Here is a 122,305-nt window from a genome sequence, read left to right as displayed (position 1 = left end):
AGTTGATGAGCCTTTTATTTAGTTGAAAAGTATATTTATTTATATGTGGTGCCATGAATCGAACCCATTGCCTCACATCTGCTAAGCAAGTGCTCTACCACTGAGCTACAACCCCAGCCCACTATATCCCTTTATTGAGACAGTGTCATGCTAAACTGCTAAAATGTTGAGGCTGGCCTCGAACTTGAAATTCCCCTGCCTCAGCCTCTGGAGTCACTGGGATTACAGGTTTGTGTCACCATGCTCAGTTCTGAGGGCACTTTTTTTGTTATTATTATTATTTTTTAGTTTTAAGACAGGGTCTCACTAAGTTGCTTAGGACCTTCCTAAATTGCTGAGGTTGGCCTCAAACTTGGGATCTTCGGGCCTCAGCCTCCAGAACCACTGAGTGCAGTGTTCCACTGCACCCAGCTCTGAGGGAGGAAAATCACAAGTTCAAAGCCAGCCTCAGCTACTTATCGAGGTCCTAAGTAACTCAGTGAAACACTGTCTCTAATACTTTATAAAAAAGGGCTGGGGATGTGGCTCAGTGGTTAAGTGCCCCTTGATTCACTCTTCCTGGCACCAGGAAAAAAAAAAATCACAAGATCTAGCAAACAAAAACACAAACTCCAAAGGGTCAGAAAATTGGAATGGAGGTTGCATACACATTGTGCTCTGGAAGGAATCAAAATGAGAAAGATAGAAGAAAAGTAGAAAAGCTAGACTGGCTCCAGCATGGGTTTTAGGCCTTGAACCAAAAAAATATGGGGACAGGAAAAGTTGGTCGAGGTCTCATGAAGCCATACCTTCTTTGATCAGCAATCCACTGGATAGATTTCTGGAGCAGCCAGTCTCTCACTACTTGAAGCTCTCCACAGAGATGCTATGATAGGGTCCAATGTTTTTTAGGCCATGGGTTAAATATGTACATCTAGGTCAAAGTGTCTTACTATGGTTAAAAACCCCCAAGTTTGGAGAGCTGGGAGTTCAAGGGCTCTCTCAATCCCTAATTGCACCAAATGCCTCATATTAATCATGATAGAATTAAAATGAAAAAAAGAAACACATCTCAATCTACCAACAATACCATGCAAAAATTCACACAATTTAAGTATATAGCTGGGTGTGGTGGTGCAATTCAGGAGACTGAGGCAGGAGGATCACAAGTTCAAGGCCAGCCTGGGCAATTTAGACCCTGTCTTAAAATTTTATAGGCATGAAAGCTTCTCAATCCAGTACATTCTGGCCCTATACATTATTAGAATTTACTTGAAAAATCCACATGGTGGACTTCCATTTGTTTTCTTAGCTAAAAGTCTACCCAACTTTAGCTTCAGAACCTGATTCAAAATATAATATTTTCTTTTTTTGCAGTACTGGGGACAGAACAAGGGATATTCTACCACTGAGCTACATCCCCAGCTACGCTCTCCTTTTTTTTTTTTTTTAATATTTATTTTTTTAGTTTTAGGTGGACACAATCAATATCTTTATTTTATTTTTTAAAGATGTACACAATATCTTTACTTTTTTATATTATTTTTATGTGGTGCTGAGGATTGAACCCAATGCCTTACACGTGCTAGGCGAGTGCTCTACCACTTGAGCCACAACCCCAGCCCCCCCACATTTTTTTTCTTTATTGCAATCTAGTGCTTTAACTCAGGAGTACTCCACCACTGATCTACATTCTAGTCCCGTCCCTGCTTTTTATCCAGGGCTGAGGACCAAACTCAGGCCTTGCGAGTGCTAGGCAAACGCTCTGCCACTGAACTAAATCCCAAGCCCCATTCTAGTCCTTTTTATTTCTTATTTTGATGTAGGGTCTTGCTGGACTCCCAAATTGCAATCCTCCTGCCCCTGAGCCTCCCCAGGTGCTGGATTTATAGGCATGCACCACCACACCTAACTCAAAGTATGATACCTTCTTTAAACATCTGGTCGTAATTTTACGCTTAACTAGGCAAATTATTTAATACTTTATTGAAGATCATACAAAAACTCCACAATAAATAATGAAAAGAGTACATAAAGTCATTAGCCTCCATTTGCAATACAGAAAATACATGTCAGTTCTGGACCAAAATAATTCCATTGAAATACAAAAAGTGATAGGGAAGAATTAAAATATTTGCAATGACTGCTTTTGGTGGTCAGCTATAACAAACCAACAACCATCAGCTATTTTGGAACGTGAGAGTAGGTCTTAATTTGCAGATAAAGAATGTCTTCAATAGTTTATAAAAAAATATATAAACTCTAAAAAAGCTGTGAATCATATACAAAAGTAGCTGTTTGAGAGACCAAGGTTGAAAAGCAGAAATTGTGTTAGCACCACCAGCAAGCACAGGTCCTCTGACTCTTCTGCTCTCCTGTTCTGTGCAGGATGCAGACTTGAGTGTTGTACACATCATTTACAAAAATCAGCCTTGAGTACAGGGTTCCTGGTAGAGTAGTCTTAAGCCCTAAGAGGCACCAAGTGGTTTCAAAGGCTAGTAACAATCCTCATCACAAGTTCCGGCGGTATAATAAATCACGTGTTGCCTTATCAACTTTTTGCTGGTAGTCCTCTAATTTGTCAAGTATTTTCTGGGATAGCTGTAAAGGAAAAGAAGGAAATCGTTACAGAGTAATTCCAGGATTAAAAAAGACTGATGTTAGATATGTGGTGTTGAGGATCAAACCCAGTGCCTCACATGTGCTAGGTGAGTGCTCTATCACTGGGCCACAACCCCAACCCTGTAAACTTCTTTAAAAATGGACTGAATGCAGTCTGTCTCTGTGTAATTAATGCATGGTTTCTCATTAGTTTATTTATTTATTTTTTTTTGGGAAAAGTTGCTTAAATCATTGACTTTATTTATAAAGGGATTGGAACAGCATGTTAACAGGGATAAATATTTGGCTTTTGCTCTCCCTCTAGTCCTTAGGAATTGAAGATCAACTTGTTAAGTATAGCTTACTACTGCAGGAGTTCACAGAAGACAACTCATTAAAGAGTTTACATACTGCGATGTTGTGACTGTTGGCACTGTTCTCTCCCAGAGCCTGGAGAAGCTGATCAATAGAGGAGTATGGGAGCCACACCATTGGGGCTGTTGCAGACAGTGGAAACTGAAAGGAAAATGATATTTGAAAAAAATCTGAAAGTGCACTGCTTCTTCTGAATAATAGGTCCACAAGACTCTAATTACCAGTTAAGATCCTCCTATATTTCTTTTCAACTGGGGAAACTGTCCTTCTCAGTTAAATCAAATATATTTAAAAATTTATTTCAACTCAATCTTTTTTTTTTTATTGTTGGTAGTTCAAAACATTACATCTAATTTGATATATTTCACAGTTTGATTCAAAAGGGTCAACTCAATCTTAAAGGAGCCCTAAAGTCTATTAAGGATAAATACACTTTAACAACTCTTTTTGAGATGGACAAATTGAAACTATTCTCTATTTCAGTCTGAAATTTAATTTAAAATTTTAAATTCAAATTATCTGAAAACAAAATACTAAAAGCAAAAACAAAACTGGAAAAGGACAGGAAAGCTCAACTTTCAAAGTTCTGAATACTTCCTTGATAATTTAAGAACTCAGCTCTATAATAAGCCAGACCTGTTTAGACCTGGCTCATCTATTCATAATCTGTTTCAGATTTGGAATGTGTAACCTCTGGGCCTGTTTTCTGATTTATTGATGCTAGAGATGGAACCTGGGGTGTTCTTCCACTGAGTTATATCCCCATCCCCTATTTTTTGGTACCAGAGATTGAACCCAGCAGCGCTTAACCATTTAGACATATCCCCAAGCCCCACCCACCCTTTGGTGGGCAGAGGTTTCTGGGGATTGAACTCAAGGGCACCCGACCACTTACCACATCTCCAGTCCTATTTTGTACTTTATTTAGAGATAGGGACTCACTGAGTTGCTTTGCGCCTCATTTTTGCTGAGGCTGGCTTTGAACTCTTGATCCTCTTGCCTCAGCCTCCTGAGGCACTGGGATTACAGGCATGTTCCACCACGCCTGGCCCCAGCCCCCTTTTTAAAATATTTTATTTATAGACAGGGTCTCACTGAGTTGCTTAGGGCTTTGCTAAATTGCTGAGGCTGGCTTTGAACTTGTGATCCTCTGGCCTCAGCCTCTTGAGCCACTGAGAGTACAGTTGTGTGTCACCATACCCGGATTCCCCACACCATTTAATTTTTTAAAAATTTGATAGGGTCTTGCTAAATTGCCTAGGCTGGCCTTGAACTTGGGATCTCCTGCCTCAGTTTCCAGAGTTGCTGGGATTACAAGTATGCACTACTGTGCCTGGCTCATCAGACGTTCTAAGAAATAAGGAATAAAACAGTCTCTTATTGATAAGGCTGTTGTAAGGATTAAATAAGAAAACCTTGTAGAGCTGGATATGTTGAGGCATGTCTGTAAATCCAGGCAGGATCAGCCTTAGCAACTTAGCAAGGACCTAAGCAACTTAGTCAAACTCTGTCTCAAAATAAAAAATAAAATGGGCTGGGGATGTGGCTCAGTGGTTAAGCATCCTGGGTTTAATCCCAAGTACCAGGTAAAAGAAAACCCTGTAGAGATGGCATAATCCCTCTACACAAAACACCAAATACTAACTAAAGCCACATTTTTCCTTGCCCCCTTACTTCTATGGTGCTGGAGAATAAACCAGGGCTTTATGCATGGTAGGCAAGTGCTCTATCACTGAACTATACTCTTAGTGCAAAAACCACATTCTTTTAATGGAGAAAAAAGAAATGTATCCCCATTTTATAAACAGGAAATTAGATATACCTACAGGGCCAATATTTATTTAACTGCAAACAATAAAGGTCAGACTAATATACATTTAATTTACTTTCAGATCCTTATCTTACTTGATATGTTAATACAGAATTAAAAAGAAATATTTATATGTACCTACCTCAATTCCAAAGTACTGATGTCCTTTTCCCAGTACAGCATCCACATACTCAGAGACCAAATCCACAGCTTCTTCCAAAAGGTCATAGTTCAAGTATAGACGAAGCAACTCAGCAGCATCAACTTTCTGTAAAAAGCCAGTGATATTTCCCTGCTGGCTCGTACTGAGGACTGAATTCAAGGGTACTCTACCACTGAGCTACCCCAACCCTTTTTATTTTTCATTTTGCTAAATTGCTCATACTAGCCTCAGATTTGTGATCCTCTTACCTCAGCCTTTCGAGTTGCTGGGATTACAGGTATGTACCACCAGCCCAGCTAAAAATTCAGTGATTTAGAATGTATACCTCCTTCCATTTTACCCAAGCACAGAGCAAAGGATGCTGAGTGTCTGATTCCCTGGCACTTACTTTTTTTTTTTTTTTTTTTTGGTACTAGGGATTGAAGTCAGGGTGCTTTTACCACTGAGACACACCAGACAGGAATACTGCAAATTTGAGGCTAACTTCAGCAACTCAGTAGGACACCATCTCAAAATGAAAAAAAAAAAAAAAAGGGATGTAGCTCTGTGGTAAAGCACTCCTCTGAGTTCAATCTTAAGTACTACAAGAAAAAAAAAATATATATATATATAAATGACAAATGCAAAAGTCGTTCAAAGAATCACCAGTTTAAATTTATACCTAATTGGTACTGTCTCCTCTGAGAGAAGAATGAATATAGTCTCAGTTTGGAAGAATGCTATTAATTATGTTAAATGTTTTCTAAGTTCTGATTTGATTACATTCTTTCTTTTATCATCTTATTTTCTCTATTTTTTAACTTAAAATCAGCTTTCCTTATTTTAGACTATAGATTATCTTTTTCAAAATATTTTTTTGTTGATGGACCTTTATTTTATTTATTTATTTATATGTGGTGCTGAGAATTGAACCCAGTGCCTCACTCATGTGAGGCAAGCACTCCACCACTGAGCCACAACCCGAGCTCCTAAATTCTTCTTCTTCTTTTTTTTTTTTTTTTTTAATTTTTAACCTTAGGTTCTCTTTCCTTATTCTATTTGAGGTAGCTGAATCTATATTTTAAAGAAGTCCACCATTCTAATAATTCTGATGCAGATAATCTGCTATGGTTGTCCCTCAAGAGCTCATATGTTGGAGGCTTGGTCCCTAATGTGGTGACTTTGGGAAATGTTGGAATCTTTAAGTGATAGGGCCTCGGGGGTGGTCCTTAGATCAATAAGGGTACTACCTAGAGGGATTACAGTAGTTCTTGAGAGTGAATTATTAAAAGTGAGCCCAGCCCTTTCACACCATGGCATATCTGCACGATATGACACTGCCAAGAGGGCACTCATGGTAGCCAAATGGATGGCACTACATATTCTTGGATTTTCAGCATCCCAAACTATTAGCCAGACACATTTCTTTCTTTCTTTCTTTTTAATATTTATTTTTTAGTTTTAGGTGGACACAATCTTTATTTTATTTTTATGTGGTGCTGAGGATTGAACCCAGTGCCTAACGCATGCCAGGCGAGCGCGCTACCACTTGAGCCTCATCTCCAGCCCCCTAAACTTCTTTCTTTATAAAGTTAGCCTGCCTCAGGTTTTTCTTTTGTTTCTCTTTTGAAGTACTGGGGATGGTGCTGCTAGGTGACAACTCTACCACCAAGGTACATCCCCAGCTCTAAGGTGATTTCTGTTTTTTGGTACTAGGGAATTAACCCAGGGAGCACTTCATCACTGAGCTACATCCCTAGTCCTTTTTACTTTGAGACAGGGTCTCACTAAATTGCTTAGGGCCTTGCTAATTGCTGAGGCTGGCTTTGAAAGTGCAATCCTCCTGCCTCAGCTTCCTGAGCTGCTGGGACCAGAGGTGTGTGCCACTGTGTCTGGCAAGGTGATTTCTTTCTTTCCTTTTTTTGTGGTGCTGGGGATTGAACCCAGGGCCTTGTGATTGTGGGGCAAACACTCTACCAACTGAGCTCTATCCCCAGCCCAAAGTTATTTCTTTCTCATTTATTAATTTGTTTATTTTTAAAGTATTTTTTAGTTGTTGATAGACCTTTATTTTATTATTTGTATGTGGTGCTGAGAATCAAAACCAGTGCCTTACCCATGCTAGGTAAGCTCTCCACCACTGAGCCACGATCCCAGCCTCTCTTTTATTTTTCAAAAATTAAATTAAATTTATTTATTTTTGGGTACAAGGGATTGAACTCAGGGGTACTTGACCACTGAGCCATATCCCCAGCCCTATTTTGTTTTTTATTTAGAGAAAGGGTCTCACTGAGTTGCTTAGCACCTCACTGTTGCTTTGAACTTGCGATCTTCCTATCTCAGCTTCCCAAGCCACTAGGATTACAGGCATGTGCCTCTGCATCCGGCCAAAGGTTATTTCTTTATGGTAATGATAACCAGACTCATAGATCATCCACAAACTCAATTTTGACAATACCAATTTAAACAAACTGTTGCATTTGAAACTACTCCACATACTGACATGAATGTTTTAAGTTAACAGTAGAAACTATGTCCTGCATATACTCATTATTCTGAACATATGCTCACTATTCATTTAGCATATAGGCAGGCATTTATCTAATTAGTAACCAGTGGAACTTTAAATACCATGGTATGGCATTGTTGTTAGTGATTTTAGCTATGACTGAGAAACTGCCCACGGTATTTAATTCAGTATGTTTCCATAAATTATCAAACCTTTTTTTAAAAAAATTATCTCATTAAGTTATTTAGAATGGTAAAGAGCGGGTTCTTAATCTCAACAAGTTAAGATGTTACATACCTTGTAACTGTTTATAAGCCAATTGGGCAGAGGCACTCCATGGGACAAGAGCTTATTGATTACACAGTGGTGATATAAGTTATTCTGCACTTTGTACCTGTCTAGATAAGTAGACAATAGTCGCCATGCTTCATCTGTAGCACTTGAAAACATCAAAAAGGACAAATGAATTTCAGATTTTTTTTTAAAAAATATTTTTCAGTTGTAGATAAACACACAGTATATTTATTTATTTTATGTGGTGCTGAGGATTGAACCCAGTGCCTTACATAAGCAAGGGAGGCACTCTACCACGAGCTACAGCCCCAGCCCAACTTTTAGATTTAAAAAAAAATTTGAAGTCTGTCCCTGGTTGGTGAAGAGTTTCAGATTATTATTATTAATATTATTTTTAAAACCAAAGAGTAAACCCAGAGGCACTCTACCCCTGCTATAACCCCAGCCCTTTTATTTTTTTATTTATTTACATCCCCAGCCCTTTTTAATTTTTTTTAACTTTTTAAGACAGGGTTGGGCTAAATTGCTAAAATTGGCCTGGTACTTCTAATCCTCTTGCCTCTGCCTCCCAAGCTGCTAAGATCACAAGCATGCTAGGCTTTATTTTTTATTTTAAGACAGTCTATATTTCCCAGGCTGGCCTTGAACTTGTGATCATCCTGCCTCAGCCTCCCCAGTCACATGGGATTACATGTGTGTACCACTGAGCCTGGCAAGAGTTTCATATTCTTAACAGTGATTTATAGTACTATTTATAGTATGTATTTACAAAGAAAGACCTTTAGAAGGGTAACTAATACACTTAGGTTCGCTATGACTTGGAATAGTACTGGAACCTAGATGACTTAGATTTTGGTTCTTATGTTTTTCTCCTACTAATCACTTCTGCAGGGGGGGGGGGCGGGGGAGAGAGGGGGGGGTGCGGTACTAGGGTTTGAACTCAGGGGCACTCAACCATTGAACCACATCCCCAACCCAATTTTTGTATTATTTAGAGAAAGGGTCTCACTGAGTTGCTTAGTGCCCTGATGTTGCTGAGGCTGGCTTTGAACTCATGATCCTACTGTCTCAGTGTCCTGAGCTGCAGGATTACAGGTGTGCGCCACCGTGCCTGGCTCCACTAACCACATATTAATATTACTCTACAATTAATTTAATTTGTTTAAGGATTTCAGCAGAGGGAAGCAAACTGGCTCAGATTTTTTTTTTTTAGTGGTTCCCAAACTTGAACAAACATTAGAATCATGTAGAAGTTCTGACTTAGAATAGGGTGCTATCTCATAATCTGTTTTAATAAGCAATTCTGATGTGCTAATTTAGGGGTTGAAAAGTAATATCAGAGAACTGCTGCTATGGATTGAACAGTCTCTCAAAGTTCATGTGTTGGGAACTCAATCCCCAATGGGATAGTATGGGGAGGTGGGGCCTAATAAGAGGCTCTGTCCTCACATATGGAAAGGATTAATGTCCTTATTGTGGGAGTGGGTTAGTTATTGGGAGTGTAGAATTTGCTAGAAAGGCACACTTAGCCCTTTCTTGTCCTTCTACCTTCTGCCATGGAATGATGAAGAAAGAAGGCCCTGAGCACCTTGACGTTGAACTTCCTAGGCTCCAGAACTGTGAGCCAAATAAAATTCTGCTGTTACATATACCCAAACTCAGGTATTCTGTTAAAGCATCAGAAATTAAAACAATGTCCATATTCTCTACCATTCTAAAATGCCAAGATGCATAATACAAGTGTAAATGAATTTCAGAAAAGAGTTTACTGATGTTAGATTATTTGAGGATTGTGAAGAAGAAACTGATGTACATTCAGGTACATCACTGGGTGCACTGGAAAAGTATATGGAGAGAAGATCTAAGGAAGGTATAATAGACAATGGGGGTTGGCGGGGTTGCTACAGATTAGCTAGAAACAAGTTATAAGGGGACACTGTGATGACAGCAATGCAGTGTTAGCCCAATGGAAGGAATGGGGAAAAAAATGAACATGATGTTCTAAAGCCAAGTAAATATATAATTTTGCCTTAAAGAATACTTTCCTTTTTTAAGAGGGGGCCTTGCTATTTTGCCCAGACTAGTCCCTAACTTGTGAGCTCAAATGACCTTCCTAGTGCTTGGGACTATAGGTATGTGCCAACTTGCTGACTAAGAGTAAACCCAGCCAGAACCAGAACACTAGGGATGTACCTTGATTCTTTAGTAGTGATGACGGAGGACAGCTGATTGGCTGCCAGCCAGGCCCAGGCTTCTGCTTGTGCTGCCTCTCCTCCAAACTGTAACTTGATGCATCTGCAACGAAAACGGTTCCTCACCAGTAAACTAACTGCTGAAGTGCAACCACTTCACCTTGCTACTAAAACTAGAGATACGAAGACAACTTTAGCTCTAGTATATTGCTAAATTTATTACTGGAGTATTAGTTCTTCCTTCTCAAAGCCACATAACTGGATGACCCATAAGGGGCCACCAATTAGGTGTCAGAGATACTTTACTTCCAGGAGAAAATTAATGATGACAAATTCTGAATGTTTAAAAATATTTCTAATTCACAAACCACTTTACTAATAGGTATAAGGTCAATTAAATAAGAACTTTTTAAAATTTTTATTTTTGGGGTACTATGGATAGAACTCAGGTCCTTCTATGAGCTAGGCAAGCAATCCTACCACTGAGCTACACCTCAGCCCAGAAATACTGTATTTTACTGCACAATCATCATGCAAAGCTATTTCTTTTTTTTTTAAGTTGCACTAATATGCTTACAATTCATTTATTACTAAACTGTCTTTGATACAAAATTAGGATGCATAGTACACTCATAAATGTGCCTTAATGGTATGGCAACAATTATGGTGAGATATGGTGCTTTATAATACACCGAAGAGGGGGTCAACAGATGTCTTAAAGGACTGAAAAGAATAAAAATATGCCTTATCTACAGTGGACACCATTACCTAACTCAGGCTGGTCTACTCTTCTGACTTCTCATGAGAAGCTATAAATCAATATTACTTTTTTTTAACTTATATATGACAATGGAATACATTACAATTCATATTACACATACAGAACACAAACTTTTCATATCTCTGGTTTATACAAAGTATATTCACACCAATTCGTGTCTTTATACATGTACTCTGGATAATGATGTCCGTCAATTCCACCATCATTTCTAACCCCATGCCCCAAGATTACATAAAAAAAAAAAATAATAATATATATATATATATATATATATATTATATTTTAGTTGTAGTCAAACACAATACCTTTATTTTATTTATTTATTTTTATGTGGTGCTAAGGATTAAACCCAGCGCCTCGCACTTGCTAGGCAAGTGCTCTACTGCTGAGCAGCCCCTCCAAGATTAATAAAAAAAAAGGTATTGTGCCCAACTGTAACCAAAAAAAAATTTTTAAAAAGTCACTGCAAAAACTTATTGCATAATTAAAAACAAAACAAAACAAAACAAAAAACTCACTTCTTTTAAACATAAAAGGCTTACAGTACCAATCTAACTAACTGGCTTACAGGCAGGTTACTGGTTTGTGATCACTGCCTCACATTAAGTAATAGGATAATATCTTTGCATTAGAAAATCAAGTCTATTAAAATATAAGTTTTTACATACTTGAAAGCAAGCCCCTCAAAGACTGGTGTTAAGGGAAGCTTAAAAGTCTGACAGAGTGATATGGCGGTGTCAAAGAGGCCAGCCTGAACCAAGAGAGCAACCATCTCCTCTGCTGAGGAACTTCCTGTGGAAATGGAAAATGGCTAGTTAGTTCACCCAAGGGTATCTGCTTTGCTTTGTCGATGAATATCTCAGAGTTAACAACCCTTCACTCTGTACCCACCCAGCACACTGCTTAGCCCTACAGTTGCTACTGTACTGACACATTAGAGGTTTTAAATTCTTACCTGCAACTGCAACTGCTGACGGATCATGCTGAGCCAGAGTGAGACGAATGCGAGCCAAGGAGCACTCTTTCTCCAGATCTTCCAGTTCTAAGATTTCAATTTGCCGATTGGCTAGAAATCAAAAGAAAATTACTTTCAATTCCCAAAGTACAAAAGATTTGTCTGTTAGATTAAGGTACTGTTGTCATTTTCCACTAAACATTAAGTGAACATTCAGTTGGGCCTCAGTAAAAGCTAATTTTAAAAATTAGCAACATCCTTGCTTCACTTGTACTGATGAGTCAAGTCAAAGCACTCTAATCACCAGCTGTGGTCGAGGAGGTGCTTACCAGTTATTTACATGTAACTTTATTTAAGTCTTACAACTGTGAAACACTACCATCTCTATCAACAAGAAAGGAACATGGCCAAGGTGAGAGAGGCAGAATTAAAACCAGGTGTGTTCAAATCTACAGCACAGGCTCTTAATGAAAGACTTCATGTCCCCCTGGTAATATTAAAGGAACCAGAGGAAAAAAATGGTATTAAGCTGATTTAAATACAACAGGCAACAAAAACACTGTCTTTTAAGCATTTTCATTTCTCATAGTACCATAGAGTATTTTCAAAGGGCTACCATACCAGAAAACCTTCAGCAGATTAAAATGCTGAAAACAAAAAAAAGGAATTTTGCCATATTTTAATGTCACTATTGTATATTATTTATAGTATATAACATATAGTTATAACTGTCTATGTTATATATAACCATCTATAGATCTACTGAAAATATAACTACTGTTCAGCAAAGATCAGCATGAGACCTTGACTCACTTGGGGCAGCTGTGCACTCTCCATCATGATTCCTTTTAGGGGATGCTCCAGGGCGATCATACTGATAAGACAAAACAAAGATTAAACTGTGAAAATTGGTATTTTTATTTTGATATCATTAACAGCGATTTAGAGATTACATGCTTAAATCTTTTCAATAGAAATTATTTTTACTTCACCCAGCACAATTCTTCTTACACAGGTGCTGTGGCTATCAAATGGAGTCATCTGCCAAGCTGGCTCACTTTACTATAAGCATTACTAAGTCCAAAGACATGGACTTGATCTCCATATAAGTCACATGGTTTTCCTTAGTTCCAAAGTTATAATTTCTATTGAAAATCCCAGGCAATAGCCAATAAATGTAGGAACTATACAACACAAGGAACTGGGCATATGTGACCCATGAGCATGGTGGGAAAAATTCAAAGGTTTGTATTCTTTAAAACAATTGCAAACTGAATTAATAAACATGTTTGAAATAAAAGCAATTGTTTATTAAACACTTTTTGTGGGCCAGACACTATCACTGTTTTAGGCAATGTACTCAAATTATCTTTTTTTTTTTTTTTGGTATTGGAGATTGAATTCAGGGGAACTTGACCACTGAGCCACATCCTCAGGGCTATTTTGTGTTTTATTTAGAGACTGGGCCTTGCTTTTGCTGAGGCTGGTTTTGAACTTGCAATTCTCCTGTCTCAGCCTCCTACGCACTGGGATAACAGGCATGTGCCACTGCCTGGATCAAATTATCTTTTAATACCCAAATAATCCTTTACAAGGTAGACACTATAAACCCTATTTTATGCAAGAGGTTAACCAAATAACAAAAGATTAAAGAACTTGCCTGAAGTCAGACAAGGTTAACTCCAAAGCCACTCTACAATAAGTCTTCCTACAAAAATTCTGAACTTGGGAATTAAAGGGACAGTATTCTATTATAGTTGAATTGCTGCAAAGAGTTTAAGTTTATAAGTACCTCTGCAGAAATTTTAAATGAAATGATGCAAAATAAGATAATAGTTTTGCAAGGACAAAACTAAAGATTAATTGATCCCCAAATTCTAAAATGGAAAGTTTTCATACCACTGCACCAGATGCTGGCTGCACAATCCATGCATATTCTGGACGAATAAGTCGTAAACAATTGATAGCAGCCAGATAACAGTTGCCTTGCTTCTCAAGTCCCCGGAGAGTTCGAACCTCTCTGCCAAGACGCATTCCATATTCAAACATCACTGTGCCAGCTATGAGGCAATAATAAATTAGACATAAGAATTTAAAAAATGTTTCCTTAGAGATACACACAGAGGGCCAGGCATGGTGGTGCATACACATGAGAACACTTAACAAAAGGTTAAGATGGCAATTTTATGCTATGTGCATTTCAACACAGTTTGAGAAATATGGGAAATGTTATTGTTGATCTTTACTTATTTTTAAAATTTTCACATTTTAAAAAGTTTTGTTTATTTAAAATTTTGTAGTTGTAGATGGACAGCATACATTTATTTTATGTTTATTTTTATGCAGTGCTAAGGATCAAACCCAGAGCCTCACACATGGTAGGCAAGGGCCAGCCCAAGTTTTATTTTTAATTGACAATATTTATGGGGTATATTCCACATACATTGTGGAATGAGCAAATCAGGCAAATTAACATTATCTGTCACCTCAAGTATTTATCATTTCTTTGTGATGAATTTTTGGCTTTTAGACACACCCCCATACCAAATGTAGTCTAGCTTTTTTTTCGGGGCAGGGGACAGTAACGGGAATTGAACTTAGGGTTCGAATATACTAGGTACGCACTGAACTATATACCATGTCTTTTTTTTTTGGTGGAATTTCTTAATAATTTTATTTATTTATATATTTATTTTTATGTGGTGCTTAGGATTGAACCCAGTGCTTACATGCTAGGCAAGTGCGCTACCACTCAGCCACAACCTTAGCTCACATCCCATGTCTTTACTGAGCTACAAAACACCATTCATTACATTGAATGAGATACTAAAAAATACATTATTCTAGGATAGCGTGGGACTCCAGGGCATTTAAAAATCATACTTTTTGGTTTTCATTAAAAATACCCTATAAAAACCAAAACAAAAAGTTTTTTTTTCTTTCTTTTTTTTGTGGTGCTGGGAATTGAACTCAGGGCCTTGTGCATGCAAAGGCAATAGCAATAAATGCAGGAACTATACAACACAAGGAACTGGGCATATACGACCCATTAAATAAATGCATCTACCAACTGAGCTATATCCCCAGCCCTAAAAACTGCACTATTTAAAAAAAAAATTTACAGCAAATATTTTTTGAGCTCCTGTAATACACAGGACATTGTTAGAAGTACAATCTCTCTCTCATCAGGTGCGGTGATGCACGCCTGAGATCCTAGCAGCTGGGGAGGCCGAGACAGAAGGATCATGAGTTCAAAGCCAGCTTCAGCAATTTAGCGAGGCACTAAGCAACCCAGTGAGCCCCTGTCTCTAAATAAAATACAAAATGGGGCTGGGGATGTGGCTCAGTGGTTGAGTGCCCCTGAGTTCAATCCCTGGTACCACAAAAAAAAAAAAAAAAAAAAAAAAAAAAAAAGAAAAAGAAAGAAAGAAGTACAGTCTCTCTTCAGAAGAACTGAACATTAGTTAATCTTGCTAAATTGGTCCTAATCAGGTTGATACAATGGATATTACAATGCAAGCAGATAATGAGAGATCTTTAATTATTTCTTTTCCTGCATGATAAAAAATCTAAAGAATAGCAGTAATACATGTTTATAAAAATTCCACTACTCAGGAGGCTGAGGCAGGAGGTTTCCAAGTTTGAGGCTGGTCAGGGCAATTACCAAGATTTTGTCTCAAAAATAAAGAATAAAAAGAGCTGGAGAGGAGATGTAGCTTAGGAATAAAGTACTTGTTTGAGTCCCAGTACCACCAGAAAAACAAATAAATAAAACCAAACTAAATTAGTCACATTTTCTTAATTTGAAGATCGCATCAACATTATGTAAAAGAATGTCTTTAGGAGAAACAGCTGGACTAATTATGTGTTAATAGACATGATATCCATAACTTACTCTCAAAGTGATAAGCAAAAAATAAACAAATAATTAAGTAAATAAGTAGAGAAAATGAGAGAAAGGAAATAAGGAAGGTAGGAAGATAGGAAAAAAGATGTGGCAAAATAGTAATAATTGTTGAATTTGGGTGAAGGATACATGGGTTGGTGATACTGTACTAATATTTAGTTTTTCTGTAGACTTGAAAGATCTTAAAAACTAAAAAGTTGAGGGGTTGCAGGTATAGCTCAGCTTGTATAAGTTTAGCATGTATGAGTCTGTGGATTCAATTACCAGCAAAAAAAGAAAGTGAAAAATAAGAATTCACTAGGCTATCATTTAATTAAAAAGAGAGAGCCAGGCACGGTGGTGCCTGGCTGTAATCCCAGCGACTTGGGAAGCTGAGGTAGGAGGATTGCGAGTTCAAAGCCAGCCTCAGCAACTTAATGAGGCACTTGCAACTAAGTGGGACCCTATCTCTAGATAAAATATTAAAAAGGGCTGGAAATGTGTCTTAGTGGTTAAAAACTTGTGGGTACAATTCCTAGTACCAAAAAAATTAAAATAAAATAGAGAAAGGAGAGAGAGAAGAATGCAGTAGGATCATTAATAAAAAAAGTTCACTAGGAGATCACTCAGAAGGCAGTAGGATATCATTAATAAAAAAATTTACTAAGAAATCATTCAATAACCTCTGTGAAATTTACAACTCTCTAAGGGTTTTGCATAAAATTGAAGAGATGTGAGATTTCAACCATCTATAATTAAGAATGCTATGTACTATATTTATTTATTTATTTTGAATTTATTTTTTAGTTGTAGTTGGACACAATATCTTTATTTTATTTATTTATTTTTATGTGGTGCTGAGGATCGAATCCAGGGCCTCACACGTGCTAGGCGAGTGCTATACCACTGAGCCACAACCGCAGCCCTATCTATTATATTTAGATGACCTAAGTAGCAGAATTTTACTCCAACAACTAAAATAAAGAGAGGAAGCCTCGGGTAAAATAGCCTACACACACAAAACTAGTTAAAAAAACCCAAAAAACAAAAAAAACTATCTCTAGTGGAAAAGCTCAAGCTTCCTATATTTTATTTTTTTTAAATATTTTTTTTGTAGCTGTACACGATAACTTTATTTATTTATTTAATTTTTATGTGGTGCCGAGGATCGAACTCAGAGCCTTGAACATGCAAGGTGAGAGCTCTACTGCTGAGCCATAACCCAAGCCCCTCAAGCTTCCTTTATAACTGGAGAGAAAATCCACATAGAATGCCATCTCACTGGAAATAATCTGAGAATGTTCTAGAATGGGGTAAGTATAGAAATACATCTTCAAAGCTAACAGGTAATCTTCAAAAGGATGAAGTGAAGCTTGTACTTAAACACAACTAAAGCTTAGATAAGCCCAACACACATTTTTGATAAAATATTATTAAACTTATAAGGCAGCCTCCAATACCAAGTGTCTTTGTTCAGTTGCTCACCTTTGCGGTAATTGTGGCGATAGATGTGAAAGGCATAGAGAAGTTCATAGTAATTGTGAGTCATAAGGTCCACAGCTCTAGCACGAGATTCAATTATTGCCACAACCTAATGTAGGAAAAACAATGAGGCATCGATGTTAGTAGCAATCGTGACAACCAACAGAGTTGTTTCTAGACATCAGTGGATACATAAAATTACCTCATTATGCAGATTCACATAAGGAAACTCTACAAGATCCTGTAGCTGTGAGCGTTCACAGAGAACTACCACTAGTTGCCGTAAACAATCTAACTGCCTGGAAGAAAAGAAAGGGTTATAAGGGTAAAATGCCATAGTGGGTTAAACAGGGCTGGTAAATTTTTTTTTTTTTTTTTAATCTTTATTTTTTAGTTTTTGGCAGACACAACATCTTTGTTTATATGTGGTGCTGAGGATCGAACCCAGGATGCACGCATGCCAGGCGAGCGCTCTACAGCTTGAGCCACATCCCCAGCCCCCAGGGCTGGTAAATTGCCTTGTGTTAAAAAGACTGTAAGATTACCTGCTGGAGTCAGGAATTTGGGTTAAGGCTTCATATGCTTGGCTGTTGTGACCCAAATCCAAATGATGTTTGAAAATGCATGTCCGTAAAGTAGCCTAAATATCAAATTTAGATCAAATATCAAAAAAGGGCAAAGAAAATTAAAATACAATGTCCAGAAAAACAAAGCAAATAATAGTTTTTACCTGACTTTTCCAGTCATCACCTGCTTCAGTTATTGCTGATGTAGCCAACTGAATAACCAGCTCAGGCAATCCAACAACATCTAGAAGACGTAAAACCTAAAGAGAAATTCAAGAAATTTTCATTAAAATAAATATGGCAGTGGTACTCCAAATTGAATTATTGTTCAAAATTAGTCAGAAACATCATTAGGTAAGTAAGATTAAATTAAAGGCACTGATAAGGGGACTAGGGAGGTAGCTCAGTGGGAGAGCCTTGCCTAATAGGCTTGAGGCCCTGGGTCCCATCTTTAGAACCATTCAGAAATAAGGTGCTGATAAAATGGACAGGATTATTTGGTTAATATTAAGATTTTTCTTTAGATTCTACTGTTATATAAAGGCTTGTTATAAAATCTATTTGTTTTTCCAGATAATAACACTGGAATAATGGCTCACAAGTTACAGATAATTTTGATTGTGTTAGGTTGGAACAGAGAAAGATAAAGTTAAGAGAGAGAGAGAGTCTTAACATGTTCTTTATAGAACAAACCAACCACTATTAATAAATAATAGAGGGATTAAATATTGGGCCTTTTTTTTTTTTTTTTTTTTGCATCAGTGATTGAACCCAAGGCTGTTTTTACCACTAAGCCACATTCCCAGCCTTCTTTTATTTTTATTTTGAGACAGGGTCTTGCTAAGTTGCTTAGGGCCTCACTAAGTTGCTCAGACTGGCCTCAAGCTTGTGATTCTCCTGCCTCAGTCTCCCAAGTCCCTGAGATTATGGTCATACACAACCACACCTGACTTGGGCTTTTTTTTAAGAGATGGGGTCTCATTATGGCACCCAGGCTGGCCCCAAACTCCAAAGCTCAAGTAATGTTCCTGCCTCAGGCTCTTGAGTACTGGGCCTATAGAACTGATTCCCCACCACATCCAGCTTTTTGCCAGTGTGAGAAAGTAATGAAATATTCCCCAAAGATATGAATGTGTCTATATCCTTATATTCACATGCCTTCAATAAGAAGCTGGGGGTAGCTGGGCACAGTGGTACCTGCCTGTAATCCCAGCAACTCAAGAGGCTGAGGAAGGAGAATCGCAAATTTGAGGCCAGCCTCAGCAACTTAGCAAGACACTATCTCAAAATTAAAAGGCGGCTCATGTCTATAATCCCAGCCGATAAGGAGGCTGAGGCAGGAGGATCTTGAGTTCAAGGCCAGCCTCAGCAACTCAGTGTGGCCCTAAGCAACTTAGCAAGACCCTATCGCTAAATAAAAAAAAATATATAAAAAATGGAGGGGGATATGGCTTAGTAGTCAAGTGCCCCTGGGTTTAATCCCTGGTATCAAAAAAATAAAAAAAGACTGGGAATGTAGCCTAGTGGTAAAGTACCACTGGATTCACTCCCTAGTACCAACCAACTAACCAACCAACCAACCAACCATCCAACCAACCAACCAACCCAAAAACCTGGGGATACAAAAAGTACTTACTTGCCAGGAATAGCTTTACCCTTGGTAGGTATTAATCATATTCACCCTCACAGTAATTGAATGATTTTACAGATGAAGAACTTGCGTAAGGTCGTAGTCCAGAGATCTGGGACTTAAATCTTAGCATGTGGACCCGAGAGCCTACCACTATGGAGTTTCAAAGATATTCTCATAACAAACTGAACACTTCCTGGCCTACTTCGTTGATCTGCTTTACTTTTATTCAGAGCACATATCACTGCCTGACATTAAATTATTTGTCTAGTCTCTTTCCAACCTGTATTTTAAGTACCACAAGAACAGGGAATAGTGAACAGGGAGTAGCGGTGGTACTTAGAACCTTATCCTCCGATCCTAAACCAGTGCCTTATACACAGTAGGCTCTCAGTGAATATTTGTTAAATGAAAGAACAAACACAATTTTACAATAGAACTAGCATCCCTAGTCCAAAACTCTGAAAATGCTCCAAAATCTGAAACTGAGGGCTGATAGGCCACCACAGGTGGAAAATTCATCTGACCTCATGAGAGGGGCCACAGACAAAACACTAAAAATTTATGTAAAATTACCTCAGGCTATATGTGTAAGGTATAATATGAAACATAAATAAATTTTGTGTTTGGACCTAGACTCCTCCCCAGGATATCTCATATGTATATGTAAACATTAAAAAAAAAAAATCTGAGCTGGGCATGGTGGTGCTCGATGTAATCCCAGTGGCTTGGGAGGCTGAGGCAGGAGGATCAAACAAAGCCAGCCTCAGCAACAGTGAGGTGCTGAGCAAGTCAGTGAGACCCTATCTCTAAATAAAACACAAAATAGGGTGGTGATGTGGCTCAGTGGTAAAGCACCCCTGAGTTAAATAAATCCCAGGTTACCCCCCTGCAAAAATGAAACACTTTTGTTTCCAAGCATTTTGGTTAAGGGATATTCAATCTGCATAAACTTTTCCTATAAACTGTTTATGTTGCTGATGAATTTAAAGCATAGTAAATGAACATCATAGTGTAACAAAGCCCTAAAGAGTTTTTTTTTTTTCCCCTTCTCTGTGGCACCGGGGATTAAACCCAAGGCCTACGCATGCTAGGCAAGCATTCTACCACTGAGCTACATCCCCAGCCCTTTTTATTTTAAGACAGAGTCTCCTGAAATTGCTTAGAACCTCCCTAAGTTGCTTTGGCTGGCCTCAAACCTTCCTTCCTTAGATTCCTGAGTCACTGGGATTACAGGTGTACACCACCACGCCCAGCTTCCATGAATATTTTAAATCTACATTGTAAAGGAGAGTTTCATCAAATCTATCCAACCAGGTAAATAACCTACTGAAATCAGATGGACAAGAGAAGGTGTTACACCCTCACCCCTGTTGTGATGCTTTCTCTTCCCTCTGATGCCTGCTTTAAGATGGACAAATGATCACCTGTAAGAGCCAAGAGCTGGGCTTGGCAGCATACACTAGTAATCCCAGAGACTCAGGAGACTGAGGCAGAAGTCCTCCTGTCTTAGCCTCCTGAGTTGCTGGGATTCCTTCCAGTCATGTGCTACTGTGCCCAGCAGGTTTTCTCAATTTGTCTAGGCAAGTCCATCTTCTTCTCACTTAGCAGTTCTGGGAACAATTAAGTTTTTTAGTATTTTTCTTAAAAAATATCAAAGCAGCCAGGCAGGTGTGGTGGCACATGCCTGTAATCCCAGCTGCTCTGGAGGCTGAGTCAGGAGGGTTGCCAGTTCAAAGCCAGCCTCAGCAAAAGTGAGGTGCACACTAAGCAGGGAGCTGGTAGAGCTCTTGCCTCACACGTTGAGGTACTGGGTTCGATCCTCAGCACCACATTAAAAAATAAATAAATAAAATAAAGATATTGTGTCCATCTACAACTAAAAAAAAAAAAAGCACACTAAGCAACTCAGTGAAACCATGTCTCTACGTAAAATATTAAAAATGGCTCAGTGGGGGCTGCGGTTGTGGCTCAGCAGTAGAGTGCTTGCCTAGCATGTGTGAGGCACTGGGTTCAAGTCTCAACACCACATATAAACAAATAAATATATAAGTGTCCATCAATAACTAATAAAAATTAAAAAAAAAAAAAAAGGCTCCATGGTCAAGTGTCGAGTTCAATCCCTGGTACAAAAAAAAAAAAAAAAAGCAATATATCTTAGATACATTTCTATATAAGTATATAAGAAGAGCCAAACAACAGCACTGTACCTTATCATAATACTGCAGCCTGGGGGAGGATACAATGTCCCCATCCTCTGAGCGGATCAAGCGATCTAAGAATTCTTCTTTGCCCACTTCTGATGCTGCCTGACAGAAACATTCCAAAGCCTGGAAAAAATTTAAAAAGTACAAAGTGACCTATAAAGTTTTAGTGATATAAATCAGGTTCATATGCTAAGGAAAGCCAAAAGAGAAAGTATTTAAGATAGTATACCACTACTCACAGTTTCTGCCACATATAAATTCTGATACATCATTTAATATTTCTTTAATTTTTCTCACTTTTTATTTAAATGCTATTAATTTAAAAAGTAAACTTTAATAAGACGACTGATGGATAGATAAGTAATAAAGCAAACTGTAGCAGCATGTGAACAACTATAGAATTTGAGTGGTGGCTGTATAACTATTCACCGTGAAAGTCTTCAAACTTTTCTGCATATTTAAAATCTACAAAATAGGATATCAGGGGAAAAAAATTAAAAATATAAACATTATCTTAACAAAAAAAAAGATGAAAAAGCAAACAACAAACAAACAGATACATGAAAATGTGATTAATGAATAAATTTTATTTTGCTTTGGGGCAGAAAGGTCTTAATGTTTCGTCTTATTTTCCTAAACCCTAATAAAACCTGAGTGTAAGAAGCCAACCTGATATTATGCCCTTCACTGGTACCAGTACAGTACTCATATGCTAAGGAACCCTTTTGCGGAGGACTCTGTGCTTCCCACCCCATAATCCAGATGAAAACTAAAACATCCTCCTTGCACTAGAGGTTATTCACCACTTAAATGGACTTCACCTTTTGTCCTTCGCCTGTAACTAGGTAACAACGTCCCAGCATAAATCGACAGGAACCAACATTGACTTGACACCAGGGATGTAGCAGTTGAATATAATCCTTAAGGACATAAAAGGTAGTTTTTGATTAGAAAATAAACACTACTTAAGGAGATAGTCATTTCTTCATAGAAGGAGAGAAGACACTTTGATCAGTACAAAAGTTTTATTTCTAGAAATAATCTGGAGACTGAAGCCTAATTCTGTTAATGCATTCTTATATTAGGCTAGACACCTTAAGAAAGCATAGACAGCTGGGCATGGTGACTTGGAGCATCATAAGTTTGAAGCCAGCCTGGGCAACTTAGTGAAATTCTGTCTCAAAATAAAAAAATTAAAAGGAATGGAGATGTAGCTTAGTGATAAAGTGACCCTAGGCTCAATACTCAGCACCACACATACATATAAACGAGCTGGGTGTGGTGGCGCATACCTGTAGTCCTAGCTTCTTGGGAGACTGAGATAGGAGGATTACCTGAGCCCGAGTTTGAGACCAACCTGGGCAACAGAACAAGTTTCTGTCTTAAACAAAACAAAATAATAACAAAAATAAACAAATAAAAAACAAGCAAAGAGGAGTCCAGTAACACACACATGTAAATATATACATGCTTCACATCTTAGAAATTTTCCAATTTTTAATATTTACTGGTTCAATGACTAAAGTACAATAAAGGATTTCTACTAAGACAGTGATATGCTTGTTTTATATAAAGAGAAACTAATAAAGAGGATTTTAAAAAACCAAAAAGATATGAGAAAAAATTATATTACCAATAATACTACCAAGAGAGAAGTAGAGAATATAATTTTGGAGTGAATATTAATGCAATCAAATTTAATTTTTGCTGGGTGCCAAGCCTTTGGGAGGCTGAGGCAGGAGGATCTCAAGTTAGAGGCCAAACCCTGCCTCAACAAATAAAAAGGGCTGGTATATAGCTCAGTGGTAGCCATGAATTCGACTCCCAGTACCAAAAAAAAATTTTTTTTTCAAGTTTTTCAGGGCATTGTGGTGGACACCTGTAATCCCACATTTCAGGGAGCTGAGGCAGGTGGATCCCAAGTTTGAGGCTACCTTTAGCAACTTAGCCAGACTCTGTCTCAAAATAAAAAATAAAAAGGGCTGGGAATATAGTTCAGTGGTAAAGCACCCCTGAGTTCAATTCCCTGTACTGCAAAAAAAAAAAAAAAAAAAAATCAATTTTTGTGGTTCTTCCTAACAGTCCAATTAAAATGCAAACGACATTCACAAAGGAAAAAAATCCATCAATCCCATTCTTCAAAAGAGTGATTAAACCTGAAATGTTAAAATGAACTTACCTGCAATTGTACATACTGACAATTTCCCATCAAACATTCTAGAAAGAGACAACCAGGATTGCTAGGCCATCTAGTCACTGGATAAGGAGGTTTTTTACTTTTTTGGTGAAATTTAACCATATATCTTGGGCATCAAAAGTCATGAAAGTCCACAAAATAGTATAATTTTTTAAAAAGTGAGAGCTGGGGGATATAACTCAGTGGTATAATACTTGCTTAGGATTTATAAGGTCCTGAATTTTATCCCTAGCACCATAATACAAAAAACAAAACAACAAAAAAAAATCCTACAACCCAAACATGCAAAAAAGGAATGAGAACATACGCTTTTCCTATATTACCATGTAACATTAATATTCAACAAACACAAAGAAAAGATTATAAATAGCCATGCAGTATGAGAAGATATCTTTTTTTTTTTTTGAGAGAGAGAGAGAGAGAGAGAGAGAGAGAATTTTTTAATATTTATTCTTTAGTTATCGGCAGACACAACATCTTTGTTGGTATGTGGTGCTGAGGATCGAACCCGGGCTGCACGCATGCCAGGCGAGCGCGCTACCGCTTGAGCCACATCCCCAGCCCGAGAAGATATCTTGATCAGGTCAATGACAGACCACATATATGATGGTGGACCCATAAGATTTTACCATCTAGGGTGATATGTAGCTTTCTGAATTTTTCTAAGAACAAACGATGCTATTTATACAATGATGAAATTACCTAACAATGCTTTTATCAGCACACAGACCCACTGTGAAGCAATACATGACTGTACAATATGAATCTTATCATTAGCTTAGAACATAGTTTATTATAGGATAAGGGATGCAGTTTACTTTATCCCTGAATGGTGAACCGCAATTCAGCTGGTATATAGCAGACCAGTGGACATTTAGCACCTAAAATTCTGACTGGTATATGGAGTCACTCAACAAATATTTACCTGAGTGAATGTCTTAAAAGGGATCTAGAGGGGCTGGGGCTGTGGCTCAGTGGTAGTGCACTTGCCTGGCACATGTGAGGCACTGGGTTCAATTCTCAGCACCACGTATGAATAAATAAAGGTCTATCAACAACTAAAAAAAAAAAAAAAAAAGGATCTAATGGGGCTGGAGTTGTGGCTCAGTGGTGAAGCACTTGTCTAGCGTGAGGCACCAGGTTCAATTCTCAGCACCCCATATAAAATAAAGGTCCAACTAAAAAGTATTAAAAAAAAATGTGTGTGCACCAATAAAATCTCACTCAACTCCTGATCAAAAATATAAAACAAAAATCGGGATATCTCAAAATAAATATTATAATCTTGTGCTAGTAGGGTAAGTACTCAACCTCATTAAAATCATTCCAGGGAAGAGGATGTAGCTTAGTAGTAGTGGCTGCCTAGCACGCAAAAGGCCTTAGGTTCAATCACCAGTACTGCGAATCCCTTCCCTACTCTCCCACCCCAAAATAAAGTAAGACAAAAAAACTTGATGCTGGGCTGGGGATGTAGTTTAGTGACAGAGCTCTTCCCTAGTATAAGGCCCAGAGTTTAATTCCTACCACTGAAAAAAAAACAAACCAAAAAAACTAAAAGACTCTATTACACAGGCAGAAAAAGAGGCTTAAACCAGATAGAAGACAACTTTCAACTTTTAAAGAAAAGGATACAAAAGCTGCAATAAATAATTGGTAACTGAAATAATTATTTCAGGCCAATTCAATCCCGTTTGGTTCAGAGGTGCCTTTGGTTGAGAGAAGAGATGAGATATAATCTGTTTTCTTGCAACTTCTTGGAAGAATAACTCCACAATTGTCTGAGGGCTAGATACTTGAAAAGAAAATGCTACAATCATAAACTTGTAATGGTAATATAAACTTTCAATTAAGATAGTCTATGAATTCACTATATATTTGTAACAAAGATTTTTTTTTTTTTAAATAAAGAGAGAGGGAGAGAGAGAGAGAATTTTAATATTTATTTTTTAGTTTTTGGTGGACACAACATCTTTGTTTGCATGTGGTGCTGAGGATCGAACCCGGGCCGCATGCATGCCAGGCAAGCGCGCTACCGCTTGAGCCACATCCCCAGCCCGTAACAAAGATTATTTATCATTTCAAAACAGAAAATGCACCATGGGTGTAATTGGTAGCAATATAAACAAAAACAATTTGTAAACTGAAGTATTAAATAAAAGCAATGATAATGACTATTAAATCAACATTGCAAATTTTCATAGATCTAACCACCTGAAAGTGCCTTTCCTAGGACCTACATATAATAAACACAATCAGTCCTAAGATTTCAAGTTTTATTCCAAAACAGTACAAAATAAATTCTCTAGAGTAATGGTTTTCAAGGATGAGAGAGGACTCCTTTTAATTTGTTAACTAAGACTAGATTATAAAAGCTACCATTAACTTAGTAAATTTATAAACGATTAAATTAAGGGCTAATGCAAGTGAGAGACTCTCAGGAGTCTTAAATTACCTTACTAAAATTTGTTCTTATTTTCACCATGTATATCTATGGGATCAGAGCTTCATAGACTCTGCTACAACCAGGTCTTAGGCCACAGCTTCTCATGCCTTCTAGTGAAAGCAAAGAGCATGACCAACATTTCCATAGCAAAGATGGCAAAAGAACACATTAATAAATATGCAATAAACCTCCAAACCCAAATCAAATGCATACACAGTCCTTACCAAACTTGTTTGTCATTAAAGTACCAGAGTCAGTTAGTTCCAGTACTGACAAGTGTTGGAGATTAGACTCCCTGTGAGAAAAGAAAAAAAAGGACAGCTTAGTAATTCTCCCATGCTAAACATTATGTCCACAAGTTTTCCTAAAAGGGACACCGTAAATTGTATATAAAAGCTTCTTTGAAAGCACAAAGAAAAAGCGAAAAACCAAAGGATTTAGATTATTGTCCATTATATTATTCAACGATGAGCCACAGCAAGCAGGATGGTTCATCTTACCAAAAAAACTGAATCTTGGGCCGGAGATGTAGCTCTGTGGTAGAATGCTTGTTTGGCACACCCTGGGTTCAATGCCTGTACCACAGAGTTTTGAGTGGTGGGAGGACCAAAAGAAAAGTGAATCTTGTAATTATTAGATTTTTTTTTCTTCCTTTGGTTATAAAAAAGTTCAGCATAATGTTTCCGTGTATGATCTAACTTTCCTTTTATCTTCATCTCATTCCTTTGCCTTCAACATGATTTATCTGTATGTTACACATGCATTATTATAAAACACATTTGTAATAAAGATGTGCATTTTTTATTTTCATCTTTTAAATTGCTTTCAACCTTTAGAAAATGGAGCATCTAAAAATTTTCTGAGTTGGGCAAGGTAGTGCATCCCTATAATCCCAGCTAATATTCTTTATATTTGGGGGGCTGGGGCTGGGGCTGAGTGGTAGAGTGCTCGCCTAGCATGTGTGAGGCACTCGGTTTGATCCTCAGCACCACATAAAAATAAAAGTACTATGTCCACCTACAACTAAAAATATCTATATATTTAAAAAAAAGAAAAAAAAGAATATTTGGGAGACAAGGCAGGATAATTGCCAGTATGAGGCCAACCTAAACAACTTAGTGACAGCCTGTCTCAAAATAAAAAGCAAAAGGCTGGAGATGTAGTTCAGGGGTTCAATCTCCAGTAAAGCAAAATTAAAAGTGAAAATTATCTTCAAGGCAAATTATTTGACAACATGTTTTAAAAAAAAAAAAAAACTTAGCAAGTGTTTATTTGGCTTGGGAATGTGGCTTGGTTGTAGAGTATTTGCCTAGCATACACTAGGCTTTGGGTTTGATCCCCAGCACTACCAAGGAAAACAAGAAAATAAACAAAATTAAAGAAAAACAGAAAAAATAATTAAACTCACAATTTATTTTAAAATAATTAGGAAAAGGAAACTCACAGTGTGTCCACTGGAACATCAGTTGCCAAGCACTGACTTCCCCACTTAATGAGGTAATAGGATAAGAGCAGGGGAGCCGTCCGATGAAGCAGGTCTTGCTGAGCTTGAAAGAGCTGGCCAGCTCCCAAAATCACCTATGCATAATGGAAGAGATGGTCACCACACAATTAGTAATGGTAACTCTCAAGTTTCAGGTGAAGTAAAATAAAATAGCATACATAGCTATAAAGGGCACAATATTTTACCTATTACATTCTGGGATAGCAATGGAAAAACGCCTTCCCAGATATAAACAGACCCAAAATAATAATAATAATAATAATAATAATAATAATAATAATAATAATAAACTTTTCCAAATTATGGGAGCTGATGATGAAAAGAAACTTTGATTAAATCTGTGGGCTTAGAATTACAGGGAACAGGGAAATCTAAATATCCTTGTTTGCTGCTGGTGTTAGGTAAAAATGGGTCTGATTAGTACAGGCAGATTTGGCAAAACTTCTAAAACCTAAAAGTGTGCATAGACTCTGACCAAACAATTCTAGTTCTTAGAATTCACTCTAGAGATAAAACCAAAGATGTACAGAAAGTTATACATAATCAGGGAAAACCTGGCAGTAGTCATAAAGAGAAGTGGTTGAGTACATTAAAATTGCACTAAGTATAAATACAAAATAATGTGGGAAGACCAATGAGATTTACAAAAATGGAAAAATGAAAACTAGGTTACAAAAATATTAAGTGGCATATCCTAATTGCACAAATAAAACCAAAAAACTATTTGAATAGAAAAAAAGAGTATAAAAAAATCAAAATGTCAATAGTGGTTGTTACTGGGTAGAAGATACAGATGAATTTTTATTATTTTTGCTTATATATATTTTATAAGAAAAGGCTATTATTTCTTTCTTGTTTCAAATTGTCTAATTATTGGTTTTTAGCTACACATTAGGATTCATTTTGACATAATCATATAAACATGGGACATAATTTGTTCTATTTAAGTCTCCAGTACTTTCCCTCCCAATGGTTCCCTTCCCTCCACTCCATTGATCTGCTATTAATATTTTCTTTAACTAGTGTCTTGTTGATGTACATGATGGTTAGATTCACTGTGGTATATTCATATATGTACATAAGAAAGTAGGTTTAGATTCATTCTGTCTTTCCCTTATCCTGTTTTTCCTCCCACTACTCCACTGATCATTCTTTTATTTTTTTATTCTTCCCACCTCCTACTTATTTTGAATTAGCTTCTGTATACCAGAGATAACATTCCAACTTTAACTTTTTGGGATTGGCTTATTTCACTTGGCATGATAGTTTCCAGTTCCACCCATTTACTGGCAAATGCCATAATGTCATACTTCTTTATGGCTGAGTAATATTCCATTGTGTAAATATACACTACATTTTATTTATCCATTAAGGGCTCCACAGCCTGGCCAATGTGAATTGTGTTGCTATAAACATTGATGAGGCTGTGTCACTGTAGTATGCTGATTTTAAATCTTTTGGATATATACCGAGGAGAGGAACAGCTGAAGGTAATTATTATTACTTGTAGTAAACTGCAAGAGATTAGAAACCCAGAAACACACACACATACACACACACAAAACAAACAAACAAACAAACAAAAAACCTGTGAAGAAATGCAAGTATTTACACAGATCACAAAGAACTTAATAAGGGTTAACCCAAGTGACATACTCTCAGGACAGGATCCTTTTTTTCCTTGGTGTTCTTAAAAATTTCTAACTTTTTTTTTGAGTGGGGGTACTGGGATTGAACTCAGGGGCACTCAACCACTGAGCCACATTCCCAGCCCTTATTTGTATTTTATTTAAAGACAGGGTCTCACTGAATTGCTTAGTGCCTTGCTTTTTGCTGAGGCTGGCTTTGAACTTGAGATCTTCCTGCCTCAATCTCCTGAGCCACTGTGCTGGCTAAAAGTTTGTTCTTATTTTTGCCTGAAATTTTAATAATAGCAATGTATTTGAGTTAATAAATTCTTTTTTTTTTTTTTTTTTTAAGAGAGAGTGAGAGGAGAGAGAGAGAGAGAGAGAGAGAGAGAGAGAGAGAGAGAATTTTTAATATTTATTTTTTAGTTCTCGGCGGACACAACATCTTTGTTGGTATGTGGTGCTGGGGATCGAACCCGGGCCGCACGCATGCCAGGCGAGTGCGCTACCGCTGAGCCACATCTCCAGCCCCTGAGTTAATAAATTCTGATTTTAAAGTATATTACTTCGGGGAGACCTATTGGCTTTTTGGCTCTTTATTCATTAACATGGATAATTTTAATCAGATTGCTTCCTTGCCAGGGTCAAATGAGATTATTGACTCAGAAACAAATGGGGTGTGAGATTCTGGGTTGGCTCCTCAGCACTGGGGTGGGCAGTGGGGACACATATACTTTACTATGGGCAGAAAAGTAATTTTTAGCATAGAACATCCAGTAGGTGGAGCAATCAGGATTTGTGATGGCACTGAAGTCTGGTAGTCTGAGAAGAATTAAGATGGAAAAGAAAGCACAGAATGGAGTTGGGAAGACCACAGAGGCAAACTTTACAACCTCAAAATTGTGCTTAGGGTAAGCCCTGGCCCACAGAAAGAGAAAAATTGTTCTTCTTTTCTTCTTTCCTCTACACTAAAGGGTATTCTGCTATCACATCCAGGGTAATACTTATAATACCAGTTTTTGGGACCACCAATCTGAGAAAATTTTGTATTACTATACATTCAAAGGTTAATAACAAAGCAATCTGCTTCACATATATTCCTATTCTGTAACCTTAGATTATGACATTCATTTATACTTAACTCCACAAATATTTACAGAGCACCTAGTAAATATGGGAGATAAAGCAGTGAAGAAAGACAAGTGTCTACTTTTTAAGCTCAACAGCCTACTGTATGCTTCCAGATCTCTGTCAGGTTTTAGATTTTGTAAGTGTTCCCTCAAACAATACTTACTGCATCTCCTAGCCTCATCAGTAGTTGCTGTAAGATCAAGAGGTCTCGGCAGATCAGGAATCGAGTACTAGCAATTCTATACACGCCTCTGCACACAATACACCCCGCTGAGCTACTACCATAGAGCTGGGAAAGGTTCATTCGAACATTCAAAGGCTGAGCTATAATAAGAAGAAAAATGGAGTTAAATGTTATCACTCTTTTCTCGAAATCAAAAGACACATTTGTTGTTTTGTCATTTACCTGAATTGAATCCTTTTTCCATTTCCACTTCTGTTTCATAATCCATTTCCCGTATAAGAAGTCCAATGGCATGGACAGGGTTCCTAATCTCTTGCAGTTTACTACAGATATCTTCCATCACATTTTCTCTACAAGGACAATTAGAAAATTCCGATTATTACTGAGAAGACATAAGACCTACACTCTGTATGTGTTGTAAGCTAAATGCTCTTTGAAACAGGAAAACCAGCCCCATAATAAAGGAGTGGAGATCATCATTTTGGCATACAAGATACTTCTACTTCACATATTAATTTTTCTTCACCTTTCTGCAAAATACAGACAAAATGAACATAAGGAAAATACTTTCTTTTTCATGAATATGTAGCTCACTTAACAGGTGCATCACATTTAATGAGTCTGTTTCTAGGATGAGTGCAGTGGCTCATGCCTGTAATCCCAGTGGCTTGGGAGGCTAGGGCAGGAAGATCATGAGTTCAAAACCAGGCTTAGCAACAGTGAGGTGCTAAGGAACTCAGTGAGACCTTGCCTCTATAAAACACAAAATAGAGCTCAGGATGTGGCTCAGCAATTAAGTGCCCCTGAGTTCAATTCCCAGTACCAAAAAAACAAAAGGAAAAAACAAACAAACAAAAAACCCCTGAAAACAGGGGCTGCTGATGTAATGTAAGTCAGTGGTAGAGCACTTGCTTAGAGCAGCATGTTCAAGGTCTTCAGTCAAACCCCAGCACTGCAAAGGGGATAATACCTGTTTGGAATCAAGTATAGTCACTAACTTTAAGCCATTACTTTGTAGACACTTGAACATCCAAAACCTCATGTTGGCACTAAAAATTGCTGAATTTCCATTAGGAAATACACTTTAGCCTAAATTCTCCTTACACGTCATTAGTGATCAAATCTTCCAAAATCTGTTCTGCGGCCTTTTCTGGAGACTGTAGGTTGTAACAACTCATTTCCATCATAACTGACATATCCATAGTTACAGACTCTCCAATCAACCGGAGGCATTTTATAAGACATATGACATCCCGAGCGACATCCACATCTATGAAGAAGAGAAAGTTAATAATAATAACATTCCTGCCTCAAGCCAAAGAATTATCAAAGGCTGGGATTGTGGCTCAGTGGTAGAGTGCTTGCCTAGCATGTGTGAGGCACTGGGTTTGATTCCCAGCACTGCATATAAATAAATGAATAAAATAAAGGTCCATCAACACCTTAAAAAATGTAAGAACTATCAATAATATATTAAAATCAGTATTAGTGGGCTCGAGCTATATGCCTAGTATGTGTGAGGCACTGGGTTCAATCCTTAACACCACATAAAAATAAACAAAATAAAGGCATTCTGTCCATCTACAACTATAAAAAAATTTAAAAATCAGTATTAGCATTAGATGCCAAGGTATCTGAGGTCTAAATGCCAAGGTATCTGAGGTCAAGATGCCTTGACCCCTTCTACTTTTTAAAAAATTCTTAATTTTTTTTTTTTTTGTAATTGTAGACGGACAGAATGCCTTTGTTTATTTTTATGTGGTGCTAAGAATCAAACCCAGTATCTCAAGTGCTCTGCCACTGAGCTCCAGCCTGTCCAACCTCTTCAGTTTAAAACCTACTATGAGGTAAACTGACCAAGACAAGTCACAATGGCAATCGAATTTTGCATGAAGTGAAATAAAGGATAGGGTTCAAGTATGAAGGAATCAAATATAGACATAATAATTATTATTACCATCAGAAATGGTTGTCTCATCCTCTGTCACAAGGTTCTCATCAGACAGGAGATACAGATGATCCACTAAGGAGGAGGGCACAAGAAAAGACAGGTACCCCTGGAAACACAAATCTTTCAGTTATATTTGTTTCAGTGAATTTTGAATGAATAAAATAAGTGATAGTCTATAATGTATCATGTGGAGCAACAAATCATGTTGTACATGGTACATATGTATAATTTAAAACATTTAAAAACATTGAAAGGGGCTTGGGTATAATTCAGTGGTAAAGTGCTTGCCTAGCATGCATGAGGTACTGAATTTGATTCCCAACACTGCAACAGGAACAAAAATTGAGATATGAAGTGTGACTCTTATCATGAGAAAACACCAGACAAATTCAAGTTGAAGGACACTATAAAACAACAATAGGTATTGCCTTCAAAAAAATGTCAGTGGAGGAGTTGGGATTGTGGCTCCGTGGTGGAGTACTTGCCTAACATGTATGAGGTACTGGGTTTGATTCCCAGCACCATATATAAAAATAAATAAATAAAACAAAACAAAGGTATTGTGTCCATCTATAACTAAAAAAAAAAAAAGTCAGAGGGCTGGGGCTGTAGTTCAATGGGAGGGTACTTTGGTCAGCATGTATGAGGCACCTGGTTTGATTCTCAGTACAATATGTAAATAAATAAAATAAAGGTCCATCAACAACTAAAAAAAATATTTAAAAATAAGTCAATGGAATGAAAGACAAAGACTGATAAGAGGTCTAAGATTAAGCTAAAGAAATACAACTAAATAATGTAAGATCTTGGATTGGACTTTGACTCAAAAACAATTATGGGCACAATTGGCAAAAGTTGAATATAAACTATATAATATTATATTAATATCAAACAGCCTAAGTTTTAAATTTTGTCATAGTTAATTTAAAAGAATATCCTTGTTCTTAGATACACACCAAAATATTAAGGATAAGGAGACATGATGTCTACAGTTCTCAAGTGGCTCAGAAAGAAAAAAATATAAAATATAAAATGAAGAGCAAATGGCAACAGATGTAGCCCAGTATAGAACACATGCTTAGCCAGATGAATCTAGGTGAAAGGTTATGAAGAAATTCTTTGTTATTCTTATAACTCTTAAGATTGCAATTACTTCAATGTAAACAAATAAGGGGAGAGGAAAGTTAAAGTACCGAAGATTGAAATAAAGCAAACTGTATTACCTACAAGCATGAATGTCAAAATGAACCTCAATATATAACTACAAAACATAAGAAAAACATTTAAAAAGTAAATAAATAAAATAGAAAAAACAAACAAAACACAAAAAGTATAGTTAATAATGAACAAGACTATTAAATACAAATGAAGTATAATTTAAGGAAAAAAATTACAAACACAAAATCCTAAAAGATAAATACACTTAACAAATATTCTGAAGACCCACTGAACTGTCTAAAAAAGAGTTCTTCTGTATGCTTCAGCTCTCTTACTTTTTTCAGTAGGCACACCATATTTGTGTGAGGATTCAAATGTAGGGCAAGAGGCTGGGAGAGAGCTTCTTGGTACTGAAGACAGCAGGCGTAGAATTTGCACCAGAATTCCTGTTGTAAATTTCTAAATGCCTCCCGGGAGAATTCATACTCTGTTACACTTCCTTGGAGCTGGCAAAGTGGAAACAAAATTAAACTCTTGGTACCATTTGGGATCAAACAACATAATTGTCCAATGTGATTTTACTAGCTATAGCCAAAGGAATATTCTTTATACATTAAATGGCAAAGACTATACAACTGTACATCTAATTCTCTAATTATAAGGTTTAGACATGTATACTTTCTACTAAACAAGGTCAAGTGAACAATTCTGACAACTCCTCAGTGCCCTTCTTATATAAAGATGAAAAAAATTTTTTTTATTTACCGGAAATCTCACCTCACTTTCGACAGCTAATGTAACTTCTTTTTTTAGTTCACTCCACGAAAGATCCAAATTCCTCTCAGTTCCTCTGCAGAAAATCTAAAATTAATAGACATTTTAGAGTATTACACTCAAAAACAGATGAAAAATACTCCAGCACAAAGATACTGAAGCAATGTACAACTATATAATAAAGAAAAGGCATGCCTAGAATATTCTTTACATTTAACACTAGGCAAATAATTTCTGAAAGACATTATAGCAATTGTGAACTTGTTTCTAGAATAAACTAGAAAAATACATGAATCTGCCGGGCAAGATTTAATCCCAGTAACACAGGAGATTGAGTCAGGAGGATCACCAAGTTTGAGGTCAGCCTCAGCAACTTAGCAAGAACCCTGTCTCAAAATAAAAAGGGATAGGGATGTGGCTCAGTGGTTAAGCATCCCTGGGTTCAATCCCCAGTGCCAAAAAAAAAAAAAAAAAAAAAAAGACTGACACAAGGTGAGCTAGAATAGTGGGTGTAACTCTATAGGATTGATTTGATAAATGACTTAAAGATGGTTTAATGTCTCATTGTCTAAGAGATAACAAGAGAAGTGGTTGAGTTTTTAATATATGCAAAGCAAAAAAGAATAATTATTTATTATACAATATAGTAGTAATAAAATCATAAAGTTTATTAATGAAGAAGGAGTGCTAATGAGATGAAAGGAAAAACACCTGAGGAGAAAGTAACTGTGTCATCCTCAAGTTTTATCAGAGATAGAAGAAAACTCTTAGAAAAGTCAAGGGCCTGGAAATAGTATCACCTGAGCTAAAGTTAATATGTTGTGTTTAGTCTGAAGAAAGATGACATATCAAGGTTCTTTTTCTTTTTTCTTGGTACGGGTGATGGAACCCAGAGGTACTTTACCCCTGGGCTACATCCTCAGTCCTTTTTATTTTTTATTTTGAGGCAGGATCTCATTAAGTTGCTGAGGATCTCTCTAGGTGGCTGAGACTGGCCTTGAACTGGAATCCTCCTGCTTTAGTCTTCTGAGTCACTGGAATTACAGGTGTGTATGCACGCATTCTATTGTTTCTTTTAAAAAAAATTTTTTTTTAGTTGTCGATGAACTTTTATTTTATTTATTTATATGTGGTGCTGAGAATTAAACCCAGTGCCTCACTCATGCTAGGCAAACGCTCTACCACTGAGCCACAACCCCTGACCCTCATTCTAAGTTTCAAAATAAAGAACCCACTAAAAGGATGGAAAACAAATTCAATCCAATTCTTGGAAGATCTTTTAGAAGACAGTTTGGGAATAATGACTCACATAAGAAACTTGTCAAGGGAGGAAGACAATCAGAGGCTTCTCAGAGAAGTCTCAGGCATTTATGCTTCAAGTAGAAAGTCAGAGTAGGACACTCTAAGGTTATCTTTCAATCCTATGAATGATTATTGTTTTTTTTAATCCATAAAGTTAAACCTCAATTGAAGGAAGCTATGTAACTTTAAAGAATGCTTTTTAAAGCATTAAGTAGCTTTTTAATCTTGTGAGGCTGAAGTTAAAATTTTTTGAGTCTTTTTGAAATGAACCAAGTCACACCTTTTCTATAGTAACAAAAGGGTAACAACAGAGTATAATTGAAACTAACTAAAAACCACTTTGAATTTCTTTCAAGTATAGAGATTACATGCAGTGTAGGAGGTACCTTTTTACAATAGTGTGGGTCCAAGTATCTCTTTAGACCTCTGGTATGATTCACTAGTTTTTGGGAAAGTGCTTCCTACTCCCACCTCTCTGCTAGAAGTCTTATTTAATGGAAAGAACATTTTAAAAAAATTACAGTAGTATTTACAAAAAAATTTGAGTTTTTAATATATGCAAAGCAAAAAGAATAATTATTAATTATACAATATAGTAGTAATAAAATCATGAAGTTTTAAGTGAACATTAAATACTTTCTTGCCAACCTGTAAAGCTTTACATAAAGCTGCATTTATGAATCGTCCTGGTGTAAAAAGACTCCGCAAATACATTTCCTGTTAGAACATTAAAAAAAAAAAAAAAATTAACATCATTTTGAAAAAGATAAAATGTAAAATGTTGTAGAATCCAAAACATTTACAGCAAAGTCTGAATTTCCAGTATACGAAATGGACATTTGGCCCTTCTCCCTGAAGGGCACTAAAGTGAAAATGACAACATTTTTGGGTCAAACATGGCATATTATACTGAAAACGGTGTGCCCTTGTATAGTTCTTCATTGGGTTTCATTGGAAAACAAGGCATGTCAAATGCCAATCTTAAATGAAAGAGGCAAATCCAATTTATTGGCGATATGCATTGGTAAGAGAACAATTAAACTAGGTTGATTTCTGCACCACCTATAAAAGTACTCTTTTTTATGGCTCACATATTAAAAAAAACTATAATAATAGGCATTATATATAAATAAAACAAACTGTAAAAAGCTCACAGAAATGGGACAATGAAGTAGAGAGAATAAATGGAAAAATTTCATGTTGCTTGATATTGTGACTCAGTCTCATGAACCACATTTACTCAGAAGAGGTGAATCTGATTGACCTTCATTCGTTTCTTTCCTTCTACTGAGCTTCAGGTAGATAAAATGACCAAAATGAAGGAGAAAAATAAAGATAATAAAAATCAGCATGTGACTTTGACTTTCCGACAAAGTCAAATACTAGTAGTTAACTGGAATAATTAATAACTTTTTGGAATTAAAAATTTAGTGATGTTCAATTTCAGATAGTTAAAGTGGGTGTCTTCACTCCTACACAATAGTCATTGTTTCAGACTTAGGTCCATAGGCTTTAATGACATTTTAACACTAAGGCAGCAACAAAAAGCTTTTTCCTTCATTTATCCTGGGGGTATCTTTGAAAAATGGGGAGACTCTTGTGTTCTTTATTGTTTTATCTTCTAAAATTATTATTTTCCTAGTGAACAGTTCTATCAGAATTTATCTTATTTCTAAATAAATGGTAAATATTTAAGGAGGCAGAAATGCTAATTACCCTAATGCTAATTATACATTATATAAACGTATCATTATCACAATGTCTTCTACAAATATGTAGAATTGATGTCAATTAAAAATACTCCAAATTAAAAGAAAAAATTATCTTGTTACATGCACATAAAATGACAGATGTAATAAACCTACCATTTGTGCCCATGCAGAATCCTTTCCCCTCAATTTATTAACAAATCTCTTTATCTTTTTTTTTTGGGGGGGGGGGGAACCATTCCTCCCCTGCCCATACTCAACTGACCTCACCAGTCCTGCAATGGCAAAGCCCAGGCTGGACTTGTGTCCCATTGTAGGCCAGAACATCTAACTGCTTCTGATCATAGTGACTACATCAGGAAGTAGCACACAACTTAAGCTAGACCAGAGTTTCACCCCAAGAATATAGTCTGTAGAACTGAGACGTTGCTCTTTCCCCTGGGGCTGCTAGGTTCACAGAATGCAAGCCCACTCAGGAGGGAGCATACTTGAGAATATACCCAACCAGGAGGGAAGCAGAATAAAGAAGGGAGACCAAGGCTTGAAGGCACTGAAACCTGGTTGTTCTCAACTTTTGGCTGCACAAGTCAATCCTTTCTTTAGCTTTAGTCAGTTCAAGTCACCTGCAGCTGAAAGAGCTCTAATACAATTGGTTCTTAAAATAATAAGGATAAATCATTCCCTAACATTACACGTTAGTGTTACTTACCCTGGGGTCTTGATCATCTCTGATGACAATTTCTTCCTCTGGCAAAGGCTGCATAAAAACTGGATTCCACTGACCTGCAACATTACTACAGACAAAAATCCAAGTTTACACAAAAATAAATTTATGCTGTTGGCAACATCTGGGCAAGGAAGGCCTCATCAATGGAATCCCTGCAATCAACCATTCTGCCTGATCAATTCTATTAACAATAAGTATGTTTTGTCATAAAGAGGAGGAGGAGGAGGAGGAGGAGCAGCAGCAGCAGCAGCAGCAGCAGGAGGAGGAATTCTTAGCAGAATCTGGGTTTTAATTTTTTTTCCTAAAAATACTTTTTAGTTGTTGGTGGACCTTTATTTAATTTATTTATTTATATGTGGTGCTGAGAATCAAACCCAGTACCTCACACACACTAGGCGAGTGCTACTGAGCCACAACCCCAACCCCTGAAAATGTGTTCTTAATTACTTTTAATAGGCACCTTCCTGAAATTAAAATTCTAAACACAAATCTACAAATAATAGCCAGCATTTGTTCTTTGCTAGATATTATGCTAGATGCAGTTCTAGATATTACTCACGTATGCTTTACGATCTCGTTCTCTTTTTGGTACTAAGGATTGAAGCCAAGGGCATTTTTATCACTGAGCTATTTGCCCACCCCTTTTTTATTTTGAGACAAGGTGTCACTAAGTTGCTGAGGCTGGCCTCCAACTGGGAGTCAAGATGTGCAATGCCTTATCACTGCTACTAAGTTGTACAATCAAGGTTCTAACTCTGTTCTGGCTCTATAGCCTGTGGTTTTTTACTACTCTGAATGCCATCTACAAGGACTACTCTCATGTTTTTGAGTGGTCAATCTGGGGGCAACTATTCCAAAATCAGTCTTGAGGGACCTAGAGCGTTCAATTAGTTCAGTGGTCTTCAAACTGTGTTCCAGGGAATCCTCTAAAGTGTATCAGGGGTTACATAAGTGTTTGCTTAAAAATTATTTTCTAAAATGTATTTATAATCACAATTTATAAAATTTTAAACTTATGTCACATACATTAAAAATATTAACTGTCAAATATAAAAACATTAAACATTAAAATATTAGATGCCAAATATATTTAATGTTAGAGATTATTAATACTAAGTTATATTAATATTAACTTTATATTCATAAAATACCAGTTTTGCATTATATATTAGAATTCTTTTTTTCTGAGGAAAAAGTTTTTTTTTTTTTTTTTTAAAGTTTGGGAAATACTCTACTTGTCCAATCTATTTCTCATCTCATGATGAGGAAATAGAGTGCACAAAGAACAACAAAGAAGTACTGGCAAGGTTAGCTGGTGAGCCCTTGCTTTGAAGTACACTTCCTGATGAATTGGGCGTGGTGGTGCATACCTGTTAATCCCAGCTGCTCAGGAGGCTGAGGCAAGAAGCCTGCAAGTTCAAAGCCAGCCTCAGCAACTTAGTGAGGCTGTAGGTAACTTAGAAAGACTTTGTCTCAAAATAAAAAGTAGAAAGGGATGGGGATGTGGCTCAAAGATTAAGCACTCCTGGGTTAAATTCCCATACCCTCCAAAACAGAAAATTTCCAGATGAGAAGTATTTTGGGAATGTGTTCTCTCTTCTAAGAAATATGATATTTTATCTTAGTCCAACCCAAAGTATCCCTATTTTGTCCTAAAGCCAAAAGTAACAAAATGAAACAAAATGCAAAAGAAAGTATTTCAGAAAATAAGAACAACAGGCAAACCAAGGTCAGAATCCTTCAAATGTAGACTTAGTTCTACATAAACAGCTCTCTTGACCTAGCATGAAAGTACTTGTGGTGAGGAAGGATGACAGAGTTAAGGGACTCATACTGTTCAAAGTTGATGTATTTCACAATTGTTTGGTTCTCTACATCATGCCACAGGGCCCAGATATCCGTGGAGGTTAAGGCAAAGTCAATCAGTGTCTCCTAGAAAGAAATAGGAAGAAAATGGAAACAGGAAATAAGAAAGAAAAGGCAGTAGTTCATAACAACTTAAATTGGTACTGTTAAAGAGAGATAAATGCATTAAAAACAAAACATGGTACCCACTACATGAATTTGATAAATCCAAATCAAAATTTGTTTCTATACATCATAAAAATTTCCATTTTAAGATTACAATCCCATTGACACACAGTAGGGTCAATCAATATCTCTTCGTTTTGTTTTTTTAGTACCAGGGTCTTGCTAAGTTGCTTGGGGCCTTGCTAAATTGTGGAGGCTGGTCTTGAACTTGTAATCCTCTTGCCTCAGCCTCCTAAGTCACTGGGATTATAGATGTATGCCAGTGTGCCACTAAGCCTGGCATTTCTTTCTTTTTTTGGGGGGGAAGATGAGGTCTTGTTATGCTGACCAAGCTGGTCTTGAACTCCTTGATTCAAGTGATCCTACAGCCTCAGCTCCTCAAGCAGCTGGGACTCAGGTATATACCACCTTGCCTGGCTATGCTTAAGTTAATACTTCTTTGTTGTACTTGGAAAATACGAAAAAGATGAATCAACCTACCTGAGAAGTGAATAATGAGGAAATGTGATCTAGACTATAGCGGTTATTCTCAGTGCTCACCAACTGGAAAATGCAGAACTGAAAAATACAAGTTGATAAAAAAATAATTAATATGCTACTTTTCTAAAGCAAAGGTTATCAGTGTTCAAACAATTTATAAAAAAAAGTGGTTAAAATATATGTAACATAAAATTTACCATCTTAATATTTTTTTAATTTACTTTTTATTGTTTCTTTTTAATTATACATGACAACAGATTTTGACATAATTATAAAAGCATGCAATATAATCTGTTCTAATTCAGTCCCCAGTACTTCCCCTTTCCTTCCCTCTACTGATCTTTCTGCTACTTACTGATAAGTTTCTTTTCTTTCTTTTTTTTTTAAATTAGTGTTTTATGGGGCTGGGGATGTGGCTTAAGTGGTAGCGTGCTCGCCTGGCATGTGTGAGGCACTGGGTTCGATTTTCAGCACCACATAAAAATAAAATAAAGATATTGTGTCCACCTAAAAAAAAACCCTAAAAATAAATATAAAATAAATAAATAAATAAAAATAAATTAGTGTTTTGTGGATGTACATGATGGCGAGAGATTCACTGTGGAATATTCATATATGTCTTTCTCTATCCTATCCCTCCTCCCTTTTCTTCATTCCCCTTTGTCTATTCCATGGTTAACCTATTTTTTTTGTGGGTGTTTTTTGTGGTGCTGGGGATTGAACCTGGAATTTCACATATGCTAGGCAAGTGTTCAATGACTGAGCCATGTCCTTAGCCCACATCTTAACCATTTTTAAATATATAGTTTAGTAGTGTCACATACATTCACACAGTTGTGCAACCAATCTCTGGAACTCTTCTCACCTTGAAGAAATGTAACTCTATACCCATTAAACAATAACCTCCCCATCCCTTCCATCCCTCAGCCCTCAGAAACCACCACTTTTTGATTGTATGAATACAACAACTTTTGCTACATCACAGTCATGTAGTATTTGTCTTAATGTCCTCAACATTGTAGCAAGTGGTGGATTTTCCTTCCTTTCAAAAGCTGTAACACTCCATAGTAGGTATACACCACATTTTGTTTATCCATTCATCCACTGACAGACATTTGGGTTGACTTTGCCTTTTGGTTATTGTGAATAATTTGTGCTGTGTCTATGGTTGAAAAATCTCTCTTTTAAGACCCTGCTTTCAATTCTTCTGTTTATGGGTTTGTTTTTTTTTTTTTTGAGTAACTACCACAGTTTTTCACAATGGCTGCAGTACTTCAATTAACACCAGCCTCTTACAGTGTTTCAGTTTCTCTGCATCCTTGCCAATACTTGTTATTCTGTTTCCTATAATAGCCATCCTAAATAAGTATGGTATCTTATTATGACCAGAAGCTTATTAAGTTTATATTATCAAAGTACCAGAAAGAATTTTAAATATGCAAATAACACAAAGCAAAACTAGTGAGTTAATCTTTATTAAAAATTAATCCTACTGAGCATGATCATGCATGTCTGTAATTCCAGTAGCTCAGGAGGCTGAGGAAGGAGGATAGCAAATTGAAAACCAGCCTCAGAACTCAGCGAGGCTCTAAGCAACTCAGCAAGACCTGTGTCCCTAAATAAAATATAAAAAATAACTGGGGATTTGTCTCAGTGGTTAAGCACCACTGGATTCAAACTCTGGTATGTATCAATCAATCAATCAATCAATCAATAAAACAAAATCCTACGGCTTGAGGTGTGGCCATTCATGAAATCCTAGTTTTAATCCCTAGCCCCCTCAAAGAAAAAAATACTATGAAATAATTCATGTTTATTAGTTAACTTTGCTGCCAAAAAAAATTTCAAACTCAAAAATAATATTCAATGAGTAATTTTAGATACATATTTTTTACCGTGCACTAACAGTGATGATGACCCTTTCCTTTTAACATAGGCAACTGGTCATAAGAAAGTATTAAAAATAAACAAGAAAACTGCTTTTTGAGAAAAAAACATGAGTGTATGAAATATGGAAAATATACAGGTACAGCTCAGTGGTAGAAAGCATGCTTAGCATGCAAGAGATCCTGGATTCTATCCCTAGCACCAAACAACAAAAACAAAAACACAAATAAGCCAAACAATCAAAAAGCCCTAAATTATTAGAGTTCATTAGTTCATCAATTGTAGTGTCATAGTAATGGTAAATATGTTTCATGAAAATCTTTTCCTGCTATGTCTTGTTATGAATACATATATCAGGTAGCAGTGAAACCCCTTTTCCTTTCTTCTTCTTCTTCTTTTTTTTTTTTTTGGTGGTACTTGGAGCTTGGACCCAGATGCACTCTAAAACTGAGCTACATTCTCAGCTCCTTTTTTCTTAATGAGACAGGGTCTCACTAAGTTGCCTAGGCTAGCCTTGAAGTTGTGGTCTTCCTGCTTCAGCCTCCAAAATATTTCTTATAGATTTTAGCCACACACACACACAAACACACAAAATGATGGAAGATGCTGACTCAGTGCAGTGCTTCTCAAACTTGAAAGAACTGTGGGAAAGAATGAGTCTGTTTTTTAATTTCTGAAGTTATAACTAACTTCAAGTATGAATGCCTGAAAAATTTCTAACCACATAAATTTCTAAATGCTGGGTGAGGTGGTGCACCTCTGTATTCCCTGCTACTCAAGAACCTGAGGTAGGAGGGCCCAAAAGTTCAAGGTCAGCCTCAGCAACATAGCAAGACCCTGTCTCAAAAAATAAAAAGGTCTGGGGGTATAACTGAGTGAGACAAAGTGCCCCTGGGTTCAATCCCCAGTACTGAAAAACACCCATTTTCTAAATACTTCCTCTCACTTCCTATACTTATTTCACTGCAAAAAGACAACAAAGAATTTGTGGCCCAGAACTGTTTCATGAACCACACCATAGTGCTGTTTATTACTGTCTTAGAAGACACAATGCTGGGAGGGACTAAATTAATTCTTATTATCAGAATCAGGATTCAAAGAAAAACAACCAGAAACAAATGAAATGAACGGGAATGGATGTAAAATAACAGATAAAAAAAATAAATACAAACTATGCAAATAAGAGAGGAAACAAACCACTGACTACCAGCTTTTGTGAAAAGGAAGAAGAAAGAAAAAAATTATAGCCATGCCTGAAATCCTAGTGACTGGGAGGCTGAAGCAGGAGGATCGAAAATTTGAAGCCAGCCTCAGCAACTAAGGGAGAAGCCTCACTAATTCTGAGGCTGTCTCAAAATAAAAAAATAGAACAGACTGGACATGTGACTCAGTGAAGTGCTTCAGGGTTCACCTCCAGTATCCACTCCCAAAATTGCAAATTTACTATAATCTGAATAGATTAGTTCTGTTATGTGGCTGCCAAAAAAGCTACTCTAATTTTAGGTTTCATTAATTTAAGAACTATACTGCTCAAAGTAAAAGAGGCAATGGCTCAGCTCTATTTGATATACTCCTGGAATACTACATTCAAATCTGAGTTTAACTCCATTAGAGCAGTGGTTCTCAAAATACGGTCCACAGGTTCCTAAGGGTGCCTGAGACCCTTCAGGGGGTTGGTGAAGTTAAACCCCTCTTCAAAATAATACTTCATTACTTGCCTTTTCACTGTGTCAGTATTTGCACTGATGATGCAAAAGCAATGGTGGGTACATTTACTGATTTCTTTTTCTCTTTCACAGTACTGGGGATTGAATTAAGGGCTTTGGGTACACCAGGCAAGTGCTCTACCACTGAACTACGCTCCCAGCCCAAATTACTGGTTTCTTAACATGAATCAAAGTTGTGGCACCAGACTGAACCTCCTGGCATGATAAAAACACTATCAACAGGAATGGTAAAGGGCATTTATGAAAAGTTCATAGTTAACGTAACAAATTTTACACCTTAGCAATAAAAATCAGGACTAAGACAAACATACCAGCTCTTACCACTTTTTTCAACATTGTACTGGAGCCAGAGTATTTAGACAAAACCAAAACAAAATAGAAAGACAAGAAAAAAAGGAAAAAAAAAAAAAAGGAAATAAAAGGCATCCATATTGTAAAGGAAATAAAGTAGTGAAACTTTCTTTATTTGCAAGTGACATTACCTAATATATAGAAAATTCCACCATAAATCTTTCAGAACTAATAAATGAATTCAGTAAGGTTGCAGGATACAGGGATTGGGATTGTGGCTCAGCAGTAGAGCGCTTGCCTAGCATGCATCAGGCATGGGTTCAATCCTCAACATCACATAAAAATAAATAAATAAAATAAAGGTATTGTGTCCATTTACGACTGAAAAAAAAAAAGGTTGCAGGATACAATATCAATATTCAAAAATGTTATATTTCTAAAAACTTCCAAAGAGCAGCCTGAAAATGAAATTAAGAAAACAATTTCATTTACAGCAGCATCAAAAAGTATAAAATACATGGTCAAAAGATACCTAAAATTTACATTCTGAAAATTTAGAACATTATAAAAAGAAACTAAAGATGACTTAGACAAATGGAAAAACATCCCATGCTCATGATATCAGAAAACAGTATTGCTAGGATGACAAAATCTTCAATCTCCTACAGAGCCAACACAAGCCCTATCAGAATTTCAGCTGACATTTTTGTAGAAAGTGACAAGCTAATTCTAAAACTCATGTGGAATCGAAAGGAACTCATAAACAGCCAAACCACCTTGAAAAAGAAGAACAATGTAGAACCCAAGACTTTCTGATGCCAAAACTGACTACAAAATAGCAACAGTAATCAAGACAGTAGGTACTGGCACAAAGACAAATAGATCAATGGACTAGAATCAAGTCTAAGAATAAAACCTTATGTCTTGGATTAAGCAATTTTGACAACAGTGCCAAGACCATTTGATGGGAAAAGGATGGACCATCTTTTCAAATGAATGGTGATGGGAAAACTGGATATCCACATGCAAAACAATTGAATGCATGCAACTGGATCCTTACCTCACACACACAACACATACACACATGCACACATATGTGTATGTGTGTGTTTGTATGTATATATGTATATATATATATATATATGTATAAAACACAAATGGATAAAAATCATAAATGTAAAAGCTAAAACTATAAAACGCTAAGAGGAAAACAGGAGTAAATCTTTATGACCTTGGATTTGGCAAAGACCTCTTAAGGTATGACACTAAGAGCACAAGCAATAACAAAAAAATACTTTGGACCTCATTGAAGTTAAAAACTTGTGCTTCAAAGAATACCATCAAGAAAGTAAATAAGAGGGGCTTGGATTGTGGTAGAGCGCTCGCCTAGCACAGGCGGGACCCAGGTTCGATCCTCAGCACCAAATAAAAATAAAGGCATTGTATTGTGTCCATCTACACCTCAAAAATAAATATTAAAAAAAAAAAAAGAAAATAAAAAGAGGAGCTGGGGGTGTGTAGCAAGGTCCTGGGTTCAATCCCAACCCCCAAATCAATATCACTATTTAATAAATGGGCAAATGCTCTGATAGACATGTTTCCAAGGAAGATATATAAATAATAGCACTTGAAGACGCTTAGAAATGCAAAAAACCACAAGGAGATGACACTTCATACCCACCAGGATGGACGGATTGAAAAACCCAGATAATAGTGTTGATGAGAATATGAAGAAATCAGAACCCTCATACACTACCTGTGACAATGTAAAATGGTACAGCCACTTTGGAAAACATTCTGGTTGTTCCTCAGAAAATTAAACATAGAGTTACATAAGATCCAGCAATTGAGCCAGGTATGGTGGCACACACTTGGAATATCAGCTTCTCAGGAGGCTGAGACAGAAAGATTACAAGTTTGAGGCCAGCCTTGCCAACTTAGGGACACCATGTTTCAAAATATAAAATAAAAAGGGCTGGGATATTGTTTTGTGGTTGAGTGACCCTTGGGTTCAATACCCAGTATTACAAAGAAAAAAAAAAAAAGTCCAGCAATTCCACTATTCCTGGGTATATATCAAAAAGAAATGAAAACATACATCTATATAAACACTTATCAAACACGTTTATAGCAGCATTGTTCATAAAGCCAAAAGGCAGAAACAACACAAAAGTCCATCAACTGACAGATTTTTTTTTTATGTGACATATTCACATGATTAAGAATGATTCACACCCTAACCCTTCAGGCTTCAACATCAGAAAACAATTTTAAGAATGAGGACATCCTCTTTCCTTTCATTTTGTTCCTCCACAATCAGTCTTAAAACCATTAGGTGCCCAGAGTAGAGTAGGTGTACTTGCTGGCCCAGGGGTGATGTGGTGTGGAGGGGTTTGGCATGGGGAGTCAGTCTAAAGAGGTTGAAAGGAACACCTATGCAGGCATGTCCCAGCACAGGGAGTGCGGATACCAGCAAGCGAAGGGCAGGCATGCAGAAGGCGATATGGCCTGGTGTGATGAATTAAGAGCCTAAGGAATGACTGGAGATGTAGCTCATCAATAAAGCACTTGTCTAGCATGCATGAGGTCCTGGGTTCAATCCTCAGCATCAAAAAACAAAAACCAAAAAAAAAACAAAATACACATAACAACAAAGAACAAAACAACAACAAACAAAACAACAACAACAACAAAAAAACCCCACAAAACCCATATACCTAAAGAAGTAACAGGCATCTACATTTGGGACTGGCTTGGCTTGGGTCAGAGCAGCAGGAGTAGGGTGAGATGGCTTCTACTATATGCTGGGAAAGTCTGATGCAGGGTGGAAAGTAGGGTAGAGTAGTGAGGGTGTCCTCTGCACAAGAGTGGCACAGTAGCATCAAAGGGTCTGAGCCCAAATAGGACTGAGGAGACACTTGGCAGGACAGTGACCTAGTATGGGGAAATAAAGCTCCAGCAGCAAGGAAGGCAAACCCTAACTCATTGGAATATTATTAGGAATAAATGGATAACACACACAGTGAATGAGCCCACAGTAAGCTCAGTCTGAGTGTTTGCTTTTATTAATGTATGAACATCCAGGGCCTGGCACGGTGCCAAACACACAATACCCAACAAACAGCTGCTTATTTATTTTATACTATTGCTTTACATCCTGCATACAACAATTGGCATCTGGTTGATGAGCAAAATTATTTTTAAAAGTTAACTTTCCCAAAACTACTTGATAATACTAAACTTCCTTATTAGTAATTGCATTCTCTTTTTTACCCATACTTCCAAATGTGAGCTTTCTTGTTTAGTTTTGGTTAACTTTCCTTTCCTATTCCTTTAAACTCTACTTCCTTTCATTCTGACCCTTCAAGATCTTCTAAATCACACAATAACCCCCAAACCACCATTACCTCAATTTAACACTTGAAACATCTAGGTTGGTACAATGAGCCCAGTTACTCTCCATATCAGTACATGCAGAATAACTTCATACATATCTTATTTGTTCCATACCTGTCCTCGTTTTGGAGCATGCATGTATATTCCTAGGTAGAGTCCCATGGAAGGGGAATAAGCAAGTCGCAATTTGTGCCCAGTTCCAGCAGTGAGCCGAAGGTCTTTGTTCACAGGGACATACTCCAGCATGTCAGCTATCATCAGACACATTTGGTCCTGCCCAAGGTAAGAGTTAATAGACCACATTCAAAGAATATACAGGCTAGAAAAACACATTCTATAAAACATTTTTTTGGTACTGCCGATCTAACCCAGGATCGTGTACATGAGCGCTTTACTTTTGAGAGAGGGTTTCACTAACTGCCCAGGCTGGCTTCGAATTTGCAATCCTCCTTCCTCAGCCCCCCAGGTACCTGGGATTATAAGTGTGCACCATCATGCTGAGCTGTAGATTTTTTGTTTTTAATGAGTTAAGATAAAATGTACCTCTTCAGCCTGATAGATAAAATCACTAGCTGTTTGTTTTGTTTTGGTAAATCTTAAAAATTATTTTATCAATATGCATTTTTAAAACACTTTTGTTGCTCTTAAGTGAAGGGTATATTTTGTATTACTCTTTCAACTTTCTTGTAGGGTTCATAATTTTCAAAATTAAAAGACAAAGAAAAAAGGGAGGCAAATGTACAGAAAGCAAAGCTAAATGAATTGTCTGAATCTGGAAATGACCATAATTTCCAAGCCAAATGATCTTCTCTCAAAATTCACAATCCCATTTTAACTAACTGTAATTATAAGTGTTGAATTTACCTTATAAGACCACATTCGTAGTTTGTGGTCCTGACACAGGGCAAAGATGAAGGCATCGTGCTCCACACAATGAACAGCAAGACTGAGTGCACGGTCTGAAGGCCCCTGATCACCCCTAAAAACACGAGGCCCAATTTTAGAATTTTATTGTTGTAAATAATCTGATCATTAGAATCTGCAATTCAGGAGATATAATAAAATTATAAACACATGCTCTCAGCAGAAGGAGAAAGACAACTGAAATAAGACAACTACACTTTTCTTTGGCTTACACCAATCACTATAGTAAATTTTAAAAGGTTCTACATAACAAATAAAAACTTTACCTTTTATATTGTTTCAGTTTATATTGTTTCCTTTATAAAGTTTCAAAAACTTTCTACTTCAGCAATTTTACACAAAATTGGTTTTGGTTAAATTAGGGCAGAGCACCAAACCGAATATTGTAGGAATATAAACAGCCAGTTTCTGCTGTCAAAGTCCAATCACAGATAAAACAGACACTGCAGTCTGATTTTTCTTCAGACAGAATGTGCTGGTATGTAGACTCTTCTCTCCAGTGCAGTGTGTGCCTTGGAATAAGACTATAAACACAAGGAGGTGCTGACCAGTGCAAAAAGATTATATCCCCAGGCCCTCTGATTTACCTGCCAGACACCACTTACCTGATAGCTGTTGGCATCCACCCTGTGAGCAATCGCTGCATCACTGAACTCTGTTTCAGTTCCACAATGGACACTATACCTGCAATAACAGCCAAAGCAACTCTTGATCATACTTAAGAGAAACCCAAAGGCAAGATGACATAACAAAACAAGGCTTTATAATAGGTGACAGGCTTCTACATTTTTGTATTGACAGTTTTAGGATGCACCTTTTCTACATGTCACCCTAAAATATAATAAATTATTACTGCATCAAAAAAATAGATATTGGGCTGGGGCTCTAGCTCAGTAATTGTAGAGCACTTGTCTAGCACAGGTGAAGCACTGGGTTTGATCCTCGTACCACATAAAAATAAAATAAATGTTCACTTACTATAAAAATATTTTAAAAAATAGATATGAATTCCCAAAATGTTTTGTTAATTTTTGCTTACGTGCCCCACTGCTGTCACTCTAACTTCACCTTTAGGAACATGTTGCCATTTACAGACAGTAACCTTTGCTACCACTCAGCAGAATCATTTCACTGTTGCTAAAACAAAGTGCCCTTCACGTGCTGGGTAGTTCTAGGTGCTAGGGACAGCAGCAAACGAAATAAACTACTCATGGAATTTACATTTCATTGGGGGGAGTTAAATTAAGAAGAGTGGTAACAAGTACAGAAAAAAAAAATAAGAAAAGAGTATAGAAGACTGCTGGTGAGTTTCTGGGGAGGAGAGTTTGAATGTTAAAAAGTAGTGAGGGAAGGCCTCACTGAGGTGACACTGAACTGGTAGCTGGCTATCCCAGGCAAATGCCCCAAGTACGTCTGAGTGTTTTAAGGAGTTGTAAGAAAGCATGTGGCTACTGGAGAGATGAAGGGAAAGCACAAAAAGACAAGGTCAGAGTGGCAGCAGCAGAGTGCTGTAAGTTAATCTAAGGACTCAATTTATTCAGAGTGGAGATAAACACCCTCATTGGACAGCTCTGAGCAGTCCAGTGACATGTATCAACTAATGTTTTAAATGCATCAGTCTGCCTGAGAAACTCCTGAAGAGAGATAAAGAAATCTGTTGAAACATTTAGGAAGCTAATTCAACACTCCAGGAAGAGATAGTGGTGCCTTGGATATCAGTAGATAACCTTTATTCCATTAATTATAAATTCTCAATCTGAGGGTGGACAACTAGTCAACTCCTTTCTACTAGAGGACTTAGAATAGGCTGTCTTATATTTATGTTTTCTATAATCCAATGTTTTATTGTTCCTCACCCACTGTCCAAAACCCCTTGGGTAAAAGTAAAGCATCAGGAACTCATTAGGTAAACAATGAACAACCAATGCAGGAGCAGTATAGAAGCAATTCTTGTGTTGATGGTGGTGTCAAACTTTTAGAAGGCCTGTTTTTTGCACCCGTGGGTACTAGGAATTGAATCCACGGTACTCAGGATGTAGCTATACCATGGAGGTATATCCCTATCCCCTTTTAAAAACTTCTGGGATAGGATCTTGCTAAGTTGTAAGGCTGACCTCAAACTTGTGATCCTCCTGCCTAAGCCTGCCTTCTGAGTCACTGGGATTACAGGTGTGTACTCTCATGAGTAGCCAAAGGTCTGTTTTCATGACAATATCTCTTTTTTCTTTCTTTTTGTTATAGTATTGAGGATTGAACCCAGGGCCTCATGAATGTAAACACTCTACAAATGAGCTTACTCAGACCCAGTATTTCTTTCTTTTTTGTTTCGTAGTGCTGAGGATTGAACCCAGGTCCTTATGTATGACAGGCAGACACTCTACCATTAAGCTATATCCCCAGCCTCCCCAATATTTCTTGATTAAAGTTGAATCCATGCTCAATTCCCATTCTTACCAGAAATGTCATGAGGAGGTAGTTTAAGAACAAAGATGCCCCCAGAAGCAGATGGGAGAGCAAACAGCGCCTCCCCATCACTGCTAAGCCAGGCTGCTGAGGTGGTAGAATTAGGGCATAGTCCAGGTACTGTTGGAATTAACTGATAGTTGCAAGGATCCCTGAAATCAACTTTTCCAATGTCAGTGAATATTGACTGCATCTGACTTTCGATTACCAACTCCTATGAGTAATGAAAAAGAAAAATCTTTTAAAGTCACAATAACTTTGAATTTTGCTTAGTTTCTCTCAATTACTTAAAAAAAAAAAAAAACTTTTAAAATAAAAAAATTAAGATTCAGAAGAAAGTAAATTTTTTTTTTTTTCATGTCAGGGATTGAATCCAGAGATGCTTAACCACTGGGCTGCATCATCTTTTCAATTTTTTGTTTTTTAATTTTGAGACAGGGTTGCTCAGTTGCTTAGGAACTAACTAAATTGCTAAAGCTAGCTTTGCATTTGCGATCCTTCTGCCTCAGTCTCCTGAGCTGCTGTGATTACAGGAGTGCCCATCATGCCCATAGCAAAAAACTTTCTTTTTAAAGAATGCTATTTTGTGAACTTAAAATGTGTATCTGATTATCTAAAATTGTAACTACCAAAGTATCCTTGTTGAGGACTAACAACAAATCCAAATTTCCCCAATTCCAAAAAATATTGTTCCTGGACTTAATTTTTGAGAACTAGAATAATTTGAGAAATAAGATACTATAATTAACCAACTTACATTCCTATACATCCGGGAAGGGTGTGGTAAAAGTAATCTGTGCACTGTTTGATTGGTTAATATTAAGATTATCACATGATTCTGGGTCTCTGAGACATAAACCCCTCCAGGTAAGATGTTACAATTCTGGAATTTTAGGCGAACTGCATTATTCAACAGATTTAGGTCCAGTGACTCCTCCACCAGCTCCAATATATCTGCGGAGATCTTCCTGTGGGGGGAAAAAAAAGACATTAAAAAAAAAAGTTTATGCTTTTCTCAACAACTGCTGCACTGAAACACACACACACATACACACACACCCACACCAAAGTGAATGCTTCAAATTTGGAAATTTTGGATAAAATTCAGACCACTTACCAGGCATGGTGGCACATACCTGTAATCCCAGCAATGTGGGAGACTGAGGCAGGAAGATTGCCAAGTTCAAGGCCAACCTGAGCAACTTAGGCCCTAAAGCCAACTGATCCTGGATTGGAATCTCTAAAATTGTGAGCCATATTAAACCATTTATAAGTTGATATTCTCAAGCCCATACAGTGATAGAAAACTAAAACTTGTGATTTGTTAAATCTTACTGCTTTCCTCCTCCTGACATTGTTCCTTCTCTTCCATTTCTACAAACTGGTCACCCTTGTGAAACTATAGCTATACCTTCAATCCATGTACTCTGCATCTGCAGACTCAACCAACTAACTACTGAAAATTTTTCTTTTTTGGTGGGGGGGTGAAGAGGACTGCATCTGTACTGAATACGCACAGCCCTTCTTCCCTAAGCAATGCAGTGTAACAGTTATTATATAGCATTTTTATTTTATTGGGTATCATGAGTGATCCAGAGATGATCTAGAGAGGTTATACATAAATTATATGTATACTTGCAAATACTCTGCCATTTTATATGAGGGATGAAAGTAAGCATCTGCAGATTTTGGCATCCACAGAGTTCCTGGAACCAATTCCCCAAGTACAGATGGTCAAATGTCCTGTAGCTTTATCCTTGGTACCTTCTTCTCAGCAGCATCAGTGACTGTTAAAGGCTTCTCTATCTCTTGCAATGGCCACATCTATCTCAGAATAATGAAATGGACCCTTTCCTGAAGCAAAAATGTCTCCATTGTCCTACAGTTACCATTTGATTTCTCTGCTTCCCTTAGAGCAAAACTCCTTGAAAGAGCTGTCCTATACCCACTCACTTAAGCCTCTATTATTGGAGCAGATCCTGACAAGGTCACCAAAAACTTCCATAATGCAAAGGTCAATTTTCGTTTCTCTCGTTACCTGAATTATATAGCATCTGACAACTTTTTACTCTCCTCCTTTTTGAAATATTTCCTTTAGCTTCTGGGACATTACTCTCTCTGATTTTTATTTTTGGTACTAGAGATTGAACCCAGTGACACTTTACCACAGAGCTACACCCCCAAGTCCTTTTTATTTTGAGACAGGGTCTCACTAAGTTGCTAAGGTTGGCCTCAAACTTGCGATTCTCCTGCTTCAGCCCACTTCACTCTGACTCTCACCTTGGCAGCTACTCTCTTTCACAGGTTCCTGATCATCCTAACTGTTGGAATGCCATAGATTCAGTCCTCAGCTCATTTCTACACAAGTATTCTCAACTAGGGTTGATTCTACCGAATTCCCAAGGATTTAGCATTACCTAGAGAGATGTTTGTTACAACTAGGGAGGTAAGATGGGGGTGGGGGTTGGACATGTTATTGGTTTGTAGTAGATAAAGGCCAGGATAATGCTCAACACCCTATACCCGACAACAATTACTTATCTGGCTTCAAATGTCAATAGTTCAGAAGCCTGATTTATTCACTCTTTAGGTGAGCACGCTCATTATAAAGCTCTAAGTGCCATCTAATGACAACAATTTCCAAATCTGTATCTTTAGTTCAAACCCTCTATGAAATTACTGACTATTGCTTCAATACTTTCTCTTGGCTACCTACTAGGCATTGTAAATTAAACCTGTCCAAAAGAGGATTCCCAGGCTCAACAAATTAGGGGTAAAATAAAAAATAAAACCCACTTGTTGCATTTTATCTACACTCTTTTTCAACTCAATTAGAAGTATCTCTAAAATTTCCAGATGCTCTAGCCAAAAATCTGGGGTACACGCTGTATAGGATGCAAAATGAATTCTAATAGGGCTGGGGTTGTGGTTCAGAGGTAGAGAGCACGCCTAGCATGCGTGAGGCACTAGGTTCGATCCTCAGCACCACATTAAAAATAAAATAAAATAAAGATATTGTGTCAACCTACAACTAAAAAAATAAATGTTTAAAAAAATGAATTCTAACAAATTCACCTTGAAAACATATTCACAATCAGAACATTACTCACAGACTACCACCACCATCTGAGCGATCATCAACTCTTATCTGGATTGTGTCTTCCCACTCCCACCTTTCCCCCTTCCCTACTCTCTTTTGAGCACAGTAACTGCAGCAATACTTTAAATCATGACATTCATCCATTTAAAACACTCCAGTGGCTACCTCTTATCTCAGGGACAAAGACTTAAATAACCAACTAAGCCTTGATCTGGTCTGTGGCTATCTCTTTCTTATTATTAACCCTTTGTTCATGCAGCTGCAGACTCTTGGTCTCTTATTCTTTTTTGAGACAAGGTCTGATCTCAGTAAGTTAGTAGGGCCTTGCTAAGTTGCTAGGGCTGGCTTTGAATTTGTGATCCTCCTGCCTTAGCCTTCCAAGTTGCTGGGATTATAGGTGTGCACCACGGCACCTGGCTAGATTGATCATTTTTTAAGTATAAAAATCCAAAATTCTCGGGCTGGGGGTGTGGCTCAAGCGGTAGCGCGCTTGCCTGGCATGCGTGCGGCCCGGGTTCGATCCTCAGCACCACATACCAACAAAGATGTTGTGTCTGCCGAGAACTAAAAAATAAATATTAAAAAATTCTCTCTCTCTCCTCTCTCACTCTCTCTTTAAAAAAAAAAAAATCCAAAATTCTTAAAAGTGGCCTCAGTGTTCCTCACAGTCTGAGTCCTGCCTCTCTCTCTTCAGCCTTGGCATTCTCACATCACTTTATTTTACCACAGCACTTATGCCACACAGACTTTTGGTCAGTTGCTCAAATCCGCCAAGTTCTTTCCACTTTAAGGCTTTTGCATAGAGTGATCATGCTTGCTGAATTGCTCTTTCCCACTCCCTGGAAGTGCCTGGCTAACTTTTCATCCTTCAAATCTCATTTTAAATATGACTTTCTACATCCTTCCCTGCACTGCCAATGTTCAGTGTTCCCACTGGCCTCTCACAGCCATTACACTTTTCCCCTAGAGCAAGTATGAAAATATGTATTTACTTATCTATGTTGAGGTCATTTGTTTAATGTCTTTTTTCTTTCATGAAATTGTGGCACACAAAGTGAGTCTACACGTATTCTTCCACAAGTACGACATATTGCATGATGAAAATAATAGTTTTTATTCATCATTTCATCCCAGTACCCAGCACAATGCCTCATATGTAAAAAGCTCAACCGCACATCAGCAGAATGAAGCTATAAAGACCATAAAAACATAATAGACTCGTGATTATAAAATTGGTCTTCAGGGCTTTAGCCCTTAAGCTATATTCCCTGTTTTTACCACTGTCAGGCAGGTGCCTCTCTTAGAACTCTGTATGTCAAATTTTCCCGATTCTAACATGAACAGAAAACAGTCTTTCTCTTTTCCTAAGTGTCGATTACTACTCGACAGGAATGCCGCTTCGGGAACTGTGGCGATTATCCGTACACCAGACAATTCTACCTTCCAGTGGGGTTTGGAGAACACAGCACTTACCAATGAATGAATCTGTTTCTGGTGACGGACAACAACTTGCCGCTTTCCACATAGAAAAAGCCCCCTGCACTCTCACTGTATTTAACCGTTCCAGCCACGGGATTTGTAGTCCCTGCAAAATGAACCTGGTCAGCCTGTACACGTGGTACGAAGGATGACAAATACTGAGGAAGCTGAGGAAGCAGAGTGTGACGAACTGACAATCCATACAAAGGGAAGGGGAAAGGAGGGAGAAGTTAGACGCCAAGGAAGCTCTGATCCAGAGGCTGTGGGCATGTGCACCTAAAATGATGAACCGGGAGAGGGTCACCGATCTGGGGACCCATTGGAGGAGAACGAGGGGAAGGATCGGATCGCGCCCTCCCTGGCCACCTCCGTACCAACGCCGCAGACTGTGAATTCTCGAAAGCGCCTTGGCCTTTCGCGCTCGGTCCCGCTTAGCTCCACGAAGCTCCGTTCCAGGGATCCCGCCGCCGCCATCTTCCCGCCGCCGCCGCGAGGCCCGACGGGACACGGGCGGGCCGCGCAGTCGTCGTCACTTCCGGGGGCGGGGCGAGCGGAGCGGCAGACAGGTGCTGCGACCTGAAGCCGGGAAGGCGGGTCTCTGGATTCTTTGTGGGTCTTTCACCGGAGAGTGAGGGTGGGCGCTGAGGAAGCCGCCTCTTCCCGCTGGACCTCCGAGCGCCGGGCTGGGAGGCGTGCAGAGGACGCCTCAAGGCAGGGCGGGGCAGGGCTTGTTTCCATTTTAAAAATCCGAACTGGGCGGGGGGCTGGGCTGAACCGACCCGACGGACCACCTCCGGGGAGCCCGGGCCTCTCGGTTACTCTGCGAGAACCCGAGTTTCCGCTCGCCTCTCCGCCGTTAGGTGTCCATCTGCAAATCTCCGCCCGGTGTCTTTATCTTTACCCTTCAGCGACACGTGTGGTGGTGGAAGGAGAGAAGGACTTTTTGATTTCTGTTGGATTTTTCCCGAAAGGAATTTGTAGTGTAGTGAAAATTAACGCGTTCAGTTTGACATGGATGCTGCAGCCTGCTGAGGTTACCTAAATGATGCTAGCTTGCAAATGTGAAAAGTATTTGCCTTTCGTTTCCCCGCTTGGTTTTTGAAGGAGTAGAACGTGCTCGATATTGAGGAAAATACTAATTTCCTCTTTCCCCCCTTTCCTTAATGATGGCCAATTTTAAGCACTTGTGTAACCTTATTACCAGTGACGGCAACTAGCTGTTACCATTCTCATTCATCCTATTCTGACCATCATTCCACCTCACTTGCTGAAGACACCAACTCCAGCAAAGCATTCCCCTCATTCCCCCTGCAATCCTTTGTTCTACCACCTTGCCACAATCTCTAGCTTCCTTGGTGTTTCCTTCTTGTCCTACTTAACTTCCATTAAATTACTTCTTTGCCTAACTCTCATCGTATTCCATTAAAAACTACAATTTCGATTCAATCCAAATCTGTAGTTGAACATGGATGTATACATCCTACTAACATGCCTCTCCCTTCATCAGGACTGAGTCTCAATGGGGTCCTTGATGCTTCCCAGAAAACGCTTTCTATTTTCCTTGTCCATTTATTGCCTTAGATGAGTATTTCATAACTCCTCTAACTGCCAACACTTCCTCTTTCATCCTTGCTCTCAGCTTGCTTCTTCATTTAGAAAATTAAAGCTATCAAAAGAGATCTACCACTTCTCCCCAGTACCAATATCTGTACCCATACACTTTGCCTTCCTTTCCTGTTGGTATATAGAGAATTGAGTCCCAGTTTTATGGAGAGGCAACCTTTCTAATTCTTTCTTAGATCACCTCACCTGCTCAAGGACGTTGCCCTAGCAATTCTCTTGTCCGTCTACATCTTCGATATCTCCCAAGTTGTTTCTCTAAGTATATAAACATGCCATTATTTCTCCACTTCAAACAAGCCCTCAATTGGCCTCCATTCTCTTCTTGTACCCCATATTTCTGCTCCTCATTACTCAACAAAATTTAAGATCACTTTTCTCTCATTCTCAGTTAAACCTGCTTTTATCAGGTTTTGGCTCCTTGTGCCCTACTGCAACTGCTTTTTTCAAGATTACCAAACATATCATGTTACTATATCTAAGACCAAATTAATTCTCTTTGTGTGTGTGTGTTGCATTTGTGCATTGAACAAACCTACAAGGGCTTCTTGCATGCTAAGCAAGCACTTTACCATTGAGTTACATCCCCAGTCTTATTTTAAAATGTTTTGTTTTGAGACAGGGTCTCCATAAGTTGCCCAGGTTGGCTTTGAACTTTTATTTTTTATTTATTTTTATTTTTTATTTGTATATGACAGCAGAATGCATTACAATTCTTATTACATATATAGAGCACAATTTTTCATATCCCTGGTTATATACATAGTACATTCACACCAATTCGTGTCTTCATACATGTGCTTTGTATAATAATGATCATCGAATTCCTCCATCATTAATTACACCATGCTCCCTCCCTCCTTCCACTCCAATCCTTCTGCTGTATCTAGAGTTCATCTATTCCTCCCATGCTCCCGCTCTCTATCCCACTATGAATCAGCCTCCTTACATTAATGAAAACATTCAGCATTTGTTTTTGGGGATTGGCTAACTTCACTTAGCATTATCTTCACTAACTCCATCCATTTACCTGCAAATGCCATGATTTTATTCTCTTTTATTGCTGAGTAATGTTTCATTGTGTATATATGCCACATTTTTTTTGTCCACTCATCTATTGAGGGGCATCTAGGTTGGTTCCACAGTTTAGCTATTGTGAATTGTGCTATTATAAACATTGATGTGGCTGTGTCCCTGTAGTATACTGTTTTTAAGTCCTTTGGGTATAGACTGAGGAGAGGGATAGGTGCGTCAAATGGTGGTTCCAGTCCCAGTTCTCCAAGAAATCTCCGTACTGCTTTCCATATTGGCTGCACCAGTTTGCAGTCCCACCAGCAGTGTAGTGTACCTTTCCCCCCCATCCTTGCCAACACTTATTGTTGTTTGTATGCATAACAGTGGCTTTGAACTTTTTGATCTTCCTGCTTTAACCTTTCGAGTAGCTGGGATTACAGACATTATAGACATGCAACAGGAGCTCTGACTCTGGGAATACTTTCTTCATGTGGCTTCCGTACTCTCCTAACTTTTGTGTATTTCACTGACTTTCTTTCTTTTTTTTTTTTTTTAAAGAGAGAGAGAGAGAGAGAGAATTTTTTAATATTTATTTTTTTAGTTTTCGGCGGACACAGTATCTTTGTTTGTATGTGGTGCTGAGGATCAAACCCGGGCCTCACGCATGCCAGGCGAGCGCGCTACCGCTTGAGCCACATCCCCAGCCCCTCACTTTCTTTTTAGACTCCTTTCCCAGTTGCTTATTTTTTCCCTTCCTTGATGTCGGGGTGTCCCAGAGTTCCATTTTTGGTCTTCTTTTCTGTCTACGTAGCCCCTTGGGGACTCATCTAGTCTTCTGGTTTTAAATGACAGATTGCCATATGCTGATAATTCCCAAATGTATGTTTCTAGTCCAAACCTTTCCTCCAAATTCTACATTTATATATCCAACTGCCTATTCTGTATCTTAGATTTAACTAAGACTGAAGTTCTGGTATATACAAAGCTGTAGTCCTAATGTCTTCTCCAACACTTATTCCTAACTTATTCCTCCTATCTCAGTTACCAACATCTTTCCAATTGCTCAAGCCAAAATCCTTAGAGTCATCTTTGAATCTTATTTTTCTCTTATCTAATATCCAGTCAGTCAAAAAATTATATTGACTCTGCCTGTGAAATATAGCTAAAATCTAGTTAGGCTTGGTGGCACATGCCTGCAGTCCCTGCTACGTGGGAGGTTGCGGCCAGCCTGGTAACTCAGAGAGACTCTATCTCAAAAAACGAAATGATTTGGGATATAGTGGTAGAGGGCCCCTGAATTAAATTCCTAGTACCAAAAAACTAAACAAAGAAAAACCAAAAAACTAAAATCCAGCCATTTTTTACCTTCTCACCTGCCATCATCTTGGTCCAAACTGCCACACTCTCATCTGGATTATTTTAACAGCATCCCAAATTGCCTCCCTGCTTTCTATTCCTCATCTCTTACTTCTCTACTAGACTCCATACTCCAAGAATCATGCCTGACTCATAGGAGGCTTTCAGCAAATATGAATGAATGAATAAATGAATGAGGAGTAGTCCAGGCAAGAATTGATGAGACCCTGAGTGGAATGCAGAAGAAGGAATTCGGTTTTTTCTTTTTATTTAATATTTATTTTTTGGTTGTAGTTGGACACAATATACTTACTTTATTTATTTGTATGTGGTGCTGAGGATCGAACCCAGGGCCTTGCACACGTGAGGCAAGTGCTCTACTGCTGAGCCACAACCTCAGCCCCAAGTTTTTTCTTTTTTATTATTGAAAATTTTGTTATTTATTTGACAGATTATTTCTGAATTAATAAAAAAATGATAATAACTTGTATATTCATTTATTCAAAACATTTTCATTAAGCACCAAGTAGAACAGTTTCCAATCTTTTCACCAAAAACACTTTTATCATTGAAAGACTTCCTCAAACTTAGTTTATTTGGGAGGGGGAGGTACCAGGGATTGAACTCAGGGGCACTCGACCACTGAAACACATCCCCAGCCCTATTTTGTATTTTATTTAGAGACAGGGTCTTACTGAGTTGCTTGGTGCCTTGCTTTTGCTGAAGCTGGCTTTGAACTTGCGATCCTCCTGCCTCAGGGCCTCAGCTTCCTGAGCCATTGAGATTTAAAAAATATATATATTATGCTTACATCTTTTTAAATACCTTTATTTTATTTATTTTTATGTGGTGCTGAGGATGGAACCCAGGACCTTGCACGAGCTAGGTGAATGCTCTACTGCTGAGCCATAGGCCCCAACCCCATGAGCCATTGAGATTACAGGCATGCACCTCTAAGCTGGGCATTTATTTAGGTTTTTAATCAAGAAACATAAAGCTGCCCATCAGAGCTTTTAACTAACGTGAGATGACTAGGTTAAACCCTTATGAGCAAAAAATAACTTTTAAGTTTTGACCTATACATTCCAACCAAGGGGATATGCTGGCCTCAGGATGGTCATCACAGGTCATAGGTCCACAGGGCAAGTATCATCCTCACATCTCACAAACAAAATGAGTAATACATATATGCAAAGTGAGTACAAAATATCACATAAAATACATTTCATTTATATTCCAGTGGAGTAATGCCTAGTTCCCATGAGCATACAATACAGCAAGGGGCTCTAACCCCAAGACAGTGGAAGGAATTAAAGTCCTGTGCCCTGGAATGGAGTGGAGGCTTCGTGGACAGGTGGCATCCAGGCCAGGCCAGGAACATGAGTGGATATTGAGGCATGTGGGGAGGGATCTTCAGGGATGGAGAGAACAAATGAACCAAGACATAGCCACAGACCTACTGAGTATTCAGAAGACAGAGGAATGTTTGTACCGGCTGAAAGAATGTAAGCTAAGAGATGCATAAAATAGAAATAAGAAAACCTCTTCGGCCAAGAGGATCCACATGCTTTCTCTGGAGGTGAGGTAGCTGAGGATCACTCTGCAGGTTACCCTCCATACCAAGACCCTAGTCTCTAGGAATCAAATCCATGAGCAAGAACCTTCCTTCGTGTAAACTGCCTTTTCTCCAAAAAGTAAAATAAAAATGCAAGCAAAACAAAAAGAAGAATCAGACCAAGCTTTGACCCATCGTACTTCACTTGTGTCCCGGTCATCACGCTAGGGAGACTGGGTCCGCTCTGTTACTCACACTGGTTCATTATTGTGAGGCCTCCAGTATGTCGTGCTCTTAATACAGCTCCCTCAAAACAGCCAACACCACGCAACACATAAACTTACCCCAACTAAAGGCAGCATCAACTTAAGGATCTACTGTAATATTACCACACTAACCTAGCATATTTTAACCCTTTTTCTGACACATTTGCAAAATATCTGCCCTCTGTACTGCTGTGGAAGCATTACAAATGTTGCCTTAGATTCCTCTTCTTGAGGTAGTTCAAAGTCTTGAGACAGCAAGTTTACATATTTTTCTCTACTATCATGGATGGGTAGTAATCATAAAAGGCCTAAAACCAAACTCCTTCACCCCTGATTCTTAGAGTATTTTAATTTTCCCTCTCAGATCATAACAACTGGAAAAAAACTATAAAAGTCATGCAAAATTTAAAAAACAAAAAAACAAGAAAAAAATCTGTGGCATCAAACTAATAGTCTAAACTTTGCAGACAAAACAAACAAACAAAACAAAACCTCACTTCATTTACCAAACTATATGTACTCGAATAATTAACAGCTCATAAAAATTGGAGAAATTTGTAGGTAGAAACAAAATTAATACCAACCCATTCTCTGGCAACTAGTTCTTCTAAAATGCCATGTCCAGAGAGACAGGTTTGGAGAATTTGTCTGCCAGAGGCTACCTAGTAGGCCAGACCCCTCTCAGGCCTGCTTCAGAGGTGCCTGGATATTGGCAGATGCCTGCTTCAGGTAGGCCAAGGAGCCCTGAGGGATACTGGCCAGCTTTTTGTGCTGCACATTGATGTCCTGCTACCATTGATGGCATCACCAAGGTGCTGCTAGAAGTTCTTGGTGTGCTAGGCACTGCCTGAAAGAGCGAAGCCTGGCCCAGGAGTCCTGGTGACAGTTGGGTTTTGGGGGAGTAGTGGCTTCCTGGAGAACATACCACCCAGTGGAGCCACCATGTCTGGGATGGTGGGCCTTGGCAAAGGAGTAGGTTTGAAGGAATATTTTGTAGGTAAAATCGGAAGGATCTGATGAGGGTGAGAGTGATAGGACCAAGACTAAGATGACTCCTATCTCTTTCTTGACAACTGATGCCATTAACAGGGTGGGAACAGTAGAAGAGTAGCGGTTCTTTGTAGGAACAATCAATATTTAGGGTAAGATACTAATGTTGATTGCTGTGGTGCATGCCTGTAATCCCAGCAGATTGGGAAGCTGAGGGAGGAGGACCAGAAGTTTAAAGCCAGCCTCAGCAACTTAGGGAAGTCCTAACTAACTTAGCAAGACTGTCTCAAAAAATAAAAAGGACTGGGGATGTGGCTCAGTGATAAAGCACCCCTGGGTTCAATACCTAGTATAAAAAAAAACTGATATTGCTGAAATGAAAATACTGCATTATTGATGGAAACTACTATATAAAACATTTTTTCGTCAATCAGAATTTTAACCTCCTAACTTCACCATTGCTCTTTCACCAAAAAAATTCTATATACTCCCAACATCCAGATCTCATGTGCCTATGCAGCAGGTTAAAGGTAGCCACAAATTCTTTAACATTGTTCCCATTGAGAGCATCCTCTTGGATGCTCTGTGAGGGCTCTGTGACTTCTATAAGTAATAGAATACAGCAAAAGCAATGCTGTATTCTATTACTTATAATAGACTCACTTTCAATGTCAACTGCTTCTCTTTTGGAACATGATTATGGGGGAAACCGGGTGCCATGTAAGAAATTCAGTTGCTCTTGGGAGATTTTAGGGAGAGACCACACAGACTTTTACCACATGAAGGCAAGGATGCCTGGGGAGGCTCCAACTGTTCCAGCACCAAGCACTGATCAGAGATGTGTAACCACCTCTGATCCCCAGCTCAAGATTCATGAGCAAAATACATGATTGCTATTTTAAACCACCAAGTTGTTTGGTAGTTAGATAGCAATGGATACCAGGAACATTCTTTTCCTTTCCATTCATACTTTCCTGTAGAGCCTTCCACATTTCATTCTTAGATGACTGAAACAACTCCCTCATCAACTCTACTTTCTCTCTCCCTACCTCTCTACTTTACAAGTACAATATGAGGTCAATGTTCCTAAACATCACTGATACCATTGTGTTTATTCTTAAAATCTTTTAGGGCTCCTTGTTGTCCTGACTTTCAAGACCTTTCTTCCAAGTCAACTAATCATATAGTACTTAAAAGCAGAGGATGTTCTCCTGCTGAGGTCAGGAAAAAAATATATGAGGACATAAGAATAGTCAAAGATATGACATTGCTGGCATTTAAGATGGAGAAAGGTGATCATGAGCCAAGGAGTATGGCAAACCTCTAGAAGCTACAAAGGATGTAGAAACAAATTTTCCCCTAGGGCCCTGCTAAGAACTTGACTTCTGCTCTTGGCTTACCTATGATTATGCCCTCTGCTTTCAATGGTGTGTCAGTGTGGAAGTATTAGGGTCTAGCCCCCATGCTTCCCCCTGCAAAAAAAAAAAAAAAAAAAAAAAAAAAAAAAGCGCACACACACACACAGATGTGCTCTATCACTGAGCTACATCCCTAGTCATTTCTATTTGGAGAGTCTTACAAAATTGCTGAGGTTGACCTTGAACTTGTGATCCTCCTTCTATCTCAGCTTTCCAAGTACCTGGAATTATAGGCACGTACCACCACTCTGGTTCGTCCCCTTGCTTTGATCTAGGACAGGTCTAAAGGACCATCTAACCTCCACAGTGCTGTGTAGGATTGGCTTAGGTCCCCCTTGCAACTGCATTTTAGTTCAATTTCTCTCTGCCCAGTCCTGTCTGTCTCAGTTTCATAGAAGTGCTACTCCAGAGAGCACTCCCCAGCAAGCCTCCCGCATGCAAACCAACTGCCTCAGAGTCTGTTTCCTGGGGAATAAAATACACATACCTAAACTCCCCTTGCCTAAGGATAGGTAGCTGGGAAGCAGCCCAGAAGCTCCCCAGGACTAAGCATGTCTTCTCTGAGTCAAAACTGACTTCTGGGTACACACAACCTGTGTCCTTTGAGCCAGCTATATCATGATACTTTCTTAGATACATGTCTAGCACAATGCTTTCCATGCAGAGTATTTTCTCAGTTCTGAAATGTACCTTACGGTTTTTCATTTTAAATGACTGGAGGTGTAGCTCAGTGGATGGTAGAGATTTTGCCTAGTGTGTATGGAGGCACTGGGTTCAAACCCTGGGATCCCCCAAAAATAAAGTTTAAAAATTTTTTTTAAAAGAAGAACATGCCGTAAAATCAACATATATTTTTTAATGTAGTCGCCTTTCTTTTGTTTCTCAGAGAAGTGGTTGTGAAATAGATGGAACATCTTTCAATTCTTAGGAATCTAGGAAATTTTATTTTGGTGAGCTCTTTTAGGTTTGTTTCACAGTCTCATTTTCCTTCTCTCCAAAATCCATCAGAGTTCTTGAAACTTAGAGGTACCCAATAAGTGTTTGAGAAATGTCTAAATAATCAAATGTAAGCATGTATGCATTTTTAGAAGACTCAAATACCTCTTGAACTATTATTAAGCTGTGATGTGGCTGTAACATGAACTGGTTCACATTGCCATCTAGTGGTTAGGTGGTAAATTCATTTACAAACTGCAGAATGTTTCCAAGATGATTGAGCAAGTTTTATTTACAGATACTTTCTTAAGAAAAAAAAATTTTTAAAAATTATCTGACACTGGGGGCTGGGATTGTGGCTCAGTGTCAGAGTGCTTACCTCGCATGTCTGAGGCACTGGGTTTGATCCTCAGCACCACATAAAATGAATAAATAAAAATAAAGATATTTTGTCCATCTACAACTAAAAAAAAAAAAAAAAAATCTGACCATGTATTCTAAGAATTCCTTGGACTTCTGGATCACCACTAATGGGTAAGTATAAGTGAAAGGTACTGTTAACCGAACTTTAAAGCAGATTTTTTTCTGAATTAACTTAATAACTACTCTTAAAAGAAGAAATTGGTAATTTAAATAACTATGGAAATGATGATGAATAAAGTTAAACATATTTCCTGAAGAACTTTGAAAATATGTTAATAGAATACTATGCTTTTTTTTTTTTCCTGATTGAACCCAGAGCCATTTAATCACTGAGCCACATCCCCACCCCTTTTTAGATTTTTTAAATTTTGAGACAGGGTCTTGCTGAGTTGCCTAGGCCTCATTAAATTGCTAACGCTGGCTTTAGCAATTGTGATCCTCCTGCCTTAGCCTCCCGGGCCACTGGGATTACAGGTGTGCGCCACTGTGTCCAGCTGATAGGATGATATGCTGAATACTCTTCTCATTGGACCATGATTCTATGGGGATACATTTTGGGAAAATGGCTTTAATGTCACTTTCCCCATTTCTTAAAAATATCAATTAAAGCACAATGTTTTTCTGACTACTGAGCCTTCTTTGACTTTATATCCCTTTTCTAGAAACATTAAATTCAAGGAGCATTGTAATAACTCAGTAGTAAAATCTTACATTTATATGAAGCTTAGTTAATTTTTAGGTGATAATTTGTTTCATTGAAATTAAGGTTATTTCACAGTGAACATCTTCTACTTCTACATAATCTAATTTCTTTTGTGTTTGGAAATGTGATCTCTTGCCATTTTGACAGAGTCTTTTTTTTTTTTTTTTTTGGTTCTAGGGATTGAACTCGGGGGCAGTCCATCACTGAGCCACATCCCCAGCCCTATTTTATATTTTATCTAGAGACAAGGTCTCACTGAGTTTTTTAGAGCCTCAATTTTGCTGAAGCTGACTTCGAATTCACAATCCTCCTGCCTCAGCCTCCCAAGCTGCTAGAATTATAGGCATGGGCCACTGAGCCCAGTGACAATGACTTTTTTTCAAGATGTTGATGGATTTTTTAATTCATTTATTTATATGTGGACTGAGAATCGAACTCAGTGCCTTGCACATGCTAGGCAAGTGCTCTACCACTGAGCCACAACCCCAGCCCCTGATAGTGACTTTTAATAATTAGTGATAGCAGCAATGACTTGAGATACAGGCATAATGCAAGAGTTAAGATTTTCTGTTTCTTTTTTCAATTTTTTATTTTTAGGTGATGCTGTGGACCAAAACCAGGACCTCATATATGCTAGACAAGCATTCTACCACTGAGCCATGTCCCAGTCTAAGATTTTCTTTTTTTTAAAAAAAAAATATTGATCTTTACCTATGTGTTGCTCTATTAGACATAGCAACTTGACCAGTTGTGATGACACATGCTTGTAATCCCAACTATGCAGGAGGCTGAGGCAGGAGAATTGCAAGTTTGAGGCCAGTCTGGGCAACTTCATGAGACTGAGACCCTGCTTCAGAATAAAAAGGGCTGAGGATATGGCTCAGGTGTAAAGTGCTCTTAGGTTCAATCTGTAGTACTAAGAAACAAAAATCTTAGCAACTAAATTTCAAATTCCTGGCAGGATCTTAATTTATCCCATATTTACTCTTTCAGTCTTGATTACACACCTCCCACATGCAAGGCACTGGGTTATAAAGATCCCTCAGAGGCTCTATGCAGCCAGGGACCTTCTCTTCCTTGTTCTCTGTTCTATCTCTGGTGCCCGAGAGGGAGGTTAGTATTTACCAGTATTTTTAGTTAATATACTTTTTTTTTTTGGTGTGGGTATTAAACCCATTGGTACTCTAATATTGAGCTACACCCCAGCCCTTTTTATTTTTTATTTTGAGATAGCATCTCTCTAAGTTTCAGAGGTTGGCCTCTAACTTGTGATCCTTCTGCTTCAGCCTTGGAGTAGCTGCACCTGTCTAAATATTTGTTGACAGAATAAAAATTTCATATTTCCTGCCTGTGAGGTCCTCCCAGTTTAATGGGGAGACAAAGAAGAAATAGAGATAATAGTAATGTATGATAATTGTTATGAAAGGTATATGCAAAGGGTGAATGAGCATCCAAGCACAAAGACTTTAAGCAAAAAAGAGATAATGGGGCCAGGAGTAGTGGAGAAAGTTGAGGTCATGTTACAGAGCTTTTCCTTTCTTGCTGACAAGTTCAATTTACTTAACTGTTTTTTTCTTACAACTCCACGCTTAGAGTACTAAATAAATTCTTTTTGTATATTTCATATAAGAATTTTATTTTAGGGTTGGGCTTGGTGGTTCATGCCTGTAATCCCAGAGGCTCAGGAGGTTGGGGTAAGGAGGATTTCGAGTTCAGTCAGCCTCAGCAATTTAGCACAGCTGTAAGAAACCTCATGAGACCCTGTCTCAAAATAAAAAAATAAAAAGGGCTGGGGATGTAGTTCAGTAGTAGAGCACTTCTGGGTTCAACCCCTAGTACTGCCAAAAAAATTTTTTTTGGGGGGGTAAAGCTCTCCTACCTCAGTATAGAAGCCCTCAACGTTTGTGAACTTGGGAGAATGTTGTTTTAATAGACTTCACAACAAGGTTGGTAAGTGATGGGGAAGCCAGCATGACACTGAAGGAACTTACTTCATAGTTGCCCTGACATGGTGTCTAGCATTTTCATGGTGTCTAGCATTTTCAAAATATCTCCAAGAAACCCCTAGAGCAGCACCTTGCAAAAGGAGCTTCTTTAAAAAGCAAGGTTGTAAATTAAGTGAAGCATGTCAGTGACTTCTCACTTCCCTTTTCAGTATTTTTTCACCAAGAGTTTGTGTGTGTGTGTGTGTGTGTGTGTGTGTAGGTGGTGTGGTACTAGAGATTCACTACAAGGGCACTTGACCACTGAGCTACATTTCCAGCCCCTTATATTATTAATTTTTTTATATTATTAATTTTAATACAGAATTTCACTAAAGTGGGCTGGCCTTTTCCTGAGATCCTCTTGCCTCAGCCTTCTGAGCAGCTGGGATTTTAGATGTAGTAGTAGTATTACTATTTTTTCACCTTTCATATAATATTTTCCATTAATTTCTACATGTTGTGATTTATTACGTGATTAATTTAAAGTTACTTTTGTATCTTTGAAAAAGCTTGCACATAATTTAATTCACAAAATCAGAAAAAAAAGTCCTTGCTTGAATCATATGTCCTGAGTTTTCTTCTAAAAATATAAATGCTGTACCCATCAAACCGAGATCTTGTATCATTGGAAATGATCTGACATTAATTCACACCGAGGTGCTGATAACATATAAAAATGTGGCACACACATAGTCTTAAGCAATAAAGCACTGCTTCTCTTACTCATCTTGCTAATCAGTTGCCTGATCCTTTCCTACTGAGTGTTGGAATCATTTCAACACAGTGATTCAGACAGCTGCTATCAGTTGACTGGAACCAGCATGTGATACATATAAGGCATTTACCATTTAATTCAAAGGAGTGGAAAGAACTCCGAGGATGGAATTGGAGGCAATAAGGAAATAGGTGTGTGGGTAGTCTCACTAAAGGCAATTAGGCTGTTTCAGTAAAATAGGATTAATATTAACCTTAAATACCAAGATCAAAGCAATCCAGTAAGAAGGTTTTATTTGTATGTATAGAGATTAGAATTTCGCTTTCATGTCAAAGCACACAATCAAGGAGCTAGAGATTCTCATTTAGATCCAGACTTTCAGAGGTTGCATCTACTTTAAACACTCCATTCTCATTCTGATCAATCTTAAAACTTCAGGGCTGTCACTTTCTTTTTTTGGTGGGGTGGGGGTCTACTGGGGATTGAGCTCAAGGACACTCGACCACTGAGCCCCATCCCCAGCCCTATTTTGTATTTTTTAAGCAAGTTCTTTTTTTAAAAAATATCTTTATTATATTTACTTATTTTTATGTGGTGCTGAGGATCGAACCCAGTGCCCCATGTGTGTGAGGCAAGCACTCTGCCACTGAGCCGCAACTCCAGCCCCACTATTTTGTATTTTATATACAGACAGGGTCTCACTGAGTTACTTAGAGCCTCGATTTTGCAGAGGCTGGCTTTGAACTAGCAATCCTCCTGCCTCAGCCTCCAGAGCTGCTGGGATTATAGACGTTTGCCACCGTGCCCAGAAGGGCTATCACTTTCTTTGTTATTGCACGGTCATGGGCAGTGCCAATCAACCTGCCGCATCTGTGTTGTCCTCTGCAAAATAATGATGGCAATAAATATCAGAAAGATTTTTGCGATCTGTTTAAGTTTTCTCATTTTTCTTCTGTTCCTGAAAGTTCTTTAACATCTTTCTCCACTTCCAACCCTTCAAAGAGTAAAAAGGTTCAGATCATAAAAATAGGTTGCATAGGAGAGGAGGGAAAGAGAAGATACTGGGGAATGAGATTGATCAAAATTCTGTTATATGCATGCATTAATGTAACATAATGAATCCCACTATCATGTATAATTAAAATGCACCAATAAAAATAAACAGATTTTTTCAAATAAAGATTCTAGAAGTATTACTCCGTCCTCATTTTGCCTGCTAAGTTTCAATTTGGGACAGGTGCTGAAAGATGTTTACAGAAAAATAAAATAAGACACTTCCGTACCTCAGAGCAAACATGCTCATTGGTCTGAGCAGGATTTAGGACTTTGATCAGAGGCTCCAGTCAGAGGTCAGAGGCCAATGCTCTCCTAAATCCCAGACTTTAGTTTGGTCTCAGTTTGCCTTTGTTATGCCCAAATCCTGCAAAAATGTCTGGGAGTTAAAAAAGTCAAAATGTATGACAGCAATTTTGGGCCTGGCAAAGCTTCTGTAGGCAATCGCAGGTCCCCACCCAGCGATTGTTTACATTTCTCTGCACCCTCCAGGATCCTGCTTACGCACCAGTTTCTCTAGGGTAACAGCGCATGGAGCCAAGGCAGGAACGGTAATGTTCCTTGTCTGCCTTCTTGGGCTGGTTCTGACGCTGGCCCAACAATGCCAGGCTCGGGAACTATTTGTTTCTGAATTCCAGCCAAGAAGTCTAACAATCCTCTCCCTTCCTTTCCATTGCCCTCTTCTTCCTTACTCATGCCAAGTCTGGGATTTTCCTTGTCTAGAGACCATACGAGCAAGGAAACGAACTTTCTGGGGATAAGACAGACCACTTAACAGAAAATGTGCCCTTTGTTCTCACTCAAATGCCTTTTCCTTAAATGACATTGCTGTCTAAAGCTTCCGCAGATATATCTGCACTAGCTACTAATTTCTCCAAGGTCTCTGACAGAAGTAGGTACTGGAATTCTAAATTTTCGGATTGGAAAGCGATAGCTCAGAAAGGAAAAATGACTGGCCCCAGCACTTAGTAAAGCAGTTCTTAGTTGTATCTGAATCCATTCTTTAAATGTACTTAAATATCCTTTCAATTCCTATCAACCGTGTCCAAAACACAGGAAGTAAACCCTAGCATCTACCTCCAGAAAAAAGATACTAGATTGGTTGTTGATCACTGATTCCACTGTGAGCCAGGAAATTAGCCACACCCAGAGATGTTTTAGCAGAGATGCATTCTATTTCTCTCCATTAATTAGCTGTGTGGCCAGGGCAACTCACTTCACTTCTTGGGCTTCAGTTTCCTGAACTGTAGAACAAGGCATCTAGGCTCCATGATCTCCTAGGTTTCCTTCCGTCTTCAGGAATCTACAACAAAGAAAATGCAGAGATACAGACGTAGGTGGAACTATCTTTTAAGAGTCAGCAAAACCCCTAGAACAGTAAAGAATAATCTCTGGTGGATAAAGATGTGTATACGGTTTGACTCAGCCATTTCACTCTCAGGATTTTAATCTAAGGAAAGAATCAAAGACAAATGTCAAGACAAAAAAATGACTATCATGGTGTTTGTTTTAAAATAAGCTCTGAATTTTAGAATAATTTTAGGTTTATGTGGTTGCAAAGATAGCAGAGTTCCCATATGCTGCTTCACCTACCCCCCCCTTCTCATTTCCCCTATGGTTAACAGCTTATATTATCAGGATAAATTTGTTACAATTTGTTAGCCAATGTTAATACACTATTATTAACTAAAGTCCATATTTTGTACTTGTTTTCTTGCTTTTTAACCTACTGTCCTTTTTCGATTCCAGGATTCTATCCAGGATACCAGTTTCCATTTAGCTGTTATGTCTCCTTTGCTTCTGCAAGACCGTGAGAGGTTCTCAAAGTTGCTGGTTGGGTATTTTGTAGATTGCCTCTCAAATTGGGTTTGTCTGGCTTTTTTTTTTTTTGGTGGTACTAGGGATTGAACCCAGGACTCTGCAATGCTAGGCAAGTACTCTGCAACTGAGCTATATCCCAGTCCTTATTTTTAAAGTTTTGAGTCAAGCTCTTGTTAAGTTGCCCAAACTAACCTTGAATTTGCCATCTCCTGCCTCGGCCTCCTGAGAAGCTAGGATTATAGGCGTGCTCCACTGTGTCCGGCTAGTGTTTTGATTTTCTGGTACTGGTGATGGAATCCAGAGCCTCATACAAGTGGGGCAAGAACTCTACCACTGAACTACACCCCAATCCTTGTCTAAGGTTTTAAAATCATGATTAGACTGGTGTTATGGAAGGACGACCACAGAGGTATTGTGCCACCTTGTCCCATCATATCAGGGGTATATACTATCTACATGACTTCTCATGGATAATGTTAATTAAGCTTATCACAAAGCTGAAGCAGTGTTTGCCAGATTGCACTAAGCTATTTCTTTCTTTCCCTCCCTCCCTTCCTCCCTTCCTTCTTCCCTCCCTCCCTTCCTTCCTTCCTTCCTTCCTTCCTTCCTTCCTTCCTTCCTTCCTTCATTTTCTTTCTTTCTTTGGGTTCCGGAGATTTAACTCAGAGGTGCTTTACCACTGAGCTACATCCCCAACCCCTTTTGTTCTTTATTTTTAGAAGTGGTCTCATTAAGTTGCTAAGGCTAGCCTTGAACTTGTGATCCTCTTGCCTCAGCCTCCAGAGTAGTTGGGATTATAGGACAACCCCACCACACTGGACTGTACATCCCATTTTCTAAGATGATGATGTTGATATGTGTGAGTGTGTGTGTGTGTGTGTGTGTGTGTGTGTGTGTGTATGTAGAAAAAGAACTAGAAGACTTGTCATGATGTTAACCCCAGACATTGGTTATTGTTGGGTAGACGGATTAGAGGGGATTTTTATTTTCTTCTGTGTTCAGTGTCTTATTTATTTAGTGGTGCTGGGAACTGAACCCAAGGCCTAGCATATGCAAAGTATGTGCTCTACCACCACCCTGTTTGGGATTTTAATTTTTTTTATTTTTTTAATATTTATTTTTTAGTTGCCGTTGGACACAATACCTTTATATCACTTATTTATTTTTATGTGGTGCTGAGGATCGAACCCATGGTCTCGCATGTGTGAGGAAAGTGCTGTACCACTGAGCCACAACCCCAGACCCGGATTTTAAAATTTTTTAACAACAAAAAGGAATTGCTTTTGAAAACAAAAAAAAAAATGCAATAAGAATGGAGAAAAGTTTTAACCTTCAAAAAGATTCTCGAGCAAGAAAAGCAGATGTTCCAATACCATGCTCAGCAACCGCATTATTTAGCCGTGTATTAGTATCTGTGAAGGAACTGAAATCAGTGGTGTGTGGTGCAGAGAGAGTGTTGTCCTCAAAATTCTGCAGTTTCTAGGAAACTAAGCACCATCTGTTTCTGATTTAGAGCATTAGCGTTGCAAGATCATGAGCTGTATCTTTGTTAACTCTCATAACAAATTGTTTAAAGTTAAAAAAAAAAAAAGAAGAGCAAAACCAAATGCACAGGATGCCAGAGTGAATGGCAGTATTGTATCCTTCGAGCTCTCCTCCCTGGGGCTTTGCATTTAAAAACACATGTTGTGGTTTTCTATGATTATCTTTCCACTTCCTGTGTTGTCTCTCCCTTACTGTAAATATCCTTTTGTAGAGTCATGTTTTTCTTTCCTTGTGTCTTGCTTGTGTGTCTTTCTTGATAGTCACTCACTTTCTCTATCTTCCATGGCACAATTTTCCCAATACTAATTTATGGGTCCAACAGTATTTTCATTCTCCAGTGAGATTTTTAGATTCCTTGGTTTCAAATCCTACTTTTGTCTTTTATGAGCTGTGTGATCTGGGTAAAATTCCACAGCTTCTCTGAGTGCCTCCTCTGAAAATGAGGACACCATTATGTACCCAGTGGGAGTGCTGTGAGGATTAAGTGAGATTTGATGTAAATGTGTAAAGGATCCATCCTGGTGCTTGGCACAGACGATGCACTTAACCTTCGGTATCTTTGCTTCCTTCTCTCCTTTTATGCATCCTCTAATATCGTGTCTCATGTTGTCTTTTCTAAAACACTGACACATAGAAAAGGATCAAACCTAAACTTAGCAGGCTTTCAGGATCCCTCTCCAATGGGCCCCAACCAATCTTTGTGGTCTCACTACCTTCCGGCACATTCCATATACACATTACTCTCCAGTCACACCAAATTACTAGTTCTGGTCTAAAAACACATTACTCTTTCTTCTCTCCAAGCCTTTACAAAGGCTATTTTCTGTGTTTGAAAGTCTTTCCTGTTCCTACCTGATAAACGTCTTTGCAAGGCCTACCCAGACCTAGCTTGAGGTCCAAGCGTCCCTCTGACTATAGTAATTTGTTCAGGCCTTTATGAATGTAGTTCCTTATTCTGGAATCTGTATCATTCACTCCTGGATTTGACAAACTGATATCCAATCATTGCAGTGTGCCAGGCACTGTGAGATCTGCAAGGGCAAGCATCCTGTCTTATTTTTATCTCCAGGAATTAGCACAGGGGAAAAGTGACCAATGGATATTTGCTTATTGAATATTGGATAAGATGAAAGCATCTTTTTCAGTGGTCAAATTGAAAATCATAATGCTACCAAACACTTCCTCATTTGCTCTTTAAAGGCAAAGAAAACGGACATTTTCTTTTTTGTGTAACATATTGTTGTGCTTAGTAACAATTCCAAGGGACTCAGAAATCTTCCTTTGCTTTGAATGTTTTCCATCTGGAAGAGTTTAGCTAATTAAACCAAAGGCTGCAGATGAGTTGGCCTAGTCTTTCTCCAAAGGAGGAAACCCCTCCCCACAACCCCAGAGGACTCATTAGATAAATATCAAGGGTCAGTGCTATTTTTAGTAACATATAGTTTTGAAAGTCTTTAACTTTTTTTTAAAAAAAATTCTAAATTTGGTAACACTTTTGAAAAAAATCTTTTTATTTATTTTAAATTTAAATTTTCTAGTGAGCTTTAGCCTACACAGAAGCATTTATCTCAAGTCTAGATGATGTTGAATTATCACATTGGAGACTGAATTAGAAATTTATCTATAAAAAGAAAATTATAAAAAGTGATTACTCTTATTTTTCTTTTTTTTTCAGTTATGTGACCCCTATTGATGATATTCTATGCAGATAAAAAACTAAAAGATGATTCAGAGAAATCTATTATTATCAGTCCTTTTGAAGGATTTTTCAATTTTCATTATTAGCACTTGTCAACATTTCTGAGCTTTCATTCTCATCCTTACCCTCTTCTCTTTTGTTCCTGGCAGTTGGGAAACGATTTTGTGTGTGTGTGTGTGTGTGTGTGTGTGTGTGTATGTGTGTGTGTGTGTGTGTGTGTGTGTGTGTGTGAGAGAGAGAGAGAGAGAGAGAGAGAGAGAGAGAGAGAGAGAGAGAGAGAAGGGGCCAGGGACAAGATAGAGTCCCTGTGGGAATCCCCCGTGATCTACTTCCTCCAGTGTTGTCCTGCTTGCCTATAGTTTTCATCTCCTTCCAGGACTTCATTCAAATTATTAATCCATTAGTAGGTTAATTCACCGATGAGGTTAGAGCCCTCATGGTAGGTTGGGGTTGTGGCTCAGTGGTACAGCACTTACCTAGCACTTGTGAGGCACTGGGTTTGATCCTCAGCATATTTTAAATAAATAAATAAATAAATAAATAAATAAATAAATAAATATAGCCCTCATCATCCCATGTTTTCCCCAAAGCCTTACCTCTAGACGTTGCTGCATTTGGGGATCAAGTGTTTGACACATGAGCTTTTGGGGGATATTCCAAATTTAAACACATGCATTCTGCTAAATTGAATTTTTTTTTCTCTAGTTGGAAACCATTTGTCTACCTCCTGGGTTATATCATGAGATTTAAATTGGTGGTCCCAGATTGGACAGAGCTCAAGCAGGTTTTAGAGAAAAAGATATTTGATAGTGCAAAAGTTGATAGTGAACAGAGGAAATATAATGTCCAATACTGCCATCCTTGCTAAGCCATGTCAGCATGCACAACCCACTCAAATGAATTTCACTAAAAGCTAAAAAACACAGGAGTTGGAAGGAGGGATGACTAGGTCAGGAGCCCAAAGGAGTTTTAGAACAAGGAAACTCTTCTCTATGATACTCTAGTGGTGGATGCATGTCATTCATTACACAGTTGCCAAAATCCAAAGAACAACCCCCAGAGAATCCTAATGTAAACTGTAGAGTTTGTGTAATAATGATGATGTATCATTGTAAATTCATCAATTGTAACAAAGGAATCACTCTGATGCCAGAATATTGATGGTGGGGTAGGTTATGAGGGGTGGGGACAAGGGGACATATGGGATATCTGGTATCTGTTGCTCAATTTTGTTGTGAACCTGAAACTTCTCTAAAAAATAAAGCCTATTAAAAAAAAAGAATCTAAAAAAATGACCAAGAATGCCAGTGTAGGGCCAAAGGATCCATGGAAGTTCGCTTGGCTCTAATTTAGTGAGGCCCTCTCAGAGTGCTTCACTGGTTCCCACCCAGGTCTTTTTCTTATCCTTTCCTGGGATGGTCTCTAGTCTTTCTCAAGACACTGTCCTCTGTGGCCTTTCCCATTCTCCATTCAGGGGGACTAAAGGACCAAATAAGAACAAGGGTTGGAGGTGACCATGGAATTCAGATCATTGAGTTCAATAAAAACAAACAGGAGCTGGGTGCAGTGGTGCACACCTGTAATCCCAGTGACTTGGGAGGCTGAGCCAGAAGGATTGCAGGTTCGAGGTCAGCCTCAGCAATTTAAGGAGATCCTAAGCAACTCTGGGAGACTCTGTTTCAAAAAAAAGTAAAAATAAAAAGAGCTGGCGATGTAGCTCAATGATAAAGGGCCCCTGGGTTCAATCCCCAGTACCAAGAAACAAACCAAACAAAAACCAAATTGACCGCTGTGGGAAGCCATTCTCACACGTGATCGGGTGCCTCCCGTTGAGGGTCTGAGGCACTTTGGCAAATGTCGAAGTTTTTCCCGTCCCTCTCCTGATGAGAGAGCCCATCCGTGTGGGGGTGTGCCTGACCACTGACCCCGGGGACCCAATCGCTGACCCTGACCTTGGAGTGCAGCCCCCCCTCAACCTTCATTGGATGGAATTCTCCCCTGAATCTCTGGTTCCCTAATAAAAGGCTACTCCCCAGCGTGCTCGCTCTCTCTCTCCTGCTAGCCCTGAGTAATCCTTGCTGCCCTGCTGGGCGGCTAGAGGAGCGAACCAGAGAGGGGAGCCGTCTCGGACCTAGCAATAGAATTAAGGTAATTGAGTCTTGTGTTTTTATTTCGATCTCGTCTAACTAACTTTATGCCTAGAACCTCATTAATGAAACCACTGCGCAGGCCGCGTGGTAGAGACCGCTGCATGGTGATGCATGTCTGCAATCCTAGCTGATCAGGAGGGCTGAAAGCTTGAGGCAGCCTCAATAATTTACTGAGCAACTCTAAAGAAAATGTAAAAAGGGCCCGGGATGTAGCTTAGTAGTAGGGTACCCCTGGGTTCTATCCCCAGTGCTGACAATAACAACAAAAACAACAGACGAAAACCCAAATAGATTTTCTTGGGTCATCAGAGCCTAGGATTTGATCACATCCTTAGCTCTGGGGTGTGTTTGACACTTTACGGTGTCTCCAAGCACAGATGCCGTCAGTCGGCAGACACTTTTCCTCATTTCTCCTCGAAAGCTTCACGGCATTTCCATGGCAGCCCTTCCACCTGCCTTTGTCCACTGCTACACTCCCAAGTTTCCAGCTTCTGCTGATTTATGCTTTGGTAGAAAAGGAAAACCTTCGCTGTGCTGTGAGAAAGAATGAAGGACATTGTTCACTGAACTCGTCCAGGAGGACCCAAAGCAGACGCAGCAGTTTGGCAAGAGGCGTGTGACACTCCGTGGTTCATCCTCTGTGGACTTTGCATTTTGTACATCATCCGATTTCTCTCTGTTGATTATTAGGAGGCTTTGAGCCAACTTTTTTTTTTCTTTTTTTTATACCAGGAATTGAACCCAGGGGTGCTTAACCACTGAGCCACATCCCCAGCCCTTTTTATATTTTATTTAGAGGCAGGGTTTCGCTGAGTTGCTTAGGGTTTTGCTAAGTTTCTGAGGCTGGTTTTGAACTCACAATCTTCCTGCCTCAGCCTCTGAGGCAATGGGATTACAGGCTGGGATTACAGGCGTGTGCCACAGCACTCGGCCTGGAGCCTGTTGTACTGTCTTTAGCAAAGCCTTCCTGACTTGCATCTTATTTCTACACCTTAACCTCTCCTTTGCTATATGTCTTGTCTTTCCAATTTTCTCTGGTTTTAGTGTTTGCATTTTTATAAGTGGCCATACATTCTTCTTGTGAGAGGACAGAGGATACATAAATACATAAAATAAACATTTTGTGGATAGGAAAATCCAGAGAAAAGCAAGTTTTCTAAGGTAGCAAACAATTCCTAATGTATCCAAACAATTGATAAGACCTGTTGCAAATTACCCATAGAATGGTGCCGATGATGTTAGAAGGTGTCACACCCTTTTGAACACTGTGGCTATGGTATGGATAAATACCATACCATGATGTGGCATTGCACCCACATCATGAAGCCCAGGAATCATTAAATGAACTGTAAAGCAAGAGTTTAAGAAGGTCTTTTTCAAGTTGGTTATTCAAGAAGCTTAGATTTTTTTTCCTACAGGAGAAAAACTTAAGTGACCCAAAGGAAGTGATTCATAGGGGACAAAAACAGAGAGTGGTGACAGAAGGCTGAGATGGCATCCCCGGGGAAAACTGGCAGTGCCCAGCAGAAACTACGAAAGAATAAATAAGCACTTATTGAAAGGCGAGTCCCTACCCTGTCTGAACCAGGGTCACAAGCTCCCAGCAAAGTGGCTAGAATCTCTGCTGATGAATTGAAGGAAATTTGCAATAAGGAAAAATACACCCATCTGAAAAGAAATCCAGTTCATAAGGTCAGCCCAACCCAAAACAACATCAGTGGACAGGAATTTGGTTTGCTGAACAATACCAATCTCAGCTCCACAGTGGCCAGCTCGTTCCTTTCCAAAGTGCACACAGTTCACACCTATTTTTATACTGAAAGTTCTACAGAGAATCTTTTTAAAAAAAATCCTGGACAGTCAGGAAACCTCAAATAACTTGACTTTGTTTCTTTGTACAGCTGCATGATCTGTCCCTCTTACTGTTAGTGATCGCCAACTTCACTAAACTGCCTCAGATGGGGGTAGTGAAATTCCAATTACCTTGCATACTGAAACTCCCTTAGGAGAGGAAGGCAAAGTCACATTAGGATAATCTACATTTAAGTACCATCGAATAGCAAATGCCCTTATAAGGACAATACCAATTTCTTAAAGATATGATGATCATAATAATTATGACAGCTCATACTTGCAGAGTGATTACTATGCACCAGGGACTATGAATGCTAAGATTTGACACATATTAATTCATTTCATTTGATCCTTACAACAATCTCCTTTAAGGTCACATAAACTGGGTGTGATGGCACATGCCTATAATCCTGGTGACTTGGGAGGCTGAGGTAGGAGGATCACAAGTTCTAGGTCACTCTGGGCAATTTAGTGAGACCCTATCTCAAAATAAAAATAAAAGGGCTGGTAATAAGGTTCAGTGGTACAGCACCCCTGAGTTGAATCCTCAATACCAAAAAGAAAAAAAAAAAAAACAATAGTCACAATAAGGTAGTCACATATATGCAATAGTCACAATAAGGTAGTCACATATATATATATATATATGTGTGTGTGTGTGTGTGTGTGTGTGTGTGTGTGTGTGTGTGAATATAAAATATATATTATCATACACTAGGTCAAAATTTCCCCAAACTTAAATTTTTTTTGGAGGGTAGATACTGGGGATTGAACTCAGGGGCACTCAACTACTGAGCTACATTCCTAGGCCTATTTTGTATTTGATTTAGAGACAGGGTCTCACTGAGTTGGTTAGCACCTTGTTTTTGCTGAGGTTGGCTTTGAACTTAGCCTCCCAAGTTGCTAGTGTTATAGGTGTGCGCCACTGTGAGCCTAAATATTTATTAGCCTCTTCAAATTCTTTGGGCAAGTGAGATAAAGAGGTACTGGGTCTACCACTCATTGAATCCTTCCTCTGTGCCCAGCTCTGTATCCATGCCTGGAACACATGTCCACCACAATGAATGAATCCTTACAATAATCCTTTGAGGAAGTTTCTATGATTGACTCCATTTTACATTTGTGGAAACTAACTTAGAAAGGTTTAGTAGAGTCTTTTTGCTGGAGGATGCACAGTCAGCAAGTAGCAGAATTGGAATTTGAACCCAAATTTGTTGAGTCCTAAAATCTGCATTTTTAACCATAATTCCATACTATCACTTAGGTGTCCCAAGTGCCTTCAGGTTTAAGCATTTAGAGTGTGTTGAAATGTCCAAATTTTGAGCTCCTCTAACTGATTTCACATTGTGGAGCTGGGGGACAGTTGCAGCTATTTTCATGGGACTAGAGTAATTTTGAGTATTTCCAAAATAAGGGAGATATGTTGGTTCCATCAGAAGAGTCATGCAGGTGGCAGCTGTGTCCTAGATGTCGGGAGCCATGACATAGAAAGCCTGGGCCTGTGACTTCACCATTGAAAGAATAAACTCTTGCATGGTTTAAATCACTCTATTGGGTCTGAAAACTGCAGATGTATCTAACTAATATTTCTTCTAAAAATCAAACTACTCCCTACTTACCCAGTCAGGCAGGGAGAGATTCTTGGAGTAGGGTTAGGGGGATGGTGACAATCACATCACCTCACCACTGGATAGATGAGATCAACAGCAGTTTATTTGTAACACATGCTCAGCCAATAGGATGATATGCCACTTAGTGTCACATGGGGACTTCCCTCAGGAAAAGAGTGAAGTACCAGGGGCTACAGAAGGCAAGTTTTGTGGGTTAGGGAAGACATGATTGGCTTGTTTGAATAATTCCATGGGGGCTAGGGATGTAACTCAGTAGCACAGCAGAGTACTTACCTAGCGTGCATGAGGCCTGGGGGTCAAGCCCCAGCACCACAAAACAACAAAAAGAGCAACACTAAACAACCCCACAGTGGGGGATTGATAATTTGTTACTCTGAAACCTGTTACTCAAGAATAAGCAGGAATGACACCTGGTCCATTTGATGAGGATCAGGTAGGAGACTTTATCGGGGTAGACAGAGGGAGAAGGAAACTTTACAGTCAGGCCATTCAAGGTCTCCAATTTTATTAGATTTCAAGGCAGCACATAATATTAATTTTAGGCCCTACGTTGTGCCAATGAAACATGTCTGGGATCAGAACCAGGCTATGTAGCACCTCTTATTTCTTATTCTTGGCACCAGAGATTGAACCCAGGGGCAGTTAACCAGTGAGCTGCATCCCCAGCCTTTTTTTTTAATGTATTTTTTTTAGTTGTAGGTGGACACAATACCTTTATTTTATTATTATTTTCTGTATATGGTGTTGAGGATCAAACCCAGTGCCTCACGCATGACAGGAGAGCACCCTACCACTGAGCCCCAGCCCCAGCCCAGCCCCAACCCTTTTTATATTTTGAGACAGTCTCACCAAGTTGCTCAGGACCTTGAAAAATTGCTGAGGCTGGTTTTGAACTCAGGATCCTCCTGTCTCAGCCTCCCATATAGCTGGATTACAAGCATGTACCATGCCCAGCTTGTTTGTTTCTTCTTCATTATTTTTTTAAAAAATTGGGGGTAATTATTTAGTTGTTGATGGACCTTTATTTTTATTTATTTATGTGTGGTGCTGAGAATTGAACCCTGTCTCAAAATAAAACATAGGGGCTGGGGTTGTAGCTCAGTGGTAGCATGTGTAAGGCATTGGGTTCGATCCCTGGCACCATATAAAAATAAAATAAAGGTTTTGTGTCCATCTACAACTATATATATATAAACATAAAGCTGGGCATGGTGGTGCACACCTATAGTCTCAGCAGCTTGGGAGGCTGAGGTAGGAGGATTGCAGGTTCAAAGCCAGCCTCAGCAACTTAGTAAATCTTTTTTTAAAAAATGTTTTTTTTTTTATTTTAGTTGTAGTTGGGCAAATATCTTTATTTTATTTTTATGTGGTGCTGAGGATTGAACCCAGGGCCTTGCACATGCTAGACAAGTGCTCTACTGCTGAGCCACAACTCCAGCCCAACTTAGTGAATCTTTGAGAAACTCAGTGAGACCCTGTCTCTAAATGAAATATGAAAAAAAGGCTGGAGATGGGGCTCAGTGGTTACGGACCTCTGGGTTCAATCCCTAGTACGTCCCCCCCCCCAGAGAATGTATTCCAGTGGATGGGAGATGATTTATAAACAAATCAAATAAATATATAGTATGTTAGATGGTCATAAGAGCTACAGAAAAAAATGAAGTTTCACAGGGATTGGAAGAGCCCAGGATGGGTGCTTTGCTATTTTTTTTATAAGATCATCTGGTAAGGTTCCATTTGAGCAGAGAACGAAAGAGCAAGATAGTAAGAAATGCTGTTATCTGTATTTTTAGCAGATTATAGTAAGTGCAAGGGTTCTGAGGCAGAATAAAGAATCACCAGATTGGAACACACAGAAGAGTGAATGGGTGGCAGAGAAGAAACATAACTTCAGGAGAAACTTGTCTGCACTTGGGAGCAGGGTTACTTTTTTTTTTTTTTTTTTAAATGGAGCTAGGAATCTGAGGTTTAAACCCAGGGGTGCTCTACACTGAGCTACATCCCCAGCCCTTTTCATTTTTTATTTTGAGACAAGGTCTTGCAAAGTTGCCCAGGATAGTCTTGAACTTGTGATCCTCCTGCCTCAGCCTCCTGAGTTCCTGGAATCACAGTGTGCACCACCGCATCCAACTATCAGGTTTTATTTTTTTGTACTCATGAGCAGTTAACCACTGAGCCACGTCCCTAGCCCTTGTTTGCATTTTATTAGAGCAGGGTCTCACTGAGTTGCTTAGGGTCTCTCTAAGTTGTTGAGGTTGGCTTTGAACTTGCAATCCTCCTGCCTCAGCCTCCAGAGCTACTGGGACTATAGGCATGTGCCACACGCCTGGCTCAGCTATCAAATGTTTGCTCTGCTCTGGCACCATATGAGGTGCCAGAGTTAGAGAGAGAACTAACAGAAGTGGTTCCTGCTGTCACACAGTTGACGGTTCAGCAGAGGGAGAGATGCTCAACGAAAGATTTTTCAACTCCAATTGTGGTGAGTGCTAAAACAGACCAGTGGATGGTGATGTGAGTATATTACTGCAAGATGACGCCTGAAGAGGGGAAGGGAAGGGTTATCAGAAGACGTGGCTTGGAGGAAGCGACTCAGAACGGATGGCAATCTGGTCCACCCTGTGGCTCTACCTTCAAGGAGCAAATTTCCTACTAACATAGCAATTCCTTCTCTCTCTTTAGATACTGAGAATTGAACCAGGGAGTGCTTTACCACTGAGCTACATCCTCAGCCCTTTTTAGTTCTTATTTTGAGACAGGATCTCACTAAATTGCCCAAACTGGGCTTGAGTTTGCAAGCCTCCTGCCTCAGCCTCCAGGGTAGCTGGGATTACAGGGAGACACCACCACACCCAGCGACTCCCTCTCATTCAGTGTCACCTCCATCACCTGGTTTCCTCTACCAGAATATGCAAGGGACAGTGCTCAAGGAGGAACTTGGCCTCTACCACCAAAGTGTTCCTAAATAATTTTAGAAACCCACTCCCACCTGAAAGAAGCATCTCACACACATTCTCAAACCAGCCTCTCAGTCTTCTTCTTAATTTCTGGCTTCCATCCAGCTAGGGGCCCTGCCCTTGAAGCCAGTTGATGGAGATTCATGGTGGCCAAAGGTGAAGACACTTAATGCGACAACACTGAACTATATCCAAGGCTATCTCTCCAAACCTCCAAAACCACTCCCTCAGGGTAAAGGGCAGGGATGGCTCTAGACAGAGCTGGGGAAGAATGAAGTACATTCTATCTGTACTTGGGCAAATGACTTAACCTTCTTGTGTATCAATCTTCCCATCTGTAGTATGAGGATGATGAAATAATCTACTTCAGATTAAGTAAAAAAATTCCTGTAGAAAAGCACTTAGCACAGTGAGTAGCACATAATAGGTGCTCAGTAAATGCTAACTCGTCATTACTTTTGTTACTATGATTGTGTGTATTGGAAGGTTTGGTTATATTAAGTGAGACACAGCTCAACCAGCCAACGTTTACTGTTCAGTAAGTTGGAGTTCCAGCCAACCTAAAAACCTGGTTTTATCCACCAGGTTTATGAGTTTATGGTCGAGTGCGGTGGCGCACGCCTGCAATCCCAGCAGTTCATGTCTGTCTTCAAAGTCTAAAACTGCCTTGGGGTGCTGACAGGATCAGGATCCTGAATTGCTAGGGTGAGGACAAAGGTGACCTGGGACAGATACACCAGGGTAGTATGGCTCTTGGGGAATCAGCTTGCCACCCTCTCTGGATATGTCCAAGCTCCCCATCATCTTTCCACTTGAGATTCCCCGTGCCGTGGTGTGAATCTTGCCTTTCATATTCCCTCCAGAGAAGAACGTTCTGAAGCACAGTAGCACCTATTTATTGTCCTACCACTTCTAATGTTTCCAGCGTTGGAGATCCTTTGCATTATTCCTTGCTTGTGTCTGTGGGCCTCCTGTTCTTTCTCAGCCAGGCAATGTAGTACCAAATGCCAGAAAGTTCCTAGTGAAATCTCTGTCAAAATGTGAGGAACAAGGGCCAAAGCAATGATCTTGCAAGAGGCTGGCATGAACCAGGATCCCAGATTGCCATACATATATTTTTTTTAATTCTACAATAACAGAGATAGCATACACAATGGACGCTCTAACTTGCCGCTTTCCCCTTATCTTTTTCCCTTGGTGAACCTAAGACATCATGTTCTTTCATACAATCCTTAAAAAAAAAAAAAAAAAAAAAATCCCTTTGGCCATTTCAGTTCCCTGCTGTCCCCGGAGAAGAACAGACTCTATCTGATGTTTCAGCTGGAAGGCAGGGTGCAGATTCTTTCCAGTGGGGTGGCGACTTCCTCCCTGCTTTCAGAACACACCCCTTCCCAAAAGTACGCCCTCCTGGGCAAGCCGCACAAAGGGAGCAGCCAGTGCTGGGCGTCAGCACATGCCCACAGCCCTTCCCTTTCCTTCTACACCCGCTGGCCTGGGAATGGCACCGGCCCTGGGGAATCCAGGCCACCCATCTGTGTGGGGCCTGCTCGGGCCTGGGAGTGGCCTTGCTCTCATCTCTTGGCCTCTTGGTTCATCTTCCCGAATGAACCAACTGCCATCAGTGATTTTTCCTGAAACTGAAATTGAATCGTTCTTGCCTCCCCTCAGCGAAATAAATTGCAATGACCTTTTGGTCCCCAGCAAGGATTTTCAAACTCCAGCTGGGGTGTCTGCGCACGGTTAGGTACAAAAGAATCAGCTGAATGTGAGACAGAGTGGAGGGTTTGGGGTAGAACATGGAAGTCTTTAAGTTAGTACGGATTCTTTAGATGGCAAATGACAGGCGAGTGACAGGAATTCTTTAATTAGCTTAGGGTAAAAAAAAAAAAAAAACCATTATTTCCTCTGATGAGGAAGTTCACAGTACAGAACTGTCTCAATTTTTTATTTCTGTGGCATTTTAATTTATGGAGATGTTTGAGCAATGACATGGGAGGTCAGTGCCATTGAAAGGAGAATTTATTACTTACATTTCCAGAAAGAAGTGGGTGTGCCATGCCAGGCAGGGCCACATGGAGGGGCACCAGCTCTGGCCAGGAAGCAAAGAGGAAGGAGGGGAAGGCGTAGGCCACAGTCTTTTTTTTATTTCTAAATTTTCAAATTTTAAGACAGGGTCTCACTAAGTTACTTAGGGCCTTGCTAAGTTGTTGAGACTAGCCTCAAACTTGCAATCTTCGTGCCTCAGCCTCCCGAGTCTCTGGGGTTACAGGTGAACTCCATCAGGCTAGTCCACACCAGGCTAGGCCACAGTCTCTGTTGGGATTTTCATTGCAAAGGCAAGGCATTGTGGGTAAGCAGTTTAGGATTGGCTGACATGAATAATTTCAGTGGGCTTCGGGGCACAGGTGCCTGGTATCAGGGTTGATTTAGGGCAGGGACGTATTGGTTTGATGTGTGAATTTTGGCTGGAGGAGATGATTTCAGAGTATGGGTGCCAGATTGCACAGGAGATGTAAACAGCCGTGACAAATGAATGACAAATGGACAAAAACAGAATCTAAGAAAATGCAGTTAGAATGGGAACCGGCCTCCTCTGCAGGAATGGATCTGGGCTATGGTGTCAATAAGGGGGCCCCTGGCACAGGAGGCTGTGGAGCACTTGAAACGCAGCTCATGCAAATTGAAATGTGATGTAAGCGAAAAACACTTGTCAGATTTCAAAGACTTAGTATTAACAAAACAACCTCATCAGTGATCTTTCACATTGACTACATGTTGACACAATATTTTGGATGTATTAGATTAATTGGAATATAGCATGGAAATTAATTTCATCTGTTTCTTTTTACTTAACTTGGACAGTAAAAAAACTTAAAATTGCATCTGTGGCTTCCATTGGTAGCTCATGTTGTGATTTTGTTGCCTAGCACTGTTCAAGATCAGATGATGTTATCACTGTCTCTGTCTCTCCTCTCTAATTTGGCTCTGCCCCTTCTTGCATGTTTGCAGTTCATTCTCGCCTACTACAAACTCTCTCCTTTGTGCATCCAGGGAGGGTGGCTGCTGGTAGCACCAGACTTCCTATTCCTTCTTCCAGCTTCCCAGTGCCAACCGAACGGGATATTCTTTCTTCCATCATTCATATATCAGCCCCAGGAAAACACCCTCATCTGCCCTCTGATGTCACATTCCAACAAGATGTCACATTCCAACACTTTTGGACAAATCCCTGTTGCCAAGAAAATGAGGTCCAGTGGCTATTCATGAATGTCCTGTCCACTTGACTGGCATGGAATGTCCACAGGGATTGGGAAAGGTACAGTACCCATGCAATAAAAATAACTCCTGGTTGTACAACTAGGTTGTATTTCTTTTATGTAAATATATATTTCACATATATATAATTAAAACAATTTTTGCAGTGCTGAGGACTGATTGAACCCAAGATCTGATACATGCTAGGCAAGCACTGTACCACTGAGCTACAGCCCTAACCTACATATTGGTTATATGACTGTATAACTAATGACCACAAATCCAGAAGCTCAAAACACATGGATGATCTCATGTTTCTCTGAGTCAGGAGTCTGGGCCTGGCTTTGCCACTCTGTTCAGGGTGTCACCAAGCTTCAATCAAGTTGCTTGTTGGACTGCATTTCAATTTGGAGGCTCCACCAAGATAGAGTTAATTTCCAAGCTCATTTAGGTTATTGGTGATTCATTTCTGTATGGTTGGGTGATCAAGGACTCTTTCCTTACAGGCTGTCAGCTGGAGGCTGCCCACGATTCCTTGCCATTTGACCTTCTCTACATGGAGATCCCCATATGACATGGAGGCTTCTTCTCCTTCTCTTCCTCCCCTCTCCTTTCCTCTCTTTCTCCTCCTTCTTGTTCTCAGGGATTGAATGCAAGGGCACTTATCCACATCCCCAGACCTTTTATTTTAAAACAAGTCTTACCAAGTTGTTGTTTAGGGCCTCACTAAATGGCTGAAGCTGACTTTGAACTTGTGATCCTCCTGTCTCAGCCTCCTGGGTTGCTGGGTTTAGAGCTGTGCACCACTGCATCTAGCTGGCTTAATTCTTTTGAGCCAGCATTGGAGAGAAAGCCTCTCTGGTTTGTGCTAGCAGAATGGAACCTTATGTACTTAAGCACAGCTCTAATCATTTGCCACATTCTACTGGTCACAAGCAAGTAAAAAATCCTGCCAGCACCCAAAGGGGTGTGACTGCAGGGGACGCTCTGGAATCTGCTGTCATAAATTAGCTAAGATTTGTTGAGGGTCTTCTGAGAACCCAACACTGAGCTAGGCCCTTTTCATTAATCACTTCATTTACTCCTCAAATAACCTTAGGAGATACATACTATAGAGCAGCACTGAAGCGCTGAGAAGTTGGTGTTTGACTTGCTCAAGGTCAAGGATTGAACCCAGGGGCACTTGACCACTGAGCCACATCCCCAGCCCTATTTTGTATTTCATTTAGAGACAAGGTCTCACTGATTTGCTTAGTGCCTTGCCTTTGCTGAGGCTGGCTTTGAACTCATAATCCTCCTGCCTCAGCCTCCAGAGCTCCTGGGATTACAGGAGTGTACCACCATGCTCGGCTATTATTAATTTTATATTATGTATAAATGCATAATTAAAAAAACCTTTTTATTTTCTACTAGGGATTGAACCAAGGGTGTTTTATCACAAAACTTCATCCCCATTCATTTTTATTTTTTATTTTGATAGAAGGTTTTGCCTGATTACCAAGGCTGGCCTTCCACTTGTGATCCTCCTGCCTCAGCCTCCAGGTAGCTGAGATTACAGGTGTGTGCCACTGTACCTGGCTTTATGTACATGTATAATTCGTTGTTAAAAACTTAATGTTAAAAATTAAAAATTGAGGGGCTAGGGATGTGGCTCAAGCGGTAGCGCGCTCGCCTGGCATGCGTGCGGCCCGGGTTCGATTCTCAGCACCACATACCAACAAAGATGTTGTGTCCGCCGAGAACTAAAAAATAAATATTAAAAATTCTCTCTCTCTTTAAAAAAAATTAAAAATTGAATGTTAGCCACATAAACATTTTTCCATGTAGGTACATTTTCTATCCCTACACCTGACCTTTTTTTTAAAAAAAAAAAAAAAAAACTAGGGATTGAACCCAAGGACGCTTAACCCCTAAGCCACATCCCCAGGATTTTTTTTTTTTTTTGAGACAGAGTCTTCTTAGGTTGCTTATAGCCTCCCTAATTTGCTGAAGCTGGCTTTGAACCTGTGATCCTCCTGCCTCAGCCTTCTGAGCCATTGGGATTACAAGCATGTGTCACCATGCCTGGCTCCCACACATGATTTTAAGTGGATGCTTTCTATTAAACTAAGTGGAAATATCTGGGCTCACTATAATGTTTTCCTAGTTTTGGCTATTTAGATTGTTTCTTGCTTCTCAGTATAACTAAAAGTATTGTGATGGTCATCTCCGGTCAAAATTGTTCCCATGGATACATATACACAAATACTTGGGAGAGAGTCCCCCCCGGGAAAGCGCTGGCTGACAACAGTCTCAAGGGTCTTGTTGTGTACAGAGATGGGACCACAACTCCATTTTATAGACAAGGAAAAGCCTCAGAGTGAGACTTGTTTAGGTTTGCATAGCTCATCAATGCACAGCTGAGACTTGGCTTCAAGTCTGATGTCCCTTCATTACAACCTGCTACTCAGAGTGTGGGCCATGGACCAGGAGCATTGATGAATCCTAAGGACTCGTGAGAAATGCATATCCCCAGGCCCCTCTCAAGACTGAGATGCCTCTGTGCACATTAAAGTTTGAGAAGTTTTGCTTACAAGATATCCTGCTTTCCAAGCCTGTGAAAGGCTTTGAAATGAGGCAGAATGCCACCATCTTTGGCATTACCAGTTTCTCCCCAGTTTTGAACCACCTTTGACATTTCCTTGTTTAAGATCTCTGTGCAATGTGCCTACCTCATGAAGGGATTTGGTGATCTCACTGTAAAACATCAGACTCTTTAACTTACTTCCATATTATCCATGAATATGGCCAAAACCCTCTGCTCAAAATTGTACAAGTAGCATTTTGGAATAATTTCCAGTAAGAAAGTATCCCCATGAGGGATAAATTTGTATTATGCTAGCAGTTCTGGCCCAGGTTTCACCATTAACAAGGTGGGTGACCTTGGAGAGCCACTGAACCATTCTGTATTGAATCGGGTACTGGGTAACAAAACGTTTTGTAAACCATAAAGCACTGGATACAGTTATGGGGAGGCTATATTTAGACATCATCTTCCTTGTGAGAGAAATGAAGGCCTTTAGATGAGACGATCCTTGGGGCAAAGGTTCAGAGGACCAATCTCTTCTGAGCAGCACACTTTGGGCTGGATTCCACCTGCACTCTCCAGGGATATAAGGACAGAGGTAGAAATCAAATCAGGATGGGTTAGAATGAGAGTTTGGATTCTCAAAGGGTCTTCAAAGTCCCTTTTATGTCTAAAATATTCTGATCTTAATACCATCCTAACATGAAAAAGAATCACAGAATTCTAACATCAGCAGGTCATTCTTTGCAGCTTTCAGGAAAGAGAGTGGCTATTCTAAAAGATCCAGATTGATAAAGGAATAGATTTTAAATGTTTTCACCTCCAAAAAATAAGCATGGGAGGTGATGGATTTGTTAATTAGCATGGTTTAATCATTTCACACTGTAGACATGTATCAAAGCCTTACATTATGCCCCATAAATATATACAATTATAAAAATGGGAGTTCATAACCCACTTGAATCTAATGTATGAAATATGATATATCAAGAGCTTTGTAATGTTTTGAACAACCAATAAAAAATATATGTGTATATATATACACAATTATTGTCATTTTAAAATAAAATATTAAATAATTTGGATTTACTTCAGATCCCACTTCTAGGATCAAAGTGTTTCTTTTATACGTGATTTGATTAATTTAATTTGCCTTAAGCCCAGATAGTGAATAAGAGAACAGGCTCAGGTCTCCCTAGTCTCGTGTAACTGCCGAGGTCACTGATCTCTGGTCCATTTTCCTTTTCTTGTTTCACGCATTGCTTTTCTTAGAGGAAGAAAGTAAAAAGCTTTACATATATAGTCTCTCTGTTTTTAACCACAGTTTTCAAATTCAAAGTTGAGGATCATGATGACTCACCAAGCAGCCCTGACTCAACATCTAGAAAAAACAACAATTAAAGGGATTCGTGTGCCCTGTGCAGCAAATTTGTTAAAATGGCTAACAGTGGTCATTTACCCTGAATATCAAAGCAATGTCTTCAGAACAAGAAAACAGAGTTGTTTTTGAGACTAAAATCTGAAGATATTTTATTTTGGTACTAGGGATTGAATCCAGGGGAGATTTACCACTGAGCCACATCCCCAGCCCTTTTTAAAAATTTTTCATTTTGAGGCAGGATCTCCTTAAGTTGCTAAATTGATGAGTCTGTTTTTTTTTTTTTTAAAGCAATGGCCCTCCCCCCTTTTTTTAACCTTTATTTTATTCATTTATTTTTATGTGGTGCTGAGGATTGAACCCAGGGTCTCACACATGTGAGGCAAGCGCTCTACTGCTGAGCCATGAGGCTGGTTTTGAACTTGCAATTCTCCTGCCTCAGCCACTGAGATGACAAGTGTGGGCCAGAGCACCAGGCTTCTTTTGTTTTAATATATTACACAGTCTATTCCCTTATATTGAGTCAGATCAAATATTCTTTTGCCTTAAAATATTGATTCCTTTAATAGGAATGGGCTGTGTTTTAGATAGATAGATAGATAGAGAGAGAGAGAGAGAGAGAGAGAGAGAGAGCTAAGAATTGAACCCAGTGCCTCACCCATGCTAGGCAAGTGCTCTACAACTGAGCCACAACCCCAGCCCTACATAGATCTTTTTGATACTGAGATACAGTATTTCTGAAATCCCTAGGTTCCAGGAAAAAAAAATGAGGGGGGATATTTCTACCACTTTCAAGCACAATATTTGAACAGGGGTGTCTTACTTAATGACCTTTACGTAGGCACTGATGGGGAAATTAACCACACGTTCATTTCAAGCATATTCAGTAAAAGCGTATGATGTGTCAGGAACATGTAGAGATCCCAGACGAAACAGGTGGTTCTTCCCAGCAAGGAGCTGACGGTGGGATGTTCCCATGAGGTGCTAGAATGAAAGTAAGCAAAGGATACTTGGGAGCTCTCAAGGGCGGATCCATAATTCTTCCTAAGGGGTTAGACAAAGCTCCCTAGAAGAGATCTTCCTTAGGTTAAGGAGGAGATAACCAGAGAAGAGTGTTTCAGGAAGAGGGAACAGCAGATGCACAGGGAACAGCAAATACAAAGGTACAGAAGCAACTGAGAACATGGCAAAGAATTAAGCCTGATGGATCAAGGAAGGTATGTGGAAGACACAGGAAAATGCAGGCACGCGCAGCAGGACACAGTGTAGCTCTTGTACAAATAAATTATAAGCTGAGCCAAAGCCTCCATTGTATGATTTCCGAAAGAAGCATTAACTTGCGGGTACTTTGAAAATAATAACACCCCTTTGGAGTGATCTTTAGTTTAGAGGAGATGCCATAGCAAGACTACATTGGCATCACTCCAAACTAGAGCTTAGGTTTCTCATCTTGCTGGGCTTACTCCTCCTGACCCCTTACAGCAACACCGCTTCATCTTTTTCTGAAAGAAAATAATGTCTCAGCACTGGTAGCTTTTGATTCAGTGCCCATTTGATCTGGCTGATTTAGGAAACAGATGCATCCTCTTGGTCTCGACACAAATTGCTGGGGTTTCTTTCTTTTGGTTTCACCAAAGCCAGAGCTATGTCTCAATCAGCATAGAGGAAAACAGTAATTACAAAAGTATTAGTGTTATTATTATTTCCTGATATGGACTGCTGCATTCCTTGCTTGAATCTGGTTTTCTCTACAGGCTGGGGTGAGAAAATTTAAAAACAAACCCTTCTTGGATAAAGACTATTAATTATTTTTAAACTTGTTGATATTGGAGATCTTCTTGAGATTTTAATGAAAGGATAAATACTGTCCTTAGAAAAATTTATATTTTCTCCACCCACAAAATATAACACAATTTTAAAAGGTTCACAGACCTCTTGAACCTCCTAGGACCCTTAAGAAATTCATATCCTCTGAATAAGAAGCTCTGAACTGGATGTGGTGGCACCCACATGCAGTTCCCACTACTTGGGAGGCTGAGGCAGGAGGATCTCAAGTTCAAGTTCAGCCTGGGCAACTTAATAAGACCTTGTCTCAAAATAAAAAATAAAAATGGCTTGGAGATAGCTCAGTAGTAGAGCACTCCTGGGTTCAAATGCCAGTACGAGAAAAAATAAAATAAGAAAGAAAAAAGGAAAAGAAAAAGAAATTAAACTGTGCCCATTGTCTGCTACTTTAGGGGTACATTTTGGGGATCAGGATGTTAGAATTGTATTTGTTGTTGAGCTGTTCAAGCCTCTACAGGTTGGTTTTGATACTGGAGATTGAATCCAGAGCCTTGTGCATGCCAGGCAGGTGCTCTACCACTGAGCTACATTTCAGGTTCCATTTTAGTTTTTTGAGTATTCTCTTTCTCATGTGTAAAATGGGAATGATAACACCTACCTCTTAGGGCATTTGTGAGGACTTAATAAAGTAATGAGTATGAATTTACCAGATATCAAGCTCATCAGTAGTGCTTGAGCTAAAATATTAGCTGTAATTCAATTGTCCCTGGGCAGAGCAAGATCTTTAAGAAACCATATATTTCCAGGTGTGGTGGCGCACCCCCATAATCCCAGACACTCGGGAGTCTGAAGAAGGAGGGCTGCAAGTTTGAGGTCAGCCTCAAAAATAAAAAGAGCTGGGGATGTGGCTCAGTGGTAAAGTGCCCCTGGGTTCAATCCCTGGTGGGGGGGGGGAGAGAGAGAGAGAGAGAGAGAGGAAAAATTATAGTGAGAGAGACTCTGATTTCCAGTATGGCATAGAAGTAGTTTAGAAGTCACCACTCTGTCCCTTCAATGGAAAAAGCTGAACAGATTGGAAAATCGACAGCTCTTCTGAGAAGTGAATTCAAGGGCAAACCCCTGTCCCCCAACTTGGAGGGAAAAATCAGGTGAATACAGAGACTCAAGTCCAGAGCATAAGCCTCCGTGGGAACCAATACAGAGCAGGGAACTGCAATTAATGAAGTGCTCAGGCCCAGTGTGGACAAGTTTGAGAATTAGAAACCCCGGGGAGACCAGCCACAGGGGCGCTGCCACACTTTTGTGACTTTTGCCTCCAGGAGCTCCGTGGGATCCTTACCTTGAATGTCATGTGAAGACTATTTTGAAACACACCAGACCATTCTGTTCTTCCTAATGGGGTTTGTCCTCAGGAGAAACTATTGAACCAGAGCTTAATCTGCTGGGTTTTATGAAAACCAGGGGGCTGGGGCTGGGGCTCAGTGGCGCTATGCTTACCTAGCACGAGTGAGGCACTGGGTTGGATCCTCAGTACCATGTGAAAATAAACAAATAAAATAAAGGTATCGTGTCCATCTATAACTAAAAAATAATAATTAAACAACAACAACAACAACAACAACAACAACAAAAGAATAACCAGCCTAGGGGGAGGGAAATACCAACTTCAGACCCTTTAGCCATTCTGTCTCACCTAAAGGGGAACAGGATGGGGAAGCACTGAAGTGCACAGCCCATGGGGTGGGTTCACCAAAGGACTGAGATCTAACCCTAAATCCACAGAACACTTTTCCTGACGTAGACTGTAAATACCATATTGCTAAAGGTCTTTACTGTAACTCCTTTTACCCAATACATCATGTCTACCTTTTAACAAATAACACAAGGCATATTAAAAATGAAAAAAAACCCACTGTTTGAAGACACTGAACAAACATCAAAATCACAATCTGCTGTGGCAGCAGAAACATTAGAATGATCAGACTAACTATGGTTAAGATGCTAGGGCTGGGGATATAGCTCGGTTGGTAGAGTGCTTGCCTCACATGCACAAGGCCCTGAGTTCAATCCCCAGCACCACACACACACACATACACACACACACACACACACACACACACACACACAAAGATGCTAAGAACAGTGGGACAACAGGGAACAATGTAACTGGGCAGGGTGGTACATATCTGTAATCCTAGATCCTTAGGAGGCTGAGTTAGGTGGCTGGTAGATTTGAGGCTAGTCTGGGCAATTCAGTGAGACCCTGTTTGAAAAGAAAATTAAAAGGAGTAGGGGAGGATGGGGGTGTATCTCAGTGGGAGAGCACTTGCCTAACATGCATGAGGCCAATCTATTACCAAAAAAAAAAAAAAAAAAGTCTAACATGTGCATCATGGGAATACCAGAGGAGAAGAAAGTGAGAAAGAAACAGAAGAAACATTTGAAACAATAACGACAGAAATTTCCCCAAATTAATGTCAAACACCAAACCACAGATCTTGGAAGCCAGAGGAAATCCAGTAGAATTAAATGCCAATAAACAAAATGAAACAAAATATCCCCCCCCCCCCACATAGGCATATGCTATGGTCTAGATCTGGCAGGTCCCCTCCTCCAAAAGCTCTGTTGAAGGCTTGGTCCCCAGTGCATCTATGTCCAGAGCTGAGATTTTGGCAAGTGGCTGATTGTGAGGCCTCTGACCTCATCACTGTATTAATCCACTGATAGCCAAAAGGAGGCTGAGGTGTGGCTCAGTGGTAGAGCCCTTGCCTTGAGTGTACCAGGCCTGGTTTCAATCTCCAGACACACACACACACACACACACACACACACACACACACACACACGCACACAAGCAAAACTGACTACTGGGAGGTGGTAGAAACTACAGGCAGGTGGGGCATGGTGGGAGGAAGTAGGTTACTGGGGGTATGCCCTTAGGGACAATATCTTGTCCCTGGTACCTTCCTCTCTCTTTTTCTCTTCTTCCTGACTTATATACAGGATACAAGGTTAATATGTCACCCATATTCTTATACACTACCAATGAACAAGTGGAATTTGAAATAAAAAACACATAACGGTTTAAGCACAGTGGCTTGCACCTGTAATCCCAGTGACTACAGAGGCTGAGGCAGGAAAATCACAAGTTTGAGGCCAGCCTAGGCAATTTAGCAAGACCCTATCTTAAAATTTTTTTTAAAAGGGTGTCGCTCCTCAATTCCCTGGGTTCAATTCCTGGTACCACAAAAACAAGCAAAAAGCAAATCAAAACAAAAATGACATTCCCATTTACATTAGTACCCCAAAATGAAATCTTTAGGCATAAATCTAACAAAATATGTACAAGATCTATATGAGGAGAACTCATACAAACTCCAATGAAAGAAATCAAAGAATTCAGTGCATAGAGAGACATCCATGTTCTTGGGTAGAAGACTCTTTTTTTTTAATGGTGCATGCACAGATGCACTCGTGCCTTGCTGAACAAACTTCATCTGCCCACTGAGAAACCCAGCACTGAATTCCCCAAATACACAGCCCATGGTCATTAACCAAGGAGGTCAGGAAATGTCCTTTGGTGGGTGTGGGTAGCAGACTGGTTTGCTCAGAGGGTTCATCATCAGGATTCCTGCTCTCAGGCCACTTTCCCAGCCAGGCTGCCCCTTCCCCTCCCTGAATCTTGGCAGTGGCTGCACCAGCAAATGGAAAGTGCTCATATAACCCTTTTGTGAACTGCCTTTTGGATGTCAGTCATCTCAGACCTCAGGTGCCTTTTGTCTTTCTAAAGCAGAACTGAAAATTCACCTGGGAAGTCAGCTCTCGTGACCACAGAACTCCCACTTCCTTTTTATTGGAAGGAGAAAGCTCTGAACCCGGTTATGTCACCCAGAGAAAGTGGGCACTGGGGGAGCAGAGGTTGAGTAGAAGCTCTGCTCACACCTGTGCGACCTAACCCAACAGATCGTCAACATCCTGCAGGGGGACTTTTTATGATACAGATCCCTAGTTTCCACCTCAGAGTCCTCTGGGGAAGGCATGGAGGGCAGGGGTCTATGTTTTCTTCAGCGCTCTCCAAATTATTCTGATGAATCCAGTAGGCTTAGGAACCAATATAACAGATAAAAGCGCACTTGCCCCTTTCTGGTCAAGGGCATGGGCCAAGCCAATCACATGCCTTCCTATTGTTATTTCATTTCCCTCTTTCTGCTCTCTGCCACAACATTTGAACATACCTTTATTATGTCACTTATAAGATGTCATATGCAATTCCATATTTCTTTCCTTGACTAGATGAGCTCCTCAATGGCAGAGTTCTTGTCTTATTCATCTTTGTGTTTCCTGCACCCATGGCTCTTTCATAGGGTTGAATAAGTTGCTCACTATACAAAGGAGCCCAATTTGAAAGGTGAAGGTATAAAAGGGGTTGATGTTCCATCTGACTCCCAAGCCATGGCCCCTGATTTTGGCCTGAGTGTCTAGAGGGAGGATGCCTTTTGTAACTGAACAAAGGTGCTACGTTTCCTAGTGCTGTCTCTGTCTGCACCTGGCATCATACTATCGATACAGAGCTGAGCATTTATTCAAGAAAAGCACAGAGCTCAGTGTTCTTGGCAGAGGGGAGGTGATCAAATAGCATTTGTTAAGTTGAATGGAAAACCTTTTTCCTCATCTCTTTCAGGATTTTTTTTCATTCTTCAAGTCCCAATTTAAAGATAACCTGTTCTAGTGAAGTCTCCTTGAGTCTTAATTTATTGCTTCCTCCTTAGAGAAACAGAAGCACCGGGTTTATAGCTTGGGAATAGCAGTTTTGTGGTCTTATATATAAATCAGTCTCCCTCACTGCATGATTTTAGGAGGGCCACCTGATCCAGCTCTTTCAATCCTGAATATCCAGTCAACCTAATGAAAATTTATTAAATGAATGAACACCCCAATTCTAAGTGATCTCTTAGGTTCTGGGTTTCATCAGATCATGTAAAGATGCATTAGCTTTGATCTCTATCACCGGAAAAGGTAGTTTAATTTAAAAAATCAGTGTTAATTCAATCCATTATCTGGGCGTATGTGTGCGCATGCATGTGCATGAATGTGTATAGATATTATACATCTGTAAGTTAACATCATGTGTATATTAACATCAGCATTATACATGGCACCATGCCAATTTAATAGATGATTTGCAGGAACTCCTGCTGCTGATGTTTGAATGTATGCCATACTGGGTTACAGCTGGGTGTGATGGAGTCTGCATATTGGTTATTGCCGAAGTCTTGGCTGGGCACAAAATCACGAGCCACTCACAGCTTTGTAGATTCAAACAGCAATTCTTTATTCCCGAACTCACACAGGCCTCTACACATGTTCTGGGGAAATCCAAGTTCTGCCCCACAATTCACGTCCCAAATACTTTCTGAATTCCACGAGAACTCAACGGGAACTCAGGCAGCAGGATACGCCCTATTCCCAGCAGCAATAACCTTAAACCTGGAACTGCCTTAAATCCAGATTGTCCTAAATCGGGAACGCCCTAAAACCAAATTATCCTAAACCGGGATACTTCCTAAAACCTGCAGGATACACCCTAAACCTGGATCCACCCTGGTCCTTGAGCAGGGTCACCTTTCTCAAACACACATGCAATGTCACAGCGAATTTCCAAGGCAAGTCCATTTAACATGGGGTACCCTGGCAAGGAAATTTCGATGTGTCATTCCTACTTGGCAATGGCCCTCAGCAGGTTCTATTGATTGGCTGACAGTTCTTGGGTTGCCCCATGTCTGAAACTTTAAATCCTCTCTGGGCTAATCTTTCTTCCTTGTTTCTAGGAGGGAGATGCAGGAGAGGTGATAATCCCCACAATGGCAGGAGATTGCCTCCATTAACCTATGTGGATCTGAGGTGAGGGTCATAGGAAGTAAGACACCCAGCTGTGGCCTACCTTGGGGAAGCCTTTGGGACAGGCCAGCACCCACTTTACCGATGACTCTGACGGAGGCATCAGGATTTTGGCAAGTCTGAAGAAGTTTGGGCCTCTTCCATTTTTTGAAGCTTATGACAAATGAAAGTATGAAGTTCTAAATCTCTTATACAAGTTGTAGTATATTAAACATATTTCTATTTTAAAAATTAAAATTTTTAAAAGGCTAGGATATAACTCAGTGGTTATAGAACTTGCCTAGCATGTGTGAGTCATGGGTTAAATCCCCAGTACACCAAAAAAACCAAAATTAACTTAAAAAATAAAGAATAAAAATTAATATTTTTATCACAGACTTCAAAATATAAATTTATCATGTTGCTAAATTCTGAATATTGATATCCTTCCAAATTTCTATGTTGGAACCTAATACATAATGTGATAATACATAGCACAGTGGTAGGGTGCTTGCCTAGCATGCATGAGGTCTTGGTTTCTTTTCCCAGCCCTGGGGAAAGAAAAAAAAAAAAGTGAGACCTGGCTGGATGAGATGGCAAACACCTGTAATTCCAGCTACATGGGAGCCCAAGGTAGAAGGGTTGCAAGTTCAAGGCCTTCTGGGCAACTTAGGGACACCTCATCTGAAAATCAAAAGGACTAGGAATGTAGCTCAGTGGTAAAGCATCCCTGGATTCAATCCCCAGTACCCCAAAAATAAAGGAAGGAAGAAAGAAAGAAGTAGGGTCCTTTGGGAAGTGACTAATGGAATTAGTGTCCTTATAAAAGAGTTGAAAGGAGCTCTTCTCCCCTTTGCCCTGTAAGGATGCCACCGGAAGATGCCATCTTTAAAGCAGAGAGCCTTCACCGGACACCTAACCACTGGCACCTCGATCTTGGACTTCCAGCCTCTAGAACTGTTAAGCAATGAATTCTGTTGTTTACAAACTACCCAGTCTAAGGTATTTTGTTATAACAGCCCACATGGACTAAGACAAATGCTATTCACAATGATTGCAGAAGTTCTAAAGTAATATTATTCGACTCTAAAGTGGATTCTAAGTGACATCATCCAGTATTGAGGTTAATCCCACCAGAGTTGGCATGGTGACCCAAGGTCTAAGTCCATTTGTAGATCATGCCAAGTCTGAATCTGAGGTCTTTTTCAATGTGAGACCTGGATGGCTTGGCTCTTATCTCCTCCCCACAACCATACTAGGCTTCTCTGGCATCAAAAAGAGACCTTAGGACCTCCAGTAGGACCTGTGTGTGGAATGAATGAGAACAGAGGGTGCCAGGGATAAGGCATCTCACTGATGGGACATGATTTCTGTGGGGGCATCCAGAGGGGCACACTGAGCAGAAAAGCACAGCAGCATGGCTGGAAGTCCTGACCCTGTGCATGTGCAAACTGTAGGGACTGCCTAGGCTTCCGCTGGGATGACATGGTAGGAGAAGTTGTTTTAAATTCAGGCACAGTTAGAAAAGGCCCAAGATTGTTCTTAGAGAGTCATTTTGGCTTTGGGACCAAGTGGGTTCTTGGGCAGCCTCCTCTGGAGCTAGATGTGACATACCGTGAATGGAATGTGCCATGGCCATAGGATGGGGTCAACAAAGGCAGTTTTCTGGCAAATCAAGCTCTTGTTTATGCACATTCTTTCCTCTTTTGGCCATGAAGTCATATGCTCTTCTTGGGGCCCCCTCTAAGTCATACAGGAAGAGGTGGAGACACATGACAATCTTTGAGGTCAAGCAGATGGAGAAAAGTTCTAGGCAAGGTAGAATTAGTGCAACTATAATCTTTGATAACCCCAGATTGAACCCTGATCCTCGTCTCAGATTGACCTATAACACTGGCCAAAGACAGCGATCAAAGTTAAGTTTATATGTGGACCGAAGGTCAGCACACTTTTTCTATAAAAGGCCAGAAATATTATTTTAGGCTTTGTAGGCCATACAGTCTCTACCACAACGACTTAGCTTGACTATTGTATGAAAACAACCAGAGGCAATATGTAAATAAACCGTGTAGCTGTGGTCCTATAAAATTTTATTTGTCAAAATAGGTAACAACTGGGTGCAGTGGTACACACCTATAATCCTAGCTACTTGAGAGGCTGAGGCAAGGAAGATCACAAGTTTGAGGTCAGTTTGGACAACTTAGTGAGATCCTGTCTCCAAAAAAAAAAAAAAGAGCTAGGGATGTGGCAGCAAAGTGCAGTGGTAGAGTACCCCGGGTTCAATCCCCAGTACTGAAAAGCAGCAAAACAACAGAAAAAAAAAATGACAGCAGATTTGGTCCAGGAGTGGTAGGTTGCTAACCATTTCTCCAGAGTACCAGGAGCAGAAAGTCATGCATCTTCAAGAAATACCAAGTCTCAAATATGATCACAGAGCCCTCAACTCCATAAAAGGGAGCCGCAGATTAAGAAGGCTTGAATCTTAGATCTATTATTTACAAACTATGGGACTTGGGGGAAAACCCATAACTTCTTTCATCCTCGGATTTCTCATCTGTAATATGGAGATTATAATACCTGCTCTGCCTATCCCAGAATTATGGCGAAGCTCAAATGAACTATAATACATCAACTGCAAGAAATTCTTCTTATTGCTATTAGGAAATTATAGAAAGTTCTTAAAGACTAAGGCCTCTTAATGAAAGAGATGGTGCTTATTCACCAGTGAATCAATACCTCTTGCAATACAGTGGAATTAGAATACATTTGTTGACTTTATAAATGAAATTTTAAAAATTCCTCCCTTCAGATCAGTCTGGTATTATTTATATAGCCTGGAGCATTAGAATCCCAAAGTGAAACAATTTGATAAAAGGCCAAGGACCACTTAATAGTTGGATTTTAACTATATCCAGGGAATTTTTCTAGACCAACTTGCTAAAATAACTTTGGACTTGTAGAGATGAGTTCTCATCAGAACATTATAGGAACATTTCCGACTCCATTCAGTTTGGAAGTGTTCCATAGTTGAAAGAGCATTTCCCTCAGGCCCTGAAAAATTTCTCAATAGGAATACCCTCATTGCAAGAGAATCCTAAGCCAGTTGACTGACAATCCCTGAGACAGTCACTTGTTTCAAAACCAAATCCTACATTTGGACATGACCAAATCAACAAGCACCTCATACCCATGATGCCAATTTGTTAAACAAATCAAGGGCTTAGTTGGCATTTAACAGATGGACCATTGCCCAGATAGAAGTTCAAGGTAATGATGTTATGAATATAACTGATGCCAATGAAAGGAAAATGAAACTAAAACCGAGAGTCTAGTTGTATCCAAAGTCAAACGAAAGATCCCCATTTGTCACTATTTTGTGGGCAGCAGTCAACAATGGGAAGAACTTGAACTTTGCCACCAGCCAGACCTGAGTCAAAATCACGACTAGCATGTCAGGGTTAGGTGGCCTTATCATCTCAAGGTTGTCCTGAGATAAAAACGAATCATGCAAGCAAAAATAGCACGCTTCTGGAAACCATCCTTGGGTGGAAGCAGAGGGGCATCCTGAGAGGAGGGGCTGTTGTGGGCTGAGCAGCTTCTCAAAGGGGCCCGTGACAATGGCCTTCACCTTCTACTCATTGTGTTTGAGACCAATGAGATCCCTGCTGGGTGAGAGTAGATGAAACCACTCCTGATCGGGGTACCCCATGGTGGGATGGTTCCTGGATAGTCTTAAAAGAAGTGACCCAAAGACTGGGAGTTTACTGCAGCAACTCCAAGACCTGACCCGGAGCAACTCCAGGGGGGCCGGAGAGAAGGAAAGGACTCAGGTCTGGCTGTAGGCTCAAGTGTTTAAAGCAAGGCTTGACTGTTTACTAAAGACTTGGCCATTTATGTCATTCCTGCACAAATGAAGAACAGTGCTTATGCATACGCCAAGGCACAAAGCACCCCACACTTCAAGTTCTCAGTTGGCTCTGCCAGGTCAGCAGTTTATCCTCTTGAAAGATGGATGTAAAAGATGAGAGAACCTGCTGGGCGCCATGGTGCACGCCTGTAATCCCAGCGGCTTCGGAGGCTGAGGCAGGAGGATTTTGAGTTCAAAGCCAGCCTCAGCAATGGCGAGGTGCTTAGCAACTCAGTGAGACTTTTTCTCTAAATAAAATACAAAATAGTGTTGGGGATATGGTTCAGTGTTCGAGTGCTCCTGAGTTCAATCCCTGGCACCCTCCCCCCAAAAAAAAGATGAGAGGATTTTCTGGGCGCAGTGGCACAAGCCTATAATTCCAGTGGCTCTGGAGGCTGAGGCAAGAGGATTGAGAGTTCAAAGCCAGCCTTAGCAATTTAGCAAGGCCCTAAGCAACTCAGTGAGACCCTGTCTCTAACTAAAATACAAAAAAAGGGCTGGGGATATAGCTCAATGGTTAAGCGTCCCTGGGTTCAATCCCTAGTGCCAAAAAAAAAAAAAAAAAAAAAGAGGTGGAGGTTATTCATTTAAAATATATATATATTTGAATACATTGTAACACTGCAAATGGGTCACAGTGAGGTTTTCTCAGGTTGTGAAATAGTCTGTGGTATTGATTCAGAACCACACATTAGAAAAATTTAGGGCCTATTTATAGGGAGTACTTTGTGTTTGCAGGATATCTTTCCATAGGTACTATTTGAGTTGTCACACGGGTTCTATGGTTGTCAGTCTTCCAGAATCTATTTAGTATGTAGGTTCATTTAGTTCTAGGTTTAGCTTCAACCAAGATGTTCTTTCTTTGCTTCATATTCTATACATTGCATTCTGCAACTATTCTACAGTTTTCTTCATTATGATGGTTCTCTTAGGGAGCTAAAAACTACCCTTGTAGTTGTGTATAATTAGTCCATTTTCTGCCACTGTAACAAGATTCCTGAAGGCAGGTACTTTAAAGAAAAGAGGTTTGCAGTTTGGGGGGCTAAAAGTCCAAAAACATATCACTGGCTCTTGTGAGGGCTCCCTTTACGGCATCACAACATGTCAAAGGGCATAATGGTGGGAGAATACACAGAAGAAGTCGTATGGAGAAGACAGGAAGCCAGAGAAATTCAGGGAACAAGTTTACTCTTTTTAAAAATCCATTCTTGTGGAAACTCACTCTGTGATCAGCATTAATCTCTTTTGAGAACAATGCCCCAATGACCTAATCACCTCATAACAGGCTCCGCCACTTAAAGGTTCTATTATTTCCCAACATCACTGCACTAGGGACCAAGCTTCCAGCACATGAACCTTTGAGGGACAAACCATAGTACTGGGGAAAGGGGAGCTCTCTCAGCGAGGGCACTGTGGGAGTGTTGCACTGCAATGGACAGGTCCAGGCACGGGAATACTATGGGTGGTAAAAATGCAAGGAAAAGTGATGAGAGGGGCTGGGGTTGTGGCTCAGCGGTAGAGCACTTGCCTAGCATGTGTGAGGCCCTGGGTTCGATCCTCAGCACCACATAATAAATAAATAAATAAAAGGTATTGTGTCCATCTACAACTAAAAAAAAAAAAAAAGTGATGAGGGCTATAGATGCAGCAAAGATGAAATACCTTGGCCAGGTGTGAGGAGTGACTCTGGTGAATCTAGCCTGTCAGTTTCCCACTTCTCCTTCACCACCATTCTTTCTTGTTTTCCTTATTATTATTTTTTTTTTTGCAGGGCGGGGTGCAGGTATTGGGGATTGAATCCAAGGTGTTTTACCAATGAGCTATTTTCCCAGCTCTTTTTATTTTGAGAAAAGTTCTTGCTAAGTTACCGACAGTCATGCCAAGTTGCTGAGGCTGACCTCCTGCCTCAGCCTCCCAAGTTTCTGGGATGACAGGTGTGGGCCACCACAACTAGCTGGCCACCATTTCTTGAATGCCCTCGATGTGCTAAAGATCTGTATCATTTCACTCAGTTCTTGAATTGCTCCAATGCGGAGGCATTATCGTAAAGCATTATTTTTATGCTCATCGACAGAAGAGGAGACTGAAGCTTAGGTCACTTGGCCATGGTCACAAAGACAACTAGTAAGTAACAGAGAAAAGATCTGAACCCAAGTTTTATGACTTCAGATCTCATGGTTTTAACTATCGTCCTAAAATGGTTCATGCTGAAATTTCCTGGGAAGCCCTCTCTTATCTTTTATTTTCTAGGCACATGATTTATATCACCCATCCGGAATGGGATGGAGTGTAAAAGGAAATTCAGGAACTGCTCTCCAGGAGGACTCAGCACTTGATTTCTCCCCTGGGAGGAACACTGCCTGTCAGCTGGGAGGTACAGGAAGAAAGCAGATTGCTCTAGGGTGTTCACTTGTGCACAATTTATTATTTTTAAAGATAAGGCCCAAAGAGATCTCTCCATTGCATTACATTTCTTCCAGTGAGTGAAAGCAGAAAGGCATCTGTTTAACATTTGAGACATGCACCTGGACTACTTTGGTTAAAAGAGAAAAAATGAGTACTAAAATATAATAATCCAAAGAATTACTCCTTCTGTGGCTGACTCACCCACTGCTTTGAGTACAGGACTTAAAGGAATTAATTCAAATTTGGGGTTGCCAGAAAAGGGTGCCCTTGCTTGTGATTAATTGAGGAAACTAAAGATCTCCCTAGGAGAAGGCTTGGATTCCCTGCAAGGGTGTAACCCTCAGTCCTGATCTGAAGCTTGGAAAAAAATTGCTGAGAATCTGTCAGGGTAGGATCAAAAGAGACATCATGTCATACAATACTGTGCTGTACTTGTGGAAAACGTTCAAGGTCGGCATGCTGGATACCTGCCAATTACCCACCCCAGACCTGCTCTCCACCCTTTCCCACCCTGCACTGTGTCCTGGAGGCTGGCCGGTCTGAACTGCTTCAGTGGCTTTCCTTACTTACCCTCTGGCTTCCTGTATGGATAGGCCAAAGGAAAGCACCCATGGGGGATCAGAGGGCAGGAGGAGAGTGAGGTAAGGGTGTTATTTCCTCAAGCCACTCCCTGCTAGAACACCCTGGATGGGTTGCATCCCCACCCCCCAAGCCCACAGCTCCTGCATGGTGGCTGTCTCCGCAACATTGCCATCTCTGATCTGAGTAGCTGCATCTCCCTTATTCTTTCAAGGCCTAAGGGTATCAAGTGTTCCTTGCTCTGAGTTACTGCACTCTCCGTTCTGTGCACACATCTTTGTAAACAGCCCCATTATTACACTCTAATCAAATCACCCAGTTTGACTGTGCCATCTGTTTCTTGCTGGAATCCTGACTGATATACCTAGAGAGATTTAATGACTTGCCCAAAGTTGTAGAACGATTTGATTACATACCAGTGTGTACTAATAAGAAGAGATAAAACTTTACAGTTTATAAGGCACTTTCACATCCATAATCTCAGGGAAGGCATTAAGCTTTCCATTTAGAGACTGGGAAATTCAATTTTTGAGAACAGAAGGGATTAGCCACAGCTGGTGAGCTTCAGTGCCATCCTCAGAACTCATGCGTGGGCTCTGCCTGTCACACTGTGGCTCATCTCCAGGTCAGGAATGAACCTCTAACTCTTCACTCACACAATACTACACAGTGAGCATAAGGAGAACTACATACCCAGAGTTCCCTGTTCAGGCCCAGAGCTATCGAAGCTACAGACGTCATCCAGCACCCTGAGAGGCAAGCAGTGTCTTTCCTACTTTATAGATGAGGAAAGTGGGGGTTCAAGAAGGCGAAATAACTTACTCAAAGTCATGCAGCTGAGAGATAGGCATGGGGGTGCACACCTGTGATCCCAGCTGCTTGGGAGTCTGGGGTAGGAGGATCCCAGGTTTAAGGTCAGCCTGGGCAACTTAGTGAGATCCTGTCTCAAAATAAATACAAAGGGACCTGGGCATGTAGCTCAGTGTGACTAAAAGACCCGACCAGCACAATTGTAGAGGTGGAAAAGTCTATTTGAGGCTCATGGTTTCAGAGGTCTTCATCCATAGAAGACCAGCTCCATTCCTTGGGGCTCAAGGTGAGGCAGAACATCATGGCGGAAGAGTGCAGAGGGAAGCAACTCACGTGATGATCAGAAAGCAGAGAGAGAGAGACTCCACTCTCCAGATACAAAATATGCATCCCATAGCCATGACCCCAATAAACCACTCCCTCCAAGCACACCCCACCTGCCACCAGTTACCAATTAGTCCCATCAGGGATTAATTCACTGATTAGGTTAAGGCTATAACTCAACCATTTCTCTCCAAACCTTCTTGCATTTTCTTACATGTGAGCTTTTGGGGGACACCCACATCTAAACCATAGCACTCAGTGATTAAATCCCCAGCCAGTACCCTGTATACTCTCTCTCACACACACACACACACACACACACACACACACACACACACACACACACACGAGAGGAGGGGGGGGAGAGGGAACAATGTTTGAATGTTTGGTTTGGCTGGGCAGATCCTTCGTTAAAGACATTCTAAGAAACATGCATCTGGGGTCCAAACTACCTCTGTTGTGGCTAGTGAGGGCGTGGAGTGGCAGAGGGCGTTCTCCACTTTGGGTAAACATTCTCTCTGTGGGGCTATGGGGCCAACTGATCTATCATCTGACCAAAAAAATTCCCCCTGGCCCATTAACTTTCATGATATAAAAAAGCGAGCCATGGGGCATTGACCCGGGATCACCTTCTTTCTGTGTGTCCTTAAAGATTCACTTTCTCAGTTTGGACCTTGATGCCCTTATCTGAGATGTAGGGGAGATGGGTCACTCTGGGGCTCTGCCACTTCTTTTCTAATCTGTGCTTTGTGAGTTTAGAGGTCTGGAGAAGTATGTGGGCTTTCCCAGCTCTCCATTTCTCCTCCCTGAGCAGAACATCGGGTTGTATGGTTGATGGATTTGCATCAATGAGTTCATATTTTCTGCCCTATTTATTCACATTTATAAACAGTTAGCCACCACTTATAAATGGTGGCCTGGTTTGTAGAGGGGGCAGAATTAGACTCAGGACTTTATTTGTGAAACACTTTAGTCAGCTGCCAACTCTTGAGCATGAATTGTATGGGAAGACCTCGTCCACCCCGGCCCCGTGCCAGTACACTCTCATCCTCCCTTTCCAACAGTGAAAAGGAGCATCCGTGGTCCTAAGGTACCCAGAGACTCAGGATTAGCATGCGCCCTTCAGCCTCCCTGTGCTCTACACTCTCATTGCCAAGGGAGGAAAAAACATTGCTGTGCTTGGTAAAGATCTCCACTTAAAGCTACAGCATTTAGGTTTAAATAGGATAAGCACGCAGGGTGGGGAAGGGAATATAGAAAATGTAGATAAGCCAAGAAAGCAGCAAATGATAAAGGGTATTTTGAATTTTTGCCATTTGGGCTTAAAGAGAGTAGGACTCTTGCGAGATGCACAGGAGCCCAGCTTAAAATCCAACAGCAGGTGAACTTTTTGTTCTCCTTGTTTTCTTGTTGACTGGTCCAAGAATTAGTGGTCAGTCTGCTTTCTCTTTTGTGAAGGCCCTTGCCCAGAGTGCCTGGGTACTTAACTCAGGGCAGCAACGAAGCAGCCACTAGTAGAGCAAAGTCAAATGCTGTACCTGAGTGACAGGTAGGTGTGCTCCTTGTGGTACAGCTCAGAGGGTGGGGAGATCCCCGGGACAAGTGGGTAAATCTATAGGGCTGTCTGAACGCCATGCTTCTCTCTCCTCCTTGCAAGTGGAGAGACAGAAAGTGACCAGCAGAGCTTACGTCACATGTCCATTCCTGAATCAATCACCGCGGCCAGAGAACTGTGATACTCTGATTGGCTAAACCCGAGTCACAGGCCCACTCCTGGGGCAAGTAGGGACACAAACTCCCGGAAATGTCTTCCACTGAGATGATGAGCCTCAAGAGGTCCCCCAGGGGAAGCCTGGGGATGAAGGCACCAAAAAGAAGGGTTAATGGATGCTCTGAAGCCAAACTACGCAGGCCCACATTTCCAGCCACTAAGGAACCTTTCACCTTTTAGATTTGCTGATCCTCGCCCAGGGGCCGCCCTTCCTCCAGATGGAAGCAGGCCAAGCCTACGAGGCCGTGAGTGAAGTGCAAAGAGATCTGAGCTGGAGATTTGGGGTTTAGATCTGATGCTGTTGCAGACTTCCTTCCCTTCCCTGACTCTCAGTTTACTCTTCAGCTGTGAACAAGGAGGCTGGGTAGAATCTCTGTGGGGCTCTTGCGATTCTAATAGGTGGTGGTCCCAGGCAGTGTCCCAGGCAGTGGGGTCCTCCAAGTGCCTCCCTGTCACATCACAGGAGTGAAGGCAGCTTTCTCTGAATATGGGTGACCCCTGGCATGGAATTATGTGGTCTGCTAGAAAATGCCTCTCTCTTACCATCTGAAGGTTTTTTTGAATCTCGACTTAATTCCTGGTTCTTCCTGGTACCTGTGCAACCTAGATTTGGATGAATTATTTAACATCTATGATTTCTTTCTTTCTTTCTTTCTTTCTTTCTTTTTTTTTTTTTTTTTTTTTTTTTGGTGCCAGGGTTGAGCTCAGGGGCACTTAACTACTGAGCTACATCCCCAACCCTTTTTTTTTTTTAATTTTTGATTTTGAGACAGGGCCTCACTAAATTTCTGAGGCTGGCCTTGAACTTTCAGTCCTGCCTCAGCTTCCAGAGTCTCTGGGATTATAGGCCTGCACCACTGCACCTTGCCTTCTCTGAATCTTCTTATGTAAAATGGAGTTAATGATAAATTCTGCCTGGTCTCGAGGCCTTTTCAGATAATCAAATAAGGTCAATTTCCCTATGTGCTTGTCTAGGCTGTACCCCTACCTGGCCAGTCCTTCTCTTTCTTCAAATATCTGCTTCTCTTTATCCTTCAAGTCTCAGCAGAAAAGGGTCATGTTCTGAGAGGCCTTCCCCTATCCAAGTAGTCTCCCTGTCCCACTTCTCTCCAGTTATTCTCTCTTGATAGTCTTTTTTATTTGCTCAACAACATTTGCCACAATTGACATTGTTGTATTTATTATTATTATTACTTTATTTTATTTTATTTTTTTGCAGAGGGTATTGGGTATTTAACTCAGGGGAACTTAGCCACTGAGCCACATCCCCAGCCCTATTTTGTATTTTATTTAGAGACAGGGTCTTACAAGGTCTCAGCTTGCTGTTGCTGAGACTGGTTTTGAACTTGCAATTCTCCTGCTTCAGCCTCCTGAGCAGCTGGGATTATAGGTGTGCGCCACTGTGCCCAGCCACAATTGATATTTGTTATTGTATTCATTTAATTTCTTACTGCCTAATCAGTCCACTACCCTGTAAGCTTCATGAAGTCTAAAAAATGCTTTCCCATTGTATCTCCAGCAACTATGTGCTCCACAAATATTTGTTTCTTTTTTCTCCTCCTCCTGGTCCTCCTCCTCCTGGTCCTCCTCCTCCTGATCCTCCTCCTCCTGGTCCTCCTCCTCCTCCTCCTCCTCCTCCTCCTCCTTCTCCTCCTCCTCCTTCTCTTCCTCCTCTTCCTTTTGTTTTTTGAGGTGGGTGTCTGGCTATATTGTTCAGGATGACCTTGAATTCCTAGTCTCAAGTGATCTTCCTGCTTCAGCCTCCTGTGTAGCTGGGATTACAGGTATGTCCCACCACGCCTGGTTTACCACAAATAGTCCTTGAATGAAAGAACAAACACTTGTAAAACTTAAAGACCATGTCCCAGTGTCTTCCTCAGAAGATTTTTCTTAAAGGGGTTGTACCTGCCAGAAAGAAAGAGAGACATGGGCACAAGAAATGGTGAATGGCTTGGCTCCCTTCTCCAGACCTAAAAACACCACCCAGGGCTGAAGCAGCCTATGAGGATTTCTCTGCCTACTCTTGGTGCAGTGGATGCAGTTGTGCCTGTATCGTAAGATTCTAGGGTCCCTTGGCCTTGACCATGACCTGACATTTTCCTTGCACTTATCCACAGGTGCCAGTGCCTGAACCCTCAAGCTCTTCTAAAACAGTTTCCAGGAAAGTACCTGATAAATTCAGGCACACTGAATTTATGAATAGTGAATAATACATTATAATTTTCATAACAAACAATTAAACAGGCCACTTGAGATGACAAAGGAATTTTAAGACACTTCCTCCTGGACTGGAGTCCCTATACAAACACGAAAATATGGGCCCCTTGTTAAAATAAATTGAGAATTTCAAGGCACAGAGCATTCAACCAAGTGCAGAAGCCCTTTTAAACATGGATCACACACCCATGAAGCTAGCCTGCTTGCTGCCTTGGAGGCAGGCCAGGAGATTAGTTCAGATTCTCTGGCTGGCCTTGCTCTGTTTGTGGACACTGCAACTTCCCAGAGATCCTTTTTCCATCAGCTCCAGAATGATACTTATTCCAGACAAAACTCTCAGCAGCCAGGATGTACCATGCACAAAAAGAGGATCCTGCCACTTCTTTACCAAAAAACTTCCCTCAGACTGCTCAGTTTCTAGCTAAGACAGTTGACTCATAGCAGAGCTGAGTTTATTTTATCTAGTAGCTGAAGGAAGCAGGAAGTTTTTTTTTTTTTTTTTTTTTTTTTTTTTTTTTAGTTGTAGATGGACACAATACTTCTATTTATCTATTTATTTTTATGTGGTGCTGAGGATTGAGCCCTGTGCCTTCCACATGCAAGGCAAGCACTCTACCACTGTGCCACAACCCCAGCCCATGGAAAGTTGTTATTATAGAACTCTCTAGAAGGTAAACATGACGACACTCTTTCATTCTATTTACTGGACACAGGGGCATGGAGGGAATTTCTGTTGCCACCACAGGCTACTGTTTACCTGTCCTTCCCACACCTCCAGTGAGCAAGGGAGATAGCTGCCACAGGGGCCCTTTCTTCAGGAACTGTGTCTTTTGGGGGAGGAGAGAGGCAGGAGAGGAAGAGAAAGGGCTGGCCCAGGGGGGTGACCCTGAATGAAAATGGGAGGGGTTACTGTCTTCCATTTCCTGAAAGCCACCAACGGAAACTGTGAACTACATTTGCCAACACATTTAATCAATATATATATATATTTATAAACTGTAAATATAATTGTGAATTAAATTAAAATTATTTTGGTAAAGAATGTATTCTTATGGTTCAAAAAGTTACATAAAGGTTTATGCTAAAAAAAAAAAAAACACAAAACTTCCCTTTTCCCATGTAATCTAGTTCCCTTCCCTGTAGCCAGTCCTCCTTATAACCAGGTTTTTGTATCTTGACTGTATGAACAAGTGAATGAATATATGTATAGCCCCCTCCTGTTTTTTTTTAAACCAATGATAGCATACCTTAACCCTGTCCCATAGATTGTTTTTTTTTTTTTCATTTAATATATCAGGGGAATCTTTCTATATTAGTTTACAAAGGGCTTTCTCACTTTTTTTTGGTACAGGGTTTGAACCCAGAGGTGCTTAACCACTGGGCCACATCTCCAACCCTTTTTAAAAAATTTCATTTTATTTTGAGACAGGGTTTCACTAAGTTGCTTAAGGCCTTGCTAAATTGCTCAGGCTGACTTTGAACTTGCGATCCTACCATAGCCTCCTGAGTCTCTGGGGTTAAAGGCACTTGCCACCACACCTGGCCTTCCTCACTTTTATAGGTGTGCATGGTATTGTAAGGGGGATTCACTTGATGCTTTGACTATATGCCTTGTAGCTTTGAAATTTACACGTTTTTTTCTTTTTCCAAATCTTTTCTCTGATCTCTCCTTCCGGATCTCATTTTCTCTGCATCACTGATATAAACACCCCCCGTTTCTGCTGATGGGCGGAATCACAGCCTTTGGGACAGGAGTCCCCTGTGTTTTTCCCTTTCTAGCAAAGCAATAAGCCAACCTTTTCTTTTTTCTCAAACCATGTCCTTGTTATTGAATTAGCATCCAGGACAAGGACCGAGCTTTCAGCAACAGTATCATCATTGCATACAGGTATCATCATTTATTAGCCAGGTAAATATTAAGGTTGTTTTAGTCTTTTGTTACTATAAAGAATGGTGTAATAAATAACAATGATGATTGAGGTTGAGAGCTTCTCTTGGTTCCTTTAAGGGAACTAAGTCAGACTCACCCTCATAATCAAAGTCACTCTGAGTTTAAGAGTGTGTGTATTGAGCTGGGCACCGTGGCACTCACCTGTAATTCCAGAAAACTCAGGAAGCTAAGGCAGAAGAATTGTAAGTTCAAAGCCAGCCTTAGCAATTTAGCAAGGCCCTAAGCAACTTAGGCCCTGTCTCAAAATAAAAAATTAAAAAGGGCTAGGGGTATGGTTCAGTGGTTGAGTGCCAAAAAAAAAAAAAAAGAGTTTGTGTTTTTATACATTTGATAGATACAACCATTCAAACCGTTTAACCCGTGGAAAGTTTTGACAAGTATCCATCCACCAAATGCCCACTTCAGGTTACCACTGTTTCATAATGCAGGAGATTCAGTGGTCTGTACTGGCCTTGTTCTTGCAGGGATGCAATTTGACTGGGGACTAGGGGAAGACACCAACAATCAAAAACCCAAATGAGTGAACAAGAGAATTTGGTAGTCATATATGGTGGGAAAAAAAATCACACCCTCCACAGATGATGTGACAGTCCTTGTCTGGGGTGCCATTTTGGATGGGCACCAGGCTGACTCTTGGATAACTAAGCTGCACTTGGGAGGATGATTTTAGAAAAGGAGAAAATGAACCCAGGTCTTTGAAATTTGTGTGATTTTGAAGGTTTTCCAGACTTTCTCCATCAATGGATTGCCTAAATAGCAGTAATTACTTTGCTGGGGTTGGGGTGGGAATGGATGGATGCATTTTCTTTTTTCCTCTAATTCTGTTCTTGCAAAAGAATAAGTATCTTCAACTCTCCGCCCCAGTGAGGGCTGCCCCTCCCTCTGAAGGTAGGTCACAGAGGAGTAGCGTTGGCCAGTTGGGAGACCTGGGTGTAGGTATTCAGGTTGCCTGAATTCAGGGTTTTCCTGTCTTCTAAGGGAACCGCAGTTTTCCAAAACTGAGTCTCACGGAGGTACCGGAGGTACCGATGGTGGGGGTAGCTAAGGTGAACCATCTTGATGACAATTTGTTCTTCACTTTATTCAACTGTCTGATTCAGATGCATGAAGAGTTAAAAAAAAAAAAAAAAAAAAAAAAAAAAAGTCCTGAGGGCAGGAAATGTGGACCAGAGACCTGAGCCCAGAAGCTGGTACTCTTTCCCTTCCTTCAGGGATAATGTTAAAAACTGACCAATCAGGTTAGCAGCAGCACCAACCAATCAGGCAGAAGCAAACCTGATGGCTGTGTCTCTCCCACTCCTGCCTCTGCCACAGACTTTGCTGGTGTCTCTTCTACCTGTAAGAAAGGCAGCTCCTCGTTGTTTCTGCCTTTTAAGATCGTTCCTACCTCCACGTCCCAACTCAAATGCTCCTCGTCCATGAAACCTCCCCTTATCCTGGCTTAAAACCTTGGGGTCTTTAAAGAGCAAGCAGCATCTTTTTTTTTTTTCTTTCTTTCTACAAGGTCACGTGGGGCAGAAGCCTTGGCACTCCCACTTCTGTCGGTCCCTGAGCCTGCACTATAGAGCCCTGTCCATAGTAGGACAACACACAAGTTTGAGTGTGGAGTGTGGAGTAAAAGTGTTGCTTCTGATTTGTAAAGTGACACTCTGTCCATAAATGTACATGCTGGAGATGCTCAGCAGGGCGATTAGCAAGTTGTTGTTGCTCGGAATTGTCCTAGAGGGTCTATTTCCCACCCAACTCAGCAATTCTCTTATTTTCTATTTTGGGTCCTATTTCACCAGAATGATTAAACAAAGGGGGAAATCATCAAAAACCACAACAGAGCCTGGTGGGGTGGAGAAATGAGTATGTGGGGTTGTGGGGAGGGTGATAAAAATAAAGTCAGTGAGTGAGAGTCTTAGAAATAGGGCAGCAAGTGGACTAAAACCAGACCAAATAGCAGATGCAAAACAGGACCAGATGGCAGAGTCTTTGGGGAAGAGAGCTTTAGGAAAAGGGGGACTGAAGTCCAAATAACTTTATCCTGGGAACTGGTCAACCATCCCAACTTGTTAGAGAGAAAAGCCAAAATTACTCCAGGAAAAAAATTTTTTTTTTTTTTTCCTGGAAAGAAGAGTGAGCAGAAATTCCAGCCCAAGGGCTCATTTCCTCCCACTCCCCTGGTTCCTTGGGGCTGGGTGTGTCATTCCTCTTTCTGGAGACGAGGAACCCACTGAATGCATTCCATTCCTGGGGCTGCACCGGGAGAGGATGCTGGCCTCCCCAGTTCCTCCCCTTGGGGGTGGGGGGGCTGAATCTCAGATACTCCCTTAAACAGAGAGTCTGGTTCCTAGTGGGTTACAGGACTGTGCCCAAGGGAAACTCTGAAATGGAAGACAACTGCAAGGAGCAAGAACCCCCACCGCCCAAGGGAGTGCCCAGGACCTGAAGTGGTCTAAGGAAGGGGTCCAGGAAAGGAGAGGGAAGTTCCTTTCCCAGCTACTGCGGTGTGAGATTTTATACTGCCCCTTCCTTCAGGGCCTACGTGGGAGCTTTGGGCCCTGTGTACCCCCTACTCTCTCCTCCAGAGATCACACAGCAGCACTGTCCAGTGCAGCAGCCCTTGGCCACGTGTGGCTATGGAACATTCGAAACGTGGCTGGTCCAAACTGAGATGTGATGTAGGTATAAAATACATGCTGAATTTTGAAGGCTTTCTATGAAAAAAGGAAGTAAAATATTTCGTTAATAACTTTTATATTGGGCTGGGGGTGTAGCTCAGTGGTAGGGTAATTGCTTAGCATGCTCAAGGCTCTAGATTTAATCACCAGCACCACAAACAAAACAAAAATAATTTTATACATATATAGATATATAACCATAGAGTCAACATATACACATTGAACTGATGTGATAAGATTTTGGGTGCATTGAGCTAAGTAAAATGTATTATTAAATTTTATTTTGTCAGGTTTTTTTTTTTTTTTTGTACAAAGATTTGCACCCAGGTGCATTTTACCACTAAGCTACATCCCTAGTACCTTTTATTCTTTATTTTCAGAGGGTCTTGCTAACTTGCTGAGGCTGACCTCATCCTTGCAACCCTCTTCCCTCAGCCTCCCTAGTTGCCAGGATTACAGGTGTGCACCGCTATGTCCAAATGCCACTGCCAGATAAGTTTTTTGTTGCTGTTGTTGTTTGTTGTTGCTGCTGGGGATTGAACCCAGGGCCTGGCACATAGACATTCACTTTCCCACTAACCTATATCACCAGCTCCCCAGAAAAGTTAAAACTATGTATGTGGTTAAAACTATTTCTGGTGATGAGATAGCTCTGGGCTAGAGTGTCTATACCTGAGGCTGAGGGTGGGACTATATGGGCCTGGGAAATTTTAAGTTGACAGGTGCCACCAGCTTATACTTTTTTTTTTTTTTTTTTTTTTTGGTACTGGGAATTGAACCTGAATGGGCTTAACCACTGAGCCACATCCCTAGCTCTTTTTAATATTTTATTTAGAGACAGGGTCTTACTAAGTTGCTTAGGGCCTCACTAATTTGCTGAGGCTGGCTTTGAGCTCATGATCCTCCTGCATCAGCCTCCTGAACTGCTGGGATTTCAGGCGTGCACCACCATGTCTGGCCTAAATACTTTTTAAAAAATGAATCATTTTATTGGGCCAATAACAAAATTCCATGAGTCACAGAAATAAAGGGGTTGAGTCACAGAAATAAAGGGGTTATGTCACATTTACTATGCCAGGAGATAGACACAAAAATCTGGAAGAGAGCCTCAAAGAGATAGAAATTCAAGGTTCTTTCTACATTTATTCAAAAATATGTATTTTGAGTACTTTATATGTGTATGTTCTAGGGCCTGGGGATCCATCAGGGAACAAATAAGAAATTCCTGCTTTTGCAGAAAGGCTGGCTAAATGCTTGGTGCAGAGATGGATAATATGAGCCGGGTACAATGGCACATGCCTAGAATCCCCCCAACCCCGTTTGGGAGGCTGAGGTAGGAGGATCACAGTTTCAAAGGCAGCCTCAGCAACTTGGCAAGACCGTGAACAATTTAGCAAAAACCTATCTCTAAATAAAAATTTAAAAAGGCTGGAGGGGCTGGGGATATAGCTCAGTTGGTAGAGTGCTTGCCTTGCATGCACAAGGCCCTGGTTTCAAGTCCCAGCACTACACACACATACACACACACACACACACACACACACACACACACACACAAAGGCTGGGGATGTTACTCAGTGGTTGAGTGCCCCTAAGTTCAATCCCCAGTACCAAAAAAAAAAAAAAAAAAAAAAGAGAGAGAGAGAGAGAGAGAGAGAGAGAGAGAGAGAGAGAGAGAGAAAAGGAAGTCAGGTTGGGGGTTTTGTTTTGAATTTGGTGGCTTCACTGCGCTGAACTCTGAGAGCAAGCCTTGGGGAGCTGAAAGTGTTATGAGGATCTTGCAGAGGAGCATCTGCTGGCCCCAAGGCTGGGGTGGGTCTGACGTGTTTGGGGACAGCAGGAGGCCAGTGTCTGGAGGGAGTACACAGGGGAGAGGAGGAGGAGATGAGGGCAGGGAGTGGCAGGGAACCGACTGCTTAGGGCGCTGCAGGCCATCATCCTGCCTTTGTGCTTATTCTGAGTGCGATGGGGCACTTGGAGAGGATGAGCTGACCCACATTCCCACAGGATCACTGTGGCTGCCAAGGAGGTAATAGACTCCAGGGGGCAGAGGGAGAAGCCAGGAAATAGAAGACTATGCAGCAATTAGGGCAAGATAAAAGGGTGGCTGTGACCAGGGTGGTCAGAGATGAATGGGTAGACAGGAGCTGCCGGCATGGCCTTCAGTTTTCACTTCTCTCCTGACAGCGTAGGTGGCACTATTCCTGAGGCAGGAACCACTGGCCGTCCTTTTCTACACCCCAGTGCTTTCCTCTCCCCCAGTTGCCGTGCCTGCCCCCCCCCCATTTGTCTATTGGTCCATCAAGCTCTGTCCCGCCTCAGGGTATCTTCTCTGTCCATGCCACTGCCCTCTCTGAGGCCAGTTCCTTCTCAGCCCTTTGGAGAGGACTTCCCTGTCCAGTGCCTCAAGGAGTGCCCCCCGCCACATAATCCATGACCATCATAAGACTGTTCAAGAATTCCTTTGCCTTAGTCACTGGCCTGACATGGTCTTCTTTCTTTATCTGCTTACTCCCTCATTGTGGGAACTTGGTTGTGATCATCGCTGTGTCCCCAGTAAGGGCAGTGCTGAGAGGGATGACAAGACATACAAGTATAGATCTGTCTGTCCTGTCCCTTAAACTAGACCCAGGAGGCAATAAAGCATGGACTCCTGGGCCCTGTGGACTGGATTCACCTGCTTCCTCTGTGACCTTGGGCAAGTTTCTTTCACCTCTGCAAGCCTCAGTTTTGACATGAATGCATAATAAAGTGCTTGACCCAGGGCCTTTTATAAAAGTTAGACATTCTCTATTGTCTAACATTTCCTTGAACGTTCTGAGCTCCATTTTCCATTATTGTCCAATACCATAATGGCTGGGCCAGGGATGTAGCTCGGTGGTAGAGTCTTGCCTAGCACGCACAAGGCCCGGGGTTCCATCTCCAGCACACCCCGCCCCCAAGAAAACAAAACAATAGAATAATTGCCTTTGATAATTGAAATGTTCTATGTCTGCGCTGTCCAATATGGCAGTCACTAGCCCCCATGTGACTATTTGGCTCTTGACATGTGGCTCATTTGATGGAGGAGTCAGTTTAAATTTTTTTAATTTAATTTTAACTAATTTAAATTTATATCCAAAGAATAAGTAAGACGTGCTTACCCAGGGCAGAAGCCACACACTGGTAGAACTCATAAATGGCTAGTAGCAGCCATTTTGGGCAACACAGCTCTAGAAACTACAAGTGATGGGAAGGACAAGCTTTCCATGAAAAAAACTTGGGGGGATTTTAAATACATACTGTACTTTAAAAGGGTTCTTTAGAGGTGAAAACTCACTTTTTCTGATTTGTGATAATTTAGCAATATATTATATAGGCTTTGATTAATTTACAAAACTTAGCAATATTTAAATATATAAAAATTCTTAACAAAAAAGATGTCTTCTTCCACTCAGTTGCCTTTATAATATGAAAATGTATTAGTACAAACTAATAAAATATATGCTATATATATATATATAAAAGGATATCTTTTTCCTTCATTTCCTTTACTTTCTCCTTCCTCCCATTTCTTCCACTCCAGTTGCTTTGCTTTTTTTGGAGGATCTTGACAAAAAAAATTTATTTATAAAGCCACCCCCTCTTTTCCATTCACTTCTTCCTCTGCTCCTCCTCTTTTTTTTTTCTTCCTCCTACTTCCCCAACTCTATTTGCTGTTTTCTTTGTTTCTCTTTGCTTTCTTTCTGGGCCCTTCCCTCTCTGGCTAGAGCTGAAAACAGCCTCGGTGGATAGAGAGGGTTGACAGGGAGAAAGTGCCCCAGTTCTTTCTGTTGTCTAACTATGTCCGGTTGCAAGTGGCAGTGACCCAGGACTGCACCATGCTGTGAGAGGGCTGCCTCTGGGGTGATTTTTTTGGTACTGGCGATTTGAACCCAGGGACGCTTTACCACCAAGCCACATCCCTAGCCCTTTCTTTATTTTTTATTTTGAGACAGTTCTCGATAAGTTTCAGAGGCTGGCTTTGAGCTTTCGATCCTCCAATCTCAACCTCCCTAGCCAGTGGGATTACAGGTGTGTGCCACTATACGTGGCACCACTGGGGTCTTCATTAGATACAGTTAATGAAGAACGAACGATGCAGGATGCTCTGGTGGTAAAATCATAAACTTTTTTGACCTGAGAAATTCTTTAGAGATTGTCTGCTTCAATCCCCTCATTTTATAAATAAAGAAAAAAAAAAACCAGAGAGGGGAACTGACTTAACCAAAACCCAAGACTCCTGACCCCAGCTCTGTCACAGCCGATAGTCCACATGTTTTTCCAATTCTTTTTACCAAGAACAAAAGCAATTAAAACTCGACTACCCTAAACTGAACCAGACTTTTTAGATTTTGTTTTCCTACTCCTGAGCCTTTTGGACAGATCTTAGTTTTAGAAAAAAAAAAAAACCAACTTTTCATCTTGATGTATGGGAGAAATGTTAAGATATTCTTTGAGTTTCTTTGGAAGAATGAATGACTCCATTGTATAAACATCTCTAAGTACTGCATCATCATCATGCTTTAAAATCCTTATTGTAAGTGACATAACTGAATATTGCCTAATATTGGCATTTATTTGGTGCATTTTGTTTTTAGAAAGACATATGTGCCTGAGTGTTTGTGGTAAACTACTAATCAAAGCAGAGTGTTTCTTTTTTTTGGGGGGGGGGGATACTGGGGATTGAACTGAGGGGCACACTGAGCCACATCCCCAACCCTATTTTGTATTTTATTTAGAGACAGGGTCTCACTGAATTGCTTAGCACCCCGATTTTGCTGAGGCTCCTGCCTCAGCCTCCCAAACCACTGGAATTACAGGCCTGTGCCACTGCGCCCAGCTGCAAGGTATTTTTTTTTTTTTAATTTTTTTTTTTTTTTTGAGAATTTTTAATATTTATTTTTTAGTTCTCGGCGGACACAACATCTTTGTTGGTATGTGGTGCTGAGGATTGAACCCTGGCCGCACGCATGCCAGGCGAGCGCGCTACCGCTTGAGCCACATCCCCAGCCCTGGATCTTTGTAACTTGTCTACAAAAGATAAAAACATTCTACAAAAATTCCACAAAAAGATAAAACTTTTTTTTTTGGAATAAGGCTGAGTAGAAACCAATGACTCTGAACTCTAGTTGCACATTAGAATCAAATAACCTCCGAGCTAGGCACTGTGGTACAGGCCTGTAATCCCAGCAGTTTGGGAGGCTGAGGCAGGAGGATTATGAGTTCAAAGCCAGCCTCAGCAACTTAGCAAGGCCCTAAGCAACTTACTGAGACTCTGTCTCTTAAAAAAAAAAAAAATATATATATATATATATATCAAAAATTATAAAATTTTATTATATATATATATATATATATATATATATATATATATATATATATATGGATGCGGATGTGGCTCAGTGGTCAAGCCCCTCTGGGTTCAATTCCTAGTTACCACCCCCCCAAAAAAAAACATCAAGGGACATCCCAATTTAATAAAAACTTCTAGAAGTCTGGCTGAGCATCAGTATTTTTTAAAAAACTTGCCAAATGTTTGTTTACATAAATAAACAAATACACAAGTCTCTAATAATTTTCTATATTGTTGTATATCCTTCCTAAACAAATACTAGATTTTTTTAACTCAAAAATAACTTTTGGTAGTATTGCTGCCAAAAATGCACAGTCTGAATCTAGTCATTAGGAAATATCCCAGAAGCTTGAATTGAGGAACATTCTTTATTCTTCAAAATTTCCAATGTCTTGAAAGACAAAGAAATTTAGAAACTATTCCACAGTAAAGGAAACTAAAGAGATATGACAATTGAATGGAAAATGGGATGTGGGATTTTTTTTCTGGTCTAAAGATTATTGAAATAATTTAATAAATTCAAATAAAGTCTCACAATTTGATAGCAATATCACATCATCATTAATAGAGGTAAAAAGGGCTTCAGTCTAATTTACTCTCAAATGATTCATAACAAATATATTTGGATGTATTATGTGTGTGTATAGGCAGAAAAAAGAGTAATAAAGTGAAGGGGGTAAAATGTTATCATCGGGGAATCTGAGTGAAGGATATAATGTAATTCTTGTCTTATTCTTGGCATTTTTTTTTTGAAAGTCAGAAATGATGTCAAAATAACTTTTAAAAACCTAACAGTTTTACAAGCTACTAAAAAGTAGAAATGAAAATTTAGTAGGAATAAAATTTTAAAATAGAAAACAAAAACTAAAGCCCTTTTTCATTTTTGTAAAAATAATCCACAGCTACACAGGGAGGGACATTACTTAAAAGACGGTTTTCAGGTACATCTGTTGACTTAAGAGTTCCAAAAATGCTGGCAGAGGACCTCCAATAGAGGGCAGTGTAACCTTACAAAGACTAAAACCACATCACACCGTTTTGGGTTAATGCTGTTTAATGCTAAATTCTAAAATGTTTACAAATGGAACATAGGTACTGAGAATCTTAGGGCTGAGTTCTAGCCACATCCTATGTTACAGATGAGCAAAACTGAGACTCAGTGGGAAAACAACTTGCTCAAGGTCATGGCCACAGCAGCTCAACTGCCTTGCACACAGTAACTACAGCTGTCACTCCTTGAGGTTGTGCTGTGCCAGGTGCTGCACCAAGTGTTTGCCGTGCATTGTCTATTTAATCACACAGTTGCCTGTCCTTTTTTTAATTTCTGAGGTTGAGGATCTCCTAAGTCAATAACTTGTTGAGTGTCACTAAAAAAAGAGATTCTGGCTCTGCCCATGCCTAACATGGTATTCTGTCCCCAAATTTTGCTAGGATACTTATCTTACAGAATTGATCAGCATGTAGGGGAGGCAGAAACCAGCTATCACAGGAGAAATTGACTTCAGCATCTCCTGCTGGGGACACACCCTCAAACTGTCAGAGAGTCAATGGAGGAAAGTTCTTGGAACTGAAGAGGGCAGAAAAGAACGGTGCTTCTGGAACCCGAAGAGGTAAGGAATCTATAAAAATGGGTAGGTTCAGAGATGGTGATGAGAAGGCAGAGTAGACAGTAGAGGTGGAGAAAATGAAGAAACTCTTGGTCCTGCTACCCCAGGTCCCCTTCAGCGAGTCTCATTAGCTCTACTTCCAGAAACATCCAGGGTCCCTCTACTTTTCTTCACCTCTCATCTGCACTGTCACCTCCTGGCTCTGGCCATGTTATACCTCACCTCAACTCTTCAAAAGCCTCCACGTGG

General features: G+C 40.0%; 1 protein-coding gene across 4 annotated transcripts; it reads right to left on the bottom strand.

Moving 5' to 3' along the window:
• Window positions 1-1,948: 1,948 nt before the first annotated feature.
• Nup160 (nucleoporin 160) lies at window positions 1,949-56,392 on the bottom strand. 4 transcript variants are annotated; one of them, XM_077797457.1, is made up of 36 exons: window positions 56,270-56,392; window positions 55,890-56,001; window positions 52,074-52,284; window positions 51,308-51,530; window positions 49,459-49,537; window positions 48,794-48,908; window positions 48,044-48,202; window positions 40,629-40,706; window positions 39,952-40,049; window positions 38,100-38,184; window positions 36,330-36,398; window positions 34,371-34,466; window positions 33,941-34,111; window positions 32,454-32,553; window positions 31,601-31,766; window positions 30,719-30,846; window positions 30,476-30,636; window positions 27,494-27,627; window positions 26,274-26,344; window positions 25,239-25,398; window positions 23,589-23,658; window positions 22,231-22,329; window positions 21,413-21,532; window positions 17,737-17,832; window positions 17,552-17,646; window positions 17,209-17,305; window positions 17,010-17,115; window positions 13,538-13,698; window positions 12,452-12,512; window positions 11,639-11,749; window positions 11,352-11,475; window positions 9,904-10,005; window positions 7,714-7,855; window positions 4,908-5,033; window positions 2,992-3,096; window positions 1,949-2,580 (listed from the first exon to the last, which is right to left on the bottom strand). In XM_077797457.1, the coding sequence occupies exons 1-36, from the start codon at window positions 56,367-56,369 to the stop codon at window positions 2,491-2,493; spliced, it is 4,221 nt and encodes a 1,406-aa protein (XP_077653583.1). In that variant the 5' UTR covers window positions 56,370-56,392; the 3' UTR covers window positions 1,949-2,490. The 4 variants fall into 4 exon arrangements, with proteins under 4 accessions (XP_077653583.1, XP_077653581.1, XP_077653584.1 ...); XM_077797455.1 differs by having other exon boundaries at window positions 34,383-34,466; window positions 56,270-56,370; XM_077797456.1 differs by lacking the exons at window positions 1,949-2,580; window positions 2,992-3,096 and having other exon boundaries at window positions 4,932-5,033; window positions 7,811-7,855; window positions 56,270-56,370.
• Between the last annotated feature and the right edge of the window lie 65,913 nt (window positions 56,393-122,305).

The sequence above is a fragment of the Urocitellus parryii genome, chromosome 4 (genome assembly GCF_045843805.1).
Source record: "Urocitellus parryii isolate mUroPar1 chromosome 4, mUroPar1.hap1, whole genome shotgun sequence".
In the NCBI taxonomy this organism is placed as follows: Eukaryota; Metazoa; Chordata; class Mammalia; order Rodentia; family Sciuridae; genus Urocitellus; species Urocitellus parryii.
This window is presented reverse-complemented; position numbering and strand designations above follow the sequence as displayed.

What these genes read in the sequence shown, in the direction of transcription:
- Nup160 (XM_077797457.1), bottom strand. Translation starts at nt 56,369, where the DNA reads ATGGCGGCGGCGGGATCCCTGGAACGGAGCTTCGTGGAGCTAAGCGGG. An exon ending in ATGCTCCAAAACGAGGACAG is followed by an intron (nt 40,707 to 48,043) that starts GTATGGAACAAA and finishes TGTATTTTTCAG; the next exon opens with TTCTGCATTTTCCAGTTGGT. An exon ending in CTTTATGTAAAGCTTTACAG is followed by an intron (nt 34,467 to 36,329) that starts GTTGGCAAGAAA and finishes TATTAATTTTAG; the next exon opens with ATTTTCTGCAGAGGAACTGA.